The sequence below is a fragment of the Rhinoderma darwinii genome, chromosome 9 (assembly GCF_050947455.1).
Source record: "Rhinoderma darwinii isolate aRhiDar2 chromosome 9, aRhiDar2.hap1, whole genome shotgun sequence".
Lineage (NCBI taxonomy): Eukaryota > Metazoa > Chordata > Amphibia > Anura > Rhinodermatidae > Rhinoderma > Rhinoderma darwinii.
Window position 1 is genome coordinate 62,003,543 of NC_134695.1, and position 144,179 is coordinate 62,147,721.

The following is a 144,179-nucleotide window of genomic DNA, read 5'->3' on the forward strand; positions in this document are numbered from 1 at the left end:
TAAAGTCGTTTGTAAAGTTGAATAAATTATCTGATTGTAAAATAAAAAGTGAATTCACTTTTCTCGCGTTTTTTATAGTGGTGGACAATAAAAAAAAAATATATATATACAGTACTGTGCAAGTTTTAGGCAGTTGGGGAAAAATGCTTCAAAGTAAAAAAGCTGTCAAAAATAGAAGCGTTAATAGTTTTCTTTCTTTTAAGTTTCCTTGGCTGACCGCTGCGCCTACGTAGGGTCCTCAAGGTTGCCGGTTTCTTTGTGCTGCTTCAAAAGAGCTTGAACAGCACTTATTGAATCTCCAGTCTGCTTTGAAATCTTTGCCTGGGAGAGACTTTGCTTATGCAGTATAACTACCTCGTGAGTGGTTGCTGTGCTCAGACTTGCCTTGGTGGACCTGTAACATGAAACAGTCTTCCACAACCTCACCTTTGTAGCAGAGTCTTGTTGTTCCTAACCCAGTTTTAAGCCTCCTACACAGCTGATTCTGTTACAGTTAATGTCTGTGTTTCAACCTACATATGAAAATGATGATTATCACCAGTTTGGTATAATTTGGTTAATCATACACTTGGCTTTAATCCAGATTCCATGACTTTGTGCAAGTGTACCTAGAAGCATTGATGCTGTTTTAAAGGCAAAAGGTGGTCACACCAAATATTGATTTGATTACTCTTCAGGTTCATTCACTTTGCATTTTGTTCATTAAAGAAAAACTTATATTCTTGAAAGCATTTTCACTTTGCAGCATTTTTCCACAACTGACTAAAACTTATGTAAAGTACTCTATAGATATTCTCAAGGGTCACCGGCCATTGTCTACCGTGTCCTGGTTACATGACTGCTCATTGTGATGTAAGAGGTTCTTAGACGTTGCCCACCTTAGGTGCTCCAGCCATGGGTGGACGGTGTGTGTTCTCATCGATGTGCCTTTTACTTCTTATAGACATGGTCGCATGTCGCCCATTTTTACCAAGGTGCGTACGGGAGGAGCTCTCTCAGACAACATTCTAGCAAGAAGTTACTATAGATGGCGCGCTGATCTCTCGGTCTTCTTACAGAGCTCGTCGTGACGTCTCCCTCGATTTTGAATCTCTTGCTGAAATGCCTGTGGAACACATTGGACTTGTGGATGGTAAGGGGATTTTATGGCTATGCAAGGGCGCGTTCACACGTGGCGTACTAGCATTGTATTTCCTCAGCGTAAAACTACGAATGCCGTTGGTAAAAATATTCTGCAACGCAAGAACTAGAGAAATCTGTCTGCGTTTCAGAATATCTTTCTTATAGCATACAATGTATCTATCCGCAGCAAATGTTTACGCTACAGAAAAAAAATTCAAAGTACGGGCGCACCCTTAGGCTAGATTCACACGCTGCGTTTTTGTGAGCGTTTTGTGTTTCTTTTTTTTTTCTAGTGCGGCCAGTTGTTACATTAAAGTCTAAAGTAAAATATGAAATGCATTACACACAACTGCGTTTTGGTTTGTGGCCTTTTTGATGCAATTTTGTGGTGTTTTGTTTCAAACGCAGCATGCTCTGGGCACAGTGTGGAATTTCCAAAACGGAATTCTGTGCGGAAATTCCACAGCATTTACAGTAGCAGCAAAGTGGATGAGATTTAGAAAATCTCAGGCCGACGCTGCGGAAAAAAAAATGCAGCGTAAACGTTAATAAATTGACCTGCGGAGCGGAATTTAATTCCGCGGCATGTCAATTTATGCTGTGTTTTCGTTAATTTTTCCCCATTGAATTTAATGGGGATGCTAAACCTGCAACAGAAAGCCAATTGTTTGCGATTTGAACCGCAACTCAGGGAAAAAAAAAAATCATACTTACCCAGAACGCCCTCCTTCTTCCTGCAGTCCGGCCTCCTGGGATGACCCTTCATTCCATGTGACCGCTACAGCATCACATGGCATACAAAGTCCTCTTGGGAGGCCGGACTAAATGCAGAAAAGAGGGAGGGGCTAAGTATGGTCTTTTTTTTTTTTTTTACCCCAGCGGAGATTCTGTAAAAAAAACAAAAAACGCAAAACCATGCGGTTTTTCGGACAGAAGGTGCTGCGGGTTCCTGGTTGGAGACGCTGTGCGATTTTTACGCAGCGTGTCCGATCCGTGGGAACCCAGGCCTTAGGGTGGATTCACATGCGGCAAATTTGTTGCAGAAGTGTCTGCAATTGCCCTATTCATCTAATTAGGGCTTGCACATGCTGCAGACACAACTCTGCAGACATTTTCACAATGAATATGCCATGTGTGAATTTACTTGTACAGGTTGAGGTTACTGATAGCCCAACTTTTGTTCTTATTTAATGGTCTATAGCTGTTTTTGACAGACTGTACCAGCTAAGCTGTATTTGATGCATTTCGGCTACTGTGATGTTCTACTGCAGCAGTCAGATGTTACATTGTAGTGAATGGGACACACATAGTTTTTCTGTAGTTTTGAAGATGTAGTATTGGTGTAGCGGTCTGATGTACGGCTACCGGTATTTATGAACATCCCTGACATTTACTGCACCTGTATTTTCTATTCTACTTCTTAATAACTGGTTACAGACGTTTTGTTAGCATTGGCCAAAACCAGTGGCTTTTTAAATGCACGTAGAGGGTTAAAGGTGATGTACACTTTTTCATTTTTTTTATTATAAAAAGGCAAATCATTGTGATTGGTGCAACTTTATAATTCATTTTTATTAAAAAATATTTTGACTTTTTCAGATACAGCTGCTTTGGATCCCGTATATAGAGCAGCTGTATCTTTTGCTAAGACCTGAACTTAGATGTGATGGATAACAGGTGGATCCTGAGTGTCAGAGACATGCAGGACCCGCTGACACTGAACCTGTCAGTCCCACGGACATGACGGCAGCAGAATTTAGCGAATGATACAGCTGCTCTATATACAGGATCCAAAGCAGCTGTATCTGAAAAAGTTAAAATAATTTTTAATAAAAACGAATTATAAAGTTGCACCAATCACACTGACTGACCTCTTCATAAAAAACAAAAACAAAAAAAAAAAGCAGTGCAAAGGTGTACATAGCCTTTATAACGGAGTGTACAAGGGGCAGTACAACCCGCAAATTGTGGTCACGGACAGCACGTGGATGACGTCCGTGTGCTGTCCGTGATTTTCACGCACCCATTGGCTTCACTGGGTGCGTGATGCGCAAAAACGCACAAGTATAGGACATGCAGTGAGTTTCACGCAGTGGACACGCTGCGTGAATAACACCGAATGTCTGAATGGCCCCATTGAATTGCATAGGTCCGTGTGACGTCCGTTGTTTTAACGCGTGTAGCATGGACGTGAAACACGCTTGTGTGAATAAGGCCTTAAACAAATGCTGAAATTGTGATAATTTTTTTTTTCTGACATTGATGTCACTAGATTATGGGGTGCTACCGAAACATCCATCCTTTCATCATCGAGTGACTCGTCCGCAGCCAAAAGGGTTGGCACAGGCCGGGAAAAGCAAACGAGATGAGCCAGACATCGGGGAGCTCTATTACGATGACATCATGTAAGATAGAGGGATCCTGGTGCTGGGACTGTGTTTATATCTTGTCATATGTACCCCTACTGGAATAAACCCGTGTGCGATGTATAAGGGACGGTGTTAGCCACGGGCACCACGTGTTGTCATTCTTCTTCATATGTTATTTTTGAGTGGCATTCAGGAGCTCCAGCCTTTTTTTCCCCCATTGATCCAGTTTGCTCCTCTACACATGAATATACAAACACAACCTCAAACTGGTAATAAATAAATCTCAGGCTGTTTATTGAGGAGCTACGAGCGGCCCTCTGCCCCCAACCCCTACAGTACAATCAGGGGCGACTTTTTGCTCTTTAGGGCCACAAAATTTAAGGAGTACCTGTCAACTCTCCTGACATGTCTATTTTAGTAAATCATTGTATTCCCCATAAAATGACAATTCTAGAGCATATTTTTCTTAGACCTCTACGTTGTGTGGTTCCTCTGTTATTGCTCCTAGAAATGTATGAATAAATTGACAACTGAGTGGTATTAGTTGGGGGTGTGTCTCTACACAGACTGACAACGGCCAATCAGTGTTGACAGAGTAAGGCTGGATTTACACGAGCGTGTGCGTTTCGCACGCGCAAAAAACACAGCGTTTTGCGCGCGCAAAAGGCACTTAACAGCTCAGTGTGTCATCACCATATGATGCGCAGCTGCGTGCCGCCATCATTATGACACTCTGTTTGTATGTTTGTAAACAGAAAAGCACGTGGTGCTTTTCTATTTTCAGTCATACTTTTTACAGCTCTTGCGCGAATCACACGCGTCACATGGAAGTGCTTCCGTGTGCTGCGCGTGATTTTCACGGACCCTTTGACGTCAATGGGTGCGTGATGCGCGAGAAACGCACAAATATAGGACATGTCGTGCGTTTCACCCAGCGGACACACACTGCGTGAAAATCATGGACAGTCTGCACTGCCCCATAGACTAAAAGAGGTCTGTGCAAGGTGCGTGAAAATCACGCGCGTTGCACGGACGTATTACACGTTCGTGTAAATAAGCCCTAAGACTGTGTAGGGACACACCCCTTTGAAAAGTGGAATGGTAACACCCAGTTTATTTATACATTTCTAAGAGGAATGAGAGAGGAACAGCACAGTTCTAAGAAAAAATTCTCCAGAATTTTTATTTTATGGTGAATCCAAGTTTTTACTAAGTCAGGAGAGGTGACAGGTCCTCTTTAAAATTGTTGTCCAATCTGATAAATCATTCACAAATATATATGTAAAATTTGGAAATCACCCTGGAATTCACCATAAATAACCTTGGCCAAAAATGCAAAACAATATTGATGGCAATTTAGCCTGTTGTCTTCTTGTTTCTTCCAATTGGGGGACCAACAGCAAGTCCCTATAGACATTAGATTATTGGGGATCTGGTAAAAAAAAAAAATCTAATAGGGGAGATTTATTAAGTGATGAGCACCTGTTTTTTAGTGGAAAGAAAGTTGCACATTTTGGCGAATGTCCTTGATTTTTAAATTACACAACTCTTGTCACTTTTCCCCAAAAAATAAAAATATATATATTTTTTAAATTATTTGTTTTACGCATGCACCTCTTAAGAAATGGAGCACATTCTTTACATTAAGAGGCTTGGAGTGGTGTACATAGAGAGGGAGGCCCGTAGCAAAGATCAAACTGGGCTCACCCCATTATGGTGCTGGATTTTGCTATCCGGGACAGAAGGGCCTAGTATTTGATTCCACCACCATGCCGTTTCCATGACCCTTGGGCCAATTTCCCATCGCCAGTTTCTTGCCACCCGATAGCAAAAGAAATGGGACTAACCAGGACTGGGTCCCTTTCTCCAAGGGCTCCACAAGGGCTGTCTCCATAATATGTACACCCCTGGGGGCTTGTTAAATGTGTCAGTGCTCTCTTTTCTAATGAACATTAATGAACATTGCAAAAGTGTGAGCAGCACATGATCAGTGCAGGTTTTCAGCCAGAATGTAGACAAGAATATTTCCATTCACTGACGGCAAGCAGTAAGTTATTGAAATCAAAAGTTTTCATAATGCAATGATTAAGCCTCATTTACATAAAACGGGAAGAGCCCTTTATCTAATATGAATAGGAAAACTCTTTCCCCATGATGTAAATATCAAATAAATATTGCTCATGGTAACCAATCAAATAGAACGGTAATTTTGCAAGTTAACTTCATAAAATAAAAAGCAAGCCGCTGATTGGTTGTCATAGGCAGTGCCACTTGCTCTATCAGTTTGCACCAGTTCATGACTGCTTCCAAATGCAGTAGTTGTAACAATCTCTCCAAACGTTATCATATATATTTGTGACTGTTATGAGTGGTTCCTTTAAAAACGACCGATCCCCTCTCCTGTCATGCCTGTTTTAGTAAATACGTGTATTCCCCATGAAATAACAATTCTTGAGCTATTTTAGAAATTTGGGTTGTGCCGTTCCTCTGTTGTTCCTCCTAGAAATGTATGAATAAATTGCTAGCTGGTTGCTACCATTCCCATTATCAGTGGGGTCTCCCTACACAGCCTGATGTTGTCCATAACATCCAGTTGTCAATGTATTCGTACATTTCCAGGAAGAATAACAGAGGAATGGAACAAATTAAGGCTCCAGAATTGTTATTTCATGGCGAATAAAATAATTTACTAAAACAGACAGGTCAGGAGAGCAGACGTGTTGTCTTTAATTAATCAACTTGGATTTAGTGGACCTTAAATAGTTAGAATTAAAAAAAAGCACCTAGTAGCATTGTTCAAGCCCTGTGGAACATGAGCCATTGTAAAGCCCCTCATCAATCTAGGGCACTATGCAATATGCCTCATATGCCGTAGTTGTCACAGAAAAGTGTCCTTGTTGCCCATAGCAACTAATCTGAATTTATGTTGCTATGAGCCTTGTTTGGTTACTATGGATGCTTTCCTTGGAGACAGTGTTGGTACACGAGGCCCGATACTGGTTCAAAATAGAACTTCTTACCGCATACATTCTGCCTCCGAGCTGTCCATACCCCTCCATACGTACCCCTGCCCGCGCCTCACCATACACTTACCCTGTCATTTGGTCACATGTCCTCAGCCTCCTGAATACGTTCTTTGTTACTCATATACAATTGTGTAATGCGCACAAAACCATTCACTAGCACATTCTTTATATAAATATTATGGGGGTCATGTATCAATAGCGCCATTTCTATGACAGTTCTGGCGCTGAAACGCCAATGCCTGTGATGTATGCCGCTAAGCAGAGAAACCTATGCAACAGGTTAACATAGTCTTACAAATACGCCATTTTTTATGCACATTATTGGCGTAACAGGATAATAAATATGTTGCAAGACACTGATAAATATAACAAATTTCAAACGCCATATTTTTATGACAAGATTGAAACATGAGCCAATTATTTCTCGTTGCCTCGGTAACTCAGTACAGCAACATGCAAGGACTACACATTACCCCCCTCCGTCACTCATTTAGTTTGTTCCCACTGTCACGTTCACTCATTGTGGCACGTTCCATTTGCAGTGTGCGGAGGGGAGTTCAGTTGTCCGCTAGTCCTAGCTTCTTGAATATGCACAATTGGGTTAGGGGCAGAGCCAAGTAGAGAGAAGGTTATTGGGGAAAGTTATATGATGGAATAACCCTTGCTGGCTTTGGATGGCATCCACACACCCTGTTCACAAGTCCCACAGGGCGCAGACGCAGAGGAGCGCAAGCCTTTATCCCAACTTTCCTCCTCCAGTACGACAGCTTCTTGCTCCTGTGTGAGCACTTAGTCCATGCACAGAATATATTTCCGTGTTAGGAATCCATGGCTACTCCAGATATATATCTTCTGTGGGACATGTGTACTCCACATATTCTTTGTAAAACTGCTGAAAGGCTCTCCTGTAGGAAAGACACAAATCAGGTGTTACAGAAGGGTCGGCTTTTTTCTTTCCTGGAACAGCGCCACTCTTGTCCAAAGGGTGTGTCAGGTATTGCAGCTCAGAACCCTTATGTACAATTTTGCAGGGCTCCATCAGATTGAGAGAGATCACACAGTCTTGTACTTGTCTGCCGAACTGGCAAGGGGGCGTGTCTCTGCTACGGACAGTGCACGCGCGCTCTCCTCTCTCCAGCTCTTGCACAGTTCGCAGCAGTGACACGCCCCCTTGCCATAACACGCCCCCTTGCCAGTTCGGCAGACAAGTACAAGACTGTGTGATCTCTCCCAAGAGATCCGTCTTGTTCTTGTCTGCCAGGAGCTGAAGAGTGAGAGCGTGCACGTGCGCACACGCTCTCCTCTCTCCGGGCTCTTGCTGTGATACTGTCTGTAGCTGATTGGACCGTGTCACAGCCATGTAACACGCCCACTTACCATTACACGCCCCATTGACAGTTCAGGGGGTTATTTAAATATAACGGCACCGACATCTAAACGGAGGAGGGTAAAAAAAAAAAAGTTAAGTGCCCCAGGGTTTGCTGCACTCAGCCGCACATGTATGGGGAGGTGAAAGGTTCTCTTTAAGACTGAGAATTGTTAATAAAAGTCACATCAGTGAGAAGCAGAACTTAATCTTACCCGACAGACTCTGCCAGGGGTTTTGTAGATTCTTCAGAGACGAACACATGACATGCAAACCTATGGTCTGAAGGATGCTTGGAGATGAAACCGAAATATCTGAGAAAAAGGAGATAATTAAGAGATAGACACGTGAGACAGAAGATGGAGAAGTAGGGAAGGCCTAAGAACCTCCACACCGATTCCCCCCCCATATCCATGTCACTTACTTGCTGTTCTTAGGGTGATATCCACAGAATGAGATATTTTTTAACTGGAAGAAATGGCTGCACGTGTTCACCTGTTGGAAAAGATATGATTTTAAAACCCTCTGAGAGGTGACAATGACATTAAAAGCAGTGGTGACCAGACTTGGGTATCCCGGTACTTTTGCCATGACACCTTGCAGCAGAAAAATAACTTCAAGCAAAATGGGTGGTAGAGGCCCCCTAGATCTTCAAGCTAGTGGAGGCCCCCAGGGCACGTTCCCATTGTGCCCTCCCTATAATTCGGCCCTGCTGATACCACTACTACCAACACCTCAGGACTAAATCACTAATACAGCTTGACCACCCCATTTAAAAAGCTGTGGTTGTTAGGTAGTGAACCCCTAGCAACCAGTCTGACAAAAATAACTGAGTACAATGCCCATTTTCTGGCTAGACAGCAGATGAAGGGAAAACCAACTTGGCAGAGTCCGGCTTTTCTTTACTCAGGGCAAACATTCAGTTCGCTGCCCTAGCCCTGTATCTAAATACCATGGCCAAGGCAAATTGGCGCCTCGCCTGGCAGACCGCTTCACTCCTGCTGTGGTAATCTAAAAAAAAACTATGAGTCCAGAAAGAAAGAATCTCTTTGTACTCTAAATTCCCAATTCACGCTATGTTCAACTATTTGGTCCCTGAGAGCAGCTCTTGGGGACCAGTTGAACGGAAACCTATATATCCTACATTTATATAAAGTTATAGAACCACTTTAACACGTACATTAAAGGATAAGTTGGAGGTGGGCGCAATACCTGGCTGTGATCGTGAGGGTCTTCCCCGTGTACTGCGATCTTTAACCCTCTTAGGCTGATCTCCAATACGCAGCTAGATGGAGGGTTTGACAGCACTGTAAGGCGACGAGACATTGCAATCTGAAATAACAAGGTGACAAGTCAGCAGATAGGGAAAGCAATGAAGCCATTTTATAATAGGAAATGCAGCTCTGAAAAGCAAATATGACATCTATGCAGAGTGCTAATCCAGCCAAATAAAAAACAGCACACCGCACGGAATGGGGGCGACATGTTTTGGACCCTCTGCATAGCCTTGGTAATGTAATCTTTATTATCAAAGCAACTAACTTTTTTTACAACAACAGATTTGTACATATATATATATTTTTGGTTATTCCTCTTTGGTGCCAGTAGGTGGCAGTGCTGCATATGCTGACCATGACCTCCCAACTTTACAACATGCTAGAAAGCAGAGACCATGCACACTGCAGTACTACAGACAATATCTCGGAGTCGGGGGTGTATAAGGTCACACTTGATTTATATTTTTACTCTAGAAATCAATAATCTCATCGCCAAGCAAAACAGAAGATACTGCAGGCACCATAGACATGTTAAAACAAAGGGATTGTTGGTAAAAAACGGCAATAATAACCTCTAGGACTCCTACTGGACTCCCATTTATTTCAAAAGAAGGATGACTAGAAGACACTTTCCACTTATGATCAGCATTAGCCTCTTTCAAAGGATCCCCTAGGCCAGACTCCCAATGATCAGTCTTTTGTGACATCCCCCTTTAAATGACATTTACCCTGCAACCCCCTGGTCAGTACATTAGTGATCAAGGACCGTAGATTAAATCTGAGCAACTAACAATTGATGAGAGGCACAATAAATACTATTTACTATGCGCCATAAAAATTGATGGAGGATGACCATACGTATACACTTGATGGCCAAAAGTATGTGGACACCACCCCTGAATATTTGGTTTAGGTGTTTTAGCCACACCTATTGCAACTACATGTATAAAATCAAGCACACAGCCATCTAATTTCCATATACAAACATTGATAGTATTGTGGATCATCCTGAAGAGTTCAGCGACTTTAAATGTGTGAAGCACGTCGCCACTGGACTCAGAGGCAGCGTATTCCCTGGAGTGATGAATCACGTCTTACTGTCTGGTAGTCTGATGGAGGAATCTGGGATTGGAGGATGCCAGGAAAACGCTACCTACCGGAATCGCAATACATAGTGCCTACTGTAAAATTTGGTAAAGGCATAATGGTCTGGGGCTGTTTTTCAGGGTTTGGTCCCTTATTTTCAGTGAAGGGTTAATGCTTCAGCAGGCAAAGACATTTTAGAAAATTGTAGCTTCCAACTTTGTGGTAACAGTTTAAGGCCCCATGCACCCGACTGTATATTTCATCCGTAATTACGGACCCATTCATTTTTATTGGCCACGGACACCTTACCGTATTTTTACTGATCGGTGTCTGTGCTGAAAAAATTATAGAACCTGTCCTATTCTTGTCCGTAATTACGGCACGGACTCTCCCATAGAAGCCTAGGGGCGCTTCCGTAAATATGGACGGCTACAAATGTGCATCCGTAAACCGTACATATTTATGGTAGCGTTGCTGTGCAACATGTTGGTGACATCATTTGCAGCCTCTCTCTTTTTTTTTTACGGATCCATATTTACGGACAGTATTTACGGATAGATGAAAATACGATCGTGTGCATGAGGCACAGCATGACTGCACCCCTGTGCACACAGCGAGCTCCATAAAGACTTGGTGTGAGGAGTTCAATCTGGTGGAGCTCAAGGGTCTCCACAGAGCCCTGACCTCAACCCCTTCCAACACCTTTGGGATTTTTTGGAACGCCAGTTGCGAGTCAAACCATCTTGTCCAACATCAGTGCCTGACCTCAGAAATGCTGCAAAGAGTGGAGGTTGTTATAGCCGCAAAAGGGGGACCAAGTCCATATTAAAGCCCATAGTTTTGGTATGTTATATCCAACAAGCTCACATAGGTGTCATGGTTAGGCGTCCACATACTTTTGGCCATATCATGTATATTAATCGATCTTTCTAGAAGCTGCACTTTTATATGCAGCAGTTTTTAGGTTAACTGTCCCTTTAAAAAAAGTGGCGGTACTCACCTTTTGCATGGCAGTGCAGAGAACATCCGTCCCTTTGTGATATGGAACTTGCACTGACCCCAGAAACTTCACCCAAAACTGATCCAACCAAACCGAGGCCCGGGTTTCTGGGAGATACAAACCACAGATTATTTTAAAGTAGACCCATATCCTTTCACACGAACCTATCATAGAAGCATAAGACATCAATAATATTATGCTCACAAGGTGCAAGTCGGAATTCCAATTTTAACAATGTTTTGCATTTTACAACATAAATTGACATAAAATGACAACTTTACTAAATTTTGTTGTTTGCAGTTAGTTTTATGAAACACTGATTTTGAGTTCAGTCAGTGTAATTTTCTTCTCCATTCACATCCAAATATACAGTGCTTTGTATTAGTAGTAGTAGTAGTAGTAGTAGTGGTAGTGGTAGGAGTAGGAGTATTAGTATTAGTAGTAGTAGTAGTAGTAGTAGTAGTAGTAGGAGTAGTATTAGTAGTAGTAGTAGTAGTAGGAGTAGTAGTATTAGTAGTGGTAGGAGTAGGAGTATTGGTAGTAGTAGTAGTATTAGGAGTAGGAGTAGTATTAGTATTAGTAGTAGTAGTAGTAGTAGTAGTGGTAGTGGTAGGAGTAGGAGTATTAGTAGTAGTAGTAGTAGGAGTAGTAGTAGTAGTAGGAGGAGTAGGAGTAGTAGTATTAGTGGTGGTGGTAGTGGTAGGAGTAGTAGTAGTAGGAGTAGTAGTATTAGTATTAGGAGTAGGAGTAGTAGTAGTAGTAGTAGTAGTAGTAGTAGGAGTTATAGTATTAGTAGTAGTGGTAGGAGTAGGAGTATTAGGAGTAGTAGTAGTAGTAGTAGTAGTAGTAGTAGGAGTTATAGTATTAGTAGTAGTGGTAGGAGTAGGAGTATTAGTAGTAGTAGTAGGAGGAGTAGTAGTAGGAGTAGTAGGAGTAGTAGTAGGAGGAGTAGGAGTAGTAGTAGGAGTAGTAGTAGTAGTAGTAGTAGGAGGAGTAGTAGTAGGAGTAGTAGTAGTAGTAGTAGGAGGAGTAGGAGTAGGAGTAGTAGGAGTAGTAGTAGTAGGAGGAGTAGGAGTAGTAGTAGGAGGAGGAGTAGGAGTAGTAGTAGTAGGAGGAGTAGGAGTAGTAGTAGGAGGAGGAGGAGGAGTAGTAGTAGTAGTAGTAGTAGGAGGAGGAGTAGTAGTAGTAGTAGTAGTAGTAGTAGTAGTTTTAGTAGCAGTTGTAGTAGTTTGAATGACAAATAAACACAGTAGGCTGTAAAAAAAAACTGCCCTCTGTCTCCAATGGATACTAGAAACATTTTGAAAGCAGCTTTGGGAGTGAATGGAGAAATGATGTAACCCAAAAATCAGTCCAATATTAAACAAAGAATTTGGCCATGTTATTTATCAAATCTGGACTAATAAAATTTGTTGCGGATTTGACACGAAATTTGCAGAAAAATTATCTGCCAGTTCTGGGCTCCAGTTCATAGAAAGGATGCCTTGGAGTTGGAAAAAATACAAAGAAGAGCAACGAAGCCAATAAGGGGCATGGAGAATCTAGGTTATGAGGAAAGATTGAAAGAATTAAACCTATTTAGCCTTGAAAAAAGACGACTAAGGGGGGACATGATTAATTTATATAAATATAGTAATGGCACATACAAAAAATATGGTGAAATCCTGTTCCTTGTAAAACCCCCTCAAAAAAACAAGGGGGCACTCCCTCCGTCTGGAGAAAAAAAGGTTCAACCTGCAGAGACGACAAGCCTTCTTTACTGTGAGAACAGTGAATTTATGGAATAGTCACCGCAGGAGCCGTCACAGCAGGGACAGTAGATGCTTTAAAAAAGGGTTAGATAATTTCCTAGAACAAAAAAGTATTAGCTCCTATGTGTAGAAATTTTTCCTTCCCTTTTCCCGTCCCTTGGTTGAACTTGATGGACATGTGTCTTTTTTCAGCCGTACTATGTAACTATGTAACTATGTAACTATGTAACCCTTAGGGCTTATTCACATGAACGTGAGGAAACTCGGACGTGAAAAACAGCCATTTTTCACACCCGAGTTTCACCCGTGCAGGACCCATTTTAACAGATCCCCATAGACTTCAGTCTATGGAGGTATCCGTGAAAACAGAAGAAAATAGGACATGTTCTATCTTTCAACGGACCCTTCACACGATCCATTAAAACAACGACCGTGTGAACAGCCCAATTAAAATACGTGCGTCCATGTGAATAAGCCCTTAAACAACCTTGGTTGACGTTGGTCACATTTAGCAGTTTGTTACAAAGGTGATACCATAAATGTACACCCCTGAGATGTTCTGGACCACACATGACAACTACATGAGGTTATGATGTATTGTATTTCCTACCTGTATTATTCATTTTTCAACAAAAATTATCAAAATTGAGAGCAAAGGCCTACCAATCCCCCCATGCCCTTGGTTGTGTTAATGATTTAGCCCACAAGAGGCCTTGCTGTCAGGGGTGACCACATTGGATCTCCATGTTCCTGTGAAGATCAGTGTGGTCACTTTCTATGATACAGAAGTGCTTAGGGGAGTAGCTAAGAGGGGGCAGCAGGACCTGGGGGAAGTGTTAATAAATTTGCGGTAAAATTTAGACTTTTCTTGTCACTAGCAAAATTTGAAAAGTAACAAATAATGTGGGCATAATTTCCAAAAAAGACGTAGTATAGGCCACATTTATTAAGTAAACAAAGGGAAAATTACACAAATTTATGCCTGCTCATACGTTTGCATGTTAGAAATGTTTCAAAATATGCTAATTTTATAAAAATTTTATTTTTAATAAAAGTGGCTCAAATTATTCCAAATTCCTCCTTTACCTAAACTGGTGTAAAATACAGCAGTCCTAATAAACGTGGTTCAGTGGCTCCCTGCCGGAGGTTTTCTTTAAAGGGGTTATCCCACCAAAACAACTTATCAGCTATCCACAGGATAAGTGATAAATGTTTGATTGCTGGGGGTCCGACTGCTGGAATTCACACCATTCCAGATAACGGGGGTCGTGAATGAATAGAGCAACGGTCACGCATGCACGCTGCCGCTCCATTCATTCTCTACGGGACTGTTGGGGAGCGCGTACTGGGTTCTCTCCGGCAGTCCCATACAGGATGAATGGAGCGGCAGTGCACATTTGCATGACGGTAGCTTCGTTCATACAGGGGACTTGGGACCCTAGGTCTCTGGATTGGTGGGGGTTCCAGTGGTGGGACCCCGAGCGATCAAACAATTATCACCTATCCCGTGGCTAGGTAGCAAGTTATTTTGGTGGGATAACCCCTTTAATACACTGTATACCTATGTACTGGTCCAGCGACTGAATAACGTTACTGGCTACGATTGGTTTGATGTCTTGGCAATCCGTATATATGAGAATTGGCTTAAAGGGGTTTTCCCATGAAGGACATTTATGACATATCCACAGGATATGTCATAAATGTCAGTTAGGTGTGGGTCCCACCCCTGGGACCCACATCTATCTCTAGAACGGGGCCCTTTAAACCCTGTTCTAGCTTTTTGTGCCCGCACCTATCTCTGGAACCGCGTCCCCTAAACCCCATTGTAGCTTTTTTTGCTCACGCTGCCTCCCGGCCACTTACTGATAACATGGTCGGGAGTTATGGAAACAGCGTAACTCGCTGAGCTACGCTGTTTCTGTAACTCCCATAGTAATAAATAGTAGTTTTGGAAGCAACGTAGCATGCGAGCCATGCTGTTTCCGTAACGGCCATTCAGTTCTATGGAAGTTACAGAAACAGCGTAGCTCAGCCATTTATGCTGTTTCCATAACTCCCGACCATGAAATCAGTAAGTGGCCGGGAGGCGGCGTGAGCAAAAAAAGCTAGAATGGAGCTTAGGGGACGCGGCTGTAGAGATAGGTGCGGGTCCCAGAGGAGGGACTCGCATCTATCTGACATTTATGACATATTCTGTGGATATGTCATAAATGTCTATGATGGGAAAACCCATAACTCGGCCATAGATGTAACAATTTCTCATACGATACAACCAATAATTGCAATATCTATGAAATCCAAAATGACCTGATGCAAACAACTAAAAGGAATATTTATCAAACCAGTTTTCAAATGTTTTAATCATTGCTAAACTTAACCGTGACATGTACTTGATAGCATTGACCACAACGCTCTTGAGGACAGGTGCATTAAAGGGTAACTAAACATTTGACAAACTTCTGACATGTCATAGTGACATGTCATAAGTTTTGATTGTTGGGGGTCCGAGTACTGAGACCCCCACCAATCCCTAAAACGAAGCAGCGTAAGCGCTCAGCCGCTTCGTTTCTGTTTGGCTTTTTCTGGGAATCCGATGTATCGGAGTACGGGCTCATAGACTTTCTATTGAGCCCGTACTCCGATACATTGATTTCTGGAAAAAGCCGAAAAAGAAACAAAGCGGGTGAGGGCTCACACGAGCACTTCTGCCGCTTTGTTCTAGCGATTGGTGGGGGTCTCAGTGTCCGGACCCCCCACCAATCAAAACTTCTGACATATCACTATGACATGTCAGAAGTTTGTCAAACGTTTAGTTACCCTTTAAAGTTGCTCTGTCCGGTCTCCTATCTCAGGGCAGTACAGGATAGAGGGGGAGATGCTGAGCTCGGGGATATGTAGTTTTCTATGATTTGGTTCTGTATTTTCATGTATAAAGCTGTTGAAATGCTCCTAGGACTCTTAGGGAAAGCATGTGAGTCCTGCTTCCTCCGCCCACACACTGCTGATTGACAGTTCTTACTGTGTACAAGCTCCTTCCTGGAAAAACTGTCAATCACTGTGTGTGGGTGGGGGAAGCAGGACTCACATGCTTTCCCTAAGAGTCCTAGGAGCATTTCAACAGCTTTATATATGAAAATACTGAACCAAATCATAGAAAATTATATATCCCTGAGCTCAGCACCTCTCCCTCTATACTATGCCAGTGCGGCTTTAAAGTCCTATTCAAGTCTATTACTGGCCCACCAACTTTAACTTGGAGATCTCTGCTAAAAGCTGAAGGGGCATTACACTCACACATGTCCCAGAGGTTCCTTTATTCAAGAGATTGGTGGGGGGGGGGGGGGGGGTCCAAACTCATGGACCCCCGCTGATACAAATTTTTGACATATCCCTTCTCTTGTTCATCCTATCCCTATTCCTATTAGGCCGACATACCTCTTGAGCCAATTCCTGCTCCCCCCATTTTTTATTTTCACTGATGTTTTCGTGCCTTTGGAGAGGAGGAGCCCTGTACAGATTCAAATCACCCATGGAGAAACGGTATGGGACCAACCTGAGATGGGGCTGCCCTCTCCGCGGGCCTCATAGCACCTGTAGGAGCGGTCTCTGTGGTCCATACAACCTTGTATACAAGACACAATAGGAATGAGTTCATAAATCACCTTGTGATGTGTACGTTTTGGACGATGGTCATGATGACAGAGGAAGTTAATACTCGTACGAAATAGATTAAAACAGGTGCCCTACTAAATACCAGTAGGAGACTGGTGCCCTTACCTGCCAGGTGATCCGGATCCTTAGTCACCTGAACTGCATAGTAGGCAGGGAAGATACCGCGCTCCCCGGTTCTCATGTTATAAGCCTCATACCAATAATCCTCAGCCTTAACCTCCACCAGCAGGGGGTCCTCCGCCTCCAGCTCCAATTCCCCGGGGTGACGAGGCATAAATCTGCCATTAGAAAGTAAAATTAAATGGAATTAAATCTGGTAAAATTTCATTCGCAAATACTTAGCAAATCTTTCCAAGAATATATTAGGGAATCACGTATACATAACAAATTCCCGGTATAGCGTAATTGTTCTTTAAAGATCACACCTTATGTTGCAATTGTTAATATTTGCGGCTAGAGTAAAGATATGTATATGTAAAGTCACCTGAATACCGCTCGATGGGTCTGTTCTTGTTCCTCCCCATTTATCAGGCACGAAAACAAGCCAAAGGAATCTGCACCTAAAAAGATTACAAACTGAGGGCCCCTAGAAAACATTAGACCTTCAATCACCCCTCCCCAAAACCTTGAGGTATAAGCAGGAACCCCACAAGCATTGAAACATGAAGAATGTAGTCTATACATGCACAGTCCACACTGAGCAACACAGCCGGCTACTAAACCAACATAAAGGCACACAAAGAAAGCAAAGCCTAATAATAAAATACTGTATAACAAGAGATAGGTAAGATCTTGGGATTTTTTTAGAAGCCCCGAAAATTTGGTAAGGGTAAGTAATTTTATTTTGCTGTAAGGTCTCATACACACAACCATAAATTACGGATCCGTAATTGGGGATAAAATACTGACCAATTCATTTCTATCGGCCACGGACACCTTCCCTATATATTTGCGGGTGTGTGCCCGGGACATAGACGTTTTTGGCATTTACGGACTGTGCTCCCATTCTATATATACTTAATAATGTGAGCACTGTCCGCAAATGCGGGTGACACTCCGCAGTCCGCCGTGCACACGACCGTAAATACTGCACGGTCATATGAATGAGGCCTAAGATTCTGGAACCTAGAACTCTGAGGTTCCTAATATTCTAAATTTATAGAAGGAGCTAGATTAATGCTTATAAAACACTTCAACTGCTGCAGAACCTCTATTTGAAGAGAAAAGCTGCTTGCATACGTTACATGTCGGCTAGTATGGAGACGCATGGCCTCTGTGTGCTGTATGTATTATATATATATACACACACGATACTAGGTTTATAAGTTCATACGTGTAATATAATATACATAGTGGGGCACATGTATCAATTGATTAGCTCTTGGTTATAATAGGCAATTGGTTGTCATTGAATGTGCCAAATTTATGTTGGTTTTTGTGCCTGGTTTCCTTTTTTTTGCGAATTTGTTTTTATGGGGTTAACGAGGCATCACCAATATGTTCCATGATGTACCTTATATTAAAAAACGAATATATATATCTGTCCTGAAATAGCCAGGTAACAGCTGTTCACTGGTGATGCGTAATGTGGTCATTTGCATACATTTGGCGCAGATGTAGCTATTTCTGTCGCCACTCACAAGGTCATCAAGTGCCCATATATTAATACATGTGCCCTTATATCCACACACGTATGTACTTAAACATGACAGGACCTCAAACACAAGAAATATATTAGTAGATTAGAAGGAATTGGCTCACTCGTAAACTCACTCGTACAGCGGGACCGTCCATTCATGAAGACGTTGAGGAACTTTTTGGAGTAAGAGACATCACCGTCCGGAGAAGAGGTGTCCGATAAGCACATAGACCTACGGACTTTGCTTGCCTCCCTCCCCGATGCCCCCACCTGCTCTTCCTCTTCCTCTTCATACTCCTCACCAATGGCTGACTCATATGGTGAGGAGACGCAGTTGTCATACACGGTGCCACTGTCGCTGTCGTCGCTGTACCCTGCGTAACATTGTCGCAGACTGACCAACTGTAGCTGAACGTTATCGTCAACCACTAATGTGTATTTGACAGAGTCATAAGATAAGCCACTGGTGTCCGAGCTGACCGATGACCTCTGAAGTCGACGAGGACCACCAACCCTTCCTGGACAACTAAGATACCCCACCCCATCTTCCCCTTCCTCCTCTTCCTCCTCACTGATTGACAACTGCTGTCTGCTCCCATTGTTGGGACGGACATTAATGTCTGCATCTGAGCTGACTGACATGCGGCAGGGTCCAGCCTGGGATACAAATGGTCTTTCTGGTTCTGGAGGGTCTGAGCATCTTTGAACAGGTGTCAGGAATATCTCTTCTGTGGGCTCCAGTCTTACATCTGTCTGGTAGCGGATGCGGTCTCTATGAGGGTCCAAGCGGGACTTAGTAGACCGTCCAGAGGGATCATTGGCACTCTGGGTGGTATTGTTACGTCGACAGGGTGTATCGGTGGAGGTCCCACGGTCCTGTGTCACAGCTGGTGGGTTCCCTTCATCACTAAGACATACATGTTCATTGGATGGGGTTGTTTCTCCTGTATAACAGAATAAGATGTATACATAAACTTCACATAAAAAATAAATAAATTACAATTTTAGGCCTGCAGGGCTCTATCTAGAGGCAATATGAGACCCCCAGCCAGGTGCCTTTATTCTCGGACAAGAGGGTTCACTACTGGTTTGTCCATTCCTCCTCTTCCCTTGTAGAATTGAAAGCTAAAAGTTACCCCAAAGTTAGACCCCCTTTGTTTTGTTTTTTTGTGGCGCTTGCGGAGGGGGGGGGGGGGGCGGAGTCCTTTTCAGTTTCACACCACCAATGTGGAAAGGGGACAAACATGTCTACCACACATTCCAGATTCAGCGGTACAGTCCTGGATATCTGCGGTAGTTGTCCCATCATGCCAAGGTCATGCCACATATAAGTGCTGCATGGAAGATGACTATGTATTCTATCGTATCTGGTTGCCACTGGCAAAGTGTAGTGACTGACATGGCTGACACTGTTATTGGGCCACTTACTGCGGCTCACAATGTAACAATGGTTCTGACTGTGGTTGATACTGTCATTGTGGTACTGACTGTTGCTTACGTTATGGAGGCACGGACTATGGCTGGAAATGGCTGTGACTTACAATTTAATAGTGGTTTTGAATGTGGCTAATACGGTTATTGGGGTAGTGACTGTGGCTCACAATGTTATGGGGGCACCGGCTACGGCTGACACTGTTACAGGGGGACTGACTCTGGCTGACACTGTTATTGCTGCATTGACTGTGGCTCACAATATTATAGGGGCACTGACTATGGTTGATACTGTTATTGGGGCACTGACTATAGCGCACAATGTAACGACAGTTGTGACTGTGGTTGATACTGTCATTGGGGTACTGACTATGGCTCACAATAATATGGAGGCACTGACTATGGCTGACACTTATTGACACAATATTATGGGGACACAGACTGTAGCTGACATTAGGGCACACTGGCTGGCTATATTATTGGGGCACTATGTCGTACTGTGTTAGGGGGGCACTATGGCTTGTATGGTTCACAGATGCTGTTTCTGTCATAGTGAAACTAATGGAACATATATTGTTTAAAATGGTGTCTTATGTACGTTTCATTCCCCCAACTCACTACCTTTATTCTTATATACAGTATTTTTCTCCTCCAAAACTGCTTTTGACATTTTTAAATAAATAAAACATGCCGACTTTCCTCTATCTGGCATCATTCAATAATAAAGAGAGCCATATGGGGCACTATTGGCAAACAGTTCATGTTGTGGTATAAAATCATGTTCTACATAAAAAGCATAAACAGCAAAAAAAAAAATTATATCCAAATTTCACAAAACTAAATTGTGTCATAAAATGCCACAAAATATCACAAAAGACAAAAATTATATAATTTATCACAAAACTGTATTTTGTATTCTAAAACGAGACTGTGTTTTATATATATATATATATATATATACACATACACACACACACACACACACACACACACACACACACACACACACACACATACACTTATGGACTACAGGTTGATATACAGGGGCAGGGCCAGTGATATCATCTCGACAAGCTGAAATGATGTCCCAAATTCTACAAATATTCCAATAATGCAGCCTAAAGTTTCTCTAGCACTTACCTGTCTTAAGTGGGGAGGACGAGCGGGACACTCTGTCTTGCCAGCTGTATTTTTTTGCCAGGGAATTATTATTTAAAGTGTCCTGTAAAAAGTACGAAGTACGGTAAAAAGTAGTGTAGTACCGTGTTAGCCAGAAACAATATGTAAAAGGTACAAAATTCGATTTTCATTCCGATTCCCCAAAAATGTTCTACAGACAATAACACTTTTCACTACACGCCCCGACATGGTTCAGCAAGTTACAATACCCCCATATTTTAATAGTCTTGAATCCATGGAAATCATGTGATGTCGATATATTGTAAATCATGATCAGCTGCCAGACCTGTGGACCTTTACTACTATGCTGCACAGTTATCTAAAAACATGAGTGTCAGATAATTCATGGTTGTTTTCTTCCAAAAACAGCGCCACACCTGTCCACAGGTTGTATGTGGTATTGCAGTTCAGCTCTATTCACGTCAATGGGGCGGAACTGCAATACAAGACGCAACCTGTGGACAGGTGTGGAACAGTTTTTGGAAGAAAAGCTGCCATGATGGAAAGGATTCTATAGAAAGACGAGACCCCTTTGACACCGCTCAGAGATCTCTGTTAGACCGCTTTCACACACACTTTTTCTTCTGCGTTTTTTATTTCGTGTCGTTTGGAAATGCATTTTTCCTGGCGCTCTTGAAGTTCTATAGAGAGGCCTATGGAGAATAATGGCAGAAAAAAACGCCATACCTAGAGCATGCTGTTTTTGATAAAACGCCACTGACCCCAAAAATGCAACAAAAACCAAAATGTTATATAAGTAGGCGTTCTCATATTTCACTATAGACTTGAAACGAATACCTAGCCGTAGCGCACAGAAACTAAAAAAATAATAATCGAAAAACGATGTATGTGGATTAGGCCGTACTATTATTTTGCAAAGTTATGCACAGTCAGTGGCGTTATGAGGGAGGGGAAGGGGGTCCGCCACGGATCCCTCTATATGCCACATCAGGCCTTCTGTACCGTGGCGCCTACAAGATCCTGACGCCTGGACGTTGTGTGCCCAGCGTCAGGACCTTGCATGTGCCGCGCTACAGACCTTGTGTGCCGGGCCTGATGTGGCAGCCTGAGGGGATCCAGGATGAGATGGGAGTCAAAAGCATCTTCCGATAGGTGATAGATACACAATATATAAGTTAATCTAGTCTGTCGTCTCGGACCTCCATTAATTTCCAGATTGAAAAGTTTCTTTAGAGAGATCAAACCTCTGACACCGTTTCGAAGGTTCCCTTACTAAAAAAAACAACACGCTGCCATTAAATAGCGCATTTTGTCTGTATTTCCTCTTTAAACATCTGCTCATGGAGGCCATTTATCTGCCGAACCAAGTTTTTTCCCACAAAAAGATAACCATATATAAGTAAAAACGGAGCGGGTCCATGTTGATGGATTAAATATTTCTCAAGTCTATTACCTCTCCAATCACTTTGCTTTTTAATGCTATCTATTGCTGGCTGTTATCAGCCATTTCAGGCTGGGGAGAAGCTGACTGTGATTGTTACTAGCATCTACATATCTTATAGGGTCATCATTATGGTGGGTCATCACCATGGTCCTTTCTGCGCTATACGGCTAGTGGCGTGAGTGGGGGGGGGGGGGGGGTGAACAGTGTCAGGCAGAGGGATCTCGGATGACTCAACACAGCCCTGAGCCGCTATTTTCCAGTTACTGTAACTATGGCAACTAACACTAATGGGGCAGAGGGAGAAAGAGGGGAATGACAGAGAAAGGGCGAGACGAGGAGTATAGACAAGGAAACTGACTGACTGCAAGTCATAGGCCAGCATGGAGGTGAGAGAGGTTATTAGGGTGGGGGGTGATAAGCCATTTGCATGTACTCATCCCATTAGCAGCCCCTGAAAGGATTACACATTTTCTATAAGCAGAGATTACTCGTGCAGGAAGACAAGGCTGCTGTCTCTGGATATTCTGATATGTCGTTACATAAAGCCCCTGTCAAGAGAGACGTCACCCTTCCGCCCTGGCCTGTTAATGTACAATCTCTCTAAATTCCGGATCATTTCACCTTAAAACGCTACACAATATCCTACTGAGTTATTTTGATCTCCAACACATAGGCTGGGCCGATCTCAGAGGTGTGCGACCTGTGCAGGTCATACAGGGCGCATCACCTGTCATAAGGGGTGCCACATTCCCAAATGACTTGGGCACCCAGAGCCTGATCCCACACTGGGTACCCAAACCTATGGGAAGGCCGCGGCACAGTCAGCGGCTTTACTCCACAGATTTGGCAGTGTTATGTAATGTTATATGGGCACTTTACAACAATTTTATTTGGGCACTGTATGGTACGCCACCAGGAGGGGCATGGGTTGAACGAACTGCAAAAGGTACCATCCAAGCTAAGGCTGGGCCTGCTCGAAGAGGTTGTCACCCAGCTTCCCACAGTGCCCGTATTGTGTATAAGTCTGCATTGTTACATAGGTTTACATGACTTCCCCTGCCCTCCTTCTCTCTGCCTGTGTGTCACCAGCACCAGCCCTAGGGGTGTGTGACCTGTGAAGTCACACGGGGTGCAACAGCCTCACCCTGTTGAAGGGGCACCACAGATAGCCTGAAAAACAGTCAGCGACCACCACAAATCTGAATATTAAATTTTATATCATATAATATATAAGTATATATTTGTATAACAATATTAACGACCGTTTTCTTTTTTCGGACCGCAAAACATAGGTCCTAGTGACTTCCGAGTGCTGTCCGTTTCTTTTGCAGACCCATACACTTGAATGAGTGAGACGGATCGCAAATATGAACAAGAATAGGACATGTTCTAAAGTTTGCGGCACTGACACACAGATCCACAAAAAAAACAAACGGATGTGTGCATGATCCCATAGAAATGAATGGTTCAGCATGCTCTCCGCAAAAAAACGCCCTTAGACATAGCACTGTCCATATTATGTATCGAACTGTCACTTGATCACTGTATCTTGGTATTATATGGGCACTGTATATTATACAGTATATTATTTTTGCAGTATATGATATGCTCTATAGCATAGTATGGCACTGTTATTTGGGCAACATACTGTATGGCACCTATAACTAGGCACTGTATGGAAAAGTTATCTGTACACTGTATGACATCACACCAAATGGAGGGCACTAAAAGAAGGTACCACACAGGGCACTCTCCAATGTAAGGCTAGCCCTGAGTGTCATAGTAGTTGCGACATTGTATGAATGAACCAGGAAGATCAGGATGAACAGTGCTATATTTCCCTGACAGTTCTGCTGTTCATGGACTTCATATAATAAATGATGATTATGGTCAGTAGGCAGTGCTGCCTCTATGGCCGCAATCTACAGGATGTGTGAGGGCTTCTGGAATAGTAACCTACCCATAAAATGACATCTACATGGGAATTGGTTCGGTGGTTGTGCATTACAACATGTCTCTGGGATATTGGGCCGAATTATAAGATGTGCATAATTTATGGCCATTGATTGCGCACGGTTACATATATGTATTACTGTCATGTATGTAGGCGTCCCAAAATTGGAGCTGTCCAGAGGGACAATAAAAGGTTAAATTTAGAAAAAAAAATACCGTAATCAAATTTTTATGCCTTTCAGGAGTCTTACATTAATATGTAATAATAATTATAAAAATCTGCTGAATATACAAGCATCATAGAACATTGAATTCAGTACAGCAGTGCAGGGTTTCTGACACTGTCCGATTGTCCTTGATCCAGATCGCTTCTTCTTCCTGTCACTTCTTCCTTCTGACACAGGAAGAGGAAGTTACATGAGAGCAGCCACTGATTGGCTGTTCAGTTTTAAGTTCCTGCTAGTAGTAGCAGCGAGTGATGGTGGAAAAGTAATGTATATTACTGTGGTTGGCTCTATTAAGGGGGCACTGTGATTGCTGCTATTAGGGGGGCACTGTGACTGCTGCTATTAGGGGAGCACTGTGATGGGGGTATTTCAGCTGCCTGTGTTGTGGGTCCACTGTTTCTGACTATATTATCAGGGCACCGTGTGGCATCATCTAGGTGTTATATGTACTACTTTGCTTTGCACTGTATAGCACTATTTATCTGGGCATTATGCAGTGCTTGGCACTATGTATCTGGGCACTACACTATAGGTCTATTTCTTCTTTTTTTTTCTTATTGGAAGAATCTCAAAATGCCCCTAAAAATCTTGTATTTGCCCCTGATGTGGACGTGGCGGGTGTGACCCTGTGATGTACTATGATATTAATGCAATAATGTGCCGTATGTACCATGGAGGGTAGAGTGTACAGGAAGTCCATTCTGTGGCCCTTAAGAGCCAAGCATTGTCCGTGAATTAAAGAAGACATCCAGTGGTAACACAACTTTCCATGTCTGCACCCCCTACCTGACTATATACCACACTCTACACTTCTTTTATATATAATCTACTTCGTTTTTGAACTGCTGCTTTGTCTGTGCTTTAAAAAAGCCTCCGTCTTGATTCTTAGGCTGGGTTCACACGATCTATTTTCAGGCGTAATGGAGGCGTTTTACGATTCGAATTACGCCTGAAAACACGGCTCCAATACGTCGGCAAACATCGGCCCATTCATTTCAATGGGTTTGCCGATGTACTGTGCCGACGACCTGTAATTTTACGCGTCGCTGTCAAAAGACGGCGCGTAAAATAGCAGCCTCCTCAAAGAAGTGCAGGACACTTCTTGGGACGTAATTTGAGCCGTTTTTTATTGACTTCAATGAAGAACAGCTCCAAATTACGTCCATAATGGACGCCTCGCAAAACGCGAGTACGAGCAATTACGTCTGAAATGCAGGAGCTGTTTTCACCTGGGGGGGCTTCGTCATTAATTTTAAAACTTCAGAGTTTTCACTGACATAGATACAGACGCTACTCATCTGTATCACCCGGCGTTCTGCAGACGCCGTAGGTGACACATACATAGATAGATTATATCATATACCGTTTGCATCTGACTGATGCAAAATTCACAACTGTCAGTGAACTTTGGTTAAATTTTAAATCCATTCTTGTGTGTCCTAACTATATTTAACCCTAATTAATAAAAGTTATGTTTTAACCTATACATATCATTATAGCTTGGCTGGTAATAAAGGCACTTCTTTTTGCTTAACCGCAAAACTGTATTTTTTCTTGCTATTTCAATGCCCGCCAGCCTGCTGGGTCTTTTCCTACCTATTACCTTCTTCCAATCACTCTCAGAATCATCCAGATGTTCATTTGCAAACTTCAGACGGGCCTGTACATGTGCCTTCTTGAGCAGGGGGACCTTGCGGGCACTGCAGGATTTTAATCCATTACGGCGCAATGTGTTACCAATGGTTTTCTTGGTGACTGTGGTCCCAGCTGCCTTGAGATCATTAACAAGTTCCCCCCGTGTAGTATTCGGCTGAGCTCTCACCTTCCTCAGGATCAAGGATACCCCACGAGGTGAGATTTTGCATGGAGCCCCAGATCGATGTCGATTGACAGTCATTTTGTATGTCTTCCATTTTCTTACTATTGCACCAACAGTTGTCTCCTTCTCACCCATCGTCTTACTTATGGTTTTGTAGCCCATTCCAGCCTTGTGCAGGTCTATGATCTTGTCCCTGACATCCTTAGAAAGCTCTTTGGTCTTGCCCATGTTGTAGAGGTTAGAGTCAGACTGATTAATTGAGTCTGTGGACAGGAGTCTCTTATACAGGTGACCATGTAAGAGCTGTCTTTAATGCAGGCACCAAGTTGATTTGGCGCGTGTAACTGGTCTGGAGGAGGCTGAACTCTTAATGGTTGGTAGGGGATCAAATACTTATTTCTCTGTGCACAATGCAAATAAATATATATCATTTTGTCTATGTGATTTTATTTTTTTTTAATATAATCTATCTCTCACTGGTAAAATTAACCTAGCCTAAAAATTCTAGACTGTTCATGACTTTGACAGTGGGCAAACTTACAAAATCAGCAAGGGATCAAATACTTATTTCCTTCCCTGTACCCTTAGATTTCCCCAGCTTTCTCTTCCTCTCTGCTTTGCTATCAATCCCATGATACTTCAGCATAGCATCACATGACCAGCTAAAGACTATACCATTTCTGCATGCTGGGGGACACTGTGATTATCATTCTCCTAAATATGCTGAGAAACCATAATATACAGACAGGAGGCTGCACTATATTCTTCTACATTATACCTGCGTGACAGGAACGTGCCTAAGTATCAGTGGTGGCTGATGATAGAAGTTTCTGTCCCCCCCCCCCCCCCCTGTGTAATACTAGTGCGGTACAGGAACTGCTGAAGCCTGTGATGGGTGACACATGGGCCCCATGCACAAGACCGTAAAAATCGTCCGTAATTACAGACCCATTCACTTCTATTGACCACGGACATCTTCCCATATGTTTGCGGGAAGGTGTCCGGGTCGTAGAAGTGTACCGCAAATTATGGAACATGTCCGTTCTTTTGCTTTTTACGGGCCGTGCTTCCATACTTTGTATGGGAGCACGGGCCGAAAACGCGAGTAGCTGTCCGCAGCCGCCAGCCGGCCGTGATTACCAGCACAGCCATGTGCATGGGGCCATACATCTCCATAGACTCAAGTAGAGAAAGCGTCACCGAGCCTGATCCACACTGCTGCTAAGCAACCATCCCAGTCTGATATATAGAGATAAATAACAGGGGAGTGACTGACACAGGGAATACCATAATGGAGCAAATGGGAACGTTTCGTTTTGGCCGGAGTGTCCATTTAAGGTGGCCCAGAAATCAGGAAAAATATCCTGCCGTGCGCTAACGAGAACCTAATAGTGAAGTTATAAGAGGATTTCTATAAACAACAAGGGCCTCCAAGGGTAAATTTTTCACCATATCTATCAAGATTTCATTTTTCTATGGATAATATATGTTTCAGGTACTCCTATACCGTTAATGCGCTACCTACTTGGGGTCATCTAGGCAGTTAGGTGACCATAGTGTATATTTTATTGGTTGCATATTCAGACACGTACAAGTGACACTTACAAGCGACATGGCGGACCCATAAACTTATTTGCGAAGCGATGTGCCATACCTGTGTCCGTGGCGCCTGTGGAAACAGGTTGAGAGTTGTAGGCCTCTTAGGTCTGTAGGTGTCCATAGATGTTGGAAGCTTTGGCCTGGGCTCCACGGGACGCAAGGTCTCTTCTTCGGGGATTTGGCCAGCATCAATCAGGTCCAGCTGAAGCATCTCTGCCTGGATCCGACTGGCAGCTCCCCCCCCTCCTGGGGCAGGACCAGGCTCGGCACGCAGGCGGCTCTGGGGGATCAGGAGACAGAGTCATGGGACCAGGGGGAGGGAGAGGGACAGAGTGACATCATCTGCTGGGAGGGTGAGGGGGGTGAATAGCATGACTGCCTGGGGGGGGACAGAGAGGGACAATGTTAAAATGTCCCCAAGCATCCCTGTAATAACTGAGAAGCAAAGCACGGAGCAGAAGAGTATGAAGCAGACGGTGACTGATAATCAACTGGTGGAGGAACGTCACTGGTGGAGCAGCCGCGTCACTAAAGAGCCTGATTGGCACAAACGTCACAGGTCGGGCACTCGGGAAGAATAGTAATTAGCAGACAACACGTAGACGATGAAGAAAGACAGAGAGGAGCAGATGGATGATACAGGAGGGGGATAAATAGCCGACACAAAGCATGACCGGAGATCAATGCAACAGCCAACATTATAACCCGCGGCTGTAAGTCACAAATGGAACATATATAAACATGGACCCTGGTCCGGACCTGCGATTATAATCAGAAATGCGTCACCGGTCAGGCTCCTGTATAATAGGCTGCGCAGTGTATGACCTATTATACCAGCCAATATATAGTACAAAGTCATATGTTATATAGTAATAAACCAGTCAAGTCAAACCCAAAATAAAAAAAATATTTATTCAGCTGTTGGGCGACAATTAATTTGGTCATTACGGCACTCACCCAGCTTTCCCAGACTCCCGAAAAACAAATGTGCCGTATAATGTAGCAATATATTGCCCCATTATGTATTGCCGTGCAACCAGATTTGCCTCCAGGGCTTTAAGAATGTTTTAATAGTTGGTTATAACCCAGCTTTTCCAGAAGCAGGTAGAGATAAGAACCGATTTAATAGAATATTAAAAGACTATATAAAAAGACAACTGATTTTTGGAGATTTTGGTGGCCCCCGTTTTCTTATGTAACATCATTAGTATAAGGGACTAATGCAAGAATAGGGGCCAAGTGACAGCTGCTGCTTCCCCTATAGCTATGCTACTCCTTTAAATAGTAATCGAATTAAATTTGGTAATTAGCTACAGATTGAATTAGGACTATGACCCTTCTAATGATTTGATTGGATAAAAGTTGTCAAATCCCCGCTCACTCAAAAAAAAAAAACCAAAAAAAAAAAACCTTGTATAGGTTGTCTAGGAGTAGTAGAGGAAGAAAACATGATAGGTAATGATATTCTGAAGACAAGAAACTGTCTTCTTAAGTACGGCCCGGTACTGGAGTCGGCGTCCGGCATAGACAGCAGTCGCTAAGAGTGGTCATCACCCATCTGCTGCCCCATTAGCTTCATCTTGGCTGAGCCGACGTCTGCTGGCAGCGAGTCGCGACACATGATAGCTTCAGAAAATCTTGTGACATCTGCTGGGCTCCCTGTAGTACCATATGGATGGCATATGTAATGAAGTTTAGGGAAGGCTCCAAAAAAGTGAATATTAACAACACCCTATGCTAGAGATGGCGCCTCGGGTGGAAAGCTCGTCTGATCATCTCAGGATTTGGGATTTATAATTTAGTATGATTTAAAGTGAGTTAGTGAATTCCTTTACTCCGACATCTGATAATCCATAAATGTTGGTACTACCTAATAGTCTTGAATGTTGCAAGAAGACAGAGGAGAAATAACGATTGATCAAAAAAAGAAAATAAGAAATTGACATTAGCTAATTTTTTGGGAAAATTTTATTTTGGGCTGTATTCCTGGAGGCTATTCCCTTGCAAGAAAATGTTATATCCGGTTGTGTGGCTGCATGCAATTCAGAAAATGTAATAATCCGATAACTGTCCGGCCACTATATACGATTCAATTTGGTACCCAAGCATTGTACTTGGGGACCACTGGCCAAGGGTGGACTAACCATGTGGGCATTTGTGCAGTGGTTGAGGGCTTATGGCCAGAGGGGTCCCATAGCCCTTCTTTCAAATGCAGAACTCAATAAAGGGCAGGGCCTGGAAAAAGTAAAAAAATGCAAGAGATATATACTCAAATGCAGCTCATTTCAATTATGGGTTGTAGGGGGCTGTGTTTGAGGGGCCCAGATCACTCTCTCAGTCCACCCAGGCCTTTGTGGGATGTATTTTTTGTCCATGAAGTGCCCTACATAGATCTGTGGAGTACATAGTAGAGAGGTGCCCCATAGCAAGGACCAAACCCGGCCCCCATTATAATGCTAGATTTGGAACCGAGGTCAGTAGGGCCTGGCCTTGGTTTCATCCTCCATACCCTTTTCATGGCCCTTGGGCCAACTCCCAACCCTCTTGTTAAGGTTCTCCTCACCCAATAGAAAAGGGGATTTGACCAACCGTTGCTTGGCCCCATTTCTCCAAGATAGTATATAGTGGGCCTCTATGGTACGTACGCCCTTGACTATAGCCCAGTGCCCAGTGATCTGCACTTGGGGACTGAATTGAAGGACGTACTATACTATAAAGTTTCAGTATATGCTTTACTCCTCTACAGTCCCATTCCCATAACTACCATTTTAGTCAATGTTGCTCTTTGGGGCAACTCTAGACTTTTCTTAAAAGGGCCCTATAGGTTAAAAGTTTATAGTAGCTCTTGTTATAGCGTTGGGCTGTAGTATAGGGCAATGCTGCATATGCATATCCATATTTTTATACTACCTGGATAGATAAAGTTTAATATTTGCCCAATTTGCTAAGCCCCATCTACTTTGGCACAAATGCTAAACTTATCCATAGGGACCTATTAACACAACATATACCAAAAGAGCGTCCTTTTGGCATACATCGGTGAGGTATACGTCGTCATGCCTTTTTTTTAACTGTACACAATAGGACCCTATGGATGATGAATGTCTATATAGTATCTAATATCTAAGCCTTACATCTGAGGTATATGTTGGGAAATACTTCCAACGTATATTTCACAGGTAAGGCTCTAATGTGATATAAACTGAGCCTAAGTCAGGCGATTAACACACAGGGCCTAATAATTAGCTAGTCTAGGCCAGTGAAGGGGTTATTGTCAATATATCTGGTGGTCTAGGGCAGTGAAGGGGTTAATATTTTATACCTGGGGTCCAGTGTTTTAGGGTTCATTCACACGTTGCGGTTGAGGTGCGGTTAGAGCCGCATCCCAAAAAAAGCATGTGTTTTTACCACGATTTGATGCGGTTGTAGCAAAAAATGCAAATGCATTTTAGCCGCACCTGAACTGCATAATGTGAACGGACCCGTGCTCACCTTTCCAGGCGCCAAAATTGTTCAGGCTGTAACAGGAAGCTAAACACTGATCGTTCTACTTCCTGTTCTCTCCCTGCACTGATCATAGAGATAAGTGACGGGAGGGGATAGAGAAGACAGAGGAGATGTAACTATCTGTGATTGGGCAGCGCATTTCAGGAGCGCTCAGCCTGATCATTAATGACGGGTTCCCCGCGTAGCGTAAACGCCTGCGGAATTTCCGCAACAGAATTCTGTGTGGAAATTCCGCAGCATTTATAGTAGCAGCGAAGTGGATGAGATTTAGAAAATCTCATGCCCACGCTGCAGAAAATAAACGCACAAAAGTCGTGTGGAAAGTGTTCTGCGGTGCAACTTTCAAATCCACAGCATGTCAATTTATGCTGCGGGATCCGATAGAATTCAATGGGAGCAGAAATTCTGCTACAGATTTATGGTTTTGCCGTTTCCGCAGCAATATGAGCAGTAAAAACGCACTATTTGGTGCGGATTTCTGTCTCAGATTAAGGCCTCGTTTACACGAGCGTGGTATACATGCGTGCGACGCGCGTGCTTTTCACGCGTGTTTTTCACGCGTGTCGTACGCACCTATATTAGTCTATGAGGCAGTGCAGACAGTCCGTGAGTTTTGCTCAGCATGAGTCCGCTGAAAAAACTCACGACATGTCCTATCTTTGTGCGCTGTTCGCGCATCACGCACCCATTGAAGTCAATGGGTGCGTGAAAATCACACGCACCACACGGAAGCACTTCCGTGGGACGCGCGTGATTCGCGCAACAGCTGTCAAAAGTATGTTTGCAAACATAAAAGCACCACGTTCTTTTCTGTTGACAAACATCCAAACGGAGTGTCATCATGATGGCGGCTGCGCGAAAAGCACGCAGCCGCGCATCATACAGGGCTGCCACATGGAGCTGTTAAGTGCCTTTTGCACACGCAAAACGCAGCGGTTTTTGCGTGCGCAAAACACACACGCTCGTGTAAATGAGCCCTTTCCAGCGTTTTTCTAGAGATTCTGCTGCAGAATATCAGATTCTCCTGTGTGTGGGAACATACCCTAAATCCGCAGGTAAAAATGCTGTTGAAGAAACGCAGCGATTCCGCATCAATATGCTCAGCAAAAATGCACTATTTGGTGCCCTAAAAACCAACGTGGCAAATCCGCATGTAGTAACCATAGTGTGCATGCGGCCTTGGGGTACATTCCCAATCACAGGATACGCTGCTGAATTTTTGCAGCAGAAAATCTGCTCTAGAATCTCTAAAAAACGCAAGTAATTCAGTCACGTTTTTGCGGTGCATATTGCTGTGGAAACTCTGTAGCTTTACCTGCGGAGTTAGTGTCAAGCATTTATTATAGCAAAGTATATGTGCACCTGCGGATTTCTAGCAGGTTTTACTGCGTTTACCGCTGCGTAAACGATGTGCAAACCACAACAAAACTCATCAGTTGTGGAATTTATGCTCCCATTGAAGTCTATGGGCGAAACACGCATTTCGTTTTGCTAAATCTCACACACTTTACCGCTACTGTAAATGCTGCAGAACTTCCGCACAGAATTCAGTTGCGGAGAATTCCGTAGAGTTTACACTATGTAGGATCCCAGCTTTGAGGTGCGCTACCGTGCAGCTAAAAGGGAACAACGTTACTAAAGCACACCGCGTTTAAATTCTTCACCATTCCTCAGCTTGCTGTCAACAAATGGAAATATACTGGTTAAGGCCTTATCCACACGACCGTTTTTGATCCGTGATAGGCCGCATTTCCCGGACTGAACACAGGTCAACATCTGCATGGAGTTTGTATGTTCTCCCCGTGGGTCGTCCGGTTTCTTCCCACTCCAAAAATATATAAATAGGGAACTTAGGTTACGAGCCCTACTGGGGACAGTGAGTGATTACAACTTCTAGACAGCACTGCGGAATATGTTGGCACTATATAAGCAACCCTAAATAAATATCTATATGTGTCGTCTTTGCTGTAACTCACCTTGCAGTGTCGGCTCTCATTGCAGTGCAAACTGATTCCACATTCATCTGTGATCTCCGTAATCTCTGATAAATCCTCATCTTCAAATTCCTCCAGGGTAATATCATGTGTGAGCCTGGTGGGACAGAGCAATCATTGTCACCATGCTGATATGACCTCAATGTAAAGTCTACGCTTCTGAACATGCAAGGTGCCACGTTTATACATAGCATAATTCCCTTACAGGGGTATTCGATTTATAGACATGTATGGCATATCCACAGGAGGTGGGACCGACACCTATCTCCAGAATGGGGGTCCCACAACCCCCATCCCATCCAGTGAGGCGGCCACTGAATCCAAGTGGAGAATAAGCTGAGATGTGGCCGGAAACCTCTCTCTTTCCATTGTTATGGAAATTACGGAAACGGCAGAGCAAGCGTAACTCCCATAGAGATGACTGGAGAGAGTACAGCCATTCTCCACCTGGATGCGGCGGACCTCCATATACAGTGTGGCCACATGTCCTCCACATGTGTCAGCCACATTCCCAATTTATCATATTTTATCAGGGACTGTTACCATCTACCTACAGGTCCCCAGTCTAGGTGCAGTCTCTGCTATCAGACAACATATACAATACATTTATTTTAGTCCATTTATAGAAATAGGCTGAGCATTCCCTATTTATGATGATTACACCCCTAAATCTACTCTCAGGGTCATTGACTTGTCCCTAAGGATTAAATATTAGGGTCAAGAAATTAATTTGCAGAATAATAAGAATTAATTACTATATTTTGCTTGTTATATTTAGTTCATAGTGTCCCTAAGAAATGGATTTAGCGGAGAATAACATGGGCAAATATGGCTGCTACACTGGGGCCCCATGGTGCTTCATGTGACGTCACATGGGATGAAACACTTGTTGTCCTGCCTGCGGCTTGCCAGTTTTGTATTTCTAGTTATGGGCATTTTATGCAGCTCTATTGGATGATGTACTCTCAACTGCTGTCTGGGCCTGGCCTCACCTGCAGTCATATTAGAGGTAATCAATTTCTATGTGGTATATATGTATGTCCAATGTGTCAGGTGAGCGTGTTTTATGTGTGACTATGTGGTGAGCATTTGGGTCTATGTATGTTGGGAGCATACGTAAAAGTGCATTCATGTATGCTGTGAGCGTGCGTAAGAGTGCATTCATGTATGCTGTGAGCGTGCGTAAGAGTGCATTCATGTATGCTGTGAGCGTGCGTAAAAGTGCATTCATGTATGCTGTGAGCATGCGTAAGAGTGCATTCATGTATGCTGTGAGTGTGCGTAAGAGTGCATTCATGTATGCTGTGAGCGTGCGTAAGAGTGCATTCATGTATGCTGTGAGCGTGCGTAAAAGTGCATTCATGTATGCTGTGAGCGTGCGTAAAAGTGCATTCATGTATGCTGTGAGCGTGCGTAAGAGTGCATTCATGTATGCTGTGAGCGTGCGTAAGAGTGCATTCATGTATGCTGTGAGCGTGCGTAAAAGTGCATTCATGTATGCTGTGAGCATGCGTAAGAGTGCATTCATGTATGCTGTGAGTGTGCGTAAGAGTGCATTCATGTATGCTGTGAGCGTGCGTAAGAGTGCATTCATGTATGCTGTGAGCGTGCGTAAAAGTGCATTCATGTATGCTGTGAGCATGCGTAAGAGTGCATTCATGTATGCTGTGAGTGTGCGTAAGAGTGCATTCATTTATGCTGTGAGCGTGCGTAAGAGTGCATTCATGTCTGTAGTGAGCGTGCGTAAAAATTCATTAATGCATCTTGTGAGCGTGTGTATCAGTGCATTCATGTATGTTGAACATGCATTCATATATGTTGGGAGCATGCGTAAGAGTGCATCCATGTATATTGTGAGTGTGCGTAAGAGTGCATTCACGTATGTTGAGAGTGTGTGTGTAAGAGTGCATTCACGTATGTTGAGAGTGTGTGTAAGAGTGCATTCACGTATGTTGTGAGCATTCGTAGAGTGCATCCATGTATGGTGTGAGTGTGCGTAGAGTGCATTCATGTATGGTGTAAGCGCGCGTAAAGGTGCATTCATGTATGGTTTGCGTAGAGTGCATTCATGTATGGTGTGAGCGTGCGCAAAAGTGCATTGATGTATGTTGTTTGCGTGCGTAGAGTGCATTCATGTATGTTTTGAGCGTGCGTAGAGTGCATTCATGTATGTTGTGATCGTGCGTAGAGTGCATTCAAGTATGGTGTGAGCGTGCATAGAGTGCATTCATGTATGGTGTGAGCGTGCGTAGAGTGCATTCATGTATGGAGTGAGCGTGCGTAAAAGTGCATTCATGTATGGAGTGAGCGTGCGTAAAAGTGCATTCATGTATGTTGTGAGCGTGCGTAGAGTGCATCCATGTATGGAGTGAGCGTGCGTAAAAGTGCATTCATGTATGGAGTGAGCGTGCGTAAAAGTGCATTCATGTATGTTGTGAGCGTGCGTAGAGTGCATCCATGTATGGTGTGAGCGTGCGTAAAAGTGCATTCATGTATGGTGTGAGCGTGCGTAGAGTGCATTCATGTATGGTGTGAGCGTGCGTAGAGTGCATTCATGTATGGTGTGAGCGTGCGTAAAAGTGCATTCATGTATGGTGTGAGCGTGCGTAAAAGTGCATTCATGTATGGTGTGAGCGTGCGTAGAGTGCATTCATGTATGGTGTGAGCGTGCGTAGAGTGCATTCATGTATGGTGTGAGCGTGCGTAGAGTGCATCCATGTATGGTGTGAGCGTGCGTAGAGTGCATCCATGTATGGTGTGAGCGTGCGTAGAGTGCATCCATGTATGGTGTGAGCGTGCGTAGAGTGCATCCATGTATGGTGTGAGCGTGCATACAAGTGCATCTGTAGTGAGCATATATATTTGTGCATCCGTGAAGTAGATGAAATGCTTTAGAGGTTTATCGCCTTATTGGGTTATAGGGAACATTAAATATTCTCTACAGCTGTAGGGTAGACCCTCAAGTTCTAACTCTGAATTCCCCCATTTTTTCACTATGAATCATATTTGCTTTATTTTATATTATGCAGTTTTGCACTTTCACATTTTAATATCATTTTGATTACTTTATATAATATCCTAGGTAATGTTGTCACTTTAAATACAGCAAGGTTGACAGATTCTATGGAGTACACGGTCTCTGGTGAGCATGGTATTGATTGTGGAATCTTATTGAAGACTTGATATGATGATATTTTATTTCTATCGACAAAGACATTTGGTCTCAAGATACAGAAGAGTTTTTCCGTTTTAAAATTAAGTTGGGCTATTCACAAACGGGAGGATTAATAAAGGTCGCTAAAATCTTGAACTTTGTCAGACTTACTTATAGGAACCTGCATCCACGAGACAAATGTACGGAGAAGATAATTAATACAGTTTGTAGTAACCGTGTAGAGCAGCCATGACTGGGGTCAACAAACTGTCTAATGGGGTGATGAGATGATCCGGGTTGGACTGGCCCACTAGAGTATCAGACGATCATCCCGTGGGTACAGAATGCTCCCCTCAGGAATTCAGAGCCTGGTGTATTCTTTGTAAGGCTCTATTAGCCGTTTGGGCTAATAGCACAATGGACTTGTCCCCATGATATCTGCTGCTCTCTGGTTTAGGCAATATACCCTATTGAAGAATATTGAGTATGGGGAGGGGGATGCCCAGATTAGGACAGTCATGTCAGACTGGAGAGCGACGTCTGTCTGCTTATTACACGAACCGTTGATTAATATTGGAACTGTGCAACGCTTAAAGGGGTTGTCCAGTTTAGAAGACCCATTTTGAAATACCCTATTAGAGAATTCTGAGTTAATAGAGGGGGGTCCTCTTTTCAGGATCCTCATCTCTTGGCCAGGGTGGAGAATGGTTACAAAGAGCGTCTCTTGTTCTGGAGGACCTCTCCTGTCCTGCATTATACAGATAACACAGAGATATGAATAGGTACTTTTATGCTTCATTTCCCCTGTGGAGGCGCTGCAAGGAAATCAAACGTTTACTGCCAGATTTCTCCACAGATTACAGTTGATCACTGGGGGTCCCAGCAGGGGTGCCTTTGTGATCAGCTTATTGTCAAGGGACCCTTCTAACAAGTAGGGATTGTCCAAAGCGGAGAACCCCTTTAACTAAAGTTGCTAATGATCACTTGACTTTTTTTTCTTTAAACACTCTGTACCTCTAAAGGCCACCATTATATCCTTGTTTATACTCTCTCTATATATAGTACATGCTGGAAACACTGTTTGCTGGTTGGGTTTTTACTATCTCTATGCTGAGGATCAGAGGCAGGACAAGGGATAGGCAACGTAGGCAGTCGCCTAAGGTGCCATTAAGGGGGGGGGGGGTAATTTATGGATTCTTTATTTTTTTTTTAAAGCAATAAACATTTTTACCAATCAGTGTTTCCTGGTATGAATAAGAACACTAAGGATTGGAGGGCAAATCTGCGAAAGGGGACAATTCAATGAATGAATGTCCAACCAACAACTACCATGTTGAACTTAAAGGGGTTTTCCCATGAGTGACATTTATGACATATCCACAGCACCTATCTCTAGAATGGGGCCCCGTAAACCCGTTCTGCCGCTCTGTGTTGCGGCAGAAGCAGATGAATTCCGACCATGAATTAGGAAACAGCGTAACTCGCTGAGCGACGCTGTTCCCGTGCATCCCATAGAACTGATTGGTTGTTACGGAAACAGCGTAGCTCACATGCTACGCTGCTTCTGTAACGGCCATTTACTGCTATGGGAGTTACGGAAACAGCGTACCTCAACGAGCTACGCTGTTTTTGTAACTCCCGACCATATAGTCAGGAAATGGCCGGGGAGGCAACAGGAACTGAGAAAGGTAGAACGGGCTTTAGGGGGCCCCGTTCTAGAGATAGGTGGGACCCGCATCTATCTGACATTTATGACATATCCTGTGGGAAAACCCCTTTTGGTACCGAAGGTGAAGGCGCATTCTAAAACCATCTCATCCCGTGCAGCACTTAGAATGCTTTGCCTTGGAACCATCAAAAAATTATCCAGTATTTTAAAGAAAATCTGTCACCATGACTTACCCCTTAAACTATAGATGCCCTAAGAAACACAATCCAGCATGGTAATACTCTAAACCCATTATCAATTGGCCCCCTGAATTTACATATTTACATGCATGGTGAAGTCTTGCAAGAGTGTCCCAAATTGGACTTTCAGGGGTGCAGTAGTACCCACTGGCTTGTGTTTTTTAGGGCATCTATAAAGTCGTACTTCAATTTGACCCTCTCCAGCACTTTACAAGTGCCCCCTCTAATAAAGCTGTATTAGACATCATACAGAGGTCTGAGAGGTCTATGATCTGATTTCTATATGTTAAGCTAGGTCTCCATGGCGTCATATATGAGTCGCGGTAGAATCGTTGCGAGTGACCTCGCAACTATTGCAAAATCTCTGTTGTGTATCCATGGAGCCCTAATAGAATTTTTTGGGCTTGCTGAATTAGGATCAAGTCAACATATGTATTCCTGACATACTTTTATGTGTTAGTGCTTACATTTGTAATGTACTTAAGTTTCAAAATTGACCCCTTTTCCCAATGCTGCCGTGGGGCACTTGACTGGTCATTGTCCGCTTGTCATTGTCCACTTGTCAAACGAGAGAACAGCAGGGACCGCGCATGCACTAGTGACGTGACGTATAGCAGGAAGAAAATTTGAATAATTTGACCACGTAAGAGGTATACGGATGATAAACAAAGCGGGCAGAGAGTGACGTCACCAGTCATGTGCTCCACGTCAGCATTGGGAAACGGGGCCAATTTTGAAACTGTAAGTACATTACAAATGTAATCACATTCCCAAGTTAAAAGCACTGACACATAAAAGTTTTAACTCGGAAAACCCCTTTAATACACCCCAGTTGATCTAGGACAAACTCTTCAGCTCTTATACTTTCCCTACAGAATTGACTCTTTTTAACTTTATTTTATTTATTAAGTAATTTCTTTACAGAAAAATGATTTACTTAATTCAGCCTAGGAAACAGTAATTGCTAAATAATTAAATGAAAATATAATCTGACATTTCCTGTGTCTGCAGCTGAGCATATGAATGGACGGCTTTATTGGAAGCCTCCACCGCTGACCAGAAGTAATCTGAAAAGAAACCCTCAATATCGCACAGGGAAAATTTCTGACATGTTGCAAAATATTTGTGCAATAAATAATTGTCCAGTCCACGGCGGAGACTGCAGTGCCAATACCTAGAGGCCAGTGGCAATTGGTATATGCAATATACAGTGTCTTACCCCTAGTGACCAGGGTTTTATACACCGCTGAGCTCTAACCACCAATTAAAATTGACTTTGCAATAACGTCTACAAAAAGTACGATGATGTTAAATATTTATTAGGGTTAGAATACCTAAAATTCACAATTAGCAGACAGACGTACAGAAGTTAATAAAAATGACTTTTAAATTGTAGGGATCATCCAGGGAAATGGGAATCTTGGAAAGTCCCACTATTCCACTTCTGAATTATCAGTCAGTAAATCCAGGTTATCAGAAGCCAAAGGATTTTCACTCTTAAAGGGGGTTATCCCACAAAACACGTGTCTCCTATCAACAGGATAGGAGATACATGTGTGATCGCCGGGGGTCTGACCACTGGGACCCCCAGCGATGAGAACGGGAGACCGAAAGCCTCCGAAGTGCTCCTAGAGAATGGAGGGCTGGTGCGCGTGCTCGGCCAGCACTCCATACATTGCTATGGGACTTCCGGGACAGCTGTTTCCAGCATCTCCATAGAAATGAATGACGTACTGGTCGAGCATGCGCACCACCGCTCCATTCTCATGAAGCACTTCAGGGGACTTTCGGTCCCCCATTCTCCTCATCGCTGGGGGTCCCAGTGGTCAGACCCCCAGCGATCACACATGTATCCCCTATCCTGTGGATAGGGGATACATCTGTTTGTGGGGAAAACCCCTTTAAGATAGTTTTATAAGGAAAGATATGGCCCGTTTTACCCCCATTAAAACGAGTGCCGATCAGCATTTTGATTGGCGTTCATTTGCTGCATTTAAATAGAGCAATGATCGTATGTATGGGAGTGATCGATCGTTACTATGATTGTTCATCCCCATGCATTTGAATTTTGTCGGCAGCACATCCCCTGTTTACACAAGTAAAAGTGCTGCCGAATAGCGAACATTTTTTCGGCTGCATAAAAGATGGGATCAGCCGATGAACCAGCATTTGCAGAGCAATAATCGGAAGCGAGCATTCGCAGGAGCGCTCGGTCAACCAATCATTGGCCTGTGTAAAACGGCCTCAGTCCCAGATTTCATGTTGTAAATACAGTATACAAAATGCCGATTGGTCTATCCAATGCTCATCACCATAAACCAGGGGTAGTCCGCTATCCGTCTTTTGGGGGTCACAATAATGGCTAGCTGCCATTCGGCAGCCTCAATCATTCTCGCCTAGAAGCACGTGCGACAAACCATTTTTTTTCTAGATGCACGCATCACCCTAACATGACCCATTATTATCCTAGATACACCTCCAAACCCAACGTTAGGTATAAACTCAGATACAGATGCAACCGAAACCCCTGTATTGTTCTAGTTCATAGTGCTCGGGGTCCATACTGCCGGCCTGATCCTATACAAAAATTAAGAGAAGGGTGACGTGACCCTTGGGCTGGTTCCCCTCTCCATATTTTGGGATGGCTTAATACACCCGGCTTTGCTGTGTGCATGGAGTTTGTACGGCGGAGCACATATTACACCCTGTATCCCCGCTGTATGGCGCCTCTGTGAGGGGCCATATTTTTCTGGGGCAGAATGCAGCTTGCGATGGAACATTTTTCCAAATAAGTCTCTGAGAAATCACAAAAAAGCGCACAGAGGTACAGTATGAGCCCCAAGGGTACAACAAGGAGCCGTAATATGGGCATGTGCATGAGGCCTAACACTGAAGAGCGGTAACCCCATAGGGGATCACATGGGGTTACCGCTCCTCAGTGTTAGGCCTCATGAAGGAGAATGGTACAAACCTGCCCTGGGGGGCATACTATTCATAGGCCCTATAGTGGCACCAGGGGCGTGATCTGTGCCCTAGTATGAGGCTGTAAGATCTGGAATTGCTACAGGCACAAGATCTAATACCATTATAGGCACCTGCAACCCTCCTTACCCTACTATTACATTTTGTGATGTTGTAAATATTAAATGAGCCATCACAGAGCAATAATCTTACTCAGCAGAAATAATCCCATCCGCCATTATTAGATATGCTTTTATAAATCACTGGATTCTCTTGTCTAATTTTCCTTTAATGCACAAAGCTTGTGGGTATTCATGCATTTTTTTTTAAGTCTCTGGCAGTCAGTCAAACAACAGGCAGACAGTAAATCCCTAAAGCCAATTCACAGCTCATGCAAATATTTCAAAGGCTTGAAAAACGGATGCGTGCGTTATCTCGGAGAGCCAGAGCTGGATGGGATGGAAAAGAGCCGGGTCCCTTTAATGCAAATCACCAGATGCAAACACCGGGCCGATCAGCATCCAAGTTAATTAATGACATTGAAAGGTCGGGCAAGGTCGTACTGGACAACATGTGTTATTGCCCTTCTGATATAATATAGAGATCTGTAATATTCCAAGTACACAGTTCTCATTAACTCTTCCCATACAGCAGAGTACAACCGTCCCTGATGCTGCGGAGAAGCTTTATTACCCATTACTCATCCACAATGATATTCTGGCATCCTGCTGTCCTGTGGGGGAACATTGTCCTCATACTTTCTCCAATTTAGCAAGTCATAGTGCTGAGTAAATATCGCTTACTTCCTGCAATTTTCTGCTTCCCCTCCTCCACAGGGCAGTGTTTCTCAGATGCAACTCAAAAAGTGCCAAATTCTATTTCTCAGATTACTCCAAAGGGTTTTTCTCCCTAAAATGACCCCATTTCCATATGCTTTAATAAGCAATACGAACGTCAAAGTGGGGGTGGGGTTCCCCATGCTTGGGATCTTCCTCTATGAGCCAGTATCAGTGGATCTCGCTTTGGAGGACCCGGCCAATCCATGTATTAGATGGATAGCTACTTCATTTGAATGGACACCATGCAATACTATATCTCACCTGTAGTGGCCACTGCAGGGGAAATGTATGGCTGGCTTAAAAAAAGGTTTCAGAAGCCGGATGTGTGGCGATCAACTGATCGCCAGGTCGGCTTCATTTTATACAGGGGTTGTCTTCATGAGACACAGAAAAGAATTATAAACTAGGGCACAGGATTATTTAAGTTTTTTTCAAACCAATTACAGAATAATGGTAATTTCATATTTAGAATTATTAAAAGGGGTTGTCTGTGATTATAGAAAGAGTCTTCTTTTTTTCCCCCAGAAACAGCACCACTCTTGTCCAAAGGCTGTATCTAATATTGCAGCTCAGCACCATTCACTTGAATGCAATACTAGGCACGGCCTATGGACAAGAGTGGCGCTGTTTCTGGAAAAAAAAAATGCCTTTTTTTTTTTAAATCCTACACAACTCCTTTTTTGATGATGATGATGATGATGATGATGATGATGATGTTGTTGATGATAATAATAATCTGAAATTTAACATAACAAGGATAAGAAGACTGAGCAGAGAAAACCAATTATGAAATTGCTTCCATTACAAAAACAAATTGATAGTAGATTTTAATTTTAGCTTTCTCTCTGAAGGTCTTTTTACCCTACAAGTGAGTTTTATATATTTTTCTATGACCATCTGATAATCCAGAACATCTGATAATCTGGCAACTATCTGGTCCTATTAATGCCGACCCAAAATATTACTAATTTATTGCATCCTATAATATTAATTTGCAATGTTATTTGGTAAACTGGCATAATCCTCTAAAGAAATTACAGAAATAATTCTAAATATAAAATATTTATTGACATGTATTTATAAATAGCGAACACATATTAATGGAGACGGCATGATTTCTTCCACACTAATAAAACATATTGATTGTGAACGATTGCTATCTATCTTTCGATCTCCTATCTATCTATCTATCTATCTATCTATCTATCTATCTATCTATCTATCTATCTATCTATCTCATATCTATCTATCTATCTATCTATCTATCTATCTATCTATCTATCTATCTATCTATCTATCTATCTATCTATCTATCTATCTATCTATCTATCTATCTATCTATCAATCTATCTATCTATCTCATTATCTATCTATCTATCTATCTATCTATCTATCTATCTATCTATCTATCTATCTATCTATCTATCTCATTATCTATCTATCTATCTATCTATCTCTCTCATTATCTATCTATCTATCTATCTATCTATCTATCTATCTATCTATCTATCTATCTATCTATCTATCTATCTATCTATCTCATATCTATCTATCTATCTATCTATCTATCTATCTATCTCCTATCTATCTATCTATCTAATCTATCTATCTCATATCTATCTATCTATCTATCTATCTATCTATCTATCTATCTATCTATCTATCTATCTATCTATCTATCTATCTAATCTATCTATCTATCTATCTATCTATCTATCTATCTATCTATCTATCTATCTATCTATCTATCTATCTATCTATCTATCTATCTCATATCTATCTATCTATCTATCTATCTATCTATCTATCTATCTATCTATCTATCTATCTATCTATCTATCTATCTATCTATCTATCTATCTATCTATCTATTATACCTGTCATATAGTGATTATCTATCTAATCTATCTATCTTACACATTGAGTCAACAGTCTGTATCCACTCAAACATCTGCCACATTTATCTCATCATTACCATTATATATTATACCCTACCTTGACACTATCAATCCGCCATCTTGAATCGTACTTATTTTCATGTGTAATGTAGGGTACTCCACACAATGAAGGCCTCACTATAGAGAATTAACCTCTTAATAAGCACCAGATGTAAGGGTGTCCATGCCCCAGACTGTAACTATAACAACAGCTCAACCATAAAGAGTTAAAGTAGTAGTGACCCTGAACACGATACCGTATTGTAAATGCGACCATGCAATGCAAACCGTTTTATAAGTCGCATTCACCTATAAGCAAAAATGTAGCAAGTTAAGCCGGTGACGAGTCAAACAACAAACATACAAATAGCAAAGACCCCCAATATGTATAAACAGCACAATAATATACTATATGAGGGTTTTATGAGCAGCGTCATATCATCAGTCAGTAAATACAAGCAGTGAGGCCTGTGCTGGGTCCGCAGGCCTACCTACCATTCCTCCCACTGGTTCTCCATCCAACTCCCCTCATCCTCGCTGGATTCCATCTGCTCCGGCCAGAGGCCTCCGCCTCACCCCACTGCCTCCCTTTCAACAAATAAGCTCTCTTCCTCTCCGCTGCGCATCTCCGCTCATTAAAAATACATGGCAGCAAGTGTCTGACAACAGCACAATCTGGCCGGTGTTTGGTTTCAGAGAGCAGCCAAACTCTGTCTGTCTGGGGGTCGATAACCGGTTATCTCAATGCTTTACCTCTCCGGCTTCCAGGAGAAGACGCTTAATAATGGACGACTGAGCATTGAGAGAACACTTAAGGCAAGAGAGTCGCAACGAGAAATTGCAAGACGTTCAAAGAAACCCTTCATCTCCTACATTGGGGTCTGTCATGATCTAAACGCCAATCCAAAGGCCTGAACTGCTTATCAATTTGCATGAGATGTAAGCTGCTACCCTCACACCTCTGACTGTTGTGGGACTACATGCCCTGTCAGCCAAGGTTAGGGCTAGGGGTGGGCAGACTATTCTGGTACTCAGCCTGCTTTTTTGCCATATCTGAGCCAAGTCATTTACTGAATATCGACAAATTGGATCATTAAAGAATGGAGGAACAATGTGCCGCATTAAGGCTGCATGCACACACTGCGGAATTGTAAAGGGTAACTAAACGTTGACAAACTTCCGACATGTCATAGTGACATGTCAGAAGTTTGGATTGGTGGGGGTCCGAGCACTGAGACCCCCCCACCAATTGCTAAAACGAAGCAGCAGAAGTGCCCGTGTGAACGCTCAGCCGCTTCGTTTCTGTTTGGCTTTTTCTGGAAAGCCGATGTATCGGAGTACGGAGTCATAGGCTTTCTACTGAGCCCGTACTCCGATACACTGATTTCCGGAAAAAGTTGAACAGAAACTAAGCGGCTCAGCCCTCACACGAGCACTTCTGCCACTTTGTTTTAACGATTGGTGGGGGTCTCGGTGCTCGGACCCCACCAATCAAAACCTCTGACATGTCACTATGACATGTCAAAAGTTTATGGAACGTTTAGTTCCCTTTAAGTAGAAAATCTGCATCAAAACGGCAGATAGACACAGGTAATTTCGCAGGTAAAGTCTAAATTTAATATTGCGTTTTTAATGCATTTTTATACGCAAATTTTACATTCTGAGGCAGATTATATCCTGCGGATTTTGGTGCATTTAAAAAAAAAACTTGTCAGAAACAATTCTGAGACGAAAATGCGATAAATTGACATTCCGCGGGTTTTAAAATGTATCGCACATCCCATGTTACCATGCAGCTTGGATCCTAAGCATGACCCTCCTACCTAGACTCTACAAATATTGTTATTCTTTCATGCAGGTTAAATCCAGTATATGTCCCTTTAAGAATCGCAGGAAAGAAAATTAACAGCGCCTCATAGTGGATGATTTTGACAGCGCACAAACATCACTGCAACATAATATTTGTACACACAATCTCTGTGACATTAGTCATTCCGCAGGAGAAGAAAAACAACATATGAATGATTAGTCAGTCTCTTCCATTAACTATGAGGAATGATAATGATGAGGACTAGGACTTGTTGGCTATTTATATTAGCAACCAATCAGACGATTGTCCCAATTGTCGTCTTTGATAAATACTAACGACTGATTGGTTGCTGTAATTTAGTGCTGCACGGACAGCAAACAAAAGTAGTATAATTATTAGTATTACAAACATTTTAGAATCTATATTTATTTTCTTGCAATTCCCTTTTGACATATTCTAGAGATACTTCAGGTTACCTAGCAAACTCCTGACATCCTGTGTGGGTGACCAACATTAGTGCACGCAGTTACATCCGCTGAGGTAGTCACAGGAAGTTCTGCTACACAGACTTGTATTAAAGGGGCTGTCCACTCTACACCCTTTTTTTCTAATCTTGGACAACTCTAGTCCCTCCCGTTTAGGGTATGTTCACACGCACTAATTACGACGTAATTCGGGCGTTTTTGCCCCGAATTACGTCCGAAAAAAGCGCCTCGATAGCGTTGACAAACATCTGCCCATTGAAAGCAATGGGCTGATGTTTGTCTGTTCACATGAGGCGTATATTTACGCGCCGCTGTCAAATGACGGCGCGTAAATAGACGCCCGCGTCAAAGAAGTGACCTGTCACTTCTTTGGGCGTAATTGGAGCCGTTATTCATTGACTCCAATGAAAAGCAGCGCCAATTACGTCCGTAATGGATGCGGCGTTCAAGCGCCTGCACATGCCGTTACGGCTGAAATTACGGGGATGTTTCCTCCTGAAAACATCCCCGTAATTTCAGCCGTTACGGACGCTGTCGTGTGAACATACCCTTAGGCAGCAGGAAGCCTGAAAAGATTGGACAAGAAATCATGCAGAATGATAAAGTTTTTATGTGTATGTGATATTTGTCTATTTAGAGGGAGAGGCAATAGCAGGAATTCTAAACAGGGGGTTTCCAAAATGATTGGTGCCACCTGCAGAGATGGCAAAATCCCCCCTCCCCCAATTATACTTACTTTACCAACTAGTACTACATCAGATATTTTTACAAAGGGGGGTTTGGAGGTTTTTGATTGTATTCCTTGTAACATCCGTAGTGGTTTAGGGGTTAAGTGCCATATCTGTAGTGCTTTAGAGGTTAATGTGTAATACACCTGGAGGTCTAAGGTGATTTGGGGTGTAGGCGTTAAAAACTAATATGCCTGGTTTAAGATCATGAAGGAGTTAACGGTATTATCTGCGGTGGACAGGGGTAATAAATGGCTACAATGTGCATACAAATTAGTTTAATCTAATTAGGTCCAAAGTGCTCTGCAGATATATATATATATAGATGTATATGTATGTATATATATATTTTTTTTGTATAGGAGATTGAGCTTTTTTTATCTGACAGAAAGCACCAAACCCCCGGCTCCCTTTCACATAGTCATAGTTAAATGATAAAATTCTGTCTGCCTGCAGCCACCACTAGAGGGCGCTTAGCAGAGACAGATTTATCATAGAGTTCAATAAGAGCTGTATTAATCCGTGCGTAGAGAGCTCCCCCTGATGGTGAATATTCAGAATTTTAACATTTGACCTTATGCCTGTGTGACCCCCATGAGAGGAAATATGCTTTACGGTACCAGAATGTAGCTGAAGTCATGAAAATACCCCACGTTTCAGAAATTATAACTAGTAAGCATGAGTCAGCCTTAATAACATTTCCATTACCACTTAACTAACCACACGGTTTACAGTAAATGGCAGATAATGTCATATTATAAAGTCTAAGAATATTAGGACTGAATTAAGAGCTCTAAGGAGCATATACAATTGTATATATACAAGAACAATCTACTGTTCCATCACTGTATAGATGCTATTATATAAACAAATAAATAAATAAATATATATATATATATATATATATATATATATACATACATACATATATATGTGTATATATATATTCGCAAACATTTACTATGTTCACTATTGCTATCCATTGTACATAAGATGAGCGGTGTCCCATGTTCTCCTCCTTTGTGCCTCCAGAGTGGGGAAGACCCATGTTTAGGTTCACACTACATATGTGGTACAGAAATAAAGCCAACCTGACCTGTGACCCATTTAGGACCATATAGTGACCCATATAGGAGAGAGGGCCCAATATGAAGAGTCAAAATTGGGTTACCATCCCGGTGCTGGTTGGGGCCATTTTTTGAAACCCTCCCTCATCCAGGAGACAAATGCAGAGGAGACTGGAATCAATCGATTTTAGAATGTAAAGTGATAAGTGGATGTTAAAAAGGATGAAACTATGTCTGAAAGACAAACAAAAGATGATCACGGGTTGTCCCAATGCAGGGACCTGCATCGATCAGCTGTAATCTGTGGGGAAACCTGGCAGAAAGTGTTCAACTTCCCTGCAGTGCCACCACAGGAGAAATGAGGCATTGCACAGAACCCATTGAAATCAATAGGCTGCTAGTATAGTGCATGGACCTGCAAGGTCCATCAGAGTGTAAGACACTCTTTGTAGCTGCTCTCTGCTCTGTCAATGAGATAAGGGTCCTGAATTAGGGATACTATTAACTCAGAATCTCCTATTAGGATATCTGAACACGGCTCTTCTTGTCTATGACAATTTTAGCAGCATAAGGCCAGAGACCTGAAGCGTTTCAACAGCCCAAAAATGTCTCATACAAAGCATATTTAAGGAAAGTTAAAGTGATGACATCACAAGTAATGGAGTACAAGCAATGACATCAGAATTCCTTTCCTAGAATATTTGGCAGACAGAACACAGGGTGGTAACTGATGTCACTGGACGAGGAAGGGTTAGGATGGGGGGAAGGATATATAGCTCTGGATGTAGATGCTGAAGACTTCATGGCATGACTCATCTGTATCCTCTCTCTGCCTCATTATAATATGACATCACTCTTCATTCATGACTTTCCACACAGCAAACAAATCACCTTTATTTCCACGGTGATGTCCGCATGCTCTCATAAATGAATTTATGGATATTTATTCCTCTCGGACGGCACTTCATGGTCAGGTTTGGACACTGACATGAATTCCAATTATCCTGACATTTGCCAATAACTGAAGTAAAAGGGCAAATAGATAGTAGGAGAGGAGAGCGATCCACTGGAAGGGAGGGCATGACACAATGAAGTATCATAATAGCAGAGAGTAGGAGGAATGGAGAAATCGGGAAAGAAGATGATGGTCAGAGAGAGGAAGGGGACTAGGCTGGATGTCACATAGAATAACTTCAAGTTTTTGGGCCCGATGCAAATCTGTAACAGGGCCCCTCAACTTTACATGCAAATTATAGTACTGGTGTCCCCTTATGTGGCACATATATATATACAGGGCTAATAAAATAATGATGTCACAGCACATAGGTAATGAAGTATAAGGAATAATAACAATGATGTCACATCACGTGGATCATAAAACCTGTGAAGTCATAGGGAAGGGTTATTGCATACAGTGATGTCACAGTATGGGAATAATAAGCACAGTGGCATCACAATGTAGGGATAATGCAAAAAGTGATGTAAAAATAGGAATAACGAACACAATGATGTCGCAAGTACATGGATAAAAAGTCAGAGTAAAGGATTATTGCACTCAGTGATGTCAAATTATGGGAAACATAGGGACAGTGATATAACATCACAGGGATAATAAACATACTGGGTCAGGACCACAATGATGTCACAGCTCAGGGATAATTAACACATAATCATTATACAAGGATAATGCTCATAGTGATGTCACAGTATCGAGATAGAAAATACTAATATTACCTTACATGTCAGAGTGCCCGTTGGGCCCTCCTTAGGCCCAAGAGCTTTGGTGCAACTGCAATCTCTGCAAACCGTGTAGTTACACCCCTGACAAGCCATACCCCTGCTCTGGGGTTAGGAGGAATAGGGGTGGCTTTAAACCAAGCCTACCCCAGACACAGATTTCAGAATCTAAAATTGGTGCTTGGCTGAGGGGTGTTTCATCTCAGGCGGAGCCTTTCCCAAGGTCTGCAGCCGTACGTGACACTACAAGGGTTGTGTGAGACTACTAATGTGTAGTTTTACTGCTGGGATCTGGATAGTGGCCCAGGGCAAGAAGGGGCCAATTTTTATTTTGCTGCCCCACCCCCCACAATGTACACCCTAATGAGTGCTCAACTAAGACCAAAAAACCTAACGCTAAACTAATCACTAATGCATTACTTTCGGCAAATGACTTAGATAGAAAATAAAGAAGCACTGCTATGTAAAATTAGTAACAAAAATCCAAAACATTTACTTAAGTGACATAAGGACATGGTGGTTATCATTTTTGGGCAAGCGCCTGTGAACCTGTTGATGATTTCCATTACTAGGCAAGAACTATTGATTTCAATAGCAATGTATTGTGCCACCAGAAAAGGATATTGTTGGTGGTGGTCATGGTAAGAACTGCTATATGGGCACTGTATGAGCATTATGTCAGCACTGTATGAGCATTATGTGAGCACTGTATGGCAGTATCATTTTGGCTACATAATGGTCTGGGATCTGTATTACTGTATTTTTCAGTGCACTGCATCCTAGCTCAGGCAGTGTGTAACACTATTATGCGGCCACACTTGGAGAAAATATTTGGCACTACATGGTAATTTTATTTGGGTATTGTATGGCGATTTTATTTGGGCACTTTATATTGATAATGTTCACAATGTTGCAGCAGTATAAGAATCAGTATTGCTAAAAAATATATACATTTCTACTTCTTTCCGGCCCTGTTCACATCACGTTTGGGAAAGCTCCTGACGTACCTGCCAATCGTGTCCATATGGCAACATTGTCAGACGGAGGCCAAAAGAGTGTCCTTTTGGCCTCCCTTTGACCGGTATACATCAGTTTACCGCAAAAAAAGAAAAAAAAGTATGGAATAGCAGAGACGACTGCACTATTCTATCCCGCAGAGTCTAGTTTTCATTATAGCCAATGGGCGATGTATGCATTACACAGGTGCCTAACAGTGACATCTATCACCTATAGACTGTATTGGTTTAACGGATACATCATGAACTCTTATGACCCTTTTTCGTGATCTATCGGTTAAACAGATGTCATAGTCTATGGGTGATGGATGCATTACACAGGTGCCGAACAGTGGCGTCTGTCAACCATAGACTATAATGGCATCCGTTTAACGGATACATCACGAAAAGGGTCAGGAGAGTTCATGACGTACCGTTAAACCGATACTATTATAGTCTATAAGTGACGGATGTCACTGCTAGGGCTTATTCAGACGAACGTTGAATACGTCCGTGTGACAGACGTTAAAACAACGGGCGTCACACGGACGCGTGTATTTCAATGGAGCCGTGTGAACATGTCCTATTTTCTTCCGATTTCACTGATCCCTTCATAAACTCAAGTCTACGGGGATCTGTGAAAGTGGGACGCGCATGGGGGCAACGCGGACGTGAAAAACATCACGGTTTTCACGTCCGAGTTTTCCCGCGTTCGTCTGAATAAACCCTCAGTCACCTGTTACAGCCGACGTTAAATGTATACATCGAGAGCGCTTATCGGCGTATACGCCAAACATAGATGCCAAACGTAGACCAAAAAACGTGACGTTAACATAGCCTTCCTCTCCACCTCCCACGTCTGCAGCAGATCCTCCGAGGTGGAGGAGGGACCATGTATCTTCTTCTATGTTAGCAGCTTTCCCGAAAGCCGCAGTGTTAAACAGAAAGCTCTTGAAATGAGTAACACAATTTTTCGGTCCCTCCCGAGGGGAATGTTCTCCAGTCTCTTAAAGTGGCTTCTTCTACAGACGCAATTTAGTTTCCTGTAAACCGCAACAGAGGATACCGGGTAACGGAAGATAATGGGATCGTGTAACACCATTACCTCACCACACAAGCAGATTATGTCCGAGGCGTCCTGTAGGACAGGGCCGTATACAACACCAAGGCCCAGTGACCGCTTCCATGTGAGACGTAAAGGGGTTTTCTAGTCTGATGTAAATAAAGCTTAAAGGGGTATTTCCCTTCTAAGACATTTATGGCGGGCCGTAACTCTCTCCATTCACTTCTATGGGAATTAGGGAAAGAGCCGAGCTTGCTTGCTTCTAGAGTTGGGACCCGCATCTATCAGACATTTATGGAATATCACGTGAATATGTCATAAAAGATGAACGGGAATACCCCTTTAATCATTATAATAGTGAAAAGATATGCAACTTTCTAATATATTTTGAGATACTATTTCACTGCTTGATGGCAGTGAATGGAAACATTCTTGTTTACATCCAAAGGCTGAAACCCTGTCTTGATCTAGTCCTACTTTCTTTCAGCTGAGGATTTGTTGCAATGTGTCAGTGAAGGCAGGTATCTGAGAGCTAAAACAGCAACACAAAACTCTCTGAGACATTGCAAGTAACAGGTTTTTTTTGGATAGTGGCTTTTATTTTATTTTTTTACTTTTTTTGACCCATTGATCAGACAAGGCATTAAAGTAAATTAGGTGGTGGTCGAACCTGTGTACTCCGGCCCTCTCCATAGAGACGAGTGGGAGTGTCGGAAACAGCCAACATTCCCATTCATCTCTATGGAGAGCGTCGGTGCACCCTGTTCTCCAAAAGTAATGAAGGGTTGTCGGCAGACAACCCTTTTAGGGCTCATGGACATGACCGTTGTTTTCTTCAGTGTCCTATACATTTTTTTGTGGATAGCATACTGAACCATACATTTTTATGGGGCCATTTACACATTTTTTGTACGGTTCTGTGTGTATTATTTTGGTAGCCGGGGACCGAAAATCACTGATGAACACACTATTAAGGGAGATGTATCAAAACTGGTGCAAAGGAAAAATGGAGTAGTTGCCCATGGTAACCAATCAGGTCGCTGCTTTTTCTGAAATTAGGAATCTGATAGGCAACTACTTTTCCTTTGCAACACTTTGATACATCTCCCCCATTGTTCCCCCAGTATCTCTGCTTTCTGTACCAGGGTGATTGTAATATGGGGGGACGGGTACATTTGGGGAGAATTTTTAGTTTTCGAGCAGGGTTGGGCTTCAAACTAATGACTACTAGTTACCAATAAATACAATACAGAATTGTGGCACAAATAGCATCAATAATGTGGCATATTGTATATGGAATGCAATAAATGTATTGTATTTTAGACACTTTTTACGCCTCAGTTTTGAAGCATGTCTAAAAACAATTGGCAGGGCTAAGAAGAGACGTAAAATGGATGAGATTTATCAACGACGTGCGCCATTTTTTGCAGTGAAATATTGGTGTAAAGTATATTAGGTAAGAGGTGGTGTAAAGAAGGGAAAAGTGTCCAACATATACAGCGTGAAACATTGTGATAAATTTTACGCAGTTTCTGCCTGTGTGGTCTAGTTTTATCCTGTTTGACTTTAGGTCAGTATTAAAAAAGCTTCACTATCATCCGCTATAAAAATTTGTAACGGCCCCCCACCTACCACGTGCCATTTACTGCATAAGGCCTAATGCACACCACCGTGGTAATTTTGCGATCCGTAAAACCACGGATCCGTTGTCTATATTTGTGGTCCATTCGTCTGCAAAAAACTTTCCGTAGTGCATCCGTGTGTCATCGGTAATCAAGGATCCGCAAAAAAACGAAGGCTGGAATTGATGTCAGCGGGTTTGTCCCAACTTCCTGCGTATGTTAAATAATCCGCAAATACGTCCTGCAAAATTACATGAGTTTTTGCGGCCGGACTCGCGGCCCCCACACGGATCCATCAACACGGTCGTGGGCATGGGGCCATATAAATGAATGGTCTGTCTTCTATCCACAAAATTACGGAGAGCACATGGACAAAAAACAGGCTCATGTGTATTAGGCCTTATACTTGTGTCTTTACATGTGGCAGATGGGCCTTTCCCCTCAAGCCCTAGAGTGGCTGCCAACTCTGCACCCCCTATAACTTTGCCTGGGCAGCCAGAAATGTCTAACGTGCAGAATTTGGGTATTTCCCCTTTGTTTTCTCGGTTTCTGTAAATTAATTTTCTCTCGCCATGCTTGCTTAGTGGGCGGGCTCTTCCTGGCGTAAAAGCCAATCAGGTGCCTCCCCTCCCCCTTAATGTTGTTTTACTGAAACAATGCGTGAGAATCTGCAGCTGCATCTCCCTCCTCTCCCTCCTTCCTGTATTCTATGTATTATATTACACCAGACAAATTTTATATGTATTTTTTTTTTGTCTGGGAGGGTTCTGAACATTTACAGAGATCCTGCAGACAGGTAAAGAGGAGGCTGCTGGACAGTGAGGAAGATTAATTTTCCCCTAATCAGATATATTGCTGGTATTCCATGTAATAATGTGTCTTACTGATTTATGGCAAAAACGACAGATACACTTTAACCACAACTCGCTTGACATTGGGCAGGGACTGGGTCACAACGATTGAACAATGGCTCCCGCCAAGCATAGATACGTGAAAGGAGTCCCTGCGAGACCCAGGATCCATAAAGACATAATGACCTCGTCCTAGCCTTAACTTACATTTCTAACATGATTCTTGAAAATAATCTAAAATCTAAGTCAGGGACCTCCCCGCTGCTTGGTATAGTGTCCCTACATCTCCTCATAGCGTCATATTGGAAGTAGGTCACTCAATTCTTCTCCTCCAGAGAGGTAATCTACTCCGAGCGCTGCGCACATCTCATGTCACTAGTGTTCTCACTGTCTAGATACAAATGAAGAAGAATACCGCTGCAGGGAGAGCATTTCTCTCTCGTCGGATCCCCAGTTCCACCCTCATCAAAACAGCAACATTAAAATAAAAATAAATTCTATGACTATCTATGTTACCACACTGGCGACCGGCGGCCATATTAACCCTTATGTAATACAGGGATGTGGACATTATAGTATAACACACCTTATGTGCGCCGCCAACCCATTTGCTTTATAGTGAATGTCTCTCTTGATGTCTACATGAAGATTCAGTGGTCACCCACAGGGAGCGGGCCCGGATTCTAGGCAACTGCCCAGCACTATTTGGGCCCCACCGAGCAAGTACAGTGGTTGCAAAAATGATTCACTAGGAGTCTGATAAATAATTACAATGGGAATATTTTTTTTTACCAGCGTTTTCCTTTAAAGCCATTAAAATGGAGTCTAAAGCTGGCTATACAATCTAGATAGCGGAGAGTATGGCCGACAACAATCTGGTTGGATCACCTGAGCATGGATGCTTACCGCCATAGCGGCAGGGGACAAGCCGCTGTAAAATACCTACGGTATGCCAGTGCTCAATCCTGCCCTCGACAGAAGACGAGTTCAATGAGAGTTGAATAAATCTGACTTTGGTTCGCTCCCCCTAGTCGGGTAGATTGTTGGGCGGTCCCACTGAAATCGGCGAGATCCACCCACAACTATGAAGAGGTTGTGTCATTAGACGCGTTCCTGGACTTCCTCACGCGCCATTCGTCACTCATCCCATTCAATAACATTACAGTCAGCATCCACCTGAAATCACCCATCCAAGACATACCAACATAACACTATGCTATTCCATCCCACAGGGACCAGTAAAAAAAAAAGTATATTAAATGTATAATTTTTTTTTACATGGTAGCCTATAAGTGACTACATGGCGTCAGTTAAACGTATAAGTCATGAGCGTCTCAATAGTTTTTCATGAAGTATCCGTTAAACAGATACCATTATAGTCTATGGGTGATGGATCACCCATCACCTATACGCTATAACGCTATTCGTTTAATATATACGTCATAAAAAAGGGGCCTGAACGACCAAAAGCTTGATCGGCTGATCGTATCGCTCCTCCCTATACATTCCTGATCATTGCTCCTTGCGAAAGGAGCCAACGAGCGCCGCCGATCAACAAGCTGCTTCGTTGATTGGCGCTCGTTTTCACAGGCCATATCGGACCGTGTATTAGGACCTTTAGGCTGGTTTTAGATGGCTGTAATAATGCCGCAAGAACCGGACTGCCTGTGATTCCTATTAACAAAACGTAGATCTCCGTAGAACCCTACGAGGATTTAAACTGTGTACATTAGTCCTGGGTCCAGGTCCTGCGGCCATAAAAACCAATGTACAAATGCAGCATCTAGAAGAGACTATCTAGGGGAGAATATCTCAGACATATGATGGCAGACTAAGTACTTGCGGCTCTGTAGCACTGAGCGGCAGGGGACTGCGTGTGCCACTGTACAGCCTCCTGCACACGTCTCTGCCGTATGTGCCAGGCCTTACAGCGAGAAGAACACAAAATATATACGTATATTTGTGCCGATAACTTCTCCACTGTTGGACATGAAGAAAAACGTAAAAAACTAGCAGCATGTGTGGTGTGGTGCGCGCGCGTTCTGCTTACAAGTCTAGAATGACACCGACAAGTGCCCCAATACTTTTAGGGGGAAACATTCTTTATGTGTTACACAATCTCTAGCAATTAAAACTGTCAACCACCCCTCCCCCACCACCCAATATACAAACCTACATATTAACCTAACATACACTGCAAAACACAAACACTTAGATAACTATTATTTATGCCACCTACACAGCAGACACTACTAATTTAATCTTCCTTGCATATGTCTTGCTGCTTAGGCCTTTACCTCCTGATATCACACATTGTTGGAAAAAACAAAAAGGCAAAAAAGAAATGGTTCATTCAAAAAAATAGGAGGAAACGCAAACATAGAATAAAAATAATCTTGTAAAACTGGACTTAAGGACTAAAACTGCCCATAGACACGAGTTTTAGCGGTGGATCATGCAGTTTTCGGTGGTAACTACTGATAATCTATTATGTCTTGGCTCAGCCAGACCCTGTTGACCCTTTATTTTTGGTTGTGTTTTTATCTTTTTCATCTTCTCTTGCCCACCCATGCTCGACGAATGTGTATAAAGACTGCCTTATTGGGTATAGCCCTGGACAAGGACTGTGGGATAGCCTCACTGGACGCCGCCAAAGCGTTCGACTCAATTGAATGGCCGTATTTGCTGGAGGTATTGCGTAGATTTGGCTTTGGGCCTAAATTTATACAGTGGGTCTCTATACTATATAAATCCCCTAGGGCAAAAATCCTGGTTAATGGTGTCTTATCCCCGTATTTCCAACTTGCCAGAGGCACACGGCAGGGCTGCCCGTTATCTCCATTACTATTCAATATGTCTATAGAGCCCTTGGCATTACTTATACGCCAGGACAGCCTGTACCAAGGGGTTCAATTTGGGGGGAGAACAGATAAAATAGGCCTTTATGCCGATGACATGGTCCTCTTTATGCAACAACCCAAAGAATCTTTGCCCATAGCCATCAACTTGATTGATGAATTCGGTGGATTTTCTGGCCTACGGATAAACTGGGACAAATCGCACTTTATGCCACTACGGGACCAGGGCTGGGGGCCTACAGAGTGCGGACTAAAGGTGACTGATAGCTTTAAATATCTTGGGATTATGATTGGCAGACTCCATGGCTCAGATTTCGATAACAATATAAAACCATTGCTAGACTACATTAAGGCCAAATTTAAGCTGTGGAGCTCACTGCCCCTGGCTGTCTCGGGCCGTATTAACCTTATAAAAATGATTATACTCCCTAAATGCCTATACATGTTGGAGCATGCAGAAGTGCCTGTACCAATGTCCTTTTTTAAAAGTGTACATGCTATGTTTCCATCCTTTATATGGGGAAATACCAGGTCGAAGCTTAAACTCAGTACACTACAGAGACCCAAGGCCTTGGGCGGAACTTCTCTCCCTGATCTCTATTTATATTACCTGGCGGGACAGCTTAGATATCTTACTGCCTGGACCGAGCTGGAGGTCCTCCCTAATCGTGATCAATATCTAGCGTCTTACCTGGAGGTGCCACATCTATGGCCGGTGTTAGAGGGTTCAACGTCTATGTTTAGAAGCTAACTCCCCCTACATAGGGTGGCGGCGCAGATGTGGTTAGCTGCTAAGAAATTACTCAATTTTGTGGATATCATAGCTGAAACTCCCTTGTGGCAAAACCCGTCTCTGCCTCATGTTACAGATACTCTGGACTCTCAGTTTTGGCCGCTACGTGGGATTGAACAAATTGGGGATATGTATATTGATGGGAGTGTGAAGTCTTTTGAGCAACTACAGTTGGATTTTGATATACCCAGAAAGTTCTTCTTTAAATTCCTGCAGTTACGCATTCCTTGCAGACTCAATACCCGCCTGGCACTGAGAATATCTCAGAGTTTCCTCTTATTGGTATTTTTAGGTCCCAGGGACCTAGGGGCCTAATCTCGGTAATCTACTCATTCCTCATACAAGCTAGATTAAAAGCGACACCGTTGGTCGTAGAAATGAGATGGCGGGAGTTAATTCCGGAAATAACCACTGATATATGGTTAGAAATGTTAAATTCACATACACTAGTCTCACCTGCCGCCAACAACAAGATGACACAGTTATTTATTACTCATCAGAGTTACCTGACTCCAATACGAATGCATAAGATGGGTAGATATCCGACCACTGAGTGTCATAGATGTGGAGTCTCTAGAGCGGATTTTTGGCATATGATCTGGGCATGCCCCAGGATCTTATCTTTTTGGACGGATGTGATAGCATTGGTATCTGATATACTGCAGATGCCGGTACCCCTTGAGCCACTGGTATGCTGATTTGGAATTGTATCTGGACCCATCACACTAGAATATTTTTGAGGGAAGTATTGTTCCCGGCACGAAAGGCAATCGCTCTCAGATGGATGGGTCCGAGACCGCCTTCCATTTCACAATGGAAGGCTTTGGTAAACTCCATGCTACCATATGCAAAAATTGTATACAAGAATAGAGGGTGTGAACATAAGTTCATTAAGGTTTGGGGACCCTGGTGTGACTCTTCACAAACATTATATGACTCACAAAGGTTTATTGACATCAGAAACATAATGTTAACGCATGATACTGTTTAGCGTTTATGTGATTTCATTGACTATTTGTATTACCATCATTGAAGGATGTACTGCGATATGTAACCCAAGCAGTATATGGTATGTTCTTGTATTCATGTGTATTTGAACTGTGCATGGTTTGTATATTGTTCAATAAAACAAGTTTAAAAAAAAAAACACTGCCTTATTGTCCCCATACTTCTCCCTTCAGGGGACGCAATGGTTTGACGGGTTGGGCTTTAACCTGTCAGATCCTATGTTACCCTGGAAGATAAGCGGCACCAGATGTATATGGCAGCTTTTAATCCCATTCCACATTGAAACAATATGCCGATAAGCTGGGATAAACGCGTAAATATTTAGGAGGAGTCGAGGAAGATAGCCATTCAGTCTACAGCTTTCCTATGTATCGGGTCAGTAGCCCCTAGGCCCGTTATTCTCCGCAATACACAAAATAATGGGGGACAAGTTCTGCTTACACTTTTTAACACTGGAGAAACATGGAGACAAAGTCAAATGCAAGTTGCGTGAAAGTCTTGGTCACACTTTTACCTTTAGGGAGAATTTGATCAAAATGTGTGCTGAGAACCTCACCATTGTAAGTAGATTCAGCAGCAATGCATTTCTTTTTATAGTGTTTAGGTGGCATTAGTGTTCGCAGAGTGCGGTCGCCATTTTTGAATATTATATATAACTATATATACACACACATACATACACACTAATATATATATATATATATATATATATATATATATATATATATATATATATATATATATAAATAAATCACTCTCAAATGTTGACATAGCCTGGATTCTCTAATTTGGGTATGTTCACACAACAGATTTTTCTGTGGGAAAACTGCATTGTGGATTTGCCGGAGATGAAACTGATCCGCACGTGGATGAGTCTCATTCAATGGAGCTCGTCCGCATGTGACTTCTCGATGAGGTTTCATGTAACATGTCACTTATTATCTCAGACGGAAAAATCTGAAATGTCCATTGACTTGAACCCATTTTTTTTGCGGATTTCAGCTACAAAATCGGCGTGAAAACAGCCATACAGGTAAAATACACATGGACTGGCAAAATGATGTGTTTTAAACAGCCCTAAGGGCTCATGCACACGACCACAGTGATGCGCACGGCCCGCAAATCACGGGCTGTGCACATGGCCGGATGCATTTATTTCAATGAGCCTGGACCACAAAATATGGCTATAATAAGACACGTCCTATCTTTTTGTGGTCCAGGCTCCCGGGCAATGCACGGACCATGGAAACCACGGTTGTGTGCACGGACCCATAGAAATAAATGGGACCGCAATTCACCCGCAGATTTGCAGGTGAATTGCGGCCACAAAAACACGTTTATGTACATGGGGCCTTACTCTTTATATAGCAGTTGGCCGAACGCGCCGACCGACCCCCATATACATACATGCTTAGTGTTTTGAATGGGGGAAGAGATAAGCCACCACCAGACTTCTTCGGCAGTTGCTTATCTTCTGCGGCAACAAAAGGACCGGGAATGTAGAAATCCAACATGCCCGATTCTTTTTCCTTTGACATCTGCCGTCAGGAAAGAGTAGGTGGAACCCCATGCACATTAGTCGGCAGTTTCAGCCAACTTTCATCTAATACGTATGGACACCCTTATGGACAAGACATAAACAAACAAGATATCTGAGCTCTTAGCACACGACCGTAAAAAATCTCCGTAGTTGCGGACAGTAATACGGTCCGCAATTACGGACCCCTTCGGTTCTATTGGGCTCGGACACCTTTCCGTATCGCTACGGACAGGTGTCCATGCCGTACAACTGTGTCGGGAATTATGGAGCATGTCCTACTTTTCGTACTTTACGGGCCGTGCTCCCCCACATTGTATGGGAGAACGGCCCGAAAACGCGGGCTGCGGCCGGCTGTGCCCACAATCGCGGGTCGTGATCACGGGCACGGCCGTGTGCATGAGGCCTTAGGCCCCATGCACACGACCGTAGTTTCATCTATCTGTAAATACTGTCCGTAAATACGGATCTGTAGTCATCCATAACTTTTCTGTATATACAGAACAGTATCCGCAAATCCGGTCCGTAGTGCATCTGTATTTGATCCGTATATACGGATCCGTAAAAAAAAAATAGGGAGGCTGCAAATGTCACTAACATGTTGCATAGCAAAGCTTCTGTAAATACAGACGGTTTACGGATGCAAATCTGTAGCCGTCCGTATTTACAGAAACGCCTATAGGCTTCTATGGGAGAGTCTGTGCCGTAATTACCGACAAGTATCAGACAGGTTCTATCATTTTTTCAGCACAGACACCGATCTGTAAAAATACTGACACGTGTCCGTGGCCAATACAAATGAATGGGTCCGTAACTACGGTTCGTAATTACGGATGAAAATTACGGTCGTGTTTGCCTCATGCACATGACTTGTTTTCATACATGCTTCGAGTTGCACAGAACCGTAATACGGCACCCATAGGAGTCAGGAGTCTCTGATTTCATACGGAGGCATACAGATTATTTTTTTCTCACAAATTCATACATAATACTTAAGAAAACAAATGGCGGCATGTTCCATCGGACGCCATGTTCTCCCCTAGACACATTGCTTCTAAGGGAGAATGCCTCAGCTATATGGTGTCATACGGGGTCTGTATTTATACACAAGCATGTCTATTTGTTCTCTGTTTAGCCTTATTTACATATTTCCAAAAAATCCCCTTTAAATTTGCCAAATCTGTCTAGGAAAAGCAGAGGTACATTTTATGCCAATTTGCAATGTGAATTTCCAGCCACTATATTTGCAAAACAGACACATTTGGACACCGGACACTGACAAGTCTCCATATTATATACACCTGCTCTGTCCTTCCTCATGGGTGATCTATGTATCCTAGGGGCTTCCAGGGGCCCACAATCTTTGCAATTAAGGGGTACTGAGGAGCGATGCCATTCTTAGGTGGTTTTACGTGGGCAGATATGGCCCATTTTTACCACCTTTAAAACGAGCGCCGTTTGACAATACAGTTTGTGGATCGGCGCTCGTTTGCTTCCTTCACTCGGAGCAATGAAGGTTTAGATTGAGGACAAACGATCACTACTATGACCATTTGTCACCATACATCATGTCAGCACATTGTTTACACAGTGAGAAGTGCTGCCGACCAGCGACCATTTTTTTGGCAGCATAAAAGATGCGATCTAAGTTGAGTTCACAGGGAACCGCAGGGAGTTCGGTTCCTGCGGCCCTTTTACAGCCATCTAAAACCAGCCTAAATCTCCTATTACACGGCCCGATATGTTCAGTGAAAATAAGCGCCGATGAACGAGGCAGCTCGTTGCTCGGCGCTTGTTTGCTCCCTTTACAAGCAGCAATGATCAGGAATGTATGGGGGCGAGCGATCCGATCAGCCGATGATCAAGCTTTTGGTCGTTCATTGGCTGATTTTTACCCTGTTTACACATTGAAATAATCGTGAACGAGCGTTCGTATAAATACTCGTTCACCCAATCAATAGCCCATATAAAAGGGCCTTTTGGGATCTAGCCCTTTAATGCTCTGTGGGCGTCATAAATATGGCCATACTGCGCTCGCTCACTCATACCTTCTGCCTAATAAGTATTTTAGCGCGTATACTCATTAGTTCCGCTTGATTCCACCTTGTTTAAAGGTAACGATAGTTGAAGAAGCAACTAAGTCAATGCACCTCTACCCCCGCTGGTCTCCTACCGCCACTGTTACGGGACCATAATGGAGGTGTACTGTAGGGGCTAGAAGGGGAGCCCACATGTGATTCTTGCACAGGGCTCTGCAGTGGCCTATGGATTCCCTAATGTGAGCAGTATCACAGGCTCAGTCTCCAATTTCTCCATTATGGTCTCCCTGTGCCCGTGCAGTGATCTTGTAATGACCCCCCAGGACGAGGTTCTGCCCGGATCATTATCTTCTGCCGGAGCTGCTGGTCATTATCACAGACTCTTTTAATTGCTCTATTGCTGAGCCCAGTCAGGCTGCAGTAACTCCTAGTGAAAAGCATTCATCCAGCAAGGAAGCGATCAACAGAGCCCGTGTGACAGCAGAGCCGCAGGCGCCCTCATACCAAGAGCTGGTACACCGCTCACATCCACCGCCTGCAGCACCAAGGCATGGACCCTGCTCCAGCAGACAGCTGCATGGTGGGCACACACCAGAGCAGAAGCAGGTACGCCTGCGCTCATCAGTCTGGGTAGAACTACCAGTCCCAGCGCGCCATGTCAGAACCTGTTGGTATTAGTAGTCCCATATTTTCATCTAAACCACTGATTGAGCATTCAGGATAGCTACTATAGCAGACAGATGCACCATGTGGACACGGCAAGAGTCTTTTGATAGAATGGGACTACAAGTCCCAGCAAGTCATAAATAAATTGACATATTGCTTGTGCAAAAACATGAGAAATATCGGAGTTGAAACGGTTAGTCTGTGGGCCATTAATAGGGGTGGAACTACAAGTCCCAGTAATATCCTACAACTTTTAGTTCTATAATATAGGAAATTTAGGTGCAGACTGTATTCATCCTTCCCTACAGAGCGGTCTGTGGCTCTTATCTGCGGTGGTACTACAACTCCCAGCATTCCATGTAATGGCATGCAGTGATTATTAGACTATGCCAACATGAACCACCATGGGAACCACATCTCCACCAGCCTGCTTAAACCTTAAGAATCATGAGACATGTACCCTGCAGACACCCATCAGTGTATATATATATATATATATATATATATATATATATATATATATATATATATGAGCTCTATTAGTGGACAGATGTGATGACAATCTGTGTACATTGCTGCGGAGTATGTTGGTGATAATAAGCAACTGGAAATCAATAAATACTACATAATGTGGCCGTAAAGCATGGGTAGAACTACAAGTCCCAGAACACGCTGGAATCATTAATTCAAATAAAAACAACAACCCAAGTCGCTTATACCAACATAATAGACCCAACAGACATCCACCAGGAATCGGAAATACAAGCCGCAGAGATCTTGTCTGTGCATGCTGGGATTATTAGTTCCCCTATTTAAAAATATTGATATGTAGGTCAGTATTGCAGGAGCATAACCTCAAGTCCAAGTGCCCCCAGAATTAAAGGTATAATACGTCATACAGCTAAAGGAGGTACAATGTAACCCAAGATGTAATGAGAATCCTCTCCGATCCTGTGAGCTGTACGCGGCTGCTGCTGCTGAATACTAATGTCAGGAAATCACAACTGGAAAATATCCATTGAAGGACACACGACAGCCTGGGAAATAATGAGCATGGACACCGTGGCGGATTCCCGCAGGAAATAGGATATAAGAACGGCCATAGATGTGCAGATAATTCGGTCCATCCGACCGTGATATGGCGTTCAGAGCGATCAATTTTCCTCCTGACCAAACTGAAATCTAATAACGGACCCGAAAATTCTACAGCAGCCTCAAAAACAATAGACCAATAATATCCTATGTGGGTCAATAAAAACGTTGTGAGCGTAAAATTGAAATCGAACTAACGTATCAGACCAACGTTCCATAATCTAAGGGGAGGGGCCAGTGCAAAAATCGCTCGGACTTGAACCCTACCGCTCTGCCATATTTTAGGCAGGGGCACTCTAACCTCCAGTGACTTCATGTACCTGCCCTCGCCTCCATCATTCACTTGGCAGGCCTCCTATATTCTGCCCTTACGCCCCCCCCCCACCTGTTAGTCTACAATTGATATACACAGGATGCCATGATACACCAACCGGATCTATTTAACCCCTTCTATGCTGCTGCCGTGCATGCAACCCCATACCCCCGCCTAAAAACTGTACATAAATACCCCACCCAAATATATAACCGCTGGATGCTGAGATATAAACAACATTGGCTCTATGATGGAAGCAAAATTAGATAGATAGATAGATGCAATGGTGAAATGTTTATTTCCATCTCATTGCATAGAAGCAGTGTACACAGGAGACCGAGCACAGGAGGTGTTTGCAGAATAGGCAGCCCCCCCAAGGAGAGCAGATCTCATAGCCCATTGGGCATAAAGGGTACCTGAAATGTGGGGGTGATGCCAGGTGCAGCCCCAGGAAGGGAGAGGAGCTGGCTGGAGTAGTGCTTGCCTTTTCTCTCTCCGCCATTCTGTCTCTGAGATGCTCAGCCCTGAACAGGGAGAGGGGAGAGGGAGGAGGGGGGAGCGGAGGAGGGGGAGGGAGATGCTGACAGGTAGCAGAGGAGGAGGACCAGGTTGAGAGGAGAGAATGAGAATGACAGGTGGGTGGAGGAGATAACACATATACTACAATATACTATATCAGAAGGAGGAATGAGCTCTAGTCACATCCCCCCCCCCCCATCTCACAGCAACACAACTTTGGCAGCGACACAGCAAACATCGCGGTTTGCCCTGCATGCCTCGCACGTAATGTAAGTGAACGTGGCTGCATTGCGACCCGACCGTTGGAAAAAAAAAATAAAAAATTAATTCAAAAAAGCAAAAAAAAATCGAGCAGGTTTGGATTATTTGAGACTGTCGGGTCGCAATTCAGCCACATTCACTAATTATTCGTGACGCATGCAGGGGCAATCGATGTGATTGTTAGTAGCGCAACCTGTGTCACGGCCAAAGTCCCCGTGTAGGCCTATGGAAATCATTGAGTTTTTCTGCCTTGTCTATTAAAAATTTAATTCAGCCATTATCTGGTCCTAGGAAAGCTGGGTGGCTGTTATTACAGTTTCTACAACAGCTGCTCTCCTACATGGAAAGGGTTGTCCAGAACACGAAGGCCGAATTCAGATGAATGTAGAGTACGTCCGTTAAAACAGGAGTCACACGGTCGCATGTATTAGGGTATGTTCACACACACACACACACACACACAAATTACGGACGTAAATCGGGCGTATTAACCCCCGAATTACGTCCGAAATTACGGCTTGAACGCGTTGACAAACATCTGCCCATTGAAAGCAATGGGCAGACGTTTGTCTGTTCACACGAGGCGTATATTTACGCGCCGCTGTCAAAAGACGGCACGTAAATAGACGCCCGCGTCAAAGAAGTGACCTGTCACTTCTTGGGGCGTAATTGGAGCCGTTATTCATTGACTCAAATGAAAAGCGGCGCCAATTACGTCCGTAATGGACGCGGCGTTCAAGCGCCTGCACATGCCGTTACGGCTGAAATGACGGGGCTGTTTTCTCCTGAAAACAGCCCCGCAATTTCGCCCGTTACGGACGCTGTAGTGTGAACATACCCTTACAATGTGAAGGGTCCGTTGAAAAATAGAACTTGTCCTATTTTCTTCCGTTTTCACAGATCCCTCCATAGACTCAAGTCTATGGGGATCCGTGAAAACGTAACCCGCATTGGGGGCATTTCGGACGTGAAAAACTTCACATTTTTCACGTCACACGTTCGTCTGAATCTGGCCTAGTAAGAGACAGATATTACTATGCAGGAAAAGAGGTGGTCTGCTTTGGACAATACTTTTTTGTTAGAAGGGTCCCCAGATGATAGACTGATCATAAGTTATCCTGCTGCTGGGACCCTCAGCGATCACCCGTAAGCTGTGGGGGGAACCCGGCACCAAAGGTAAACTTCTTCTGCAGCGCCACAACAGGGCAAAGGAAGCATTACATCGTTTTACTAAAATCAATCAGCTGTCAACGTAAGAACGGGCCTGCCGGGTCCTCCAGTGCACAAGTCAGTCTGGGTAATAGATGAGAATGCTGTTCACTATCCGAAAACATGTGCTCGCTGCAGTAATAACGCAAGGAAAACGCTCATTGTAAACATGGCCTCCTGCGCAGGCTGCACTAGAGGGAACATACACATTGCTTCCTTCTGGAATAAACAGCGATACATAGGATACATTTAGTAATAACACGTGTGTAAAGCAAATATAGTAAATAACTATAGAGTTCCCCTTTAAATATAATCTGGTAATTTTCATATTTGTAGCTTTTTTTCTAATGATCATTTCATTGCTTTACAGTGAGCCTATGTTGAGAAGACTGCATATATAGTAATTCCTTAAAGACGACCGGTCACTAGGTCATAAGTTTATGTTTATCTGGTTTACTGACCTGAATAGCGCCGTCTCCCTGACTCCGGTTTCTTTTTTTTTTCTGGACCCACTTATTCCAGAAATACTGCCCACTGTTTTGTTGGGTCCCTATATTCTAATTTGCTGTAGTTAGCCCACGGGGTGGAGCTAGCTTCCCTGCCTCTGATGCTGAACAATCAGCGCAAGACAGCTTGAGGGTAATTCACACCCTGTTGGCTAACTACAGCAAATTAGCATAGAGGGAGCCAACACCACAGTGGGCCATATATTTGAATGGGGGGATCCAGGGAAAAAATAATTAAAGCAGCGCTGGAATGAGGGAGACGGCGCTATTCAGGTCAGTTAACCAGTTCAATTTATATGACCTAGTGACAGATTCTCTTTAAATGGTGCTGTATCACTAAAACCACATCACAAAGGGGGTTTTCCACTCAAGACCCCCTTCTATGAGCCAGTGTCACTAAGTATCAGAGGATCCCACTCTGGAGGACCTGGCCCATCCATGTATTATATGGATAGCCATTTATTTGTATGTCTGGCTGTAATACCAGCTGATCATAGGGGTTTCAGATGCCAGACCCACCCCCTGGACTATGATCTAGCGGTATAACAGGGGTCCCTTGATCACCATTCTGCCAGGTTGAGTGGCCTGCTTGGTTGCGGTTTGCGTAACTCTCAGAGACTTAAAGGGTTTGTTCGGGCACAGGGAGATTTTTTTTAGTAGGTGCAGGGAGGGAGGAGAATGACGCGAGCGGCACAGGCAGGGGGTTCCTGTTGACGTGCCTATGTTTCAGTATAAGATCCGTGGGGTCCGACACCCAGGCCCCGCAGCGATCAGCTGTTCGGGCTGCCTCTGGGCATCGGATGTTATGCAGTGGCTGGCGTCAGACGTAGACGGCTCCGTACACCGTATAGCGGCCATACAGCAACTTTGCTCCCATTCACTTGGACGGCCGCTATACTGTGACTGGAGCCATCTGCTTCCAGCATTGACATCCAGTGCAGGGTCCGGGTGTCGGACCCCCACCGATCATATACTGATGACCTATCCTGTGGATAGGTCAACAGTATTAAAAACCGCCCTGTGCCCGGACAAACTCTTTCAATCTCCACCTGGATGCAGTGACGACTACATCTAGCAGTTGACCACCTTTCCCCTGATAAGTGTCCCGGAGGGGGCACCCCAACCTATAGACCTTTAGTGAAAATCCTGTGGATATGCCCTAAATACTGTGAAAACCTCTTTAATGTCTTCATTTGTATTTCTTATGACTTCAATAACAACGGAGTAACACACGAGACACAATAACGGGCCGTTTAAAAGACATTTATGGTACAAACTGCCTCATATTTACACACGGCCGGTGTAGAATTTACACACATGCAAAGTTGCTCATTTCTCCAGGCCTCAAGTCACAAGTTATGTGAACCCCTCCACTGTAGAAAGATGTGCCATTATAAAGACTCTAAAGAACCGTCCACTTCTTCAGAATATAGATGTATAGTGTTTAAAGGACAGTCACCAGCAATGGATCAGTAAACAGCTATTACTAAAACAGTAAAGACATTTTATTAAGAATATTCTTATGTTTTTATTCTGAATGTCACTCATCATGCCTTTGGATGTCATTCCCTAAACCAAATCGATGCGTTTTCTCCTGTACCCAATATTACCCCCTTTTGTGGAATATACGGAGGGGGAGGGTAAACACAACTTCTCTATACAGTTCATAGAGCCAAGGGACTGGTAAACTTCAATTATGTCTAGCTACTTCAGCACCAACTACTACAATACTGCCCCCTATGTATAATATGAGAATAAAAGACTAAAAATAAATGTACCTATTCAGGTTATTATTCTATAGTGGACTAGAAATGCTCCTAGAATTAAATCTCCACCTTTTAACCCCATTTTGTTTTTAGGTTCAACACTCTGTGTGGATTAATTTCACAATTTATCTTCATAGAGGTCGAAACTTTTGTTTTTTTCTGATACAGAGCTCCAAATCTCCTGCATAGATAAATTATAAGATTCTATCTGTCTGCAGCCACCACTAGGGGGAGCTCAAGGCATAATGTGTTGTTATTGAATGAATATATAAAACAGTATGCAGTAAGCTCCCTCTAGTGGTGGCTGCAGACAACCACAATTTTACCATTTATCTAATGCAGGAGATTTGGAGATCTGTATCAGGAAAAACTGTGCTACAACCGCTATGAAAACATAAAAAAAAATAAATCAGCACAGAATTGTGGACCTATTTAGAACTCGATTTGTGCAATTTGAGCCAGACATCAAACTGGAGTTATGCCTGAATGTAACTATTAAATTATAGTCCATCAAAATAATGTATCTCAAAATAACATATCCCAAAAATATATAGATTTAATTGTGTTCACCCTCGTCCTGATAGGGTGATTTCTCTTCAGATTGCACCGGTTGTGCAAGTCTCCCCACATCTCTACGGTTTACACCCATTTTATACACGAAGGGGCTATGAAAACATTTTTATGTAATGTAGGTGCTTTGGCATACTAAGAATTCTTCTAATATCGTTTTATTAAATATTGTTTTTGGTTTTAGCGCTGCAGTTTATATAAACCCAATTTAGAAAAAAAGCGACATAACACCGCTGTACGCCAAGTCAGTCAGTCAGCTGAACGGACAGCGTCCCATGTGCCCTTGACACACAATCTAACCCTATTACCGAACAAATATAAGTATAAGGCGGAGTTCACACTGGGCAGATACGCTGCGTAAAAGAACGCAGTGTATCTGCCCTGGACGCGGCCGGGAATTCCAGGCGAAAAACTGCAAACAACTGTGGTGCAGTTTCTCGCCCACAATGCCCGCTGCGGAAAACTGCAGCACATAGCCGTTTCATCCCAGGAGACCGTTGCAGCCTGTGATTGGCTGCAGCGGTCACATGGGATGAAACATCATCCCAGGAGGCCGCACTGGAGGGAGGAACAAAGACATCTGGGTAAGTATACGTGTTTTTTTTTTCTTCTGAGTTGTGTTTTTTGCGGCGGAATCGCTGCGAACACAACACAAAAAAAGCAACAACTGCTATTTGTTGCGGGATTTGTATTCAATGGGGAAAACCCGCAACAAATAAGCAGCGTTTACTCAAATACAATTGACATGCTGCGGAATAAAATTCTGCCCCACATGTCAATTTCTGAGTGAATCGGAAGACACTTTCCATTAAAGTAAATGGGAGTTAAATGAACACTCTGAGCAAAACTTGGGGGCGGTGCATGACACAGGTTTAATAAGCATTAGGCCCTGTTCACACAGAGTTTTTTGATGAGTTTTTTTTGACACGGAAACCGCTCCAAAAAACTCCTCAAAAACCGCCCGAAAATGCCTCCCATTGATTTCAATGGGAGTTGGACGAGTTTTTTTTACCACGAGTAAAAAAAACGCGTCGCGGTAAAAAGAAGCGTCATGACCCATCTTGAGGCGGTTTCCGCCTCCAAAACCCCATTTCAATCAGTCAGAAAAACCTCGACAAGTGTTTTGATGAATTTTTGTCAAACGACTGTGCAAAAACCTACTGGAGCAGTTTTTGCAGGAGGAATTTTCCTCCTGCAAAAAACTCTGTGTGAACACAGCCTTAGAGAGAGAATTCCTGTGTCATGCCCCGTCCCTTCAAGCCTTGATAAAGGCATAACACATAGTGAGAGTTTTGCCTGATGTGTCCCTTTAAATCTCATTCATTGTAATGGTGAGTGACCCTTCATTTCCTTTTTTAAATGGAAACCCTCATACAAACACCCAGATATAAAAAAAATTTGGGGTGAAAAGAGGTATAACAAAAATATAGTGCCTTCCTCTGTGCCGGCAGCATAAATGGGATAACTATATATGATTAATATATCATATGCTAAAAGAAGGAACATGACAGGTTCTTTCAAAAGCCCTATCCCATAATAGGGAACAGAAGGAACAACAATTCCCTAATAAACCTTTATTATCGTGAAGAGGGTGTTTTCTGACGGATAATCCACAAAAGCCCCATATAATTACAAGGGGCCCTGGTAACAATTCTACTCTGGGGCCAAGAATCCTCCCCCTACTTCCTCTACTTATCTGTTTTTACTTGCCCGAAGCAACCATACTGTAAGGTCAATTCTACAGAGCACATCGCCACCTAGTGGCAATACTATAAAGAAATATAATTAGCCTTGCTTGAAGTCATTTCATATTGTAGATTCAGCCTCACTGTAGTATTATGTATATCCATATAATGTATGTGGGCAGATTGTCCCTTTAGATCCTGCCCCAAATCCAAAGAATATCCCAAGCACTATATGGCCTAATCTTCAGCTTCGCAGACAGCTCAGATTTAAGTAACCTGGTCATGATATGCATTGAAATTCAGAAATTTCAGGGGAATGGGTGTCCACGAGCTTGTCCTGTGTGTGTGTGTGACGATCGTTTCCATCATTGAGACGTGGACAAACACCATATGGACAAAAGTATTGGGACACCTCTTAATCATTGAATTCAGGCGTTTCCTTCAGTCCCATTCGCACAGGTGTATAAAATCTGGCGCCTCGCCATGCAGTCGCCTTTACAAACATTTGTGACAGAATGGGTTGTTTTAAAGATCTCACTGATTTCCAGCGTGTTCCTGTAATAGGACGCCACCGTTGAAATTCAGTTCTTGAAATTTCTTCCCTCCTAGATATTCCGTGATCAACGGTGAGTGATATTATTGTAAAGTGGAAGGAACCGCAGCAACTCAGCCACGAAGTGCAGACCACGTAAAGCTACAGAGCGGGGTCACCGAGTGCGGAGACGCATAGTGAATAAAAGTCGCCAACGCTCTGCTGACAATAACTGCAGAGTACAGACCTCCTCTGGTATCAACATCTGCACAAAAACTTTGCACCAGGAGCTTCATGACATGGGGGCTGAGCAGCTGCATGCCAGCCTTACATCACCAAGCACAATGCCAAGCGTCGGGTGTAGGGGTGTAAAGCCGCCTCTGGACTCTGGAGCAGTGGAAACGTGTTCCGTGGAGTGACGCTTCTCTGGCAGTCTGATGGACGAGTCTGTGTTTGGTGAATGCCCGGAGAACGTTACCCGCCTGACTGCATTGTGCCAGCTGTAAAGTTTGGTGGAGGAGGGGTAATGCTATGGGGTGGTCTTTCAGGGGTCGGCCTCTTAGTTCCAGTGAAGTGAGATCTTAATTTTTCAACACACAAGACATTGTGAACAATTGCAGCTTCCAACTTTGTTGGAACAGTTTGGGGTTCGCTCTTTTTCTGTTCCCCCATGACTGCGCCCCAGTGCACTAGGTCCATAAAGACAAGGTTGGCTGGTTGGTTGAGTTTGGGGTGGAAGAACTTGACTGACCCCCCCCAGAGTCCTGACCTCAACCCCATCCAACACCTTTGGGATGAACTAGAACAGAGATTACGAGCCAGACCCCCCCCCCCCCTCCCCCAACATCAATGTCTGACCTCAAAAATGATCTTCTGGATGAATGGGCAAAAATTCCCAGATACTACAAAATATTATAGAAAGTCTTCCCAGAAGAGTGAAAGATGGTTTTACTACAACAAGGGACCAACTCCATATTAATGTCTATGGATTTAGAATGGGACGTCATAAAAGCTTGAGTAGGTGTCCCAATACTTTTGTCTATATAGTGCATTGTATCACATGATATTATATTAATTCTCACAGGTGGAAATGGCTGCAGCGAGTGGTGAAACGTTCCTGGAAGATCCTATAAACATTAATTCACAAATGATATTGTCCGCGTGTCTGTAAATCATCGTTCTGCTTATTCACAAGTTCTCACATTCAGCCGATTTATTGCCGTTCCAGTAAAAGTTCCGGGTGAGAGGACAGGAAGAAACGTTCATCTTCTGTAAGACGAAGGAGGCGCTGTGAGGGGGGAAAGAGAAGAAGAAGAAGATTATCATCGGAGAAGATGTCGTCCAGCAGCCATTACTCGTCTAGATGAAACTGCAGATCCTCACGTCACTACTATAAAGGGCATGAGACTATTGGGGGGACCCGGATCTTCAAGAGGTCTCCAACTATAGGTCTTAATGGGGTTTTCCCACAAAAATAAATGGATCACCTATCCACAGGTAATGTGTGATCGCTTCAGCTCCAACCGCTAGGACCCCCACCAATCATGAGGGTCCCATTTGAATGGAGCGGTGGGACTGTTCGAGATCGCCTCAATGGTACTTGCGTTCTTGTGCTCGCATGGATCGGCCCGCAGCGATCACACGAGGACTGCGTTACAGCATTAAATACTACAATTTTATAATATTCTCTGCGGATATCAGTAAAGGTCTCATTGTTTGCCAAGTAATGAACAACCCGGGTGTTAATAGTTTCAGCTGTTTTGACTGTATCTTGGTCTCCTACACATATGCTGGATGCAACCATGACCGTGCGGACACCGTGGTCAGTCCTGAAAAGCACATAAATCACACTTCATCAGGAATCGACCGTTGGACATCATCTCTGACCCAATTCACTTCTATTAGGGTGTCACTTCTAATGTTGTTGTCTATCACGGGCCTCAGGCTCTGTTCACATCTGCGTTGCTATTTCCATTGATCTGCTCTGTCATAGGAGCAGAACAACAAGTGCGTCGCATGCAGGAATGATGGGGTTATATACAGGGATGATATGGGGGGGGTTATATACAGGGATGATATGGGGGGGTTATATACAGGGATGATATGGGGGGGTTATATACAAGGATGATATGGGGGGGGTTATATACAGGGATGATATGGGGGGGTTATATACAGGGATGATATGGGGGGGGTTATATACAGGGATGATATGGGGGGGGTTATATACAGGGATGATATGGGGGGGGTTATATACAGGGATGATATGGGGGGGGTTATATACAGGGATGATATGGGGGGGGGTTATATACAGGGATGATATGGGGGGGGGTTATATACAGGGATGATATGGGGGGGGGGTTATATACAGGGATGATATGGGGGGGGTTATATACAGGGATGATATGGGGGGGGTTATATACAGGGATGATATGGGGGGGTTATATACAGGGATGATATGGGAGGGTTATATACAGGGATGATATGGGGGGGGTTATATACAGGGACTCTCATCATCCCCGTCTAAAACCTCCATCATTTCTATATATTACCCTCCCAAACCTGTATATAACCCCCATAATCCGTGTATTTAACCTCACGGCATCTCCGTATATTACCCCCACCATCCGTGGGCACTGTCCTTCGCAGCGGCACACATTCATTGAGGCAGAAATAAAGAGTAAATGGGGTGGGGTTTGAGGACGCTGTGGACCAATAGGATGCCTGACAGCAGAATCTGAAAATATGCAGAAGGCAGGGTGCAGTCTTAATGGTGGTGGAGTACGGTGTCACTTTCTAGTTTGCACAGCGCATGTCAAATTGGCGCATGCGCAGTGGAAACTTTCAGGGAAAAAAATAACAATTCACGGGACGTTTTTTTTTTCTTCTGCCAAACACTACGGACGGTAAAAAAACCCAAAAAACGACAAATACCCAGTTTTTGCGGACTGTCCATGAATTAAGGGACGTTTGGCAAACACGGTCGCATGACCGACCCCAACGGCACCAATTGACTTTAAGGAATTCCGCCAAGTTTCCGTCATGGTGTCTGGTTTTTCCAGCATTTTGGACCGGATTTGTGATAGAAGCCCCTAACGGAGCCTCCAGCGCAGAGACTTCCCAGTAACAACCAGCCAGATTTGCTGCAGCAGCAGCACTGCCATCTAGTGTCCAAAGTTTGCAACTACCAGAAATGGTCTGCATTACCCATTAGTCAGATCTCCGTTATCGGCCAGCGCTTCATCACAGATATTTAAAATGGGCTGGTGTCATAGATTCCCTCAGCATTTCCATCTGTTGGCGTACACCGCTTCTGCTGAGCTGTTCTGACACAAATCAACCATCAATTCGTCTCTGCTTAGAGCCTGGCGCGTGATCTGCTGTGCTGCGGAACTAGTGCCAGTGCTGAGCGCCACTTTTTTGGGAACAATTCAGTACAGTTTAGATTATTATTAGCTCAAACACTGGTGTGAAGACGATGCAGCTGGAAGGGGGTTGGTTGCCTCACAAAACCTATTGGGTGGTAGGAACCGAGCAAAAAAAAAAAAAAAGGCAGGTGGCACACAAACACTACGGTCGGTATACCCTTGATATGGGTATAGGAGGGCAAAAAAAATCTAATATGAGGGCAGCTGAACTGTTCCCAATATCTGCTGTTAACCCCTTCCCACATTTTCACTTACATGCACGTCGGCGAATGCAGCCTGTTCGTGCATTGCCACATACATCTACGTGATATCGATCGCGTGGGCACAGAAGCTGTGCCCGCACGATCATCGCAGGAGCCAGACTGACTGCCGGGCTCCCGCTGCAACAGCTGAGATTGAAGAAACCTTCACTCTCTCAGCCACTTAACCTATTAAATTTCAATCTTTTGACAGAGGGAGGGAGCGCCCTCTGTCACCCATCGCCGACGGGTTGCATTGGCAGCCGGGGGTCCAACAAAGGGCCAGAGGCACAGCCTAATAGATTGCCTGTCAGTTTCACACTGGCAGGCGATAATGATTTGGTATACTAAGTATACCAAAGCATTAGATCTGTGATCAGAAGATCACATGGTAAAGTCCCCTAGTGGGACTTAAAAAAAAAAAAATAATTAAAAACAGTTAAAAGTTTTTGAAAAAAGATAAAATGTGAACAGTAAAATATAATAAAATTGAATCAATAAGTCCCAAAAATAATAAAAAGTTACGGCTCTTGGAATGCGGTTATGCAAAAATGTATTATTTTTGTTTAAAAGGTTTACATAAAAACCCTATACATATGTGGTATTGTCGTAATCGTACCGACCCATATAATAAAGGTAACATGTTATTTATGCCGCATAGTGAACGGCGTCAATTTAAAACGTGAAAAACAATGCAGGAATAGATTTTTTTTCAATTCCCTCCACCCAAAAAAGTTAATAACAGTTAATCAATATAATATATGCAACAAAAAATGGTGCCGTGGAAAAAACAACTCGTCCCGAAAAAAACAAGCCCTCATACGCCTATGTCGACGGGAGAAAAAAAAAATAAAAATAAAAAGTTATAACTCTTGGAATGTGAAGAGGAGAAAAATAAAAAAAGAATGCTTGGTCATTATGGCCAAAATAGGCCTGGTCGTTAAGGGGTTAAGGGAGACCAGGTTTGAGCATGTTGAATATTAAATATTCCCGATCCTTTGTCAGGCCGCAGATTATCCCCCACTCCTCATGGTAATAAACACGTGCGTTTGGCCAGTTAGACCATGCGTGTTTTTGTGGGACTCGGAGGAGGTTTATGGCTATTTACTAAGCACATACTAACATCACACTACTACTAAAAGCTTCTAAAAGCTTCCATATATAAGAATAGAGATGAGCGAACCGGGACAACCGAACCCGGTTTCGGTCCGAACATCGTGAAAAGTTCGGTTCGCAGCGAATCCCAACTTCACCGGGTTCGGCCGAACACGTTTTGACCGAACTCGGCTAAATTTTGGCGCCTGCGTAGTACTACAACGGCCAGCATTCCCTGACTGACTGGCACCTTATGAGTCACTGATTTTCCGGTACGTGACGTCAGTAAATAGTCACTGTCCAGGGTGCTGAAAGAGTTAAACGATCGGCAGTAACTGTTTGTGCACAGAAGATATGGGAGAGATCCTCCAGCTCACCTGACACTTGGCATGTGTGTCGCGGACATCGCACGGAATCTCGTGTCGGCACACGATGTATGAAGACAGGCAAGGCAGGGAGTTGGATCCAGCGATGTAGAGGATAAAATGGAAAGTTTCCAAGTTTACTAAATATCAAGGTTAAAACAGGATCCAGTGGAAAGTAATCCTGGTGTGCAGATAGAAGAGTGTCTCGGTCCAGTCTAGGGGCCTACGCGTTTCAGACGCTGTGCACGTCCTTAATCATGGCTAACTCCCTGCCTTAACTGTTTGTGCACCCTGGACAGTGACTACCGATCCCAATATACATCAACCTGTAAAAAAAAATAGAAGTTCATACTTACTGATAACTCCCTGCTTCTTCCTCCAGTCCGACCTCCCGGGATGACGATTCAGTCCAAGTGACCGCTGCAGCCAATCACAGGCCAATCACAGGCTGCAGCCAATCACAGGCCAATCCCAGGCTGCAGCCAATCACAGGCCAATCCCAGGCTGCAGCCAATCACAGGCCAATCCCAGGCTGCAGCGGTCACATGGACTGCCGCGTCATCCAGGGAGGTCAGGCTGGATGCCGAAAGAGGGACGCGTCACCAAGGCAACGGTGATGTGTCCCTCTCTTGACATCCAGCCCGACATCCCTGGATGACGCGACAGTCCATGTGACCGCTGCAGCCTGTGATTGGCTGCAGCGGTGACATGGGCTGAAACGTCATCCAGGGATGTCGGGCCGGATGTCGAGAGGGACGCGTCACCAAGGCAACGGCCGGGAGACCGGACTGGAGGAAGAAGCAGGAAGTTCTCGGTAAGTATGAACATCTTTTTTTTTTTTTTTTTCTTACAGGTTGCTCTATATTGTGATCGGAATTCACTGTCCAGGGTGCTGAAAGAGTTACTGCCGATCAGTTAACTCTTAAGTTTTTCATGAAATTCGGCGAACCAACCGAACCGAACTTATCATAAGTTCGCTCATCTCTATATAAGAAGTTGGGCCCCTTTTAGTGGTTTTGTCCGGTATGACAGGGTCACACTCCTTACCTCGAGGAGGATGTAGGAATCCACATCTGTATTCAGAAGTCTCTGGCGTTTCTCTCTTCTGCTGCAACGCTCTGCTGCCGGGTTTTCTTATACGATGCAGCGACTGATTCTTCGTTCTTACGTTTGGGGGAGTCCGGGGCACACAAGGACAGTTTCGGAGCTGAATGGAAGAGGAGTAGAAGATTCAGTTACAGACGATAATGTCAGCCAAAGAAATTGTCATTCCTTGAAGAGATATTTGGCCCTTCCAGATGATTAAAGGGAAACGGTCAGCAGTTCGGAGGCCTTAAACAGCCCATTAAAGGGGAGGGGGAAGGGATTGTAATGATATCTGTTGTCTCAGACACACAAGTTGCACCACAGAGAAACCGACATTTATTTCACCCAGCGTCGCGGTCACAAGTGCCAATGAGGCGGCCCCAAGTTACCTCCCCTCAGAGAATTCTGCCAGCCCCTCCCCTCTGAGCGACAGTTCCAGCGATCTCCTGATTGACGAATCCAGCGCCAACTCAGAGCAGAGATTGGCACTCGCGACCACAAAACCAGGAGAATTAAACGTTGATATCTCGGTCATGAGACAACAGGTACCGTTACAACGCCCTCCGCTATATCGCGATGTCAGCATTTTCGAGGCCTCAAACCGCTGATTGATTCCCTTTCATCTCAAACTCGGAGATGTTTTCTTCCCCTTCTCTGCAGCCCAGGAACAGATAATCGTTACATTGCGGGCACAGGAAAGAGTATGGTGACAGATTAACTAAGTGCAGCATATCGTGAGGACAGGTCCGCTGCGGTATTAGCCCAAATGGCACGAAAAAAAAAAATTGACCCACATTTACAATGACCCACAAGGACTACGATTTTTGCGTCAAATTTTAAAAGCCACATGCTTTGGTGCATTTTTAACTCTGGCAGTCAGAAAATAAAACATATCCTGCTGCAAAAATTTCAATTTGCGCATTTTACCCTTCCTTTACTTTTATAAATGTGACCTTAACTACGACTCCTTAGAGATCACAGCCGCTTTTCAAACTTTGCAATTGATAAGAAAAGTCGCAGATTTTATGGCAAATTTGTATCACATTAGCGGCTGCAACTTTTTTTTTTTTTGGCACAGAATAAAACTGGCATAAGTTGCTTAGTACATGCGCGCCATGATGTGGTTTGGCTGACAGCGGACTCATAGTTACGAGATTGTTGTATTTGTGAGGGGAGCGCTCCTCCCACCTCTCAGCAATGACGGACGGCTGCTGTGTATATAATATATATATCAGCCATCAATCACGTGAGAGGGGAGGCAGGGGGTGCTCGTCTCATCAATATAGCGGGCTCATAACTACCTCTGCCTAATATGACATATGGTGACCGACAGACAACCCCTTTATAAGTGTCGCACCCGATGCGTGTTCTTCGGGTGAACAGACAGCTTGGTGCTGCGGGTGTCTTGGTGTACCGTGTATTAGGCCTGAATTGTGCATATTAAATATGGATGTAGTCATGTAATTGTGTTACTAGCACATGAGCAGGCATCGGTGTCCGTGGCTCGTCTTAACATTTCTGCTCAGTGTGAATACTTCCAGCCTGATCAGTTTTATTTCTTGACTTGAGAAATACTCCAGAGAACAGCGGTGCCCATTCAAATGAATACACGTCAGACATGGACGGGCCATCCACACGAGCGTTGTTTCAACGGAGCGTGTGAAGGGTCTGTGAAAAGTTAGAACATGTCCTATTTTACAGCGAGTCACGCATCCCCCATAGACTCTAATCTATGGGGGGAGGGATCAGTGACAGCGCGCCCGGGTGCACCACGGACGTAAAAAACGGCAGTATTCCACGTCCGAGGTTAGCTACGCTCGTCTGAATGTAGTCGAACAGATACATAAAGTTCATACCGTCAAGTTAAAGAAGCAATCTCAATTTTTTTTTATTGCTTAGACTTACATAGAGAAACTGGCTTCCGTGCCACACATAAGACGCTGTGCAAACCGGCCGGCCAGATTAGAGATCACGTGACCGCACGGGGGAGCCGAACGGAGCCCGTTTTGAAAACTAGACGCTCGGGGAGCAAATAAATAGCATAAACATGGACATAACGCCCGTCATGAACAAGCAAAGGAATGAACATTTTCACGGGAGTGCTTCTTTAATTAAACGCACAACTTGTTTGGCTGCAAAAATCTTAGAGGTCACAGTTAGTATTGTAGTGAAGGATGTCCCATATGCTGCGCTACTGATCTATAACCACTAGGTGACATCTTCCGGTACAGACCTAGTCCAGCTCACAGCCGAGAGGTGAATTACATGGTATTCAATCCTTTATGAATCATTAGCCCGACCTCCAGGGTGACATTTTACCTGCACTGATACATTGCAAACTATCAGGACAGGAAACAGTAAAATGATAAAGTTCCCAAGCAAAGATCTTGAAGATTGTGAGAAATTGAGGAACTTTTCATCATAGAACGATTGTTTTATTTACATAAAATCTCTAACTCCTTGTGAACTGAGGGCTCATGTCTAAGGTCGTTGGGTTTTTATATGCACAATATTGTGGGTTCATATGTACAAGAACTTCTTCATCTGGTATTACCGCATGCCCAGCAGGTCAGTGTTCTGTACTTTTCCTTTTTAGATACATTTAGAATTGGGACAGGGACGAGCAACACACAGCACTGCAAAACCAGACCCTATAGGACTTGTCAAGAACAGGCCGGCAGCTCTGCAGTCCCAACGTAAAGCGTTTAGTTGACCAATTTTTTGGGCACTGATATTCGGGTACTCTCACCTGGCTCTATAGAGGTCTGATGAGGAGCAGCAGGGTCAGTAGTTGGGCCACTGAGCTCTTCTGCACAGGATGGAACAGATACCAGTAAACCTAGAACAGCGAGACACCAGAAATAGGTCAACAGAAAGAAGCAAAAATAAAAACACTTCTACTTGGCCAACATTTAAAGGGACACCACTTTATTTTCCCCCCGAAACAGCACCACTCTGGTCCATGGGCTGTGTCCGGTATTGCAGCTCTTCCTTATTTAAGTGAACAGGGTTGAGCTGCAATACATGATCGTAACGAGTCCACCAGAGCAGGAGCCACTCTTTGCAGTTCGCTCTACACTTTGGCTGATAGAGTGGGGGGGGGGAGACGGGACCATTCCTATATGACCTCCATACGCACTAATAGGACAAACAGACAGGGGTTGTCTAGATCTTGGATTATAAAGTCTTAGAGGGGTTGTCTGGTTTTGACAACTTGTTTCCTTTTGTTAAGTCCTGACACCTAGCTGACTGTTTTAGGTGGCAGTACTGTATGCTCACTTATAGAAGGAAGGTATTATTTAGTAGCAGAATGTAAGGCCATGTTCACAGGCTGATTTTAACACGTATTCTGTGCAGAAAAAGACATGAAAACTGCTTACAACCAGCGTTGCATTGATTTTAACAACAGGGTGGAATTAACATTGCACTGAAAAAATAAAAGTAGCGATATGACACTTGATACGCTTTCCGCGGCAGAGGAGACTGCAATCCAAGAGTCAGCCTTGAATTCCAGCCATAGATTACCTTCAAATCCACGTCAGATTTTTCCACTTGAAAAATCTGCCGTGCGAACGTGGCCTAAGATGACCCCCACACGCAGCGGATTGTAGGTTTTTTTAGAAGCGAAAATCGGCATGAGTTACGTGCGAATTCACCGTGGATTACGACTATGAAAAGGGTGAAATCCGCTGTGAACGAAGAATTTGAAAATCCACATCATACTCGGATTTCTGTGGATTTGTTAAGTCTCATCCGCACGGCTAGCACCGTAATCCGCAGAATTTCCCTCCCGTGTGCGCAGATACTCACACAGGCCTCTGTAGCGGGACAGCTGCTGGTACGTCTGTTTCATGCGTTCTATGTTCAGTCTGCTGGCTTCTGCATGATTCACAATGGGTTTAGGATAGTCAACCCCTATAATGCACTTGGCTTCTTTCTGAACAGACTCTGGGGCATTCCACGGCTCGTATATGTAACGGGACGGGAAACCCTTCAGCGCCGGCAAGTATCGTCTGCAAAGGAAACGGAATATGAAACCAGAAAGTGACAATAAGGGAGTCTTATTCCTCGGAATAGTAAAGCTCTACTATCCACAGGAAAGGGGACAATTGTCTGATCGCTGGGGAGGGGCCGAACTTCTAGGTCCCCCTGATCGCGAGAATGCAGGTTCCTCCTCAATGGACTCCCCCACAGTGAGTAGAAGCTTGAATGGCGCCTGGTGCTCCATTACATTTCTAGGAGCGTGCCAGAAACAGCCGAGCGCTGTACTCTCGTTTCCATCATTCCCATAGACTTTGAATGGCGTGACCGCGCACACGCTCGCCCACCGCTCCATTCAAGCTGCTCCTCGCTGCGGTCGGTAAGAACAATAACTCAGAAACGTACGACTAGAATATTAAGAGACTTTACTCAAGAGGACTAGTCAGGGATGTGTATAAACCATCCAGCGGTCCATGAGTGCGTTCACAAATCTACATAGACAAAGTGTTTGGACCCGAGAATTGAGCTAGACATAATTTTTGGTTGGTCAATGAAAACCATAAAATGTAAAATAGCAGCGATATGATGAATTAGACTCATGTACCCATCATACCTGACATAGTCTCCACTAGGGTCGGTCCGTCTTCCAAAACCCACAGGACAATAACAGTGGAAAAACTGCTGGAAGAACGCGCTGCATGAGAGCCACATCCAACTGCCGGAGTTAACACTGAAGTCCGCATCCAACAGCAGCTCATCAAACACCTGCAAAAGGAGAGACCGCATCACACTTGGGGTACGTGCGCCCACAAACTCAAAAACGGCTGAAAATACGGAGCGGTTTTCCCTTGAAAACAGTTCCAGATTTGAAGACGTTTTTTTTAAGCCACTCACGGTTTTTTGCTACGTTTTTCTATAGAGTCTATGAAAACGTCTCCAAAAACGGATGAAGGAGTGACATGCACTTCTTCGTGGCCGTTTTTTTACGCGGCAGTTTTTCAAAACGGCCGCGATAAAGAATGGCCTGTCGGAACAAAAATCAACGGGCAGATGTTTGGAGGCGTTCTGCTTCCGATTTTTCAGCCTTTTACGGCCCGAAAAACACTCTGTGTGAACATACCCTTACAGGTAAAGGGGGAACATAGAAAACCCCTACGTTCACCTAAACACTGTATTACATTGTCCTGCAAAATCAATCAGACTACACTACAGGTCTAAACATCTACAGTCCTGCATGAATGTCACCGGTAAACGTTTAGATGAGACAACGATCAAGCAAACGAGTGTCCGTATGAACGCTCGTACCGGTGCCCTGTATGAGAAGGAGCGATCTTAGTAACGAGTACTCGTCCCCATACATTACTGATAATATCGCCTTGTAAAATAAGCAAACTAGCACCGATGATCGTCGCTCGTTTTCACGGCCCGTAAGAGGACCTTTACTCATACATATATGAATTGTCACTGAGACATTGGTGGTGGTGGGGGGGGGGGGGGGGGGGGGTGTCGGATTTGATTTCAATGTGAGCAACTGGCAATGCAAGTTGGAGATCTAAAGAAGAGACCGAGGCCATTGCAAAACAGTGGTGATGATGGGGGTCGTGGGGGGGGGGGGGGCTGGGGGTTGTTTTCTGGGCGATCGCTCCCTTTGATCAGAAGATAAGCAAAAGTCAAAATATACTTCAAAAGGGAATCCCATATAAATTAGTCTGCTGACATACCACCACTAACCCCCCAGATAAAAAGTCTGGGGCTCTGCAGAGCACAGTAAGGAGCGCTACCTTGTTTTGGGGAAATGGGGAGCGTCCCGGCTCGTAAAACCCCACTAATGCCATCGGTGTCATTCACCATTCTGCAGGCTTTAGAGCCGGAATTTACCAGGATTCCTTGCTGGCTCAATGTCTAGACGGCGCTTGCTCTGGTAATTTGCATTCTGGGAAGTGCAGCCCATAAGGTGGCCATACACACATTAGACTGACAACTATCTCCCCTATAAGCATGGACGCTCAGCCTAGCGTGCATGTTTATTCAATGGAAAGAAGCCTACGCCAGAAACTTGAACGGTATGGAGCTGCAATACCAAACATAGTCCATCACGAAGAGCGGCGCTGTTTTTTGGGACAAAATAAAAAATAACTAGCAAGCTGACTTTTCTTTCTAGTCTTCTACAACCCCTTTAACCTACCTACAGGCCCACTGTGTCTGCCCTCCAGCTAATACTGTGCGGATCCAACATGTCGAAATGTTTTTCGATGCACTGGCGCATTAACCGCAGCCACATAATTACATGCATTAGCCAAATGTTTCCATCAACAGAATGGAAAACGATAACCTTAAGAAAGCACGGATGTGATAGCAGTTGCTGGACTTTCAGACTCACCTTCACTCCAGATTCCCAGCTGTTCCAGAGATCCCCCCGTGTCAGGAAGCAGGCCACGGCGTGTCTTGCCAGGTGATGGATCCAGCCTTCCCGTCTCAGCTGTGTCATGATGGCATCAATCCACGGGAACCCAGTCTTCCCTTCTGCCCACTTAGCGAGGGCCTCGGGGTTCCGGTCCCAGGGAATTTGCACGCAGATTGGATTCCCATCCATTTGGTCAAATTTGGGGTTGTTGGTGGCAGCGGTGTAGAAGAACTCCCTCCAGAGGAGCTGACCGTACAGGGACAGCGGCGGCGGACGGTTCTTCTTCACCTTTTAATGGAGGCAATGAAGAATAAAGGCTGTAAGAAATCATCATCAGGTATAAAAGCTGCATATAAATCACGCCTCTTACCCGCTGATACAACTCCTGCAGTCTGTAGTAGAAGAGGCGGCAGGACAGACAACCAAAACGCAGGTAAGGACTGAGACCCGTAGAACTCGCCAACAAAGAATTGGCATTCATTCGTGGGCGCTCATAATTTGCCACCCATGCCTAGAAAAATAAAAAATGTGGACACAATGAGAGGGGCACAACTGCAACATCTAGCAATCACTCTGGACCACTCTAGGTCGGCTGCTTGCATTTCAGTAGAAACTTATGCACAGATGTAGCAGAGTTGCATTTGTCATTTATGTAATTCATAGTCCTATGAATTCTACATATTACATAGATCAGAATAATCACAATGATTAGTGCTGCATTACAAACTCAGCTCTGCTAAATCTAAATGTACATGAAAATAAAAAACTCAGGGCAAAGCTGAACCTCTGAATTTTACAAGAACTCTTGGTGCTCCTCCAATGTATTAACCCCCCCCCCGGGTGGATTGAATTCAGGAGATCCACTGTCTGTTTCCTCCCGAACACCCCCTGACCTAGCACCTCTTTCAGTAGTATAGAGAAAAGATCACAGGGGAGCATGTCATTGGCCGCACTCTCTCAGGGATCGCAGGACAGGCCGGTCAGGGAACTTGCATTTGAAAAAGGATGAACCCACTAGAGCAGGAAACATGGCAGGAGATTTAGGTGTGGGGGGGGGGGGGGGGCACCAAGACTCCTTGAAAACCCCAATTGAGTTCTCATGTTTGTTTTTTTTTAAAGCGATAGTGCTTAGTAAGCAATGATAATTAATCACAATATAATAAATGTATAAAATATAAATCATACCTTTCGTTCCAAGTGTCTGTCTAGACGAGCCAGAGCCTCCGTTTCTCCTCCTGGCCATACTGCAGCCCCTTGGTTCTCACTTGGGAAGCCTGACGTAGAAGTAGATATATATATATATGATGTAAATCAGTCATATAGCGCCCCCTATCACCAAGGTGTAAATGTGAAAGCTTGATATACAGCTACGGACTCACCAAGTTCCTCTAAAGACGGCACCCCATAGGTCTTATCATGCGTGTTCTTGATCTCTCCTCGGCAGGGCTCCATCTGTCGTCTCGTGATGGTCGGGACTGGTCTACGAGGAAGCTCCATGCGGCTGACGATGGCTTGAAATCTCTTATAGGTTAGAGGAGGGCGACTGCCATTGAGCTCAATAATTCTGCAAAAAGAACATCACAAGGAGTCAGATCCTGTCCATAGGAACCTCCAGACATGCGCTGGTACACAAGGCGTTACTGGGATATAATCCAAATGTCTCCAGCAATAAATCTGTGGCAGACACACCATGCTTCAAAGCAGTATGTTCCTGAAATAGTCAGTATTTTAGGTCGATATTAAAAAAATTAAATTAAAAGCAGTCCACCCTTGATTTGCATCGGCTCCATAGTCTACAATCTTTGTACATACAGGTGTAACAGAGTGGAGTTAGTCAGTGAAGCCAGGGGCCTTCAACTATGGAGTCCCCGGCCACAGCATCAGAAGCGCTCTGGACGGAGACTCCGGGACCGGAGGAGTCCATGACTTCACTGTCCATATATGGACAGGGACGCCAGGAATCGCTGCAGAATCCAGGCCAAGCGCTTCCAATGCCCTGGCCGGGGACTCTAAAGCTGAAAGCCCCTGACATCACTGTCCATATATAGACCGTGACGTCAGGGGCTTCCACGGGTACAGCGCTTCAAATAGTGCTCTGCCCAGGGAGTTTTGGCAATGTATCCCACTGTATGCCCATACAGTGGGATACGTCGCTACCTTCTGTTGGAAGCAGTGGCGTAGCTATAGGGGTCGCAGTTGCGACCGGGCCCGTAAGCCTGGGGGGCCCACAGGCCCCCCATTGCCATACCACATGCTTGTTAAATAAATCTTCTGTGCCATGAAGCCGGCACTTCCTGGTTACGGTCACATGGTGCACTTAGTGTACCACTTGACTGTGTTGTCACGTGACACATCTTCCAGCCAGTGCAGTGGAAGAGCCGGTGCGGTATGGTGTTGTGTTGTCTTGTAATGTAATGTGTTGTATTGTGCTGTTTGCGGTGGAGAGGGGGGGCCCGTTAAATGACAGCCCCCCCCCTCCTCAAACTGCAAAATACAACACAATACATTACACACTGTGGGTCGCGTCCCCCTGGAGGTTCATGTGAAGACCTCCGGGGGGGTCGCGAGTCACTCACCGAGGTCCCGGTTCCATTCAATGCTGGAGCATTCACTGTGCCCTGAGCGGCTCGATGCAGGCTGGCGGGATGTAGCGACATCACCACACCTGTCTGCACCGAGTCAATCATAGCACACACCGGAGGCGAAGGATCCTCCACCCGGCGTGGGAACGAGGATAGGTAAGTAATTATGCTATTTTCTATTATGCACATATGGGGGCATTATACTGCATGGGGGGCATTATACTGTATGGGGAGCTCATATGGCGGGCATTATACTGTGGGGGCTGATATGGTATGGGGCTGTTATGGGGGGGCATTACACTATGAGGGCTGTTGGGCAAGGCATCTGGGCATAGGCGCGCACAGGGGTCTGATGATGGTGGTGGTGTTGGGGAGAAGTAGGGGGGCCCAAGCTGAATTTTTGCACCCGGGCCCATGAGCCTTTAGCTACGCTCCTGGTTGGAAGTATACATCGGGACTCCACTCGACGTACGCGATGTGAACCAGGCCTTACATTCAGGATAATCCTATAAGATGCAAGTAGGAGGAGATATACGGCCTTAGTCCTGTGCATGCATTACGCTGACATAAAAGGATATACGTATGGTAGACGCGGAGTGAACCGCAGCTTATAACTCCAGATAAGAGATGATAGGACGCAGCTTCCCTCCCCATATAACATTCCTGTGGTCAATCCTATAGGATCAGAACTCATTTTATCTCTTGTTATGAGCCGTACCCGCTTTATGCAGAAGTGGTACGAGGCAGCAAAGAATTGTGGGATACGAGCGTATTTATATAACACGAATGCTGTCCAGCCCGGCTAAGGGAAAGCTCATTACATCGTCCGACCTATAGCGCTCCACTGCCGTCAACAACTTATGCAACTGTGTTTCCCATATTTTATTTCCCCCTTTCTGTGCCAGCGATTATGCTTGTGGCTGACCTCCAGCCTCCGTAGGGTGGCTCTCTTCCCTGCACGTGTGGGGCGGCGCCGTATCGCAGAGCACGGACACAGCTACCTATTGAGCACATGCCATGCGGTGTGACTACAGGCAGGAGAAGTGCACACTAGGTGGCAGTATAACCCTCACTCTGCGTTTCAATTAAACTTTGCTGTGCATCGTCTGTATGAATGAAATATAGAATAAAAGCCGCGAGGTCATCTCCCACATGACTTTGCATTTCTTCCAGGATCTTCAAGCCATGTCCTTCTGATTGGAAAAACCCATTAAAATCTAAAGTCAATTCTGCAGTGGTTATACAGGGGCATTAAATCAGTGTCTGCAAACTACTGAAGCAGTCTCATAGAAATATAGCAGAAAAAAAAATCTTAAAGGAAAGTCTAGATTAGACGGCAGTGCGAGGGCTTAGGTTGCTGTGCACCTTAAAACCATTAGCATCGGTAATCACTATCGCCGGGGCTTACAATCAGGGGGCAAAGGTAGTCCCGTTCTGGATTACAAGGGTTAAACGAATGGGATTAGAGTGTCCAAGACGTTGCCGAGGAATGGCGGATGTCAACCACAAACCCCCACCTGCGGGTAATAGTGCGGGCACAACTGCTGTGTCCCTGCAATCACGGTGCTGTAAATGTACGGGCGCTTAGAGATAAAGTGCTGGCACCCAGTGCTGTCAATTTATGGCACGGTGTAGTAAGGGGTTAAAGCAATGGCGGTGAATCGGTTTCTTAACACAGTCACCAGTACTGCCCCGACAGGGGCCGTCATGCAACTTTCCTAGACTGCTGCCAAGTCTGCATCATTTTGTAGTGATGCAGGAGCAGAAGAGGTGTTGCTGAATAGGGGAACGTTCACATTTGGCAGAATGGACGTGCATTTTGGATACATCCATTACTTCTTTGTAGCACATTTACCAGTAAGAAGTCTGGGTAAGCTGCCAAACATCCCCTAAGGGAACAGTAACAGTAGCCACATTGGTTGTCACCCAGCTTTCCTAGAAACAGATATAACTCCACGACGACACAGGTCGCATAACCAAACATCGCTGTGTCCCGCATCGGTAATGAAAGTCAATGTGGGTGCTTTGCGACCAACTAGTTGCCGCAACCCCGACACCAGTCGCAATAAGTCCAGCGGTTTTGGATTCCATTGGGATTGTGGTGTCGCAGAGAGACCACATTGACTTTCATTACCTGCGACGCACAACGATCTGTGGCCGTGCAACCTGTGTGGCCGCCAAAGTCGCCGTGTAGTTCTAGTCCAAGGCTTTACAATTTAAGGACCACCCAAGGAATGCAGAACTGGTTTAGGTGACTTACTTGTCTAAGTCATACAGGGTGTGGGAATTCTTCACAATGACCTCCACACCGGCTTCCTTGGCCAACTTCATAATGGCTGCATCTCGCTCCTTACTGAACGGCTCCGAGTCGTACTCAAACGTTAGTCTGTTCACGCTCCACTCCTGCCAACATAAGAGAAGTCATGTGCGCTATTCATACGATTGGGGGTGCAGGTAATGTCATGGGTTCTGGGAGGGAGGTATCATTAGTGTCAACATGAATTTACCTTAAAGTGGATGTGCAGTTGGATATCACCTATGGCTGCAGTGGTTCTGGCTGCTGCTCTGCCCCTCCCCCATTCTTTACACTGCAGCACTGCATGTTCAGATTGGCTACGGTGTAGAAGTACAAGCTCCCCAAGAAACTTTTCCATGACAGCAAGAAAACTAAACCACCGTTAAGAACAAGATAGGCGGGTAGTTGCCATACATATAAATTAAAGGAGCTTTACTGATGGTGAAGCTTGAAATTCAATTAAAGCATCTTAAAAAATCTGTACAATTTAATATATTAGGTACAAATCTGTGAAATAGTTTTTATAGAAGGTGTCGAACCTCAAAATTGTATAGACCAAACCTGGAGCCATTTACCATCACAACCAATCAAATCACTTCTTCATTTTCCAACCTGAAGTGGAAGAATAAAAGCCAGAATCTGATTGGTTGCTATGGGCAACTGCTTCACTTTATGTCTGCACCAACTTTTATAAGGCTTTGAGGCCCGGTAATAATTCTGCATCTTCAGATACCCTTTTTGGGCATGAGTTAATAAGAGGGGGTCCTCAGTCCAGGACCCTCCTATATAAGCGAGAGTGAAGATTGTCTCAATTTGGAGGACCAGACACGTTAGTGCATTACTTGGGCATCCCATGTATTTCAATAGGGACTGTGTAATGCTCCATTGCCCCTGTGGTGGCGCTGCAGGGAAATTGGACAATTGGTGCCAGTCACCCACAGATTATAGCTAATTCCTTGGGGTCACAGCAGAAGGACACCCTGTAATTAGTTTATAGTCGAAAGGGCTCTGCTAAAAACAAACAAAAAAAAAAACAAAAAACGACTTCTAAAGCAGAGAACCCCTTTAATTTTTTGGGCACATGTAGCCATTAGTTTGTCCGAGATAGGAATACCCCTTTAAGTAGCTCAGGTGGTTCTGGACTTTTGACTCAGAGTGTGGGATTATATAGGATTACCACATTAAGTAAAATGGAAGCAGGTGAATTTGTGTATGGCGTAGGTGTCGTGCGTTGGCTTGTGTGTCCTGTATTGCCAGTATGTATAGTGACTGGCCTCTACCTGGCCTAGATACATTGTCAAAACACGGCGCGATGAAAGCCCCACGCTGCGAGTTCACCGTCACATTCTCCGCAGGACGATTATCAGGGGAGGTGGTGGAGAATATAATAAGTGAAGGACAAAGACTGAGCAGCTCCAGAACAGCAGCTCCCGCTGAGCTCGGGGATTAGACTTGTGACACGACAGTCACGTTTATTGCAGCGGCTCCACCTACAGCAATAGAAAATATGAAGAACGCAGCGGCTCCACCTACAGCAATAGTAAAGATGAAGAACGCAGCGGCTGGACGCTCCCGGTATACAGATCATCTTAGCCTGTGCGTATATTTGTATATTACCCACTGGGGACGTCGGGAGGGGGGGGGGGGAATAAAAATAAATCTCAATTTCAACTGGTTTATTTAGTCGTTTTTTTAACCCAAAGCCAAAAAGATGGTCTTTGAAAAACTTTCTTCTTACAGTAAATCTTCACTTTTGGAGCCCCTTTAGTTGGGGAGCTGCACTAGAAGCACTTTGCCCAAATACACACCTATATATTATCTTATAAGGGTATGTTCACACGCTTACAAACATCTGCCCATTGCTTTCAATGGGTTTTACGTTGTTCTGTTCCCACGAGCCTTAATTTTACGCGTCGCTGTCAAAATACGGCGCGTAAAAAGACGCCTGCGAAAAAGCAGTGCATGTCACTTCTTGGGACGTTTTTGGAGCCGTTTTTCATTGACTCCATTGAAAAACAGCTCCAATAACGGACGTAAAACGCGAGTTGCTACAAAAACGTCTGAAAACGCTCCGTATTTTCAGACGTTTTTGGTCACTGCGTGTGAACATTCCCTAAAGATTCTGATAACAGGGGAGAGCACCTGCAAGGAAATCAGATTCCCCACTGCTGCACTTCAGGTAGTCACTAGCAGAATACAGGAGCTGAGTGTTTGTTACAATGTATCAGTGCAGGTAAGAAGCCCGGAGTCCACGACAGGAGAAACATTTCAGCTTTGTTTAGTTCACAGAGGACTGCCTAGGCTGAAACATACTAATAAACCTAGCATGGCCGTAATTTTAATACATTTTTTGGGTCGCTGTGGCCCTGCCTCCTTTTGTCAAGCCACGCCCCTTCCACAAAAGTGCCGAGGGCAGCGCAAAAAGGCCAAAACTGGCCCAGAAAGGATGACAAATTCCTTCTTTGTTCGGCGTATGTGCCAGGAAAGCTCCTGGCACATAGACCCGACGTATCCATAGTGCCCCATTGACAAGATGTATGCCTAAAAAAGGTATCCATTTGGCAATGTGACCGCACCGTGTGAACAGACTCTTACAGGCGAAGAGTTTTCCGGACAATCCATAAAACTAATTAGTCGTCATTAGTAATTGTCAGGAGATCCGCACATTAGACACTATCACTGGTTAATATTAAGCATCTTCCGAGACGCCGCAAACTAATTAATAATCCTCCGCGGTTCCAGATATTACTTGAAGGCCAGGCTGATTCAGAGGCGAGAGATTATCTGCTCATTCATTTTCTTGTCATTTGTTTATGCTATAATATTACGGGAGATTTGGCGCCTGCATTGGCGGTTTCTAATTTTAACATCTAAAGAATCGGAGAGCGATATTCTTCTGAAATGAGCGCCGAGGAGACGGGCTAAGGCGATCCCTGCGGGATACATACAGCGCACATAAAAGGATTAGCCGTGGGAGTGGAGGAAGATTCAAGACTTAACAGCAGGAAAACTTTCTTACTCCGTTGAACGGTTTAATTTCTGAAGAGGCGGCTACGTCAACGGACCGTGAAATGAAATGTGTGCGCGTATTGTAGGGTGGTGGGACATGTCCGTAGATGGGACCCCAGACCCGAATTGCAAACATGAAGGGGGTCACTGTAAATAGTCCCTTCACCTCTCCTGACATGTCTGTTTTAGTAATTAATTGTACTCCCCTTGAAATAACAATTCTGGAGCATCTTTTCTACATTGTGCCATTCCTCTGTTATTCCTCCTAGAAACGTATGAATAAATTTACAACTGCGTCTTACCAGTTTGGGGGTGTGTCACTACATAGTGTGACAATGTCCAATCAGTCCTGAGTCTGTGTAGGGCCACGCCCCTTTAAGGAAATGGCAACACCCAGTTGTCAATTTATTCATACATTGCTAGGAGGAATAACAGAGGAACGGCACAACACAGAGTTCTAAGAAAAGATGCTCCAGAATTGTGGTTTCATGGCAAATATAAGTATCGACTAAAACAGACAGGTCGGGAGAGGTGATCGACCCATAAAGGGGGTTACCGCTCTTATGTGACTAAAGAATATTGACTGTGTAATGAAAAGTTCTTCAACTCTGATGTATTTCGTGTATCAATTTTTCCCACTGGTCTCACACAAAAAGTTTTTTGTTTTATTTTTATGAAAAAACTGGGTCACAAAAGAGGCGTTGCTTGTGCGGATTTGGATAAAGTGGGTGTTTCTATGCGGCTTGTGCTTAAAATGTCCGATCATTGCGACTCTAGTGTGAACGATGATTGGCCTCGTGACAAACTCTTGCCTGTAGCAATCCTGGAAGAAAACTGGAATCTGATTGGTTGCTATAAGGAAACACTGACACTTTATGCATGACGGTCATTTGAGTAAAAAAAGAAAACCTATAGGACCTCATGTAATAAAATGTCGGAGTACAAGGTGCCATCCTTCCTTGCATTTTTTTTCTTCTTCCCCATAGAGAAAATTAAAGTCATGATAATTCCGTGTACTTCCCTTTAAATTGGCGCTGACAGGTGCCCTTCAATGTTTTACTTCACATAGTAAAGTGGATATACACAATGTGTTGCTTGGGGCGGGTTACAGTAACTCACCTTAAATAATCTCGGGAAGACATCCGCTGGCTGTCCACGCACGACAAACAGGCGGGAGCCCAATTTTCTTAAACTGGAGTCTAGATCCTCCAAGGACTGCAGCAGGAACCTGCAGGAGACAGGACGCAGACACTTAGCTGTATTTGTAGGTTATAAATTGCAAGTATCACTAACATAGGTTTGTCATGTTAAAACTTTCAAACTACGGCACTGTCCGACGGTCTTTAGATGCCGCGTGCACGAATATTATACGAGGACAATGTAAGAGCTCCATTATTTTTATACCGAGGCCCCCTATAGATTCTACCACGGCGAATCACCACTGATATCTCAAGACCCCAGATCAGCTCATTAATCAGTGCAATGGGGGAATATTACGGAAACAACTGTTTGAGAAAAACGTGGCTGATAACAGCGCCGCCCTCAACCATAGGCTGTTTCTGGTATTGCAACTCAGTCCCTTTAACTTGAGTGTTGCTGAGCAGCAATGTCACACAGTCCATGGACAAGAGGCGGCACCGTTTCTAGAAGACAGTCATGTTGTTCTAATCTCATACACGTAAATATCCAGTCATTGGGGGGGAATACATTAAGACTGGCGTTTCAAACTTATTTACGTCACCCGAAAATGCGCCAAATTTATAATGTGTAGTCAATTTGTTTTGGGTGGACTGGAGGTTCGATTTAAAGGGACCCTGTCATGATGTCCTATCTGCAGGCAGAAGGTTATAGAGCATGAGGAGCGGATCGGATGGATATATAGTTTTGTGCAAAAAGATCCAGGATAACTTGTAATTTATTAATTTAAACTTCTGCTCCCTGTGGGCTAAAGAGTCCAGTGGGCGGTCTCAACCTTCCCTGTATGAGTGTGAATAAATAGCTCCCAATCACGAAGTAGGACCGCCCACTGGACTCCTAAGCCCAGAGTTAGAAGGGATTTAAAATCAGTTTATACCAGGTTATACTAAATCTTTTTGCACAAAACTACATATCAATCCGCTCAGCTCCTCCTGCCCTACATGCTGCCCACATTACATAATTGACACAACAGGTTCCCTTTAAGGCTGCATTGCTTGTGCATGGTGAAAACTCTCTGAACTAAGATCATTCAACAGGTTTCCAGCAGTCCTATATAAAAAAAACAGATAACGTATAAATCAGCTCTGCTACATCTGGTATAAACACCACATGCACATAAAAGTTGAAACAACAAAACAGGGCGTGCGATCAGTGTGTAGTCTGACCTAGCTCCAATAAGGTGACTTCTGGGACAGGTTATACAAGTTATAAATGAGCCCCGAGCCATGCGACAAACCCACAGACCTAGTTTACCTTGTGCGCTGGTTTCCCCATACAAGGAGGAGCCGCTCGTGCCAATTTAGGGGCAAAAAATATATATATAACCTTAAGGGGTTCTATAGTTATTATTTATACAGATCCAACATATCCGCAGCGCTACATTAGATTAGTCAATTACATCAGTCCTTGTCCCCGACGTCACGGCTCAAGGAAACCCATGAAGACCTTGCAGATGGCCAATTGTGCCTCCTGGCAGAGGTGCTGCCGAGTAGCGACCATTTTTTGCCGTATAAAAGATGCGATCAGCCGATCATGCACTCCAGTTTCTTGGCGCAATTGGCGCTACATTCAGGTGCATTTTGCGTGGTATATCTACCCGATATCCGCATCACATTAGTAAAGTCTCATCCACCTGCCTTGTACTGAAATCCACAGCAAACCCGGCATGTATCAATTCACCTTTAGGTCCTGTTCACACGGGCCGGATTTGACACGTGCTGAATTCCACGTCAAGTACGACAATCCGAATTAAATGCATGTGAATGGGTTTACCGCAACCCTATTCACATGCTGCAGAAGACGTCCACACGGATCTTTACCAGCATAATAGCGTGATACTAATTCCCACGCGGAAAAGCCAGCGGACCACCAGATGTGGATTAGCGGCACGATACAGCAGAAATCGGAAAGAAGCTTTGGATTTTTGGTGCATATCCGGCAGTAACTACGTCTCAACTTTGCTTATGGCAAATTAGACGTGTGTGGACATAGCTGTGGACATAGCTTTAGGAGTGGATTTACAGGACACTCTTTTGCCGCGATGCGCCATTTTTGTATATTGCAAAAATGGTGGCGAAAACAACTCATGTAAATATAACCTGACACGTGGGAGATCAAATGAATGGTCGATCATGTAATACATGGCCCGGCCGAGTCCACCGAAATGGGAGCTGCTGTTAAATAGCGGTTCTCTGCTGTGGCTTATAAAGGGGGGGGGGGGTCCCAAGCTTCATGTCAGTGAATGTAACCACTCTTGTGAGTGTACTGCCACAGTGCGGCTCTCTGCATTACTGCCCCGTGTGAATACACGCTTATAATTTTGATGGAACATTCATTTGGTAACTTCACAAGAAGATATAAGAACTGACGGAGAGGCCGCTGAGCTGTCGGTGGATTTTGAGTCACTGGGTGTAAAAATTGTTTGCATTTTTTGGATTATTCAGATTACGTGACTCGTGCGTGAAGGATTTTTTTTTCCAGTTTTATATAAACAAAGCAGGTTGTATAATGAAACATCCTAGAATTGTGTAAGTAGCCCAACTGTTTCCATTCACTGACAGCAAGCAGGCATTATATTATGATAAAAATGATCATGTTTTAAAAAAAAACCTTTTCATGTAAAATTATAATATAATAATATACAAGTGGACAACCCTAAATGTTACAAAACAGAAATAAAACGTGTGGCTTATGTATCGTGACGTAGGAGGGGAGAAAAATACAGTCATAATCCGGGGAACGGGGCGACAAGTCCAGCCCCAGGAATTGTATTAATCATATTATAAAGGAGAGAAACTGAAGGTTATTATCCCCATATATAAAACTAAAAAACAACCAGTAAAAGGGGTCGAGCAGGATTATAAAAACATGGCTGCTCTTGTCTAAAAACAGCGCCACATCTGTCCACAGGTTGTTTGTGGTATTGCAGCCATTCAATTCAATAGATCTGAGCCAAAATACCAGACACAACCAATGGATAGGTGCGGAACTGCTTCTGGAAGAAAACAGACATGTTTTGCCTAGTCCTGGACGACCCCTTCAATAGCAATCCCTGAGTCAAAGTTCTATTCAATTCTTCTCGGTTATATCCATAAGGTCTACAAGACAACGGCTTCTCCAAAAACAGCCGCCCGGTGATATCGCTGGGGAAGATTTGTCCGGCCATACATTGCTCCTGCAGCAGATGTTCCATTACACACCCGCCAATTAATTTATCGACGCTTATCTGTTTCCTTACTATTCTGAATCTTAGGAAAGCTGGATGACAAACCCTATGGGAGCGATAACAGCGGCCCTATTGGTTGTCACCAAGCATAAACATTATAGAATGAAAAGTTCTGCAACTTTCTAATAGAATTGGTGATTCAGTTCTTTACCATTTTTAGGATCTCTGTTTGCTGTCAGTAAACGGGAAAATTCTTGTTTCCATCTAGTGGAAGAAAACATTTTCTACAGTTGTATCCAGTCTGGACAGTCCTCGGAGAGCTAAAACATAAGCAGAACAAATCTCTCTCCTGTCCTACACTTTGCTACAATGTATCAGTGCAAGGAACATTTTTAGAATAGAATTAAATCTATTTAGCTCACAGGGGATTGTCTAGACTGGATACAATTGTTTAAAACCTTAGGAATATTGAGTCTGCATGGGTTTTCTAGCTTCTGGAGGTAACAAAGAATGTTCACATTCACTGACAGCAAGCAGAGATTTTTTATTTTTATTTTTAAAGTGAGGAACTGAAACACAAAAGAATTGAAGAAAGTTGTAGAACTTCATATACATATCACTGGACAAGAAACGATCACCTGTAAAAAGGTGTAGAAGGTACATGTTATGTTTGGCCTAAACGCAGACGTAGCAGAGCCGAGTTTGTTATTTGCAACCAATCACGGTGACGTTGGGAGCGTTATTTGAGGACTAGAGATTAATTGAATACATTAAACTCAGGAGTGATCATGACGCAAAATTGATGCAGCCACAAAAAGTTTTATGGTAAGTTCGGCTCTGCTACAATCTGTATAGTTACATAGTGTCCCCAGTTTGCATCCAACACGAATTAGACGTGCCCTCAACTTGATGCCCACAACGATCTCATCTACAAGACACAACCTCTGAGACGTGGACGTTCCCTACTTACTCCTCTCATGGTCAGGTAAGCCCCCATCATCACTGATCTCCTCCATGGACATCTATACCCGGCTACCAGCGATGCCACACACAGACATCTACGCCACCACATAATCATTCCCCATGTATTCTAATCACTGGCATTGTAAACGCTGACTCCTACACCACAAACAAGGCATCTACGCCATCTTATGGTGCCAACCTCCAATCACCACAACAAAGCCCTTCTATTGATGCCAGCATTTTAAGAACCATCTTCTTGGTTAATGGCTGACATAAGAAACCACAACATATGTTATGCCAACCTGCAACCATCATAGCCCGTCCCACAATGGAATACCAACCAACCTGCCTTTACAGCCCACCACATGTCAGCGCCAACCTCCAAACATAATAGGCTTGAAAAGTTAATGCCAACCTTCAGAGCACAGCCAACCCCATGCATAGGAGCATACCTCCAGCATCGATGCCACCTGAAGCCCAACCCATTCTGTTGATGCCACCCTCAGACCATCACCCTTCTATTCATGCCACCACCCTTTCTGCTGATGCCACCCTCAAACAACTAGCTACTCTAAAGCCAAGAACCTTCCTTCTATGCCCACCCACTCCAGTAATGTCACTGATCTGTGCCCAATACCTTTAGTAACGAGGGACAACCGCTAAAACTGACCCGGTACCCACTTCCAACGATGCCAACTTGTACCCACCTCCCCCTATGGTTCCTCCTCGTATGCCCTGGCAGTCCTCTCCCATGTATGTGCTGTGCCCAGGCTCACGTGTACTGGTATCACAGGGCTGGCCACTTGCCCATTTCTCACCTCCATCTATTGACCCCGCCGGAGGAGGAGGCTGCAAACCAGGGGTCCAGGATGTACACACAGCGAACACAGCGCGCCCCCCGCAGAGCCGCCACCAGCGCCGGGTTATCATGTAACCGGAGCCCCTTCCGGAACCAGTGCACCGAGTTCACCGCAGCAGTAGAGCCGACCTCCATCCCGGCTGGCTGCGCTATAGTCGGGAAGAATAGTCCGGGAGCTGTCGCTGTCACTGATCCCGCAGCTCAAACACGAGACTGCCTGACCTCCAGACCACGCCCACTGACAGACCTCCTCACTGATTGGAGGAGGTATCACGGAGGCGTGGGGCTCGGTGTGATCACATGCAAGCCATGTGTCAGGGAAGATAGACGCTAAATCCTAGTGGGCAGCTCTGATGATGTCACGACCATGTGATCAGTTACATAGGGGGGAGGAGTCAGACCAAGCCGCGCAGCCTGAGCAGATTTTTGTAGTTCTTTCCCTATAAGCAGCCGATAGAGATGTGTGCAGAGCGAAGCTTCGAAATAAAATCTAAATCTAAATCTTGAATGACATCAAAAATGATTTTACGAAGTAAAAATAACAAAATGTAAAAATAGGCACATCAGAAAGTGAAAGTCAGAAAAAGATATATGCCTTGTATCAATATAATTAAATACAAAAACACTGTGACAATAGTGTAGAAGTGCAAAGCGGTAATCACCCATATGGCGAAGTCCTGAGCAGAAAGCCGGTGAGATATCAAGTATTCCGGACTTGGAGGATAAGTCGGCGTTTACGCCAGGTGCGACATTTCGGGGGACCTCCCCCTTTCTCAAGCGTCTCAAGCAACATCCAGCTGATTGTGTCAACATATGTGAGTACAAAAAACATTTTTATGTGATTTCAAATATAATAAAAGTAGTGGTAGAAGCAAAAATAACAAACCGTGAAAAAGAATAAAAAAAAAAATAGTCTTAATAACTCGTAGAATAACGCTAGGGCTACACGCGACTTTGGCAGCGACAATAGTCGATTGTCCAAAGATCATTGTGTCACGCTGATGTATGTGAATGTGGATTTTTTGTGATTGTTTGCGGTCGCCGCAACTTGCGGGTAACAACGCAGCCGCATTCACTTTCATTACTGCGACGCAGGCAGCGCGACACAGCGGTCACACCGCAATCCTTGGCCGGGCGACGTGTCTACAGATAACATCATTTAAAAAAAAAAAAGAAGACGGGCGTTTGTTGTGCAAAAATACTAAGGGTACGGTCACACAGTACGGTTAAGTCACTGTTTATTACCGCGATTAACCCAAAATGGCATAATCATAACGATCGTAGAATAATCCGGTAAACAAAATTAAAACAAATCACAAAAGCAATGGCAGAATTGCATTTTTTTCCATTCCCTCCATCCTAAAAAATTCATGAAAGGTAAACAAAAAATAATATAAACTGAACACGTCCCGCAAAAAACAAGCGCTCATACGGTAATATCGCAGAGAAAATAAAAAGTTTTAGCCCTTGAAAAGCGACGATGAAAAAAGGAAAAAAAAAATCTGCATACTGATAGCCCAAAATAGGCCTCCCCCGTCGGGTCATCTCAGGACAGAAGGGGTGTCCGGATTGGAGACACAGCACCGCACCTGTCCTCAGGTTGTGTCTGGTATTGCAGTTCACCTCCATTGACATGAATAGGACAGAGCTGTAATACCACACACGACCTGAGGACAGTGTGTGTGTGTGTAGCAGAGCGGAGTGTGCACGGGTGCCGCTGATACTTCATAGCTGCTTATCAGCCGTTTTGAAGAATCAGCGGTGAGCACCACCCCCACACACACACACACAAATCCCCCCAAACACGCAAAATCAAGTGTAATCAAGCGTTTTTTTATGTGGTTTTTGGCACATAAAATGTGCAAAAAAAACGTGTCAAATACACGCCGTGTGAATCTGTCAACTGAAAAGTCATTCACTTTTATCATTCTAAGGGTATGTTCACACACAATGTTTTCAGCTGAAAAATCGGAAGCAGAACGCCTACAAGCATCTGCCCATTGGTTTCAATGGGAAATATGGCATTCTGTTCCGACAGGGCGTTTTTTACATGGTAGTTTTCCAAAAACGGCACGTAAAAAGACGCCTGCCAAAATGAAGTGCACATAACTTATTGGGACGTTTTTGGAGCCGTTATTCATTGACTTTATAGAAAAACAGCTCCAAAAACGGCCGTAAAAAACGCGAGTTTGATTAAAAAATGGCTGAAAATCGGGAGCAGTTTTCCCTTTGTTTAGTGAGCGTGTGAACATACACTTAGCCTTTTGGTGTGTCCTAGAACTTCTGCCAGCTGCAGAATCACACCCAAAATGGCAGCCGGACAATGCTTAGCAATTTGAAGACACCTTTTCCTGGCTTGTGGGAGGAGGGGTGAAATTCCCTCCCACATTTACAGCAGCTGTGAGTCAGGTTGCTTTGCCTTATTCACCTTGCTGTAATTCTGGGAAGTGCTCCCCCTGGTGGTCAACATAGGAAAACATGTCAAATTATTATTTCATTTTTAATACTTTCCACCATATGGAAGAAAAAAAAAATACAGCAAAAAAACGTAAAAAATATGATAGAAATAAGTAACTTACTTAAAAAAAAAAAAAAGGTTTAATTCGCGACACATTCCCTTTAAGGGGTTAAAGGGGTATTCCGGGTTCAATTAAAAATTCTGAAACTAATTGATGAAAAGTTGTACAGTTTTCCAATATAATTTCTGTATCTATTCCTCACTGATTCAATAGGAACCTTCATTGTTATGGATACAAATCTGTCCCGGTCATGTGATGAACACAGGTAACTGACTCTTCATGACATGTTCATATCTGCGTCAGAGACTCTGTTCACGACCACCATCGCAGATTCCGTCAGATCCGACGGAAAAAATAGTGCTGGCACTCCGCAGACTTCAATGTAAGTCATTAGGGTCCGTCAGGCTCGGTGGTATCCGTCGGATCTGGCAGAGAATTGTGGCTACGAACGAAAGGAGGCATTTTATAGGAGGAATATCAGTGGCATTCCTCTGTTATTCCTCCTAGAAATTTATGAAAATTAACTGGATGTTACCATTAGGGGGCTCAATCAGTGCTTTGACAAGGAGAATGGTAACACCCAGTTGTCAATTTATTCATACATTTCTAGGAGGAATAACAGAGGAATTACACAACGCAGAGTTCTAAGAAAAGATGCAGCAGAATTGTTATTTCATTATTTCATGGAGAATACAAGTATTTACTAAAATAGACAGGTCAGGAGAGGTGGCCGGTGCTTTTTAAGAGGTGATGAGATTCTAACCTTTGTGCAGCCCGAAATTACACCGTGTCCTTCCCAAATTGGGGATGAAAAAATACAGTGATGCTGCATACTTGCCAAGGTGCTTCCCCCACCCCCTAACCCAGGAGGGTACGAGCACAGATGGAGGCGAAGTTCTCCTCTTGCCTCATCATGGACGGTGCACTCCTTTGACTCTAGTTCAGATATGCAGCATACATATAAATGTTATTATGAGATACAAGCGCCCTCTGCTGGCCATTATTTATAATACAGTTATTATTTGTATTCTTTATAATCCAAGTAACGCGACTGTCAATGAAACATACGATTCAGTCACTGTAATGTGATCCTGGTGGTGATTGAATTTAATGGGTGACCATGGAATGTAAGGATTGACCAAGACCACCAGAGCTAGCGTCTCTCTTTCTTACTGGCTCTATGCTAATATAGAGGGGGTGCCAAGCAGGTGATGCTGGAGGTGCCGTGTCTATATATAGAGTATAATATAATTGTATTACGGTCATGTCCAGTGGTTGGGCCATGTTAGAGGTTGTAGTGTTCTATGTAAAAAGTATAATAGAATTGTATTATGGTCATATCATGTTGTAGCGCTATCTACAGGGGGTGCCGCTATCTTCAAGGGGGTGTGGCACTATCTACATGGGCAGCGTGGCATTATCTATGTGGACACTAGCACCAGGGGCAACTAAGGGAGTATTATACTGTATGGGGCAGCTAACAGGGCATTATACTGTATGGGGGCAGGGTAGCTACGGGGGCATTATACTGTATGGGGGGCGGCTATGGGGGTATTATAGTGTATTGGGCAACTAAGGGGGCAATATACTGTATGTGGCAGCTAAGGAGGCATTATACTGTATGGGGGCAGGGTAGCTACGGGGGCATTATAGTGTATGGGGCAGCTGTGGGGGCATTATACTGTATGGGGCAGCTATGGGGGCATTATACTGTATGGGGGCATTATAGTGTATGGGGCAGCTGTGGGGGCATTATACTGTATGGGGCATTATACTGTATGGGGCAGCTATGGGGCATTATACTGTATGGGGCAGCTATGGGGCATTATACTGTATGGGGCAGCTATGGGGGCATTATACTGTATGGGGCAGCTATGGGGGCATTATACTGTATGGGGCAGCTATGGGGGCATTATACTGTATGGGGCAGCTGTGGGGGCATTATACTGTATGGGGCAGCTATGGGGCATTATACTGTATGGGGCAGCTATGGGGGCATTATAATGTATGGGGGCGGCTATGGGGGCATTATAGTGTATGGGGCAGCTGTGGGGACATTATTCTGTATGGGGCAGCTATGGGGGCATTATACTGTATGGGGCAGCTATGGAGGCATTATACTGTATGGGGCAGCTATGGGGCATTATACTGTATGGGGCAGCTATGGGGCATTATACTGTATGGGGCAGCTATGGGGCGGCTATGGGGGCATTATACTGTATGGGGCAGCTATGGGGCATTATACTGTATGGGGCAGCTATGGGGCATTATACTGTATGGGTCAGCTATGGGGGCATTATACTGTATGGGGCAGCTATGGGGCATTATACTGTATGGGGCAGCTATGGGGCATTATACTGTATGGGGCAGCTATGGGGGCATTATACTGTATGGAGCAGCTATGGGGGCATTATACTGTATGGAGCAGCTATGGGGGCATTATACTGTATGGGGCAGCTATGGGGGCATTATACTGTATGGGGCAGCTATGGGGGCATTATACTGTATGGGGCAGCTATGGGGGCATTATACTGTATGGGGCAGCTATGGGGGCATTATACTGTATGGGGCAGCTATGGGGGCATTATACTGTATGGGGCAGCTATGGGGGCATTATACTGTATGGGGCAGCTATGGGGGCATTATACTGTATGGGGCAGCTATGGGGGCATTATACTGTATGGGGCAGCTATGGGGCATTATACTGTATGGAGCAGCTATGGGGGCATTATACTGTATGGGGCAGCTATGGGGGCATTATACTGTATGGAGCAGCTATGGGGCATTATACTGTATGGGGCAGCTATGGGGCATTATACTGTATGGGGCGGCTATGGGGGCATTATACTGTATGGGGCGGCTATGGGGCATTATACTGTATGGGGCAGCTATGGGGCATTATACTGTATGGGGCAGCTATGGGGGCATTATACTGTATGGAGCAGCTATGGGGGCATTATACTGTATGGAGCAGCTATGGGGGCATTATACTGTATGGGGCAGCTATGGGGGCATTATACTGTATGGGGCAGCTAGTGGGCATTATACTGTATGGAGCAGCTATGGGGGCATTATACTGTATGGGGCAGCTATGGGGGCATTATACTGTATGGGGCAGCTATGGGGGCATTATACTGTATGGGGCAGCTATGGGGGCATTATACTGTATGGGGCAGCTATGGGGGCATTATACTGTATGGGGCAGCTATGGGGGCATTATACTGTATGGGGCAGCTATGGGGGCATTATACTGTATGGGGCAGCTATGGGGGCATTATACTGTATGGGGCAGCTATGGGGGTATTATACTGTATGGGGCAGCTATGGGGCATTATACTGTATGGGGCAGCTATGGGGGCATTATACTGTATGGGGCAGCTATGGGGGCATTATACTGTATGGGGCAGCTATGGGGGCAGCAGCTATGGGGGCATTATACTGTATGGGGCAGCTATGGGGGCATTATACTGTATGGGGCAGCTATGGGGGCATTATACTGTATGGGGCAGCTATGGGGGCATTATACTGTATGGGGCAGCTATGGGGGCAGCAGCTATGGGGGCATTATACTGTATGGGGCAGCTATGGGGGCATTATACTGTATGGGGCAGCTATGGGGGCAGCAGCTATGGGGGCATTATACTGTATGGGGCAGCTATGGGGGCATTATACTGTATGGGGCAGCTATGGGGGCAGCAGCTATGGGGGCATTATACTGTATGGGGCAGCTATGGGGGCATTATACTGTATGGGGCAGCTATGGGGGCAGCAGCTATGGGGGCATTATACTGTATGGGGCAGCTATGGGGGCATTATACTGTATGGGGCAGCTATGGGGGCAGCAGCTATGGGGGCATTATACTGTATGGGGCAGCTATGGGGGCATTATACTGTATGGGGCAGCTATGGGGGCAGCAGCTATGGGGGCATTATACTGTATGGGGCAGCTATGGGGGCATTATACTGTATGGGGCAGCTATGGGGGCAGCAGCTATGGGGGCATTATACTGTATGGGGCAGCTATGGGGGCATTATACTTAAGACGTTCGCATATCATAATCACAATTATTAGTGCCAATAAATGCTTTTAGTTACATCTATTTCACTGACTTTGATGGGAAAGACATAAGGCCTCACCTCGCATAAATACTGTGACAATTCCGACCAGATTTTCCGTGCAGAATTTACAGTAGCAGCAAAGTGGATGATATTACAACAAATGTCATCCATACGAGGGAGAAAAAAAATGCAGAAAGGACAGGCGGAAATTGACATTCTCTGCGGAATATTGTCAATTTATGTTGTGAAAAAAACTGTAGAATTTCTGTACAGAAAGTCCAGTCCGAATTTTCTCAGTATTTACACTTTACCCTAAAAAGACATTTGTATTCGAGCAGACAGGACAGATGATAAATGTTGATCTTGGTTGTTAAATGGATTTTCCCACTAAAGTAAATGATGGAATATCGCCGGGTTATGCCATCGCTTATTGATCGTGAGGTTCTGACTACCTGGACCCCCACCACTGATGATCCTCAGAATGAAGGAGTCACAGAGCTAGTTCGGCACTGCAGCCCCGTCATATATTTTCCCTGGATAGGCTGTTTTGCAGTTCCCTGCAAAGTGGGTGGCCGGGAGCGCCCTCTAGATCAGCGGAGGACCCAGGGGGGTCGGATCCCCACCGATCATACTGTTATAACATTATCCTACCAATGTGCCATGTACGAATACCCTTTAACATGAAATTCCCTGCACGTGTATTATCAGAACACTCCCGTGACTAAGGCTTCGTTCACACCTGCGCCGGGGCTCCGTTTATGGGTTCCGTTGGAGCTTTCCGTCAGGGTAACCCATGATCGGAGCCCTGACTGAAACAAATGGAAACCATAGGTGATGGATCCGGTGCAAATGGTTTCCGTTTGTCACCGTTGTGTAAGGGTATGTTCACACGCACTAATTACGGACGTAATTCGGGCGTTTTTGCCTCGAATTACGTCCGAAAATAGCGCCTCAATAGCGCTGACAAACATCTGCCCATTGAAAGCAATGGGCAGACGTTTGTCTGTTCACACGAGGCGTAATTTACGCGCCGCTGTCAAATGACGGCGCGTAAATAGACGCCCGCGTAAAAGCAGTGACCTGTCACTTCTTTGGCCGTAATTGGAGCCGTTATTCATTGACTCCAATGAATAGCAGCGCCAATTACGTCCATAATGGACGCGGCGTTCAAGCGCCTGCACATGCCGGTACGGCTGAAATGACGGGGCTGTTTTCAGGCTGAAACATCCCCGTAATTTCAGCCGTTACGGACGCCCTCGTGTGAACATACCCTAAGGCTATGTTCACACGCTTACTAAAAAACGTCTGAAAATACGGAGCTGATTTCAGAGAAAACAGCCTCTGATTTTCGGGTATTTTTGAAGCTGAAAATGAAGCTTCTTTTAATTTGGAGCTTCTTTTGAGGCGTTTTTCATCGTGTTCAATGGAAAATCAGCTCCAAAAACCGCCTCTAGAAGTGACATGCTACTTCTTTTTACGCTGTTTTTTTTAAAGCAGCGGCGTAAAAAGACGCCCCGTATGAACTAAATGCTGTTTTTCTCATTGATTTCAATGGGCAGATGTTTGTAGGCATTCAGCTTCCGTTTTTTCGGCGTCTTTCGAGGCATATACGCCACGAAATACGCCTGAAAACCCTGCGTGTGAACATACCCTAAGGGTATGTTCACACGGCCTATTTACGGACGTAATTCGGGCGTTTTTGCCCCGAATTACGTCTGAAAATAGCGCCTCAATAGCGCTGACAAACATCTGCCCATTGAAAGCAATGGGCAGACGTTTGTCTGTTCACACGAGGCGTATATTTACGCGCCGCTGTCGAATGACGGCGCGTAAATAGACGCCCGCGTAGAAGAAGTGACCTGTCACTTCTTTGGCCGTAATTGGAGCCGCTATTCATTGACTCCAATGAATAGCAGCGCTAATTACGGCCGTATTTGACGCGGCGTTCAAGCGCCTGCACATGCCGGTACGGCTGAATTTACGGGGATGTTTTCAGGCTGAAACATCCCCGTAATTTCAGCCGTTACGGACCCCCGCCATGTGAACATACCCTAAGGGTTCCGTCGTTTTGACAGAATGAATAGCGCAGTCCGTTTGGATACCGTTCATGGGTTCCCCTGACAGAGCACAGACAGAACCCATGAACGGAGTCCTGATGCTGATGTGAACGAAGCCTAAGAAAAGCAACTGAGAAAATAACATGACACAATTAAAGACATAAAAGTAAATAGAAAACTCATGACACCGAAAAATGTGGATAAAAAAGGCCACAATGCTTTATTAAGCGTTACCATAAAACCATAATAATAAATAACCATAAATATTTAAAACCAATAAAATATATCACATATAATAATAAATCAGTCCACACAGCAATAACTGGGAGACAAAAACCCCACTAATAAAATATTATTAACAGAAAGCACAAATATAATATAGATTTTTCTTAAAATAAATGGAGGGAGGGCAGGACGCTGGTCCTCAGGAAAAAGCTGCTACTGGCACCGGACCTCCAGAAATGGGCTATTTTTAAAGAGGAATTTTCCCGCCGTTGAGTCCCAGTGGCCAATCAACAATGGAATCCAGGTGCTGGGCAGAATGGATGGAACTTCTGGAAGCTACTTGAACATTCCATAGGTAGGTACCAACTGAAACAAAAGAATGGGGGGGGGGACGACAACGGAATGTACCACAAAAAAACAACATATAAACAACCATTAAAATGACCAAATAATAATATGCCTGTGCCATCATGTGTCCCCCAAGCAATGGGGGGCCCTTTATCATTATATCAGGGAGTGGCTCCAAGGTGGCGCTTCACGTCAATATCTCTTGTACATCACCTGATAAATGAGGATTTTTTTTTAATGTCAATAAAGCGCTTTCCGTGCGCTCATAAATGTAAGTTTCTCCGAGGTGTGCCCTTTGGCACGTCACCCATCCCTAAGTAATTAACATTATAAAGTTTTATGATATTTCCATACTGCTCAGCGGAAAGACATAGAAATATCCCAACCACAGCTCTCTGCCCTTTGCTCTTCCTTCTTGGGTTTTACAAGACCATAAATCATTAATCCGATCTGCAGCTTCCATATTTTGGGTACTATCACTGTAGCTCTCAGTGAATGTGTATCGTCTTAAAGGGGTATACTATTTCTGATAAGTCAATGGATATCCTGCATCTGGACCCCAGAGAAGTGGTCCGGGTCAGTGGCGTAACTACCGCCGTAGCAGCCGCTACGGGGCCCGCGGCATGAGGGGGCCCGTGTCGCCCGCCGGCACGGGCCCCCACCATGGCCGGAGGCTCCGCTAGCAGCCGCTATGTCTGCTACAGCGCGACGCCACTGAACACTACGGCAGAGCAGGGAGGTATCTCCCCGCTCTGCCATTAAACAAAAGACATGTATCCCCTCTCCACAGGACAGGGGATACATGTGTGATCGCTGGCATTGATAGGGAGAACGGGGGACTGAAAGTTGCGCAGACTCCGGAAGTCCGAGGTTTGTCATGGAGAACTTCAGGGGACTTTCGGTCCCCCGTTCTCCTTATCGTTGCCAGCGATCACACATGTATGACGTTCCCTACAGGGGGGGCTGTATGGCGTTCCCTACAGGGGGGGGCTGTATGGCGTTCCCTACAGGGGGGGGCTGTATGGCGTTCCCTACAGGGGGGGCTGTATGGCGTTCCCTACAGGGGGGGCTGTATGGCGTTAGCACCATACAGTCCCCCCTGTAGATAACGCCATGCAGCCCCCTCTGTAGATATCTACAGAGGGGGCTGTATGGCGTTATCTACAGAGGGGGCTGTATGGCGCTATCTACAGAGGGTGCTGTATGGCGTTATCTACAGAGGGGGCTGTATGGCGCTATCTACAGAGGGGGCTGTATGGCGCTATCTACAGAGGGGGCTGTATGGCGCTATCTACAGAGGGGTCTGTATGGCGCTATCTACAGAGGGGGCTGTATGGCGCTATCTACAGTGGGGGCTGTATGGCGTTACCTATAGGGGGGACTCTGTATGGCGTTATCTATAGGGGGGACTCTGTATGGCGTTATCTACAGGGGGGGGGCTGTAAAAAAGGCACTATCTACAAGGGGGGGGGGTTGTGTGACACCCAGGGGTGGGGGGGGCCCCAGTCAAAAGTTTGCTATGGGGCCCAGTCTTTCCTAGTTACGCCCCTGGTCCGGGCTCTATTCAATGACAGTGAGGGTATGTTTATATGGCTTATTTTCAGCCGTTTCTTGGGCCGTAAACTCCCTGATTTCAATGGGAAAAACTGCATTTCTTTCCGACAGGCCGTTTTTTTTACGCGCCCATTTGAAAAAAACGTCACCTAAAAATACACCCCGTAAAAAGTAGTGCATGTCACTTCTTGAGCTGTTTTTGACTGGGTCAATAGAAAAACATCTCCAAACACGGCCGTAAAAAATGCATCAAAAAACGCTTGATGCTTAAAAAACGGCTGAAAATCAGAGGCTGTTTTCCCTTTGAAACAGCGCTGTATTTTACAGCCGTTTTTAGTTAGCCGTGTGAACATATCCTAAGGGTATGTTCGCACGTGAAATGGCTGTAAAATACGGCGCTGTTTTCAAGGTAAAACAACCTCTGATTTTCAGCCTTTTGTACAACCATAAACTGTTTTTGGAGCTGTTTTTCTATTGACACAATGAAAAACGGCTCAAGAAGTGACATACACTTCTTTTTACAAGGCGTTTTTTTTACGCACTGTTTTTTCAAACGGTCGTGTAAAAAATGCCCCGTTAGAACGAAACGCCACTTTTCCCATTGAAATCAATGGGCAGATGTTTGAAGGCATTCAGCTTCCGTTTTTTCAGCCATTTTTCAGGGCATTTACGGCCCGGAAAACGTCTGAAAATAAGCCATGTGAACATACCCTAAGGGAAATTATGGAAACCTATGAGCAAAAGCTGTCCCAGGTTTCCCTCTCGCTGCTAATTCATATTTCCTCACGGTACCTTCACACAGTTGAAAAACACCGTGTTTTATGTGGCCATTTTTAAAAAGACTGCAAAAAATGCTGCGACCAGCCGTCTTGTCTCAGGGTTTGTTTCTTTTGCAAATCGCAGCAAGGGGTTGCTATGGCATTTTTTTTCATGCAGTTAGTGGCGTTTTTCACTCATGGACCTTCATACGTTTGTTTTTTTTTTTTTTTTTTAAAAAGGCATGTGTTGTGTGTAGCGTTTTTTTAATGGTGTATTTGTAGTAGGTTTTTGTTTTTTTTAGAATAAATTGGGTTGCCAATAGGACTTTTGGAATCACATGACAATGTGAAAAACGCATTCCTAAAAAAAAATTTAAAGCGCAGGTAGTAAAACACTATTTGGAAAAACGCCATAAAAAAACCAAAAAAAAACCGCATGTAACATTTAAAAGAACAAGCAAAAAAAAAAGTTTGTTTTTTAGAAGCCTAAAGGGGTATACCATTTTCTGACATATCAGTAGTTCCAATTGTGGGGGACTCGGCGCCTCAGATGATATTGATTTTCAGGCAACATTAAAAGCAAAGCCTTTTACACCATCTAATGATCAGTTGAAGGAGCGATCGTTCATCGGCATTCGCATATTTTATGCGACCCAAAAAACGGTCGCTGGTCCGCATCACATCTTCCAGTGTATACAGGGAAACGTGCTGCCGAAATGATGCAAATAGATGGGGACGATCGTAATATCGATCATTCGTCCCCACATATTACGGACGATTGCTTCTTGTGAATGGACCTAAAGAGCGCTGATCGATGCGCTGTATCGTCAATCGGTGCTCATTTTCACGGCCATCTAAAAGGACCTTTACTTCTAGGTTTCACTTAATTCCACACTAATCTTCTTTCCATTGTAAAGGATTACCATTTGTCCGCAGCACTGGTGAAGGTTCCAGTTTTCAGACCCTTTAAAAGTCACCTTGTGTTAAAAAAATGGCGTTGTGGGAATATCCCTTTAATTTTGACACTAGAGACTATTCTGTAATGTATCGCATGACGCAGGAATCTGTTAATAACATGGGCTTTAGAAGTCTTGTGACCACATATCATCAACCTCTTCTGAAACCGGTCCCGGCAACAACAAAGACATTATTTCAAAGACGGGGCTGATCCGATGGGATTGTGTTGTCCTCTTCACATGACAGGTAGACGGACTCACGAGCTGATAAAAAATAGCACAGGTACCAGCCAGACTCCCGAATGGGGTGCATCACCCAGCTGCACGCAGTGTCAAGCTATAGTGAGGGAATACAGGGGCGCCACTAGACTAGTAGATTTCGGAGGCAAATGTGGAATGCCAAAACCCCCCCCCCATAAAAGATGGAAAATTGTAAAGGTGCCCATACACATTACACAAAACTGAATTTGCCGATTTTGGCTGATGATCCAATGGAGGCCTCTCAACTCTCCCCTGACGGCAGATGTTGTGGATAAAGTACTGGGCGTGTTGGATTCCAACAATTACCTCAGGAGAGGAGTCTGGCAGCAGCTTTTTACCCTCTCCCTAACAAAACAAGCACGCTGGCCCTATGACCGTGCGAGACAATAGTTATTTACGGAGTATGCCCACCTTAAAGAGGTTGTCCCAGAATGTACATGATCACCAGTCCTGTGGAAATTGCCTGATCGTTGGGACCCCCACCGTTTACAAGAATAGGGGCACTGAACCCCGTTCTTCCTCGTTGCTTGGCTACAGTGAGGAGCTTGAACGGAGCCGCAGTCGAGCATGCGCTGCCGCTGCTCCATTCGAAATCTATGAGATTGACAGAAACAGATTGGAGTACAGCGCTCGGCAGTTTCTGTCGGTCCCGCAGACATTAAATAGAGCTCCATTCAAGCTCCTACTCACTGCAGGGGTGCTGTAAGGAGAAACAGGCGGTTCAGGACCCTGTTTTCGTATTCGGTGGGGCCCGCAGCAATCAATTATCACCTATATGTTCTTCCAGGAGAGAATAGCACACGACGGAGCATGGTACAGCAGCATATGGAGGCTTCATACCAGTCATACAGGCTCCGTGTGCTGCCGTATGGGCTCTGTGCATGGGGCCTCAGGGTTCATGAGCCCGTTTCACTTGGACCCAGAATACAGTGCTGATAGGAATCTATGGCCTCCGATTTTACCCAGAGGATTGTGGGAGAATAGAAATTGTGGCATGCAACACATCGCCTGCTGTATTACAAAGGTATTCTTCTCCTAACAGCATTGCTTCTATGGTGTAGGAAAGAAAATGGCGTAAATTTCATTGATAAACCTCCCCTGGAGTATTGTTGGCAGATCTTAGGATCCACTAACAGCTTCTAATGCTTATGGCCGCTTTACACATCCATTTAAGCTGCACAAATCTTAATAATGTCATGGAAAAAGTTACAAAATAACCAAATGATTTTATTATATATTATAAAAGTGTCAACAAAGCTCTTAAATAAGACCGCCTACATAAATGAGAGTGCATTTTGCGCATATCCTCATTCTGGTTATTCACGCTCCAAAACACCAAGGCGAGACGGGAATGTCAGAACCACCGATCAACTTGTTAAAAAGCGCTCCCAAAAACTGTTGCATGTGGCATACGCTATATTCATCATAGCGTGGCGCCATTTTTGAAACTGCTAACACCATCTTAGACATTTTACAATTTTCTTTCAAAAGGGGCGTGGCAGGCCTGAGGTGGGTGTGGCCTGTAAGTTGCAGAGCTGTTCGGTTTTAAGCGTGCTCCGTGCGTCTCTCCATACCCAATATAGACTCCATGGCGACCAAATGTATGTCATGCAATGACCAGAATTTTTGGGTCATGAGTATTTGGGTTGCTTGTCCAAGCCTTCAAGATAACAATAAATTAATGAATAAGCCGTGCCTACGACAGGACTGATATATCTTCCATATTGGGCCTCAAGTATCAGAATTGTCAGAGAGGAAAAAAGTGTCCTTGTTGCCCATAGCAACCAATCCACTGTCCGGTATCATTTTCTAAACTGAAGAATGAAACGATTGGTTGCTATGGACAACAAGGACACTAAGTTACATACATAAAAACTGGTAAGTCACGGTTACCCATAGCAACCAATCGGATCACTGCTTTCATCTTGAAAAATGAAAGTTGGAATCTGATTGGTTGAAATGGGCTATACAGGTTTTTGTAAGGACCGTTCTTACTACAAGATGCCCATAGACATCCCCTGATAAGACCGTCATTTATATAAAGACAAACAGAACTAATAAAGTTTTATACAAATAGAAGCAATAGAAGGATACATAGTTACAAAATGTAATAAAAAGTTCTTTGCTGATTTTAGGAAATCATACAGAAAAACAGCAAGGAGTTGTAGGAGATTCCCGTAAGGCTCTGTTCACACATACGTCGTGGTATTTGTTTACAACGGAAAACGAGACGCATCGCCTGACGGACTAAATTGACCAATAATTAGTTCTGTTTTGACAGGGAAACTAGCGCTATTCTTCCCATCAAATCTAACCGTACTGCCAAAAGAGCCTCTGACGCGGTGTGAACAGAGCCTTAGCTGTAAACATAATACAAATTATTCACTTCAACCTGTACGACAGCCAATATATTCCTATCTAACAGCCCTCGAAAGAGCTTTACCGCCAAAAATAGTTGTCCTCTTCTGTAAAGCTGGAATAAATTCTATTAAGTTGTTTCTCAGTAAGGCTGGGTTCACACAAGCATGTTACGTCCGTAATGTACGGAGAGGCAGGGACTCCTAGCGTCGTACATTACTATGATGCTAGGAGCCCGGCTCCCTGCAGTGTGTTCGGTCCGGGTCTTCCGGCCGAAATACGTTCCGTACATTACGGACGTAACATGGTCGTGTGAACCCAGCCTTACTGAGAAACAACTTAATAGAATTTATTCCAGCTTTACAGAAGAGGAAACTATGTAACTATGTAACATGGTCGTGTGAACCCAGCCTTATATCCGTTCCTGGGAAAGCTGAGTGACTACCAATATGGCTTCCACTACATCATTCACTGGAGTTGTCATCCATCTTTTCTAAACCCCTGAATGACAAGTCCTGCCTAATACATCTCCCGCTCATGTCACGCATAGCGGAGCAGAAAATCTGGGTTACAGCCCCTAAGAAGCTGGCATGGGTCAATCTGCCCAGATTGGTAGAAAATGATTTAAATGTTAGATTAAAAATAACCTGTAGAATGGTTTGTCAAGTTGTATAACATTTTCTTAGGTCATTTCTAGGAAAGCTGGGGGACTACCATTATGATCCAATGACAACACTCACTGGAATGGTCACCGTTCCCTAGAGTACTGAATTACAAATCTGAAAGTGAATAGGGGTTGTCGACATCATATCACAGGGGAAGGGGGATGTCACCCGCTCAGGACACCCGTCTATTAGCCAGAAAAGAGCTTCGGCAGAGGGCAGTTCTCTCTTTGAAGGACTTGACAAAACCAGATATCACATTGATCATTTATTTACCTGGGCGCATTGTAATACAACACTCCCCTGCAGTGTCGCAGAGCCGTTAACATCCATATTAGCTATAACACAGCTTTTCCAGGACTCCTGAACAGCAAATCATTGCTCAACTAGTCAGATTTGCCATTCAGGACTCTAGGAAAGCTGGATTACAACCGTGGGAGTTTAAGTATGGCCAAATTGGTTGTAACCCACTTTCCCTATAAAAACATAACCAAGAAAGGGACGATTTTTATATTATTTTTTTAAAATTACTTTAAAGGGCAACTTTTGACGTCAGAAGTTCTGATCGGTGGGGGTCCGAGCAGCGAGACCCCCAAGGATCACTAATACAATGCGGCAGATGTGCTCGTGTGCGTTCTGTGCCACTTTGCTTCTGATTGGCATTTCTCGGAGTGGTGTACGGACTCAAAAGAAAGTCTATGAATCCCATACACCGCTCATCCAAGCGCTTCTGCCACTCTGTTTTAGCGATCGGTGGGGGGTCTCTGTGCTCGGACCCCACCAATCAAAACTTGCTGACGTGTCAAAAGTTTTTAAAAAAAACAAAACGTTTAGTTACACTTTAAAGTTTTTGGTTTTTTAAGTGGTCATCTCTAGTTTATCAAAAACCCGATACAGCCCTGGGGGTCTAGAAATATAATTCCATATGCGGAGGTCACATCCAAAAATCCAGATCGGGGCAACAGGTCTGTCCTATCACATTTCAATAGGTGAGGAGTCAAGGTAAAGATAAACTGGCATGGCCCATACACACTTGGCATCCTTGTGCATTGTCCCCATGAATGGGCATTACGCCCCTGAAGAGCTTTTCTCCTCAGTACTGATCGTTTGCACATTCTGATCTTGCGTCTTCTTCATTTCCAGACCTTTCACCCAAGTATAGAAGAAGGAGCCCCCGAGCACCATCGCATTGCTTGTCCACCACAAGAAACTTTTCCCTTCTTGGTAGTAGGACACAGCCAGTACAGTTTGGGCACAGGCCTTGGCAGTGCCAGAGATATTGTGGGTGAGAGGACTAGTGAATTTAATTTGCAGTCCCGTTACATACCCTATACCAAAGCCAAAAATGCCCCCTAGAGTCATCATGCCCCAGAAGTACGAGGAGTAAAGTTTGTCAAAGGAATAGAGGGTACCCAGCTCCCCAAATACGAGCAGGAGGGGTAAGAAGAGGAAGCAGGCGTTGACATTGTTGTAGAACGTCAGGCGCCAGATGCTGCCGTCCACAGCAGGAAGGACCTTTTTGGTGTATATGGCATTCAGCGACACACACAAACTGGCCAGGACACCAAAGAATATGCCAGCCCAAGACAAGGTGCCCCCTGCGCCCTCTTGTTCTATGCCCAGCCAGAAGCCACCTGTGGAGAACACAAAGATATCAAATTAGAAATAAAATCAAGAGCAAATTTCCTGATATTCGGAGTCTGAAAAAGCTGGGTGACCACCCCTACAGGGGCTCCAAAGAAGGCCATACTGATTAACCCAGCATTCCTAGATTCCTGAATGTCAAACCTTCCCCACTATGTGCTGACTTATACACCACCCCTTTATCACCACCAAATTAAGCAAATTGGAAATTCAGGCAAATGATAAGATTTTTTGTAGCCCAACTTTTCTTGATTCCTGAATGGCAAATCGGTCTTGAGAAAACAAAAATATCCTTATAGAATTCTTACAAGTTGTGAAAAATTCTTACTGCCCCCTTTTCCAGGGAAAACTGGGTGACAACTAATGTGGATCTCAATTACAGCTCTCGCTAGTTATGTCACCCAGCTTTTCTAATGTACTGAATACCAAAATTTGAAGATGAAGCAGCATACAGTAATCCGGGATATATCAGTGCATAACCAGGAGTCTGGGACAGCTGGGTAACAACCCCTGTGGAAGCTGTAATGGGGCCCATATGGGTGGTTACCTTATTTTCCCAGAAACATGCGGGGAGCTCATACTAAAATACGGGAGGAAAATGTTTGTTTTTTTAACCAACAACAACGTCAGCACTTACTGGTTGTCGGAGAAAACCAGCGCCTCACCTGTCCATGGGTTATGTGTGGTATTGCAGCTCCGCTCCATTCACTTCAACAGAGCGGACAGGTAGGGCACCGTTTTTTGGAAGAAAGCAGCCATGTTTTTGTAATACTGGACAACCCCTTTAATTCTAGTATAATAAACGGTTACGCAACCGTTTAACATACTTTTATTTATTTTTAAACCATTTTTCAAGATCTCTGCATGCGGTCAGTGAATGGAAACATTTCAGAGACTGAAAACCTGTACAGACATACGTTTACGCTCACGCAGGATGGTGCGGCTTTTGATGTGGTTTTGCCACAGTTGCAGGTTTGAGCGGCGCTGCGTCTTGGAATAGTGTTATTTAATACAGAAACAAAAGCCCTGTGTAAATAAATGCCGTTTTAGCAGAGCGGCTTGTGAGCGGTTCTGAATACTTTATAGCGCTGAGGGTTTGCAACAATTGTATCCAGTCTTTGTAAGCCTCTGAAAGTTAGACAGTCTGGATTTATTAATACATTTTGCCTGCACCGATACAATGTAGCAAACGATCAGGACAGGAGGGACATTTGTGCTGTTGATGTGTTTAGACTTTGACTTTCAACGGAATTGCTGCAGAAATGTTCTGCAACAATTCCGTTGTGTGAACAAGTCCTAACAGTTGTCCCGTCACTTAAAACTTTTGCAGAGATCAAGGGTCCCTCAAATCCCTGTTGATGTGGCCATTTCCAACGTACCCATTTATCTCTATGGAGACATTCAAGGCCCCTTCGGGTTTTTGGAAGAATGCTTCCAATCACTGACAGCTTGCAGAGATCTTGAAAACGGTGGAATTTAAAACAAAAAGTGTGTTACAAAGTTTGAGCTTTTTATTATACAATTATTGAGCGTAATTTGGCAAAACTGGAAAACCCCTTTAAGGGCAACGCAAATAATTATTTTTTGGAGGGAGAATTTTTCCTATGGGAAGATAGGGGCGAGTCTTACCTAAGATGACCCCACAGGCCATCAACGCGTGCCAAGACGTGGTTTGTTTCAGCAAGATGTAGGAAAGGATGACATTGAAGACGGTACTAAGGCACCTGCCCACCGTGTAGAAGGCCACGCCAAGGAACTTGAGGCACAGGTTGTTAAACGTGATCATGCCGATGAAGACCAAGGAAAGGGGCAGGACGCTCCGCAGGACTTTAAGGTCAAAGCGGACAGAAGGGAACTCCATCAAATCTGCTGGGAAGACCAAGGCGAGCAGACTGAGGGCTTTACACAGGAGGGCGGTCACCAGGCACTGGTAGAAGGTGACGAAGAGCGGGGCGTCCAGCTTCAGGGATGGGCTGTCCAGCAGGTACTTGTTCAGGAACACCATGGTGATAGAGATGAACCAGTAGAGAATGACCACCAGGGCGATCTTCATAGCCCTCACCAGGAAGGGCTCCCTATCCCCCTTCTCCAGGTCCCCATCTCCAGACAGCGCCATCCTCAGGATGCCGGAGCGTTTCAGAACCCTGTGCATGATGAACAAAGCCAAGGTCAGGGCAGCAGGACATGAGAAAGAGGCAAAACAACAACCGGCACAGATCTAAGCACGCCAGCAATATAAAAGTCCCTTACCACTCCCGCCACAAGGGGGCGCCGTACAGCTTCTCCCACAATAGGCTGTAGCACTGCCCGCCTCGTTTCTAATGACGACAGCTCTCACTACTTATCTTTCCGGGGGTTGACGCCTTCTAATGACGTCACTTCTAGCGTTACTGTCGCCAGCAGTGAATGAAGCCGCCATTTAGTTGGAAGTATTGATGTTTTATAGGGCTATATACTGTATGTTACTATATCATCTTTCCTGTTAGATGTCGAGAGCAGCCGTGCATACATCATGGATCAGGCAGAGGGATGGGTTTGTCTTTTGCACAGTCGGCAAAGCTGCCACATTTTGAGTATTATCCTTTATCAAGAATCCCCGCCCTCAAGTACTGTGCACGCCCCCACAAGGGCACCCAAAGATACCCCCTATAAACAGTGCTTGCCTAATAGTGCTACAATATAACAGTGCCAGCCTAATAGTTCTACCATATAACAGTGCCAGCCTAATAGTGCTACCATAGGAACAGTGCCAGCCTAATAGTGCTACCATATAACAGTGCCAGCCTAATAGTGCTACCATATAACAGTGCCAGCCTAATAGTGCTACCATAGTAACAGTGCCAGCCTAATAGTGCTACCATATAACAGTGCCAGCCTAATAGTGCTACCATAGTAAGTGCCAGCCTAATAGTGCTACCATAGTAAGTGCCAGCCTAATAGTGCTACGATAGTAACAGTGTCAGCTTAATAGTGCTATCACAGTAACAGTGCCAGCCTAATAGTGCTACGATAGTAACAGTGCCAGCTTAATAGTGCTACCACAGTAAGAGTGCCAGCCTAATAGTGCTACGATAGTAACAGTGCCAGCCTAATAGTGCTACCATAGTAATAGTGCCAGCCTAATAGTGCTACCATAGTAACAGTGCCAGCCTAATAGTGCTACCATAGTAACAGTGCCAGCCTAATAGTGCTACCATATAACAGTGCCAGCCTAATAGTGCTACGATAGTAACAGTGCCAGCCTAATAGTGCTACGATAGTAACAGTGCCAGCCTAATAGTGCTACCATAGTAACAGTGCCAGCCTAATAGTGCTACCATAGTAACAGTGCCAGCCTAATAGTGCTACCATAGTAACAGTGCCAGCCTAATAGTGCTACCATAGTAACAGTGCCAGCCTAATAGTGCTACCATAGTAACAGTGCCAGCCTAATAGTGCTACCATAGTAACAGTGCCAGCCTAATAGTGCTACCATAGTAACAGTGCCAGCCTAATAGTGCTACTATAGTAACAGTGTCCGCTTAAATAGTGCTACCAAAGTAACAGTGCCAGCCTAATAGTGCTACCATAGTAACAGTGCCAGCCTAATAGTGCTACCATAGTAACAGTGCCAGCCTATTAGTGCTACCAAGGTAACAGTATGAGCCTAAAAGTGCTACCATAGTAACAGTTCCTGACAGAGTGCCCCATAAACAGTGCCAGCCTAATAGTGCTACCATTTACAGTGCCAGACAGAGAGTGCATCCATAAATAGTGCCAGTCAGAGTGCCCTTATAAACAGTGTCAGTCTAATAGTTCTACCATTTACATTGCCAGCCAGAGTGCCCCCATAAACAATGCAAGACAGAGAGTGCCACAATAACTGCCGGACAGAAATCAGCCCCTATGAACAGTGCCAGCCAGAGGATGCATCATTAATAGTGCCAGCCTATACTGCTGCCACCATCAGGGTGTGAGAGGAGGGCCAATGTTAGGCGTTGGTGTGACTTATCTAGGGTACTACAATGTGCAATTCTAAACGATTGAAACTTGTGCCACTGGTCAGAGAAAGTTTTCTTTTTGCTGATTATATGAATGCACGTGATTGATATGTACAAGGGGGTATTAACATGAGTAATTAATGTTGCTTTTTTTTTTTTGGCAGTGATTTTTGCCATTTTACACTACTAATCTAAGTATACTCCAACAGTGGAAACGTTTGTCCAAATGGAAAATAATTCCTTTTGTCGCAAATATCTTCCCATATAACATTATATTAAAGAAAAACTCCAGCAACTCGACATTTTATCCTCATAATGCTGCTGTATTTTTCCTGACCAAATCTAACCTGGTTGTCTAGATCTGGTAACCAAGCCGTCAGCAGCCATATTACTTGCAGCAATCCCACTAATCTCCCACATCAGGGAGCAGGATCATTACCTGGCACCTAGCTTCGACATTGGGGGAAGGGTTCGTCGGCAGAGAAGGAGATGGATGATTATGCGGCAAAATTCGTACATGGGGCAGCAAGTTGCCCGGAGAATGACGGAAATCTTCAGTTGTCACCCCATAAATCTGTACACTGTTACTATGCGAAGGCTTAGTCAAACTCCAGCAGATATACTATTATGCAGAAAGCCAGGAGAAATTGCATCATGAATTCAGGTAACGATTCACATGGAAAACTGGTTTCACTGGAGATTACCTTTAAAGAGGTCAAGAGTCGGAATGGGGTGCAACTTTTATAATATACACCCTATTCCAATTCTGTTACCAATCCTAGGTCGGCATGGGGAGGAGGGGAGCTTGTTCTTATGCCACCTCCTGTAAGCCCCACACTTGATTCCCAGAGGCAGAATCAGGATGTTAGTGTCACCTCATTCCAATTTCAGCCCCTGGACCCCCATTTTTTTGCAGTGTTCGACCCTTGTGATAATTCCTTGTATGTATTTATATGTCAACTGGTCCAAACTGGAGGCTTTGGGCAGAGCTGGGACGTGTTGTCGTTAAGTGCCAACCCTTCACCCGGACATGCCACTCAGAGATATGTCTCTGTACTTTATAGGTCACCCACATACCCGCTTGGGTCCACTTGCTTGAGTTTTGGCAGTACCTTCAATGTTTTACAGACAAGCCCTTGTAATCCTTGTACTTTACAAATAGACGGGACACCATCCAGAAATTGGCAACATCTAGCACCCGTCCTGGACTACAAGCCCCAGCATGCCCTGCCTGCTGGGCAACCAGCACCTGCTTTCCTCTGTCTTAGAGTAGGTACTGTAACTTTATTTATCAGTGCAACAGCTAGGAGTGGACTGAGAGTGCCAACGGTACCCGAGCTGGCACTAGTGATATATCACCTGCATACCCTGTGGCGTTATGACACGACCTCCTGAGTATCAAAGTAATGAACTCCACTGACAGCCTCAGATACTGTACTTGACATGAGGCGAGTGTGTCCACTCCGCTGGCAGATTCTGGGGCACTGCCCAATAGCCCGTCTCAGCCTGTTCCCTCTAACAGCACTAAAAAGCACCGTAGAGTATTAAGTCCTATGTTTTTGGATACATATTTAAGCACATTTACTCATATTTACCTGCCCAAATGATTTAGTGCCAGAGAAAGTTGCCCTATCACTCTGCGCCCTTACGTACCTGTAATATGATGGTAAGTTTGCACCAGGTGTACCCACCAGAAGTGATTGCCAGCACACTGCAACGTCACTCCAGGAACAGGAGCAGAAAGTAAAGTCACGCCCTCCTTGTCGAGTCTGCCGGCTTGTTCCTTGTCACACAACATTCGGGCTGGTGAACAGGTTAATCTGGTGACACATTAACAGTACTAACAATAGCCGCACAACACACCCAGATCCTCTACACACTCATCTATCATGTATTATCTATCATGTATTATCTATCTATCTATCTATCATCATGTATTATCTATCTATCTGTCTGTCTGTGTCTGTCTGTCTACACAGGATCAACATTGAAATCGCAACGCCAAGAAGTAAAAGTTTTGGAATTGTGGAAATCACAGGATCGATAGACATGCTAATGATATGCAAATGCTAAAAAAATGGAAACAAAATATTCCAAACATCTTGATTCATTCAGTATCGAGTATGATAAATACAGGCACTTACACGCCCTGGCGTGCTATCAATGAGGTTATTAATAGTTGTCTGAGGAATGTTATGCCACGCTGAATGCACTTGGGCACGCAAATCATCAGGATTGGCTGCTGGCAGCTCCCTTTGCAATTGGTGACCAATGACGTCCCAGATGTGCTCGATGGGAGACAAGTCCGGAGCCTCTGCAGGCCATGGTAGCACGTTTAGACCAGGCAGCCTGGCATGGCCTGTTGAAACACGGCTTCTGGGATACTTTGGAGAAATGGCCGTATCACCAAATCAATGTAATGCCGAGCTGTTAGTGTTCCTGAAATGATGATTAGAGGGGTCCGGCTACCATACATTATGCCACCTCACACCATAATATCGGGAGTAGGACTAGTGTGATGTTCCCTTGTGGAGGCCTCTTCATGGCGTTGCCCACGTGGTCTCCAGACCAATCTCCGGCTATCATTCCATCTGAGACAAAAGCGGGGCTGATCGCTGAAGAGGATAGACCTCCATTGCCGTCTTGCTGTGCACCATGAAATCCTATGAAAGTGGTTGCGTGTTGTCAATGGAACACCTGTAGCTGGGTGTCTGGCTCGTAGCCCAATGTCAAGCAAAAGCCTTCTGATGATTTGTGTCGACACTGGTTGCTGCCTTAGGCTTGAGATGTGATGTCCAACTTCACTTGCAGTACAGAATGGATCACTGTGCGCCATTCATCCGAACAGTTGATCCGTCCGTGCAGAGGTTCACCTCCGCGCACCTCTTGCTTTAATTCCTGTCTGTTGTTGTCCTCCAAACCTTTGTTGAACAACGCTGACATCTCAGCCTAGGCGCGTAGCGATCTGCCGGAGTGATAAACCAAGAGTTCAAGGATTCTGTCCCACTTAGTTTGCGACAGGTGGTGATAACTGGCACGTCGACGAACAGGAGGCATCGCACAATCATCCCACGCCACTTAATCTGATTTTTCAGGCTTCATGTGGCTAAAAAACTTTGCTTTCAGTCTGGCTTTAAAGCCCCCCCCCCCCACCCCCACAGATTAGAGCTCGGTGCTTGAAAATTATTTGCAGATCTTAGCGACACCTGCTACTACCTGGATTTGCATTACCGTACAGCTTGTCCTTCATGTTGTTATAATTTCAATATTGAGGTGTCTCGTATCTATCTATCTATCTATCTATCTATCTATCTATCTATCTATCTATCTATCTATCTATCTCATATCTATCTATCTATCTATCTATCTATCTATCTATCTATCTATCTATCTATCTATCTATCTATCTGTCTGTCTGTCTGTCTGTCTGTCTGTCTGTCTGTCTGTCTGTCTGTCTGTCTGTCTGTCTGTCTGTCTAATCTCTCTCTCAGAGGTGGATGTGGGCAACAGTGGGTCCCCAGGCAAGAACAGTTTATGAGCCCCTTGCTCTCAAATCATAAAGCACCCCTCACGTCTCTCAAGCAGTAATTATGAGTTAGCATAAACTCAGTCCTCTCTCTCTTTCTCATATACATATATTTTTTTTATATATTTTTGTGTGTGTGTGTATATATATATATTTCTGTAAATATAGTTATATTTAATATTTACACATTCAAATATATATATTATATTACTGATATTGATATGATCAATATTTCCTATATTCTTATATTTACGAAGTCGTGAACCTACCATAAAAGCAGGGCATGTTACTTCTATGGAGCTCATGGTATGAGGGGACTCGGTACTGAACTGCTGCCCCTGCCTGCCTGCAGCCGCCACTAGGGATGACTCACAGCATACAAATGTATTCAGCTTCCATTGCTTTCAATAATAGCTGTTTAAATGCATAATGCAATCAGCTCCCCCTAGTGGTGGCTTTATGCTCCAAAAAAATCATTTATCAAGGCTAAATGTGTCACAGGCTAAAAACAACGCTAAAGAGATGAATATCCGATGAATCACACTCCATGCAACTCAACACAGGTGTACGTGTCGAAAAAGTTGCATAGAGTCTTCATAAATGACCTTTTCCCTTAATGTCATATTTTCAATGTATTTATGTAAAAAAAAAACTGGCGTAAATACATTGATAAATCTGTTCTGTTTGTACTTGTTCTTTACACTGACACATTTGTGCTCCCTGTATTCATTGTTACAGTATGGTTTCTACATTATAGCAGCTAGTGGCTATGTCCATGACACATATTTTCCCATGGCAGCAAATGTGTCAACTCCACCCACTCACATTTTCTTTTTCTTTTTTCTCCTTTGGCATAAATTGTCAGGTGGAGTTTATTTTTGTAGTCTGTTTTTGGGATTTACTTTCCTTTGTTTCCATTACTGGATTTCTGGTTTGTTTTGTGGCTGCGGATGTAATCTTGAGTAACATTTGATGGTGCTTATAAAGGTCATGTCTGTGGTATACTGTTCATAGCTAGGACTTTCTCTACTTACTGCTTTTCTAATGACATGACATGAGACCTGGTATCAAACATGATGAACGTGCTTTCTGGCTGTGTTCCTGTGTATACATAAGTGCCGCACAGCTGAGTATATAACATCTTCACTTAGCACCTCTTTTCTCGCTTGTGCAGGATGTTAAACAATCTTACGCGTTTTGTATATATTCCTGCCTGCATGAGTGCATAGCTGTCACTATATCTTTTCCACGGTATAATATTCCTCCAAATCAGATGTTTCCGTCACTTTTGATAGTAAGAATAACGTGGCATGCACCATTATTCTTTGACCACGGAACCCCGACATACCCCATTATAAGTCAATGGGATCCATTGGGCGCCGTTATAAGAAGAAGTCATGGTGCAGATGTGAACAGAGCCTAGCAATTACATGTTCATCTGTAATCCCCTATACATTTATATTATGAAGATCTGCTTGGGTTATAAAAAGTTCATCTTTTGGTGAAGCCATGTTTTTTTTTTCCATACTGGCTTCTTTTTCGAGAAATTCCTGCCTTCATGGCTATAGAGCTGTAAGAGACTGCTCGATGACTAAAAGTCCTATTATACGGCCCGACGAGTAAACGTGTAAACGAGTGCCGATCAACGAGACAGCTCATTAATCGGCGCTCATTTGCTCCTTTCACAAGGAGCTATTATCAGTAATGTATGAGGACGAGCGCTCGTTACTCCGATCGTTCGTCCCCATGTATTACCACCATGTTGGCAGCGCGTCTCTCTGTTTACACAAGGGAGATGCGCTGCCGACAACGATAATATGTTAGGCTGCATAAAGTATACAGTCAGCCGATGAACGAGTGTTTACACAGGGCAATTATTGGGAACAATCGTTTTGTGAAAGGTCGTTTGCCCGATAATTGGCTGGTGTAAAAGGGCCCTTACCACCCTGGGAGAGACAGGGAGGCAGCACTATCTGTGCCAACTGTGACGTTAGTGGATACTCTAAGCCGCAATCAGATTGGCGCTGGCTAGACTGGAGTGCGGAGTCTAAGGAATCTCCCCATTTTTCACCCTTAACCCCGCAAGGAGGTATAGTCTATCCCAGTCGGATTCCCAGGTCACAGTCACCAGAATGGTAACCGTTTGGTGGTGGGTGCGCTGTGGCGAAGAACTTGTAGCGAGTAGAAGTCAGGTACGTTGCCAGGAGTCATCAGTGGATTAGCAGTCAGGATGTAGCAAGCCGGGGAATAAGACAGAACTGTAGTCAGGAGTCGATACCAGGTATATGACCACAGGAACTAGGTGACAAATCCAAAGGACAAGATAGGAGTGTAACCAGGAACAAGGCCGAGGTCAGGATCAAGAGTCCGGAACAGTCAATATACATAAGAACAAAATCCAAGCAATGGGTATACCGTGATCTGTAGGCAAAAGATCCCTGCCGGCTTATACTTTAAATAGGCCGCTAGGCATGATGTCATCAGTGGTCGCCATGGTAACCTGACACATCCAACGGATAGGAGCAAGGAGAAACGTCCCGCCAAGATGTCTCTGGAGCTGGAACTGCTTACCGGGACTCCTCGCTGGAGCCGGACAGGTGAGTAACGCCTTCATCATTTACAGGAAGAGATGAAGGCAGTACTATCTATGTCCACATCATTTACAGACAGACACAGGGAGGCAGTGCTATCTGTACCCACATCATTTATAGAGAGGCAGTACTAGCTGTGCCTACATCACTTAAACGGAAAATCAGTATTATCTGTGGCTATTGATATAAGGAAACTGAGAGGCATCACTGTATGTGCTACATTATTTACAAGGAGAGACTAAGAGGCAGTACTATCTGTACCTACACCATTTAGAGGGAGAGACGGGGAGGCATGTTCCGACATAATATACAAAGAGAGACTGTGAAGCAGTACTTTCTGTACCTACATAATATATAAAAAAGACGGAGGCAGTACCATCTGTGCCCACATCATTTACGGAGAGGCAGTACTATGTGTACCTACACCATTTACAGGAAGAAACAGGGAGGCAGTACTACCTGTTCCGACATAATATACAAAGAGAGTCTGTAATGCAGTACCATCTGTGCCCACATAATTTACAGAGAGGCATTACTTTATGGGCTCCTTCAGTTGCTCGGACATTAAGCAGTGAAGATAAATAGTTGAATATTGACAGTATTAATTTTTTTAAATATATTTTGTGTACAAATTTAGTCCATGGTCTTAGATTTCAGACAAATAACCTAGTTGTGGGGATACCGTATAATGCCAACATTTTTATTTTTGCACACTAAAATCCCCTCCTTCGCCCTATCCTGGGGGTATCTTGTGGCTCTACTCAAGTACTCTCTATATCTATATGTAAATAATGAATGTTGCCTCTGAAGGAAGCCTTTTGGCACCCAATATTGGCAGAAAGAGTGTGTGCCAATGGCTTATAGGCTACACTTGTATACTACACTTTGGCCCTGGGGTGGGGCAGGGGGCATTTTATAGGGTCTAGACCACCTATCCTGGGATGTGTCTAAACATTTAGCTGTCTGAGAAGAAATAGTTTCCACTCTACTTTCAGTCAGGGAGAGTTGCTGCCTGCCAGGGAGAGGTGCTGCCTGCCAGGGAGAGGTGCTGCCTGCCAGGGAGAGGTGCTACCTGCCAGGAAGAGGTGCTGCTTGCCAGGAAGAGTTGCTGCCTGCCAGGGAGAGTTGCTGCCTGTCAGGGAGAGTTGCTGCCTGCCAGGGAGAGGTGCTGCCTGATTTGGGTAATCATCCTCTACAATTGTCAAGCCGAAGGTGGGGTATATAGTGGGCCTACTGTGACTCTGTTGCCCACATACACCTGAAGTCGACCCTGGATGGAGCAACCCTACCTATTGGGGTAACAGGGGTCCTCTGTTTGATGATGCCGAGCCATGCACCTTCAATGGAGAGGTGGCTGTGCTTGCAGATATGAAAGCTGCCGAATGAGCCGAGCGGATGCTTTGCATTGACAAATGGTGGTCAGTGATCCCCCATTTTCCAGATGTGGAACCCTCCTGGGGATATGCCATAAATGCATGAGATGGGAGTACCCCTTTAAGTTAAATGTAATGTCCTGGTCTGTGGGGCTTATTATGGCTCTAGATACAGAAGCTTTGAGCTTAGACTATAGCAATCTCGCTATGAGGCTGTAAACACTTTACAGTTATGCCCTTGTTGCGGGCACTGCCACCTTCTTTGTAAGCATTAAGTGACTATTAGCAGCATAAAAGACTAAACTCGCAGGCATGCCGGATACCAGATCTGCCCCTCTCCCCTGCATCCTGTTTCTTTCACAAGATTCCGTTTGTGATGACTTTTCAAGGTCAGAGTGTTCCAGGAGTGCACTATAGCGTTACCGAAGTCTATAGTGGGGGTCACGCGGGGGAACTCTGCAGCAACATTTTATTTCATACATTTTATTTATCGCCAAGTTGGTTATTCAGGGAATTTTAGACATTTTCTAAACTGCCTGTTGCATTGTCAGATAATGGTTGCAGCAGCCTGGCTTCTGAATGATTCTCAGGGCAACGGGTGAAGTGAGCCCTTTTCTGATACTTAGGATATATTAGGGAATTGCCGTGTTCCCTAACAGATTATTAAAAGGGTTTTTCTCATGAAGACAACCCCTTCCATATTCCCATTTAGGACATATAGACATCATAGAGAGAGGTCCGCAGCTCGAGACCCCCTTCTATGAGTCAGAATGGAGAGCTGCTTTGTAATAGCCTCTATGGTTCTATAGGACTCCAACAATTCATGTATTATATAGACCTGAACGGCCGCCATGTAATACTATGTCTCCCCTGCAGTGGCCTCCCTATGTCTATGTCTCCCCTGCAGTGGCCTCCCTATGTCTATGTCTCCCCTGCAGTGGCCTCCCTATGTCTATGTCTCGCCTGCAGTGGCCTCCCTATGTCTATGTCTCCCCTGCAGTGGCCTCCCTATGTCTATGTCTCCCCTGCAGTGGCCTCCCTATGTCTATGTCTCCCCTGCAGTGGCCTCCCTATGTCTATGTCTCCCCTGCAGTGGCCTCCCTATGTCTATGTCTCCCCTGCAGTGGCCTCCCTATGTCTATGTCTCCCCTGCAGTGGCCTCCCTATGTCTATGTCTCCCATGCAGTGGCCTCCCTATGTCTATGTCTTCCCTGCAGTGGCCTCCCTATGTCTATATCTCCCCTGCATTAGTCCCTAGAGGGACTAATAAAATGTATAAAAAGAAGTCTAATAAAGTTATTAGTAGTGAAAAAAATAAAAAATATTAAAAGTTCAAAATATCCTGCTTTTCCCATTTTTCGTGTATCACATCCCTATGACGGCCGTTAAAACAATGGCCGTCACAAGGACTTATGTATTTTAATGGGGCAGCTCACACCGTTTCAAGGGTCCGTGAAAAAATAGGACATGGGGTATGGGTGATAACTCGTCCTGCACGGGTGCACCTCGGACTCGAGCTATAGGGGTTGCAACGGTCACACTTGCGACTGGGCCCTGAAGCCAAGGTAGCCTATGGCCCCCGGCACCAGCCCCAGTTACTACAGTAACATTTCCATATACTTAGCCTCCCCGCTCTTGAGTCAGGTCCTCTTTGGCTCTTGGCGGATTGTTGGGTCCTGATGCCGTTCAGTGCCAGTAAATTGTATGTGTGGCTCACATAACGTACTGATGCTGAATGGCGTTAGGATCCAGTGCAGCGCTCGCAGATGAAGAGGTGAGGAGGTTAGTAAGTATATGGATACTGTCTGCTGGGGCCCTGTTTCTAAGTCTATCATGTGTGATACTGTCTGCCGGGGCCCTGTATCTAAGCTCGCAGAGGTGAGGTGAGGAGGTTAGTAAGTATATGATTACTGTTTACTGGGGCCCTGTATCTAAGCCTATCATGTGTGATACTGTCTGCTGGGGCCCTGTATCTAAGCCTATCATGTGTGATACTGTCTGCTGGGGCCCTGTATCTAAGCATATCATGTGTGATACTGTCTGCTGGGGCCCTGTATCTAAGCCTATCATGTGTGATACTATCTGCTGGGGCTCTGTAGGCTGGAAGACAGTTAGGGTATGTGCACACGATAACGACCATTACGTCTGAAATTACAGAGCTGTTTTCAGGAAAAACTGCTCAAATTACGTCCCAAGAAGTGTCCTGCACTTCTTTGACGAGGCTGTCATTTTACGCGTCGTCTTTTGACAGCGACGCGTAAAATTAAATGTTGTCGGCACAGTACGTCGGCAAACCCATTGAAAGCAATGGGCAGATGTTTGCCGACGTATTGAAGCCGTCTTTTCAGGCGTAAATCGAGGCATAATACGCCTCGTTTACGCCTGAAAATAGGTCGTGTGAACCCAGCCTAACAGTAAAAGTGGTCGCCTTTACAGTAGGCATGGGATAGTTATAGGGGTTCACCAGGAGAGGAACATTTTTACAGGGGTGCTTCCATGGCCTCAGGTATGTAGACTTTTGCATTAAAGGGATTTTTCCATCAGGGACATTTATCGTATATCCACAGGATATGTCATAGATGTCAGATAGATGAGGGTTCCACCTCTGGGATGCGCACCTATCTCTAGATCTACCTCTCTGTGTTCCCGCTGACACTTGTGATTTTTGACCATGTAAGAAGTAAACAGCATAGCTCGCATACTACACCGCTTCCGTAACTGCCATTCACTTCTATGGGAGTTACGGAAACAGCATAGCTCAGTGAGTTACACTATTTTCTTCTTACATGCTTGGAAATCACAAGTGTCAGCGGGAACTCAGAGAGGTAGAACGGGGGGTCTAAGGGGCCCCGTTCTAGAGATAAGTGCAGGTCCCAGAGGTGGGACATGCATCTATCTGACATTTATGACATCCCTTGGATATGTCATAAATGTCCCCGATGGGAAAACCCCTTTAAAGACACAGTACATACATTTTATGTATTAGACTTTTCTCAATTGATTTAAGAAATATAATTACAAACAGATACATTTACATATTATATGTGCAGAATGGCAAAATAATATGGAAAATATACATAAAGCAGGAACAAATTATTGAGGTGATTCATATGATGTATGAATCTTTATGGCCACCAGGTGTCTCTGTTTTTAAATATTGCGAAACTCCGAATTCTCAAGGATCATAAATGATTTGATATTCACTTTCTATAGTCACTACAATACTGTAGAAATTAATTCCACTTCAGCCCAGGAGGTGGCAGTGTAATTACATTGCACCACCAACCTGTGCAGTTGATTTAAAGGAGCGGTCTCATTTGTATATGTAACAATTCAGACACTAAAAGTTGATTATATACCATAAAGTGCAAAAATCGCGCAAAACTACAATAACAGATAATTAAAATAAAAGTAAAAAACATGGCTGTAAATTCACTTCTGCTCCATATATGTGACCGTTCAGCTGTGCAGTGGCGATGTCAGCGTCAGTTGGTGATTTTCATGTCACAGATCTGTGCAGACAATCACAAGCCACTGACTCATGAAAATGTCAATGAAAACCATCTGAAGATGTGCGGCATTCTGCAGAATAAATTCTAGGGGAATGATGAAGGGAGACCATGTGAGGAGCCATGTAATAATTATTAATTAGTGATTCATTTATTTAGGGTCCCGCTCAAAACCCCTATCAAAAAAATCCTATCTATCTATCTATCTATCTATCTATCTATCTATCTATCTATCTATCTATCTATCTATCTATCTATCTATCTATCTATCTATCTATCTATCTATCTATCTCATTATCTATCTATCTATCTATCTATCTATCTATCTATCTATCTATCTATCTATCTATCTATCTATCTATCTATCTATCTATCTATCTATCTATCTATCTATCTATCTATCTATCTATCTATCTATCTATCTATCTATCTATCTATCTATCTCATTATCTATCTCATTATCTATCTCATTATCTATCTATCTATCTATCTATCTATCTATCTATCTATCTATCTATCTATCTATCTATCTATCTATCTATCTATCTATCTATCTATCTATCTATCTATCTCATTATCTATCTATCTATCTATCTATCTATCTATCTATCTATCTATCTATCTATCTATCTATCTATCTATCTATCTATCTATCTATCTATCTATCTATCTATCTATCTATCTATCTCATTATCTATCTATCTATCTATCTATCTATCTATCTATCTATCTATCTATCTATCTATCTATCTATCTATCTATCTATCTATCTATCTATCTATCTATCTATCTATCTATCTATCTATCTATCTATCTATCTATCTCATTATCTATCTATCTATCTATCTATCTATCTATCTATCTATCTATCTATCTATCTATCTATCTATCTATCTATCTATCTATCTATCTATCTATCTATCTATCTATCTCATTATCTATCTATCTCATTATCTATCTATCTCATTATCTATCTATCTCATTATCTATCTATCTCATTATCTATCTATCTCATTATCTATCTATCTCATTATCTATCTATCTCATTATCTATCTATCTCATTATCTATCTATCTATCTATCTATCTATCTATCTATCTATCTATCTATCTATCTATCTATCTATCTATCTATCTATCTATCTATCTATCTATCTATCTATCTATCTATCTATCCCTTCTGGTCCTGAAGGTGCTTTTTACTTAAAATAATAGTAAAAAAATAACCTCCAAAGATGTTGTGGTGATAGATCCACTGTCAGGTATTATCTCATTAAAAGTTATTACTGGAGTAGGAATGTAACTGCGGCTTCTTAATACTGAAGGGATGTGTTATCCGGCGTGAGAACGGCAGCGGCGCCATTATTGCCATGGTAAGGTAAACACTGGGGGCCTATCACTAGGCGGGTGCAGCAGCTAATTAAAAAGTTGAGAGCCAGGACTTCATTCAAGGTTACGGTAACAATGTGGTGGAGTTAATGAAGACTATTTTCTTTCCGGTTTATGTAACACATTTTCCTTCGCACTCACTAATGGTGAATTAGTAGATGTTTTGTCTTTGAGGTCCATTTTACATTATATGTATGAATTTATCTACGTAAAAAATGGAGTCTTTTGAAAAGTACATGACATTACTTATCTGATCCTGAGTTATATTATACTTCAGAGCTGTATTCACAATTCTGCTAGTTGTTATTGCAGATTTGTAGCTAGGCGTTCCGGCACCCAGGGAAAATATTCAGTTTACTGCCCTAGCCGTTTCTCTAAATACCCTGGCCAAGACAGTGTCTTATTGGTGCACCCCCTAGCACCCCGGTTATTAGAAACCGTCAGCAAGTAAGTAATCAGAAATTCCAGCACAATTACTCTTAAAGGGGTTCTCAGCCGAGTCCAACGCAAAATGTTATTGTTGAGGTTTTGGATGCGGAATTTTCCTTGTAATTGTTGCAGATTTTACTCTTCACATTGTAAAACAGATTTTGCGGATGTTTTTGTGACATATATTATAATTATTGTATTATGACATGAATTTGTCTTCTGACATTTGCCGTACTGTCATAACAATTGTCAGGCTATGTTCACACGCAAACTCAAAAACGTCTGAGAATACGGAGCTGTTTTCAAGGGAACAGCTCCTGATTTTCAGGCGTTTTTGAAGCTGAAAATTAATTTGGAGCTTCTTTTGAGGCATTTTTTGAGGCGTTTTTCATAGTGTTCAATGGAAAATCAGCTCCAAAAACCGCCTCTAGAAGTGACATGCTACTTCTTTTTACGGAGAGTCTTTTTACGATCCGTTTTTTAAAACAGAGGCGTAAAAAGACGCCCCGTATGAACTAAATGCTGTTTTTCCCATTGATTACAATGGGCAGATGTTTGTAGGTGTTCAGCTTAAACCCCGAAATACGCCTGAAAACACTGCGTGTGAACATACCCTTAGGGTATGTTCACACGAGGGCGTCCGTAACGGCTGAAATTACGGGGATGTTTCAGCCTGAAAACATCCCCGTAATTTCAGCCGTACCGGCATGTGCAGGCGCTTGAACGCCGCGTCCATTACGGATGTAATTGGCGCTGCTATTCAATGGAGTCAATGAATAACGGCTCCAATTACGGCCAAAGAAGTGACAGGTTACTTCTTTGACGCGGGCGTCTATTTACGCGCCGTCATTTGACAGCGGCGCGTAAATTACGCCTCGTGTGAACAGACAAACGTCTGCCCATTGCTTTCAATGGGCAGATGTTTGTCAGCGCTATTGAGGCGCTATTTTCGGACATAATTCGGGGCAAAAACGCCCGAATTACGTCCATAATTAGTGCGTGTGAACATACCCTTATACTTTTTTTTCCTGTTTTGCAAAAATGGCAAAAAAAGAGGTTTAATAAAACAAATAAACAAATTTCGTGGCGGATTCGCTGCGACCAGATCCATGGCATGAAAATCCGCCACGAGGAAGGTGCTCACCTATAGAATAAGACCCTTCATGAATCCAGACTCTTCTACCATCTCTTCTAAAATAATAATTTAAAAAAAGCAACAAATCAGAGTCCCGGAGTTGATCTTGTTTGTCAGATTATGTTTTTTTCTTTCAAAAAATGTTGGGGGTGTATTTTATTTCGTTTTTTTCTAAAAAGATGGATCTAATTTTTAAGAGAAATAAAAAAAATGAAGATCCTATTCTGTACAGCTCTTTCCTCTACAAAAATGAGGCTTTTACTTTTCCTACAGGTCCCTGGGTTTTTCTTCAGATACGCCGCGTAGAAGTATCCAATCTCTCCAACCTGGAACCTGCAGGGAATTCCGTCCGTAAAAACTCAGCAAATTGTAGTGCAGATTTCCGTCTGGAATCGCCGCTGTGAAAAACAGAGCTGAAAAAACCCTAAAAAAAAAGCCAATACTTCCCCTCACTGGCGTTGTCATAGCGACGAGTCCCTCTGTTCTCCGTGCAGCCCGGCCTCCTGTGATGACACTGCAACCCATGTGACCGCTACCGCTGGTGATCCCAGGAGACCAGTCTGCACGGAGAACAGCCGGGGGAACCAGGAGCCGTCACTATGACAACACAGTAAATATAGACTTTTTAATTCAATTTAAACTTAAAATAGTTTTTTTTTCTGCAAAACGGCAACTTTTCCGCTGCAAAAATCGCTACATTTGCAATTTGTTGCAGCTTTTACCTCCCGATTGAATCCAATGGGGAGAAAACGCAACAATTCCGCAGCATAAATTGACATGATGCAGATTAAGGCCTCATTTACACGAGCGTGTGCCTTTTGCGCACGCAAAAAATGCTGCGTTTTGCGTGCGCAAAATGCACTTAACAGCTGCGTGTGTCATCCGTGTATGATGCGCGGCTGCGTGATTATCGCGCAGCCGCCATCATTATGACACTCCGTTTGGATGTTTGTAAACAGAAAAGCACGTGGTGCTTTTCTGTTTACATTCAGAGTTTGACAGCTGATGCGTGAATCACGCAGTTCGCACGGAAGTGCTTCCGTGCGACCTGCGTGGTTTTCACGCACCCATTAACTTCAATGGGTGCGTGGTACGCGAAAAACGGGGAAATATAGAACATGTTAAGTTTAAATCTGTTGCGGACAATCTGCAGCTAACCCGCCCAGTGTAAACATACCCACGGGTTGGATACGCTGCGTAAAAACTGCAGTGTATCCGACCTGGAACCCGCTGTACATTCCGTCTGAAAAACCGCACCACATCGCGGTGAGGTTTTTCGGACGGAATTTCCGCTGCGGAAAGCAGAGCTTGAAAAAAACAAAAAACTTTGATACCCCCCTCCCTCTTCTCTGCGCGTAGTCCGGCCTCCTATGATGACGTTGCAGGCCATGTGACGCTGCAGCCTGTGATTGGCTGCAGCGGTCACATGGAATAAAACGTCATCCCAGGAGCCGGACTGCAGGAAGGAGGAGGGCATTCTGGGTAAGTATGATTTTTTGGTTTTGTTTTCCGTAGTTGCAATATTTGCAGCGTAATCGCTGCGAATACGCCGCAAAAGTTGCAACACGGCTTTCTGTTGCAGGGTTTGCATCCCCATTGAATTTAATGGGGAAAATCTGCAACGGAAAATCAACTAAAACGCAGCATAAATTGACATGCTACGGAATTAAATTCCGCACCGCAGGTCAATTTATTAACTTTTACGCTACGTTTTTTTTCTGCAGCATGGGCATGAGAGTTTCTAAATCTCATCCGCTTTGCTGCTACTGTAAATGCTGCGGAATTTCCGCACAAAATTCCGTTGCGAAAATTCTGCAGTGTTTACGCTACGTGGGAACCCGGCCATTGCCTGTGTTTATATTCTGGCCATGGTTACTGAACAGGGCAGGCGGGGACGGTCGGACTTCTCGCGCTGCCGGCTTTCTAGGAGAGTAGGGGTTGAATCTGGTTCTCCAGAGATTTGCTACAGATACGGTTCCTCTTGATAATCTGCAAGATGTAATTACCGTGACTGTGCCTCTGTGTGTCTAATTGCCTGATAAACTTAATTGAATCTTATGGATTACTCTTATCACTACAGCAAGCGTTTTATAGTAATTAACCCCTTCACCGCAGCATGAAGGAAGCCTGGCTGACAGGAAAATGGTTTTTCGCCGCAGCTTTTACCTCATAAGGCCATTTCGCCTGACCCGGACACCGGTACAGCTGCTATTTACATGGCTATTTCATACGTCTTACACCAATTAATGCATTCGTTAAAAGGGTTTTCCGAGTTATTTAAAAAAGAGTTGGCCAATGTAGGAGGGATGACCAAAAAAATAAATAAAAAAAGAGCCAATACTTACCTCACAAATCCTTGTCTTTCCAGCGCCGCCGCTTCCGTTCCTCCGCACCGCTGTGTATTGACATAGCTGCAGCGATGACGTGCCCATATACCCACATGATCGCTGCAGCCAATCACTGGTCTTAGTGGGTATATGGCACAGGATCGCTGAGGCCAGTGATTGGCTGCAGCGATCATGTGGGTATATGGGCACGTCATCGCTGCAGCTATGGCAATACACAGCGGTGCGGAGCAACGGAAGCGGCGGCGCTGGAACGATGGGGATCTGTGAGGTAAGTATTGTTTCTTTTTTTTTTTGCATCCCTTTTACATTGGACAATTTTTTAAATAACTCGGAAACCCCTTTTAACATCTTGTAGAAGATATTAGAGAAGGACATAAATAGCAATTCCTGCAGTAATGATGGGATGATCTGATAGCTGCCTGTAGTGTGATGGGAAATTCATATAATCCACGCTTCTGCTCCTATCCCATTGGTCTATTGTTTACAGCAGCCTGTGGTCTGCCTATGGGCTACAGACTACAGACTGTCATAATACAGCTTGTATTCTGCAAATGACAAATATTTATAAGGTGCTTCTAATGGGTCATAATCCATGGCAGACTCTATCATATGTTCTGTATCGGGGTCCAAAGGGTTTTAGTGTATACAACGTCAACATGGGAAGGGATGGGGTACTTCTGAAAGATGAGCGACTGAAAGGTGGGTGGGAGGGAACGGAGTGACCAGTCATATTGACAGCAGAGGAGCCCGATGTGGTTTTTCAGTTGTAAATAATACCATACCTCCTTTTTGGTGTTGGTGGTAATTTATCGCCGTGGCCAGATGGGCTATGTAAGGCTGCGCCCACATGCGGCCAATTTGCTGCTGAAGAATCACAGACAATTTGATGCGGATGTAGACAAGAATGTTCCCATACACTGACAGCAAGCAGAGCTCTTGAACTTTTAATTTTATGATTAAAGGGGTACTCCATGACTTAAACATAAATAGCCTATCCATGTTCAGGGTGTATGCCTGACGCAGGGAAAAAACCCTATACGACATCTATGGACCGGACTTATGCCAAAACAGTGCCCATGGTCTGGCCTATGTGCATCGGAAAACCTTTTCTTTTCAACGGTATTGGAAAGCGTAGTCGACTACCCGCTCCAACACATGTGCATCCCGTGAGTCCTGCCCCTTTAGGCAGACGACGCCTCTTTTTTCAGGCCACGCCAGTTTACAAGGCATGCTATCCTGAGCTTTCCGGCTGACATTCAACGTTATAAATGTGCCCCGGTTTTCGTGATTTCTAAAAATTAGTGCAGGGAAAAAATAAGGCAGTTGCCTATAGCAACCAATCAGATCACAGCGGTACTTTCCCAGGGCTGTGATAAGTGAAATCTGATTGTTGCTATGGGCAACTGCTGCACTTTTTCTATTTCAGACACCAGACCAGACCCCAAAAATAAAGACCTGCAGACCAGACTCCCCTAAATACAGACCCCGCAATATAAATGGCAGACCATACACCCCTTATACAGACCCCAGAACCCTTAAATAAAAAACGCAGACAGGCTTCCCATAAATACAGATCCCCGATACCCCAAACCCTGTTCAATCATACTCTAGACTCCCCACAAATTTAACCCCCCAGACAAGTCCTGTGTTTTCAGACAATGAGACCCTGTTCAGACCCCAGATTCAGATGCCACACACCATCAGTCAGACCTCAGATCAGAAAATTTCTCATATGATGTCTGACTGATGAGACAGCCATAACTGTGGTGGTTTTGCCACCGCCACCATGATAGAGAGAATATTCCCGCCAACATGGCTACAATATATGGAACTGCGAGGCGCCACCCACACGGCATGTGTCCGGGGCTGAGTCTGATGACGCAGGACCGAGAGATGGCGGCAAGATGTGGGAAATGGTGGCGGGACGCAGGAGATGGTGGTTGGACGTGGGAGAATTGCCAACTCTTCCTGGAGTCCGGTGGGTCTCCCCTTATTACCGGGAGCCTCCCAAACGTTTCGGAAGAGCCTGATCGTAGATTTTTTTCCGAGCAGTTTAAGAAATGAAAGCTGAGCTCTGATTGGTTAATATGAGCAAAAAGGCCCGTGTTTTGTTCGACACTTTTGATAAATGAGGCAATTTTTGTAATTGTTCGGATAATTAATGATCACCGATTCGTCTATGGCCGGCTTTAGTGAAGACATTTGATCGAATACAATACGTTTTAACCCTTCTAATTCTGGAAAGGCTCAGCCATCTGCGAATCTGATGTAGAAAGGATATGAATAACGCTCGCTACCCAGACGGCACAGATCTCTCTATCAGATGTGTCATGCTTATCACTGAAACCTTATTGAAGTTTACAAGGACATGTGTGGAAGCTGCTTCCAAGTCACTGAGACTGGCAGAGATTCAGCCCGAGTTCACATTATCTGCTCTGTTATATTATCTCTAGGAGCTCTGCTATGTACAAAGTGAAGCGGAGAGGGAACCAGCTTCAATGTGCCATTGTGTAGCTGTTATAATAAAAGGGCAACTTGTCTGAAGACTGAACATTGCAAATTACCAATCCCCAGGAGACCGGAGGCCAAAGATACGGCCCAACACAAAAACATATAACGTAATATAACTGGTAGAAATAAAACAACAAATAATCCCTATTTTATTCAGGTTATACCATAATATAGAAAAATAATATTTCCAATAATTTAGAGTTATGGGGGTAATTACTCATCGGAAGCCCCATAACAAAACATAAACTCCTATACATTTTGCAGTTAGCTCCCCCTAGTGGTGACTGCAGGCAGACAGAATGTTATCATCTCTATCTCTGAGGGGATTTGGAGCTCTGTATCAGAAAATTGGAGCTCAGACCCCTATAAAGATATATTAAAAAATTAATAGGCACAGAATGTTGGATCTAAAAATGAGATGTGTTAAAGGTGGACATTCACTTTAACACCATCTAGTTTCCTAATATATTTTTTGTGGGGCTGGCTGGTTTCGACAACCCCATCTCAGGCTGTAAGACAAGTTTGTCGCATAATGTCTTACTGCTTGGAGCGGAACTTTCGACTGCGGAGAAACACTGTCTTCCATTGATTCCAATGAAAGTCCTCCATTGTCAATCGCCATGCTGGATGTGGTTCTTGGCTTTAGTTAGTAGAGAAATGTAATGAGCAAATGTTCGCACTTTATTGGCTGATAGATTGGGGTCCCAACTCTGGAATCCCCACCTATAGAGAGATCAGGGGTCCCCTGACCCCCATTCGGTCAGGTGAGGCAGACCCCCAGCCACCACATCCAGCCGAATATTGAACGGACTGGTCAATTCAATGGTCAAGTCTATCCTTACAGAACCATACTGACTGCAATATGGTGCCTAATGCGGTTCTGTATTGCACTTTGAATTGAGGACCGCATTTTACATGGTAGTGTGAACGAGGCCTTATACCCACAGGAGTCCAGGGAGCGGAGCTATGAGGAGCTTTTTACCGGAGACCTCAAACTGAATTGCTGGTGGTGATTTTCTTCACATCACTAACAAAATAGTGGGGCTACAAGGGATCAAATTTGATTTTGACCCCGTAGAGCTGCTATTTTGTTAGTAGAGAAAGAAAATCCCCAGTAACCACCAACTAAGGATTGTACTAAACAGCTCCCCATATCTCAACTTCCCGGACCCCTATGAGTGTGACATGGGTGAAGAGGGATATTGGCGTTACATGCGTCACTCTTGAAGTTTATCAGGGTTCGGCTCTAAGGAGATAGCAACAGTATTGTAGGTAGGAGAAAAAGAATGAGAGCTAGGAGAGAGCTTAAAATTAATATATAGGAACATATATAGGAGCGGCAGCGAGAGCCGCTTCCAGCATACAAACAGGACGCAAGCCTTGATCAGGTTATAATGAGTCAAGCCGTTGCTATGGCAATAAATAAGGACTACGATAGCGTGAGATCAAAAATAACTTTTTGAACAGCCACACTATTTAAAACAAATTGTTTTTCTTTTCCAAATAGCAGACATGGTAGAAAGTGATAAAAACAGAGGCTCATGATGGAAAATATTCGGACATGCGCCAATTTATATAGACTTGATAGCTGCAAACCATTTAAAGGGAACATATATATAATACATGTAATAAGTTAATTCTCAATTTTTTTTATAAAACGGCTAAACTAAATTTAGTATTTAGAAATTTTTGCAAAAAGTCTAATGAATTTAGATTTTGTCAAATAACCGGTACACTGCTATTCATGGCATAGTGTCAGCCCTGTCCTATGGTGCTGCCCTCATCTGTATGTTGCAACTAACACCCACAGCTGATGGCGCGAGCTGAGTTCCGAAGCCTGCGTCATCACCGGGCTGCGGTGTTATTGATCTCCCTCCCTTCCCGTATACTTACAGCGCAGAACGGGAAGGTATTAGGAACCATATTAACAACTAACCATGTGAATGATAATCATCAACCACTCCAGCAAAAAACAGAATACCAAGATGAAGATGTTTCCATATAGGCAGTTGAGTCTCCACCAAGATATAAAACATCCCTGAGTCTGGTGTTTGAATCCCATACAACTTAAATGGGTTTTCCAAGTTTAGCAAAAAATGGACAAAGAGCAGGAATAGCGTTAAAATAATAAACAAACCGATACTCAGCTGATACTCAGCCATCGGTGATTGGCTCAAGCCATCACGTATGTGAATAGCCACGTCACCGCTGCAGCCAAGTAAACAAAGACCGGCGAGGAGCACGGGAGCAGCGGTAGTCTATTATTTTAACACTGTTTCTGCTCCTTGCCAATTTTTTTCTGAACTCGGAAAACTCCTTTAAGCTACCCATAGACATCAGGGCATAGTTGACTGCTTAGCGTGTGGTGGTGCAATGAATCAGCTGATCAACTTCAAGAGTAGATACTAGATGGACATGACTATGGGTTTCAGACATGTCTATGTAGTATCTTCTATCCAAGTTGACCGGCTGATCCATGTATGAGTGATGTCTTAAAGCTGCCATTAGCAGTACCCACCCGTAACTCAATCTGCACGCCCACTTTTTCCATGAGTTGTCCAAGCCTTGACCTATAAGCCCACCGGCAGACAATAGTGGCAGACGTGTTGACTGTTGGACTTCAGGATTTCCCTTTTATCGAAGTTTCACCCAATAATTGTCCAACTAAAGTCTATGGGGAGCCTAGACTGGTACTAGCTTCATACTGGTCCTCAGCCCTGGAGGCGACTTCGTATTAACAATACATAAAGATATGATGGATAGTTGGTTCACACCAAAAGGAAACAAGGCTTGATGACAGTTTAATTACAATTTCTGCTTCTTTAACAACATCACAGCTTGTCTCTTCCCGCGTTGTCTTTCGTGAAGAAGCCAGATGTAACGAAGTAGAACATGCAAATAAAAGTTAATTTCTGGAATAATGCATGATATCCCTGTTTGATATTTCACATAAATTATAATTATTTCTGGAGATGCAGAACATTAATCATGAATCTGCCAAAGTTTTAAGATGGGAAGTGTCAGGAACAGCAGGAGGCAGCTCTGAGAAGGTCTGGGGAGGAACAACAGATGTATGTGTCTGCACTCAAGTCATGCGGGTGTTGCATAATGGCTGTAGGATAAACCCAAGGGTTGCGTCAACATCCCACGTAGGCCTGGAAGTGATGAGTATAAAGTACCTATTATATACCTGTTGAAAATAAGGCATACACTTAATATTGTGAAACACTGTACAATAAGTGTATTCAATGATATCTCTTACCCGGAACCTCTCACTAATATAGGTGCCAACGCACAGCTTGCATCCAAGCCCCAGGCCAGGTCCCTTGCCCATACAAATGACAGCCTAGTGGTGGATGCCGATCTGAAGCTGCCAGTTGGACCAGATTACTCTCTCATTGACAGCTCTTGACATGGAGCCGATCCTTGGCAGTGTCTCACATTAACCAACGTCAGCAACAACAGAGATCTGCCAGTCATCCCAATATTTTTAATTAGTACAGAACAATCTCTTCCTCTTATCTATCCAAACTATGCTCTTTATGTACCCAAGGCTGACTATTGTTTTTGATGGGACAGTCGCCCTTTCCTGTAAATGCCCTATTGGGTAGAGGGATTGGGATTGTCCCACTAAAAATGGAAAGTTGGGGGCCAGGGTATAGATGCATTTAAATTTTCGTCGAAACCAGTATTATAAATGGCACATGGTAGATTGAGGGTCATGTTACAGATTTTGCATTGGGGGCCAGGAGCTTCAAGTAATGTCTCTTTGCAAGAAAAGGATTTCTTGGCTAAATAGCTATGCACTTTTAAGCCAAAGGTTTACACCCGAATACTACCATACAATGTGCACAGAAAATAGCCATTCAGTGCCTTAATAATACTTCTCTACAGTATGTAAATAATACAACCAAACAGTGTCCACATACATTATCACTACCATATATTGGCCACATCTTACGCCACTGGTGGTGCTCAAGACCACAACACCAGACAATCACTATCACATGGCTGAAGCACACATCAATACTGACAGAAAACAAATGACACAAGTAACGCACCATTGGATGAGCGGAACCGAACACTGAAGACCGTAGAATATGGAGACGATGCATAAATAGAGTGGATGGCAGGTGAATAGCAATCAAACAGTTAATAGATGTATAGACAGTAGACCAGAATAAACAGTATTCACTGACCCTATCTGAATACTGTCCCACAGCAGTGTAAGGCTTCGTTCACATATCCGTTCGGCTCTATTCTGACATTCCGTCTGAGGTTTCTGTCAGAATGGAGCCCTGACTGACACAAACGTAAACCATAGGTTTCCGTTTCCATCACTATTGATTTCAATGGTGACAGATCCGGTGCCAATGGTTTCCCTTTGTCTTAGTTGTGCAAGGGTTCCGTTTTGACGGAATCAACAGCGTAATGGACTACTGGAATCAATGGTGATGGAAACGGAAACCTATGGTTTCTGTCAGTCAGGGCTCTATTCTGACAGAAGCCTCTGACGAAACGTCAGAATAGAGCCCGAACGAATATGTGAACGAAGCCTAAGACGAGTTTGGTAGCAGACATAGCGCACAGGAAAGGCAAAAAAAACAGTGGAACTACTTATCCCAGGATACACAAAAACCACTATACAAAAACGGGATCTCTCAGAGGACCAACAGATCCCACAGTGCAAACAAACACATAGATAAGAACAAAGTCACCAACTAGAATCTGGAAAGAGTTTAGCACATGCCAGAAAGAGTATAACCAGCACCGGAGTAATCCAGGCCTGAAGTATATATAGGCCCAAGAAATGTACTCCATCCTAATTAACCAGGCAAAGCTAAAAGATAATCAAATCAAGACACCAAAGGCATTGCCTAACAACACCCAAACACAGAGATAGCAGAAATCCTAGATTAGCAGCAGTCCTGCTGCTAATCGTAATACCAAAAAATATTGTCATTCAATGCCCAAATAAAGCTGCTATTCAGTGTCCGCATAAAACACCTTATAATGCCTAAATAATACGCCTATACAAATCGCATAATACTGCTATATAGTGTCCACGTTCTACTGCCATATAGTTCCCACATATAAATAAAGTTAAATAACATTAAATGTAGGGTTCCTTTTTATCTAGGATGGAAAAGGTATAAATAGTAACAATACTTGGTGGCCTAGGGGGATGAGGTGATTAAAGGTGACATTGGTATAGGGCAGTGAAGGGGTCAATAATGAATTCAGGGTACTCCTTTTTTTGAAGCAATTGCTCAGTTTGCCATGCCCTAAAACTGGACCTGTATGGACATCCCACCCATTGCAGCCTCAATACTACTCCTAGCAGTTCTGCAGGTAAGACGCCTCAAAGCATCAGGTGGGTCATCTGGT

At 44.0% G+C, this 144,179-nt stretch overlaps 4 protein-coding genes across 13 annotated transcripts; 1 reads left to right on the plus strand and 3 right to left on the minus strand.

The window, feature by feature from the left end:
- The first annotated feature begins 851 nt into the window (after positions 1-851).
- FREY1 (Frey regulator of sperm-oocyte fusion 1) lies at positions 852-3,614 on the plus strand. Its single transcript, XM_075837956.1, has 3 exons — positions 852-974; positions 1,059-1,132; positions 3,395-3,614. The coding sequence occupies exons 1-3, from the start codon at positions 895-897 to the stop codon at positions 3,529-3,531; spliced, it is 291 nt and encodes a 96-aa protein (XP_075694071.1). The 5' UTR covers positions 852-894; the 3' UTR covers positions 3,532-3,614.
- Positions 3,615-3,761: 147 nt separating this feature from the next.
- Positions 3,762-65,418, minus strand: MAPK8IP1 (mitogen-activated protein kinase 8 interacting protein 1). Of its 8 annotated transcripts, none has more exons than XM_075837950.1 (13): positions 65,302-65,418; positions 33,405-33,519; positions 27,977-28,201; positions 20,880-20,961; positions 18,443-19,252; positions 17,154-17,223; positions 16,775-16,947; positions 16,551-16,619; positions 11,247-11,353; positions 9,096-9,215; positions 8,308-8,378; positions 8,099-8,197; positions 3,762-7,422 (listed from the first exon to the last, which is right to left on the minus strand). In XM_075837950.1, exons 1-13 carry the CDS (start codon positions 65,385-65,387, stop codon positions 7,350-7,352), a joined length of 2,100 nt encoding a protein of 699 aa, XP_075694065.1. In that variant the 5' UTR covers positions 65,388-65,418; the 3' UTR covers positions 3,762-7,349. The 8 variants fall into 8 exon arrangements, with proteins under 8 accessions (XP_075694065.1, XP_075694064.1, XP_075694063.1 ...); XM_075837949.1 differs by having other exon boundaries at positions 17,154-17,229; XM_075837948.1 differs by having other exon boundaries at positions 18,431-19,252.
- A 12,692-nt stretch (positions 65,419-78,110) lies between these two features.
- On the minus strand, positions 78,111-98,907 carry CRY2 (cryptochrome circadian regulator 2). The gene is made up of 11 exons (XM_075837021.1): positions 98,560-98,907; positions 93,535-93,643; positions 89,371-89,513; positions 85,908-86,092; positions 85,714-85,802; positions 84,899-85,039; positions 84,505-84,816; positions 82,738-82,889; positions 81,954-82,156; positions 80,893-80,982; positions 78,111-78,264 (listed from the first exon to the last, which is right to left on the minus strand). The coding sequence occupies exons 1-11, from the start codon at positions 98,733-98,735 to the stop codon at positions 78,137-78,139; spliced, it is 1,728 nt and encodes a 575-aa protein (XP_075693136.1). The 5' UTR covers positions 98,736-98,907; the 3' UTR covers positions 78,111-78,136.
- Positions 98,908-114,612: 15,705 nt separating this feature from the next.
- SLC35C1 (solute carrier family 35 member C1) lies at positions 114,613-121,740 on the minus strand. 3 transcript variants are annotated; one of them, XM_075837024.1, is made up of 3 exons: positions 121,635-121,740; positions 117,631-118,145; positions 114,613-115,991 (listed from the first exon to the last, which is right to left on the minus strand). In XM_075837024.1, the coding sequence occupies exons 2-3, from the start codon at positions 118,115-118,117 to the stop codon at positions 115,426-115,428; spliced, it is 1,053 nt and encodes a 350-aa protein (XP_075693139.1). In that variant the 5' UTR covers positions 118,118-118,145; positions 121,635-121,740; the 3' UTR covers positions 114,613-115,425. The 3 variants fall into 3 exon arrangements, with proteins under 3 accessions (XP_075693139.1, XP_075693138.1, XP_075693137.1); XM_075837023.1 differs by lacking the exon at positions 121,635-121,740 and adding an exon at positions 118,252-118,390; XM_075837022.1 differs by lacking the exon at positions 121,635-121,740 and having other exon boundaries at positions 117,631-118,244.
- Positions 121,741-144,179: the final 22,439 nt, after the last annotated feature.

What these genes read in the sequence shown, in the direction of transcription:
- MAPK8IP1 (XM_075837947.1), bottom strand. Translation starts at nt 65,387, where the DNA reads ATGGCGGAGAGAGAAAAGGCAAGCACTACTCCAGCCAGCTCCTCTCCC. An exon ending in CTGTACGAGTGAGTTTACGA is followed by an intron (nt 17,230 to 18,430) that starts GTGAGCCAATTC and finishes TAATCTTTTTAG; the next exon opens with GTGCAGATTCCTTTGGCTTG. An exon ending in ACCCTCACGATCACAGCCAG is followed by an intron (nt 8,379 to 9,095) that starts GTATTGCGCCCA and finishes CTTTTCCAACAG; the next exon opens with GTGAACACGTGCAGCCATTT.
- FREY1 (XM_075837956.1), top strand. Translation starts at nt 895, where the DNA reads ATGGGTGGACGGTGTGTGTTCTCATCGATGTGCCTTTTACTTCTTATA. An exon ending in TGTCGCCCATTTTTACCAAG is followed by an intron (nt 975 to 1,058) that starts GTGCGTACGGGA and finishes GTCTTCTTACAG; the next exon opens with AGCTCGTCGTGACGTCTCCC. An exon ending in ACACATTGGACTTGTGGATG is followed by an intron (nt 1,133 to 3,394) that starts GTAAGGGGATTT and finishes TGATGTCACTAG; the next exon opens with ATTATGGGGTGCTACCGAAA.
- CRY2 (XM_075837021.1), bottom strand. Translation starts at nt 98,735, where the DNA reads ATGGAGGTCGGCTCTACTGCTGCGGTGAACTCGGTGCACTGGTTCCGG. An exon ending in GCTGGGAATCTGGAGTGAAG is followed by an intron (nt 82,890 to 84,504) that starts GTGAGTCTGAAA and finishes CTCCTTTTGCAG; the next exon opens with GTGTTTGATGAGCTGCTGTT. An exon ending in TCAGACCTCTATAGAGCCAG is followed by an intron (nt 78,265 to 80,892) that starts GTGAGAGTACCC and finishes TCTTCCATTCAG; the next exon opens with CTCCGAAACTGTCCTTGTGT.
- SLC35C1 (XM_075837022.1), bottom strand. Translation starts at nt 118,153, where the DNA reads ATGCACAGGGTTCTGAAACGCTCCGGCATCCTGAGGATGGCGCTGTCT. An exon ending in GGCCTGTGGGGTCATCTTAG is followed by an intron (nt 115,992 to 117,630) that starts GTAAGACTCGCC and finishes TGTTCTCCACAG; the next exon opens with GTGGCTTCTGGCTGGGCATA.